This window comes from Cuculus canorus, chromosome 5 (assembly GCF_017976375.1).
Source record: "Cuculus canorus isolate bCucCan1 chromosome 5, bCucCan1.pri, whole genome shotgun sequence".
Classification (NCBI taxonomy): Eukaryota; Metazoa; Chordata; class Aves; order Cuculiformes; family Cuculidae; genus Cuculus; species Cuculus canorus.
The window spans coordinates 56,601,939-56,746,117 of NC_071405.1; the positions used below are offsets into that span (position 1 = coordinate 56,601,939).

A 144,179-nucleotide genomic window follows, 5' to 3' on the forward strand; every position below is an offset into this window, starting at 1 on the left:
CTCCTTCTGCACTGGCAGATCAGGGTGCCTGGAAGAAGGTGAGACATCTCAGGACACTTTCCTCTGAACTTGGTGCCACCGGGTGGCCCCTTCCTCCACCTCTGACCCATCCCTGGGCTGGATACTGGTGGGTAGGAGTGGGTGAAAGCAATTTTCCTATTGAAAGGAGAGGACTCAGAAACTCATCCCTAGTTTCAGTTCAGAAAACTCCAGGAAAAGGAGGGTGCAGGGGAAATGTTTGTACCAATGCGCAGAAAGAGCTGGAGTCCTTTCTCCATAGTGGATGAAAGGCCCTCTGATGATCATAACACCTATCTCACCATGCTTTTCATTCAGATCCAAATCATACTCTTGTAAACCTCGGAGACATGTTCACCCATACCATAATACCAAGATGGCAAAGTGCATGTCACTGTCCTTCACTGTGTGGCTGTTGAAAAGAAAATGAAAAACACCTACATTACTTGTCTATTTTGGCCAAATGCCTAAACTGCCTGAAATACTCTCTTTGCCTGAAAAATCTTTCTCATGCTAGTCAGAGGGTGAGTGTGGGTTTCTAAAATATCCATGTTGCTGTGCCTCAGGTCATATGTCACCATCCACATCGTTGGCCTTAGTCACCACTGGGAAACAACACACTCCAGCTGTCCAACAGCTTGTCTTGCTCATGCCCTGCCTAGAGGTAGATACTGCTCAGGCAGTATTTGGTGGGTAATCAAGAAGCCCTTCAAAACCAACCGCATGTCCACAGGCACCATAGAAAGCCCAGGCAGACAATTCACTCGTCTGGGAGCAGCTCCATCCCTAATATATCCTGATGCCCAAGTGGAATAGATACAGAGGGCCGATACCAATTATTTCTGCATTTAACAGAAGATAAGCTGCCTGAGGTGGCATATGTGTTGACCAGGACAGAAATACCTTCTGGGACATTGTTTCTAGCTAGTGTCCAAACAGTAAGGTGGTGGAAGGGAGCAACTCAGGGCCATGTTAAGGCAAATAGCATTTAGTTAACTGTGAACTGAGATTTAAGTTGCTTCAAATTTTACAGTTAAACATTGTCTTAAGTACTATTTCAGGTCACTGTAAACTTAATGTTATTTTCATGACCATCTTTCTTAATGAAAATGAGAGCACAGAGAAGAATTTCCAATGAGCTGTAATTATGAGTTCCACAAGTTGCACTTGTGCTTTTCAAGTACAAAGAGAAAAACATCTGCTGAAAGGCAAAGAATGGCAAGATGAATCTCCTTAGCAGTATGGAGGAGCCAGGAAATTCTTCAGACATGGTTAGCTGGCATTCAGGACACTCCCTCTTCCTCGTGGGACATGGTCCCATTAACACTTTGTGAGGCAGGTAACCCATCCATCTGCCACAGCAAGACTAGGTGGAACCTTAGTGAGGAGTGGAGCTAGGGCAGAATCAAGCAGGAGCTATCAACAGCACTGAAAAATGCTCTAAATTCATGCACCCATTGTGCAATGTTCTAAAAATGTAGAAAAAATATTTAAGTAGTAATTATTACATATTAATACAACTTATGAACTAAAGATCCACTTATCATCAACCTGATTCACTTTATGAGCCTGAGATAAATTTTTTCTCTCCCTCCTACCGCTTTTCTTATCTCCTTTTCTCACCTCTAATAATTTGCATCTCTTCCTTCCTGCATCTTTTTTAGGACACAGATTTATTTCCCACCTTTATGGTAAAGCACGTAGCACTTTTTCTGGTGCTCAGAATTAATTAACAATAAAATTTTTTTATTACAACATGATGACAATTTGCTCTCCTTTACTGGCAGCCCATCACAGCACCGACTGTGACCTGAACTGCAATTTAGTTTTCATAGAAACTTAAAGTTTTACAGCTGAAGGTGTCTATCAGGTTGGTGCTCATAGCAGTCTTCTTGGCTGCAAAGCAGAAGCAGCTTAAAATGCTCATCTGGAAAAATGATGAAACTCCTGCCTTCCACTACAGAGGAATTCCATATGAAAACATGACAATCTGGGAAATAACCTGTGAAAAATATCCTACCCAGTTTCTTATGCATCCCATAAAAGGGCCTTGCACCCTGCACAGCAGTCTGGGCCTGAGTCAAATGCAATGAAGAATGTTTAACTTTACTAAAAGTCATAGCAATGTATTTATTTTTGAAGCTCTATTGCTCAAAATAGCCTAGAAAATTAAAGGAAAACTTTCCAAAACATTTCAGCCCTGGCACTAAGTGTGAGAAACTCCAGGCTGAGGAGAGAGCAGAAAAAAATAAGGAGCCACGGATCTGTCAACTCCAGAGGCACTGCAGGGCTCCTGCAGCGAGGCTGATCCCATAATCCCTGCCTGCTGGTATTGAGATTTGAGTCCAGGTGACAACTGAAGAGTGTGAAAAAGCCAGGGAAGATACGGGAGTCCAGAGGATATCAGCTATCCTTCTAATGCCAGGAGCAAGATCCAGGCATATCAATGCAGTGCTAAAGATTTTTCAGTTTCTACCTCTTCTGACTGGACAATACTGGAACATCTTTACTCCCGGGGAGGTGGGAGCAGGGGACTTCAGGGATGGCAAGAATGTTTGTTGAAATGATAGCCTTCAGTGGAACTCCAACCAATAAAAGCTGCTGACAAGCCACAGGTCAGCAAGCAGTTACGTCAGTCTGGAAAACACCAGAGTGCTCCATGGGGCAATGCACAGACAGCTCCATCAATACGGCACCATTTCTGATTTAAGAATGAGGTGCACAGTCTGAGCCTGGCAGCGTCTCTTTCCATTGCAATGGTTTTAAATAACGCTTCAGATATGGCTAAGCTTCCACAAATGTGCCACTAACTTACTTTGAATCTCTTGTAGAAATGGAGCTGCTGTCCTCTCGTGATTTTATTAAGTCATTCGGCGTGGGAACCCTCGCTCTGCGATCACGTAGGTCCGGTTGTTTTGGATGAGAAACTCTCATCCGTGACAGCTCTGCCTGGCAAGATTTGGTGACTAAATCCCTGCACAACTCCAGCCTCTGCCAGTGGTGGGATGGGTCAGCAGCCTGTGTGTGACATACCCACCCCTCCTCACTCATTTTTAGGAGTCTCATTATTAATGTTCAGTGCATCTCTCCCACACTGGGGTTAAGCACCAAGGCGGTGCAGGAGGTTGAGAAAGCCAGGCTGACCTGTGCTGTATTGCAACCCAGAATTAATGAAGCACAAAAAGTGCGGCAGCTGGGGTGGCAAGAGAAGCACTGGCAGGAACCACCTCCCTAAGGCAGCTGGGATCTCAGTAGAGGTACATATAAACTGCTTGGCAGCTGGCCTGGCTTAGGTTGATGTTGCTCAGTGCTGGAAGCACTCAGCTCTGGCTGAAGGTGATGAGGGTTTGAAGGCATTGGTTTTAGGGAACTGAATTCACATCATCCCTGTTTGGTACCTCTACACTTGCTGGCCCTTTCCAGCCCTTAGTCCTGTAGCAGGCCCATGGGCACCCTGGTTTGCTGATCAGGTCCCACAGATGAAAAGGAGGTTTAGAGGTGTAAGCCTGAGGGCAGAGTTTTCCTCTAAATCTCCCCAGTGCTCATGCCTGAGCTGACAGCCTCACCATGAACATAGCAGACATCAAGGACTATCTACTACAAAACATCCCAAAGGACTGCTAAAAAAAAAATAGCCTTTTGGACACAGTTAGCAAGAACATGAGATAAGCTTTACTGAGTGAAACCAGTGTTTCATTTTGCCCTATCGCGCTATCCCCAGCAGTGGTCAAAAGAGATGCTGTCTAGAGAGAGCTCACAAACCTGGCACCTTCCTGCAGCCCATGCCTCTCGTATTGCCCTGGGATACCTGCCCCTCTTGTGCAGGATACTGGAGGGCGCAGACCTGCTGTTCACTCTAGCATCTGTCAACAGAGTCTGTGGATTTATGTAATTACCTTCTTAAGCTGTTAGCAGCACCTGTTTCCACCACTTCCTGGGACAGCAAGGTCCAATACTTCACTACTTACTGTGCAACAATGCATTATTTTTACCTGTTGGAAAAGAACCTCCTACATGCTCCATCAAGTGCCCCCTGGTCCTAGAGCAGTGGGACTTGATGCATGACAGCTCTCCATTCTCCCTATCCGTTACCTCCACGATTTTTCCTCTCAGCATTTATTCACATTTTAGGACAACTATTTTGCCCCCCGTAAAGGTGAATGCTTTAGAAGTGCTGAACAAAATCACCACCATCAATTTTGCATGGGAGAGGGGATGGGAATTATAAAGTAAAAAAAAAATCCACTATTTAAAAAAATAACCCATCATTTTTGCTCATATTATCACCAATACCTGAATGCAAGGTTTGGCAGCGAAGAGCTGTTGCTGTGGGCACACAGCAGCAAAAAAAAAAAAAAAAAAAGAGTGAGAAATGGGAGAAACGGCTTAATCCACTGTGAGTGGAAGTGGTACTTTTTCATTTGAACACTTGCATGTCAGCAGAGATGCTCAGCACATCGCTGCAGCATTTACAGATGCAGAGATACGTCCTTACATGAATATACATGTGTACGCATGTTTCACACACTTAGATTAGTTTCAAATCTAACTCAAGTTTACAGCAGCACTACTTTCTCTGTTACTGGCTGAAGAAAAGGAAGATATTCGCACAGGAGCTGAGAGCCATTGCAAACCTGACCATTTCTGTTTGAAGGTCACAGCAAGATCAAAGAAGTGTGCCATATTTAGCAAATACATAGCTACTTGTGCATGTAATTCTTCTACAAATGTGAATGCTGCGACTTATCTTTCTCTGCAGAGAGGATGAAAAAGCCAGTGTGCAACAATTATAATCGTATTGCTTAATGGCATACTGAAGAACACTTACAGGTTGTTTTAGTGTGGTAAAACTCTATATAGACAAAAATAACTGTACCAATAGGCACAAATTTTAAAGCCCCATGTACAGCTGGGTGGAATCTCAGCCTGCAGGTGGTTACAATACTGGCCTTTCACGCTCCATAGTCCGGCTTTTTACTGCTCTAAGCATCCATCTCAACCAGGCAGGTTCTGTCCCAGCTCCAGCACAGGACAAGCTCAGATGGCACCATTGCAGTACTTCAAACACACACTGGGCTCTCACACATCACGTTCCTGCCCCGGCTGGGCGGCCTCAGCCCCTGTACCTGTGTCTCTAGGGATGAGAGGCAGCTCCTCCTCACCTGGCAGCCCCTGGCACAGAGCAAGGTGGGAAGGAAGCACTAGGTTCCCTTCATCATCAGGTCCAGGGTAGAGCTTGCTAAGAGGACAGCTGTGGTAGTAGGGCCATTTGGTCCCCGCCAGCCTCTGAAGGAGAAGTTTGCTTTGACAGATTTCCAGCCCTCTGTGACTTCTGCAATCCCCAAAGATAATCCAGGATGAAGTAGGTTAAGATAGATTTTATCTATTTTATTTTTCATTATCTCTTCTGCTCTCATCACATCCTCGCTCATCTCTGAAGGCCGTTGTACAAGCAGCCTCATTGTGTTCGGGATTTGCTCTATCCAATGGTGGGTGGCTGCTCCAGCCTCAGCGGTGGTGCTGTGCCCTCCAAGCTCTGGCCCACCCGAGGCCACTCTTACCATCCCCCGAAAGTCAGTTTTGAAGCCTAGCTTAAAAATCCAGTACCTGCATCTAGGCTTTACAGTATCTCCTAGGGTGTTTCTTTCTCTTCCAGTGTTTGCAGTGAGACCAAGATCTATATTGAAGATAGCTTGTGGTTCAAGGACAAAGATCCAGTGTCGTTAGACTCTGCTCTGAGCAGGGCTGCCAAGGAGAGGAGCAGCATTTCATACCTCTCAGCTGGGGTAGAGCATGCTGCAGCTAATGATTTTCAAGGAATGTCTTGAGATTAAGCCCTTCTGGTATTTGCAAGGAAAAACCTCCTTCGCATTCTTGGCATGCATAAATAACGAAGTTTGTTGAATAGGAAAAATAGGAAGAGATGGAATAAAAAATGAAATATGGACATTTCCAGTGGACGGGAAAGGAAGTTTGTTCTGTTTTTCAGATGCTATCCTTGTAAATTGCCATTTTGGATGTGCTTTACAACAAAAGCATCTGTAAATCAAAGCCATCTGCTCTCCTCTGCTGCTCCTCCTGCAGAGGAGCTAATACTAAAGATGGGTCTGCCAGGTATAGATTTATCAAGGCATTGCTGGGGTTTGGGACTGAAGAGGGTAAGGTTTCACTCAGTGCATAGGCAGTAGTCAGACACGGAGGTAGAACTGAGATTTTGAAGAGTCAAAGCTTTTCTTCATGTGAGGAATGTGGAGGGATGGTCAAACCTGAGGTGTCACCACCTGTGAGTCCCTCTGATTTGGGAGCATACCCGTACCTTTCCTGTGGATATTACCTCACTGGAAAGGAGGTGGTCAGCCATCTGTCCCTGGGGTGGGTTGTATGTTTCATCCACAGGCAGACCTGTCTCTCTTTCAGTCCAGTTGTCTCATCCCGTACAAAAGTTTATCGTGGGCCCTCTCAGGCCTGTCTCGTCACATATCCGAAGGGATGGTAAATGCTTGCATAATGACAAAGCAGGACTGTGCATTACCACAAATACAAAACACAACAACTGGCTTGAAATATTGGGCTTTGTCCCCAGCCAGCCTCAGTCTCTCTTTTTGCAGAGACCAGCCTTCAAATAGGCAAAAGTTCTGTTTAAAAACATATGAATAAATAAAGGAATGTATTTGAAAGGATGCTCTCAGCCACCCACGTACAGATGAAGCCCTTGACCACTGCCCAGGCTCTCTGCACCATCCCTCTCCCCTCTGGCAGGGGAAGCCCATGTCCCCAGGGTGGAGCAGAATTAGCCTGCGGCACAGACAGAGAATTACTTTGAAGGATAGCAGTTCTCAACCTGACCTGGGCCATGATCCCTTCTCAGCAGCTCCCAGCCAGGTCCTCTGTAGGAGCATCCCAAAATGTTTTTTATCTGTTCCAGTGGTGCTTCACAAGTTGGACCCTGCATGGTGCACCAAGAATTGCCCTGGCTTTTGCTGTCTGGCTTTACCTGCAAATGGCTCATCGAGCAGAAAACCAGAGCTGTAGGGACAGGGTGCGCAGGCTGGCGTTGGCGTCTGTACACCCCTCACGCGCAGCCGGTGACCTGCTCTAGCGTGGCTGTGACAGTTTCTGTGCAGCTGTTCCTCCAGACCTGAGCTGAATGCCATTTTCCCCACAACAGATTAAAGGAAAATATAAGTGAATTCAAGCCTCTTACTTTGAGCTATGATTTAAAACTATTTGAAAGCATCAAACAAAACCAGCTTAAAGGCTGCCCCATGACTCAAATGAGCACAGGTTTGTGTGGCCGTGATATCACCACTGCCCTCGAAGCCTTAGCATTCACCTGAACCTAGAGGTGGCCTTTGTTGATCTGTGACCAGCTCACACGGTGATGATGCACAGAATTATATGGGACAAATCCATCTCGTGCATCGCCCTGCAGACTAGAGGTGAGATGCTGTCAGAAACACTTGGGGTTTCTTCAGCAGTTTGTCTGTGCACCAGCATGGGAGAGCAGTGAGGAGGCAGTGAAGCACAGCAGGGGAAGATGGACTGAGTTAAAAAGAAACAGATGGAGAAGGATAGGGATTTGCAGAACAAGACAGGACAATCACCACACTTAGGACAGAAAAAAGACCCAATCCTTAATAGGCAAGGAGAAGCAAATGCTCCACTTCTTCCCATCTCCCTCCTTCTGCCTTCTCCTCCTTCAGATTCTGCCTGGATAAAAAAAAAAAAAAAAAAAAGAGTTAAAAATAAGCAATGTGAGAGTGTAATCAGCAGTGAAGGAAGAGAAGTGTTTTCTGCTCACTAGCAGAAAGCCAGCCCTGTCATTAAATAACACAGGTTGACAGCCTTACGTGATGTGAGGAAGTGGGAAATGAAAGGTATGAGCCAGTAAAGCCGAGAATGACAAATGGGAATCACTATGAAAAATGTCTGATGGATCTGGAAATGAAAGTCCAACCTCCTGGAGCCTAGAAGGAGCCGCAACGAGAGACAGCTCACCAGAGGAACGATTTTGGGGAATGCTAGGAATGTCCGATGTATCTAAAAGAAAAGCAGGGAAGCTGTTCCATTCATGGGCATGCTCGGCACTGCCCTGATCACTTTGGGACGAGACTGCTGGGAAAAGAAAAGAGCACGATTACCAGAAAGAGAGGAAGTAATCGTATGGTAAGGAAGAAGAGGGAGAAGGTGGATTGCTCATTCTGCAGAGGAGGCAGGACAAACCTGAGGGCTGGTAAATCTGGGGTGCAGTGGCAGAGGAATAAGGATGACAAAGGATCTGGCTGTTATCTGGGATGCAACTAGCACTGTGTCTATCTAAATCTGGAGTTGTTTTAAATCATCTGAAAGAGGAATTATTTGTGGTGGCATCAGACCATTAGGACATTGCCCATTCATCATAGACTGGGACTCACCCAGATTTCCACGCATCGTTAGGCCACTGGCCACTACAGTGTAAGTAACAGAAGTTGCAGCTCATTTTTGGTTCACGTGCATTTCTTTCACTAATAAAACATTGTAACAAGCAACTTGGCACTGCTCTCCGTGGACTGAACTGAGACAGACTCTACACATGCACCTAAGTGCCCATTTTTTGCCTCTAGACTCAGTGGGAGTCAAAAAATGAGCTAGAGCCAGAAGATGGAGATTTGGAAGGTTTCCAGGTACTTCTGATTTTGTGCCTCCACCGATTTTGTCATTTCTTGACCTCAGCCCACGTGTCATGCTGTGCTGTGGATTTATTAAAGTCAGGAGTTCACAGCTTCAAGCAAGATTCAGCAGATAGTTTATGGATGTCAGAGAGGTCAGAAATGAAGAACTGGAATAGACACACCTTAAGGAAAGCACTTTCCTCCCCTTTCTGAAAAATGATAAGACTGCAGCTCTGAAAACCCTGTTCAGCACCTTGGCTTCCTTAAAATGCCCCAATCTCACTCTATTTTTGTGGGACTTCCCCCTAAGAAATACTTCTGCTGCATTTGGGAACCATTTTTTACAGCACTGCTACACAACTTCCAGTTACACCGTGCTTGCAGGGCAATGTCCTACCACCACCCCATCTGCTGAAGCAGGAGCTCAGCTACCAGGGCACCAGCAGCCCTTTCTAGGGATATGAGATTTTAGAAATGACAGGAACAGACTTCCCCATGGGAGCTGTCAGAAGGAGCAGTGACTCGTCTCCTTGATGTGAAATTAACAGGGAATAGGAGCAAAAGGCACAATCATGAGGTCCGTAATGACTAATGTGAGAACTGGAGGAGCTTCATTCCCCAGGATTGCCTCTTATTCCTTTGCTCCTGATGCAGGCTGAGCCCGGTGTTATAACAACCTCCCATCTCAGTTCAGCGGGACTCCAGTGCCCAGTTCCTCAGCAGGTTCCTTTGTCTGCTGGGTTGCAGCAGGAGTCTGGACTGCCAGCAGTGCTTAAATGCACTCAGGAAGAGACAACTCTCCATGGGGAGCCATTAGAGTTAGGGTTAACCTTAGGGTTAAGCTAAGAGATGTCCTGCGTAGAGTTGTACCCATGGATAATTGTCCCTGTGGAGAGTTGTCAGACAGAGAGTTGACCTCAGAGAGTTGTCCTAGACCCATGCACAGCTATCCAGGGCCCTGAGGTGAGGACACACAGATTTAACATCTCTTATTCTCTGTCTTTGGAAAAAAATGTTTTCACAGTTAAAAGAAAGAAGAGCTCATCGATACACAAAAAATACTGCTTTCGTATACTGACGGCATTAAGCCAGTGCAGCTCCCTCAGGATGGACACAGCTGCTGGATTCAAGGTGTTTATAGCACTGCATTGCCAGGGAAATGAGCTATAACCACATAACAGACTTCTAACACCCTCCTTGACATCACAGATCAAATTTTGGTTAGATAAGGAAACAAAAAGACCATCCAAAAATCTACCCTGAATCAAAATAGTAATTGACGTTATGTAACTGAGGTCTAAATTTCTGGCTACCACAGCAGAGAAAGACACATCCAGAGGGTCCTCCTCAGGCAGTCTGTAGCTTAGAGAATGAGTCACTTGGTACATCACAGTGGGCCTTATTAAGAATAGCTAGTAGGGACCATTGACATTTAAGAACTTCCCTGCTGAAGACACAGCTGTGGTGGTCCTCAAGCCCGAACAGGGGATATCTGCTCATCTGTCTCCTTGCCACTGTAGTCTGTGTCCCCAGCTCACTCATCATCCAGTGACAGTACCAGGGTTTTATTTGCACAGTGCAAATGTTGATGGGCAAGCAGTTTCAACAGAGACAATAATGACAACAAAAGCAACTTGAATCCCTTCATTGTCCCCTCATCATCAAATGCACAGGGCAACAAGGCTGGTACACCTGTGTAGAGGGAGTTTCTATTCCTCTAACACAGATTTAACTGGGAAGTCAAATTAAGTATCTCTGACAGTGTTCCCCAACATCCTTCTATGTCACTATCACCACAATCCACTGGCAAATGGAAGAAGGGTGGAGAACCTTTATTTTATTTTATTTTTTTGCCTATCAAACCAGCACAGCTAGAACATTCAAGTCTTTGGGTTTAAAATGTGCAAAATAGCTTGTGTAGTTTACCACCAAATCTCCCTGAACACCAGCACTTCATTCCACAGCTGCTTTTAGAATGTTTACCATTACTCCCTGAATCTCCCATCCTTAAAAGAAATTAACAGTCAGCTAGAGAACAGAGTACTTCAGAGATCAATCTGTGTATAGACTTTGGAGGTCTTCCTTGTAAAGTGCCCTGTTAACTAACTGACAGTCCTTCCATGCAGGAAGACCTTTCTGCCAAGCAAACTGAAGCAGAGTGGTATCAATCAGGGTCTTCCTCCCCACTCTTCAAACCCTAAATGCAGTTTGGGAACTCATGTTGGTAGAAACACATGCAGCCACATTAGCTGACATTTTTCAGACAGCCAACCCACGAACAGTCTACTCACTGTCTGGTGTTCGGAGAAAGGTGGAATCAAACCCTGCTGACCATACAGCTCACCCCCAGCGAGGCCGGCACTGCCACATGTCTTGGTGACTGGAGACTTGCTAGAAAAATTCTGCCTAGCTTTCCTCAAACTACCACAAGAAATACCAATCACATTTCACCCTGAAAATAAGAAGCATGAAAACCAAACCATCTAGGGAGAAATGAGCTCTCACAACTGAACCACTAAGATTGGAGAAATTCCCTTGAACTAATTAGACTTCGAGTTCAGCCCAGCACAGCAAATCCTACACCCCCGTTCTTGCTCTCATGGATCATTTGGGGTATTTTCTTGTGGGGTGCCTAACACAGCACCTCATGGCTTTTGGAATCCTCTTCAGCCACCAAGTGATTGTGTTTTCCAGGCTTTCCCCTTCATCTTTCTTCAGGATACGAGTATATGCATATAAGGGTAGAAGTGAGAAAATCAGGCCAGTTTTACTGGAATTTATCACCCATCTTGGTTCCAGCACAATTTGTTTCCTTGTCCAGCAATTCCATTTGACTTCCCAGGAAAAAAAAAAAAACCAACAACAAAACACCAAAAAAAAAAATCCCCCAACAAACTCACAGGGATTTATAGAAAAATAAGGTTGGTGAGGATACCATCTCTGTTATCTCCACTAAGCGAATTTAAAGAAATGAGAGCTTATTTACCAAGAGAAAGTTTGTTTAGGTTTGACGGTCTGTTTTTATATTTCTTCTCAAGGGAGCAGGGATTTTTTGGACAGCTACAAAGATGCATTTTTCAAAAAAAGAAAAAAAAACCCTTCATTTGGCTCATGTGTCTTTTTTTTGAAGCATTTAACTGGAAGAGAAAAGCATGGTGCAAGGATGGAAAGGGAGGGAACACGTGCCAAGGTCACCTCCTCAGCGGTAGCAATGGCAAGCTTCACAGCAGTAATATAAAACCTCTCTCTGATACAAGATACCACTCACAGCTACTTTTTAAGAGCTATAAAAATCCAGAGCAGGCACACATTAACTAAAGCAGCTCAGAGAGAAGTGCTGCTTGTCAGTCCTGGCAGCGGGTGGCTGAAGGACGCATAGCATGTACGGGAGCAGAATGCCCACAGACAGACTTAGCTGAAGTATTTCAGTTTTTATCACCTCCGGGTTTATCAGTGGGCAGCACAGATGGTTTGCAGCTGGGGACCCAGTCATCACGCTTGTAAGAAAGTAATGTGACCCGTGTCATGAAGCAATGCATACCATAAGGATGCTTTTCTTCATGACTAACCCCAGTCTCCTTCATTGACATTTAGGTCCCTAACCTCCTGTCCTAGCTAGACTAAAAAGCAGAGCGTGAAAATCCCCGTCCTCTGCATCACAATATTTTTCTTATTTATCTCCTTGTCTCTCTATTCTTTGTCTCCCCTAAGACAGATAAACTCAGTTCTTCTGGGCTTGGCTCATAAGCCATGTTTCAACACTGGTGTCCCCTGCAGAGCACAGGACTCACCTTCCTGAGTGGCAGGTCCTGAACAAAAGAGACAGTGAGAGGAGGACAAGGACCCATGCAGGCTTCCCTCAGCTCCTTTGCCTCCAAGCTTAGGGCAATGCAGGCTAAAAGAGTTGGGATTGTTACCCAAGTGCAGACCTGCTAGTGACCACAATTTTTCCTCGTCTTCTACTGCAACCTGTTATGAAAAATCAGCTTTTGCTGTGAAACCACTAATGAGCAACAGTTGGCAGTGAAATGCATCCAACCAAATGATGCTGACTAGCAGGAAGTCTTTCTATTTTTAATTGGTCGTTATTCCAATTGAGTGAAATAAAGATAACCTACTTCCTTATCTCTTTCATCTATCTACCTGTACTTACCCCTCCTCCTGGCTTCTTGGTCCAAAGTTGTAGCAGGGTTTCTACACTGCTAGTAGCAAAAGCACCCTCCAATATTCCGCTGCAAACTGGAAAACTTGAAAGCAGTGGAGCAGAACTGGGGACATGAAGGTAGTGGGGCCACAAGAGCTCAGTGGCATTAAGAGTCCTAGCCCAATTTACAAGGTAGAGAAAAGAAGAGATACTTGGGTGTTTTGAGGGGTCTAATTACTCAGCACCATCTCATGGTTGTCACCTCTATCATGCACAGAACATGCACTTAAAGGTCTGGTGAATTTAGGTTTTGCCCCCTGTAATCAATATATTAATAGATGGGCGGTCGAATCTGATCTTTTTCAGGGCTCTGTAAAGATTTTATAGGTTCTAGATTTACTGCTTGGATGGACTCTTTTTTTCTGGTGTAGGGCAAATATCTGTTAAAAAGAGCTGGTCTTTCAGACATCAGCACAGCACTTCGAGACGTGCAGCTGAACATCTAGTATATGTTCACCCATATATCACAGGAGAACCAGAGAGGAAAACAAGAGGGTGCAACACTTAAAACATATGGAAAACATTATCCAAATAGCAAAAACCTGACACAAAACTAGGCACACATACTTATAGCCTGATTTGGGGCTCTCCATAGCCCTTGCTAGACAACTAAGGATAACAATTTTTTATTTACAGTACGTTGAAAGGAGGTCCCACTCTCATTTTCACAACTTGACACCAGCAGTCAGTATCTCCACCTTTATTTATGGCTAAAGGTCCTGGAAAGAGTCAGGGCACAGAGAAAAAAGGGAAGAGCAATTGGCAGATCTCAGCTGATGTAAATAACTGTATGGTATTTTTCAAAGGACAATCAATTGGAAAGGACTTGCTGTTAATCAACGTGAAACAGATACACATCAGATCCCCACAGAGCACACCACAATGTGAAATAGCTTCTTAGAGCAGCAGTTTTTTGTGGAGAGGGTTTGGACAGGCAGTTGTTCTCTTAAGCCTGCATTTCTGACAGCTGCCTAGTACCTTTTTTCCAGACTTGTCACATTTGTGCTGAGATATTTAAATGCCTTCTCTTTTTTGCTCCTTAACCACTACAGGATCTATCAATCTTTTAAGCGTAGGAAGACAGAAGCCATAGTTCATGTGATCTATAGCTGAAGCTGGAGATTTTCCTATAGAAGGAAATGGTTCCTTGTTATCTGAAGATGACATCTCTATTTTACAATAAAAGCTTCCATCCTTTTTTTTTTTTTTTTCAATTCTCTTTCCTCCTCTAATCTCAGAAACAGGACTTATCCAACAGCTTTGAATGAAAAACAATAAAAGAAAGACGGGTTTTCTGTTTCCTGGTGACCGACACCACAGAGACCCCAGGTAGTAGCACACTGGCTAATTCAAGACAGAAACAAGCACTGTAATAGTTAAGTGGGAGGAGAGGATGCAGCACTAACCTCTGTGCAGAAAATCCTTACCACAGCTGTCTGCTGTTCATGATGGAATTTACAGCAATAGAGGAACCTGTTTTGAATATGAGAAATTATGTGCCATGCATGTTTATCCGGCTTTTAGTTTTGTTTTGCTTTTTTCTCTTGCTGAGCTTAACCATCTTGGGTCTCTCGCATTACCCTCTCTACCTGTAAAAACGTTTAACAAAACTCCCTGGATGCAGGGCCAATACAAAAGGGCATCCTGTGGCTCCCTTAATAATCCACAGGGAAAGCTGAATGCGTCTTTGTTGTACTTATCTCAAACTGCCTCTCCATTTCTCCGGAACAACACACCTCTGAGAGTGCGGAAAAGCCCTGATGCCAATAACACAGCGCTACATAAAAGTGAGAGAAAGGGCTTTAAAATGGTCCTTATTCCCAAGATCATCAAGGCAATGACAGTTTGTGTCAGACTGTGGGAATGAAGAAGGTACTGTAGGTCTGGACTACTGTGGAGGCCTGAAGGAAGGAAGAGACCAAGGAGCTGTGATGGGAACCGACTTACTGCTTCAGACTGGAGGTGCCTCTTAAATCGGTGGAGAACCCTGCACACTGGCGAGGGCTCCTGGTGGCTCCTTATCATAGAGGCTCTCTCTGCATGTGCAAAAGGCCCCGTTCCTCAAAGGCATTTAGACACAAGGGCAAGACAATGAGGTACTTACCGAGACTAACAACATTGCCTGAAAAAAACCCACCAAAAGATGTTACAGAGGGTGTGGATTTCAGATACTCCCTAGGGAGCCAGAGCAATAGAGATGCAATAGGACAATAGCTTCTCATCCCTGCCATTACAGAATGACAGAATGGTCAGGGTTGGAAGGGACCTCTGGAGATCATTTACTCCAACCCCCTGGCTAAAGCAGGTTTGCCTACAGCAGATTGCACAGTCATGCATCGAGGAGGGTTTTAAATATCTCTGGAGAAGAAGACTCCACAACCTCTCTGGGCAGCCTGTTCCAGTGCTCTGTCACCCTCATAGTAAAGAAGTTTTTCCTCATGCTCATTAGTGAATGTCAAACAGCAAAAATGCAAGAAGTCCACAGGGGTATGTTGTCTTCAGTCTTGTCAGTCATGGATGTGACAACTGGGACCTTTAAGTCAAAGGAGGAAAACCAAGGCACTCCAAACGCCAAGCCTGTCAGCAGCATAATCAACGTGTCATGTATGGTCTGCTCAGAAAAGCAGCACTTACTGTGTCTCCAGACGATCAAAAATGCTGCTCAGCTGGTAATTCCTACACCTCGCAATAACATCTGAGTTACTGCAAAGCCAAGGAAAAGGCAAAAGGCAAATTGCAGTGTTTGGGAATAAATCAGTTTGTAGCCATGGGGAAAGGCAAGCCAACCCACCCCAGGGGCTGCTGGTACCCCTACTCCAGAAGAGTGTCTCTGGAAACACGCACTCAGTTGTATTCTTAGAAAAGCACATTGTTTAGCGCAGGAGGGTCCGAGTTTAGGCAAGATACTTGGGGCAACCTAGATGAATGCTCAGGCTGAGTAAAATCTAAGTTTTGATTTAAAAAAAAGTAGATCTGTAGCCATTATGTCTGACCAACATGACCAGGTCAAGGACAGCACAGCACCTGAACCCACGCAGAGCCTCAGGACAACAATTCAAGTATACCTGCACAAACTTCGCGTGGGATTGCTTAGAAGTACAGTATTGCTGCCAGCACGTGCTCTTCCATGGCTGATCTCCGACAGACAGATTAGGGGAGGTACTGGGAAAGAGCAACTCAGAAGGTGAAGGTCGGGTGTTACTGTAAGGAATGATGGACTCAGAGAGGCAGAGTTAGACACAAGGACAGAATACAAAAAGCAGGCATGCGGAAAAGGAAAAAAGAGCTTCGTTAACAGTAAGCTTGGTAAAAGAGCGAATTTTTACTGAATGTAACAATTAGCAATGAAGACATACACAGAAGTTTTATCTATAGACTGTCAGAAAATTAAAAATCATAACATATAAAAATAATCTATTTCTGCACAGTAAATATACCACTTCCCCATCTCTTCCAGGTTGACTTAAAAGGATGCAAGTTAAGGATATCTTACAAACAACAAAGAATCTTAGTTAGAAAAATATTTATGAAGTTTCCCTTGCAAATTTCTATTTCCGAACAAGTGATTTGGAAAAAAACCCAAAAACCTCTTCAATGATACCACTGACTCCTTAAATTTAGGACTTGTAGTCCAAATCTTGTCTCAACATCATTTTCCTGTCTCAACAAACTGAAAAGACAGAGCCCTGTGGGTCAGCCCATCAGTTCCATTAAACGAAGACAGCTTTATCAGGAGTTCCTGTATTAGAACAAAGGGAGAAAAAACAAAGCAGAATGAAGAAGTGAGATGGACACTTTGTACTCCTGATCATTGAAGATGAGTTTCTGAGCCATGCAAAGCGCTCTGCCCCCCTTCCCGATCAGATGGTGCTAAAGATAGGAGACAGCAGTATCTGAACACATGCTCAAAATGCTTTGGAGATAAATAGTTACATCCAAGCTGCTGCTGTAGACAGGAAGTTCTTGCTGAGATTACAATCAGCTCTGTGAATGAGCAGAGAGATGGAACACATTTGGCTAGATCAGCTTTTGATTAAAACCTGTCAGTGGTACAGAAAAGGAATAAAATTGCCCTTATAATGAAAATGGTCTCATTTGCAGCCCTGTGATAAGTAAGATTGATCATGAATCTTTGATTTCTTGTGCTTGGGCTGCTACTACAGCTCCTCTGGTGTGGCATTAATGTATCATTTCCCCACTGCTCCTACTTATCTCAGTCTCTGCTACAAACAGCTTTTTCACCCCTCGCCTGTGAAATTTCTTGAATTATCTGATAAAGGAGAGCTTTAGCCACAATCACAGCAGATCCACGATTCTGCCCAACTGTTATAATACAATACAGGTCAGCTGCACTATACACAGTAGTGCGAAGTACGATTTCAGGGTTTTACTGAAGCTTCTCTACAGAGACCTATAAAAGTTAAACACAGCTTCATCATTCTGGACAAGCGCACTCATCTCATGCAATCAAAATCATGAAAAGTGATTTCACAGAAAGGCATAGTTATTTTTTGAAAGTTATAGTTAACTAAGGTCTAGCAACAGGCAAAACCCATGAAGTTAGCAACACATTTAAAAAAAAACGACAGTAATAATTAGAGCACACTAGCTTATATTTTAAAAGCATTTTACAAAAACATGTATTAATTAAGCCTCACAACACCCTTGTGAGATAGGCAAGTATTACTAGTCCCATTTTAGAGACAGGAAAACAGGCATGGAGAGAGTATGACCTGCTCACCAGCACACATCAAATCCAGGAACAGAACACCAGATTTTCCAGTTTTCTGCCGCACAACTTTCCTCTCATTCCTTTTAAGACAGCTGATCCCATTTCAGTCTGATATAAAAAGGTACCCACGAAGAACTATTGATGATAAAGAACTGGAAGTAGGAAATATCATCTCTTATAGATTGCGTGTTGCTGGAAACTGCTCATGAAAAGACTTTACATGGGTGTTTCCACACTGCCAGAGTCAAGGAGTGTCACTTCTCAACAGGCACCTGCCACCTGGAAGCTCAGAGGCCTATCTACAATGCTGATACAGCTCTGAATCTGCAAAAAAAGGCAAGGTTTCTTTGCCACTTCCAAACAAAGAATCTCTCTCTGGCAGGGAGTCTTCTCTGAGAAGAACTTGTATGTACAACTGCACTGAAAGCAAAGACTTTTATCAGGACAATCTCAAGGTGCAGTTAAGGGTGCAGATGCATCTGTTGGAAAAGCTGGAAATGTTCATTTATTGTGCTCTGTGTTAAGAAAGATTGTTCAGAGGCACCAGCCATCCTGAGGGCTAGAAAACAACTCTCTATAGTCACTTTGAGAAGATACATTCCCTTAGCACACCACTCTTGCCCTGAACTAGTCAGTGACGGACTAAGATTAAAAATTCCAAACCACCTGAAAATTCAAGTCAACAGATTTCACTCTCTGAAATGCCAAATCTGGCAGATCCACTGCTGCCTGCTGGCAAACCCAGGCTCAGATGTTAATGGAGACACAGAAATAAAAGCAATCCTTCCACCTTCAGTTACATATGTCCATTAGACACTATCTAGAAGTTCAGGAAGTTAGTTTCACGACAGCTTGATCTGAAGATCCTCCCCATACTTTCGGATCAGCTTCATGTGGTTATGGTCCACCGACCATTGCTCTGGGAGATGCTTGGGCTGCATGCTGTCCAAGAAATGCTGCCGCCACCGTCTTTCCAACTGCATAAGGGAGCGCAGGCCTCCTTTAGCAAAACACTGCACCACCTTGAGTCCATGTGGCATGTAGCTCTCATTGCAGATCCTGCCAGAACACAAGCAGAGTTTATTTTCACCCAAGTCCACTGTCAGTCTCTAGACCTGTCTACAATAAACAGCAAGATACCAAAGATACTTTCAGCTGTAGAGTTTGATTACAGACACATGATAAGCTAACCAAGAGGGAGAGTTTTAAGCTTTGCTTCAATGCCAGGCTGCTTTCTGGAACACAGTTACCTTGGGAAGCTGGTTTCTTTGAACTGAGAAAGTGTTCTTTTGTAGCAATACTAAATAAAGCTCTCAAGGTCCATTACAAGCTCCTCAAGAGACAGATTGCAAACTTATGAAGGCAAGAACCATTCGATGCTCCAGAGCCCTGATCCTGCCACCAAATTCCCTGTCTGGATAGGTTCAGAGTTATAACACTGGCACATTACAAGCAATAGTGCACATAACAAGGAGAAAATACTGACTTCATGCAAACAGACCACAGATACTAGTTAAGAAAATGTACTTGGGGAGGTTTGAGAAAGGGAGGAGAGAAGACTTCTAATACAATTGTCTTTCATTCTTCCTCCCCGATTTGTCTTTCTTTTAAAAGAAGTATAAAATAGTGGAGGGGAAGATGGAAAGCAAGAACAGAAGGAGATTTCTGGAAGAGAAGGGGAAAGAGGGGAAAAAACAAGAGCTGCAGTTCACAGACCACCGTTGGGCTGAGGGGAGAAGGAGGTAAACAAAAACACAGTATAAATGCAAAGTGTGCTTGTCTGCTTAGAGCCTTAGGCTACAGCACAAACAATTATCTTCTTCCCATCCTTGCTTTCTAGTTCAATATATCAAAGTACTATAAATCCAGACTCTGCAGGCTTATACGAGTGATACAGTTATGCTTTCAGAGGCTCATTTATTCTCTGCAGATCAGCTCCTAGTAGTCTCAAATTCAGACACTCCTTAACTTGACACCATTATTTTAGGGAAGATAAATCAATATTCCAAGGAAATTGGCAATGGGTTTTGTTTTATTTTCATTAAGAAGCTTTGAGGAAGAGAAAAGCCAGCATGTGTGATCCTCAACTCTGCAAATCCTGATGGATTTTCTTTTATTTTGCTGCAGTAATGCTTATCCAAGGTAATCCTTATCCAAGTGTACAGATGACTTTTTGTTGAACTTACGTGCCAATATAAATGACTACAACATTATGCCTATTGCTGGGCTTCTTATACCTGGTTTCCAGACTAGCTGCTTCCTGGAGCATCTCTGGGGTGACTGCCTCTGTGTTAAAGAAGTCCTTGATGCTTTGCAGAAGTTCTGCCCTTCGAGACTCAGGCAGGCTGTCTGCATTGAGCAGGGCTCGGGCTCCCGAGCGCACTTGCCTGCGCAGAGGGTCCTCCAGCAGACGCACACCTTCCTCAGAGCCGATGGGGGCATGAAACTCCTCAGCCAGCTGCTGCTTCAGGTGATTGTCATAGTAATTGGAGATGGCATGGCAGGATGTGCAGAGTAGGAGCACATCATGGGAGTTGTGGTCCTTCATCTGGATGGGGAAGTGCCTTCGGTATTCATGAGGAACAATGTTCTTCCTAGGGAAGACAAACCAGCCAGCTTATTACATTTGCCTGGAGCTGCTACTCCCTAGTTCCTCCTCTTCCTGGCCCACAAAAGGTCAACTAATACTAAAAGTCTAGGAAAACAAAGACCACCAGGGTCAGGACCCTCAGTGCAGCAGTAACTTTTTTATTTGTACTTCTCTCTACACGTTTTCTGCATTTCTCCTTTTTTTTCCCCTTCCAAAAATTCCTTTCAATTGAAAAAAAAAAAAAGTGATTCATACTGTAAAAAACAAACAAACAAACAAACACAGCAATGCTCCATGAGAAGCATACCCCTCAGCCCAACAGTAGCAGCTGCAAAGACAAAAATCCACCCCCTCTGTGACCTCATGGGCTTCAGGCCCACCTAAACTTTTCAAAAACAAAAGGATTAAGTAGTGGAAGGAATGGTAGGGATATTTTCAGAAGGGGATGCCATCAGAATAGTCTGTGCCGGCATATTGCTGCCCCCTGTCACTGAAACGCAGCACATACATGTTCCACACACTGCTCTCTCCAAGGACTGATACCTCCTGCCTCTGTAAAAAGAGGGAAGGCTGGCCTGCTCAGTGTCAAACTTACTGTGACATATACAATTGCAATTCCAATAGTGGTAGCCCATACAGGATGTGAACAAACACAATGTTTCAGGCCACTGTCCAAGCTCCTGGATGCCAAACTAGACACAGACCTCAGTCCTGTTTTAAAAGATGCATTTTTCTTCTATCCCACTAACTCACTCACCGGATATAGGACTCTCGCTTGCCACATACAACACACAGGTTCTCTTTGACTGTCAGATAATAATCAACTTGAGATTCGGGACGTCCTGAAGGCTCAAACCGCAGCTTCACAACAAATGGGTCTGTGCTAACTAGCTCTGATAGGATAAAGGAAACCAGAGAATACTCAAGACAAGTTTGTATTTGAAAGCTAAAATAACAATGCTAAAACATAAGAGTCATCCTAGTGAATCCCAAACAGTATTTCTAGTGAGAAAGGATACAAAATTTCATACCTAGTTATCAAGAAAAAAGGCAAAAACCAGAAAAGCACCGTATTTCAAATACCAACAGGAAAATTGGTGTGCTCACCTCCAATCCCCTTGTCCAGATACCACTGAGCCTTTCTGCGATCACAAGTGCACAAGGGCTGTCCATCTGGTGCATGCAGGAAGCAGTTGTCATACAGTGGTGATTTTCTATGAAATGAGGGCAGCATTACAGCAACTACAACAGCATGCCAAAAAAAGCAGCGCTTTCTGTAGCCATGCATTCCACACTGTAATTCATGTAGCCTCCTCCAAATCACAGGAGTGCCTCTAAACACACGCTTAAGGCTACTGAGCACTTCACAGGCTGCTGCTAAGGGAAGCAGATCATCTGAAAACTTATCTGAGGTTCACCAACTGACTATAAGGTTACTCTCCCGCTGCCAAGAGAATTGCAACTCTGAATCCCAGTTTTCAGGAGATGCCATCAATGATGACAGTGGATTTCTTTAAAATAAATAAATTAGAAAACAAAAGAGAATTGCAGACGAGAAGGATGATGAGCCAAGAGTAAGCTAAAAGAATGTCAACTTACAGGCATGGCAATTTCAAGGATCAGCTGTCTAAGCCTATATTTTAATTTTATATTAAAGTAACTTTTGGAAAACTTAGCATGAACAGCAATTACTTCATTCACGCAGGAGAGAAATGCTACAAAAAACCTTGTGGAGCACTAGGAACCCAAACACAGGGGCTCAGGGGAATAACAAAGCTGAACTGATGCCCTCTGAAAGACAGGCACCCAACCTTAGCTGGGCTCAGAAAGCACCTAGGAGGAACTGGCCAGGAATACAGACACAACCTGTCACAATACACTGTCAAAAAGCTTCCTTTCTTCTCTCCAGCAATATCATATAAATAAGCACTCAGCAGTGCTCTATCAGCTAAAACGATTGATTCACAGGCTACGTAATCTGACAAAGGGATTTCTTCTGAGGTCCATGGGGGGGAAAAATCCCAACAAAACAATGATACAGGAGGTCTTCTTCCATTGAGCATCAGCAGTTCAGCTCAACCACCATGATAATTCCAGTACTTCCCAAGTCTGAATGAATAAACATTAAAACTAAACATCCTTATAGAAAGGAAGAGCGGAAAAGGACTTTTCCGCTCTTCACGTCCAGTCTTATTACAAACCAGAGCCAGACTGCTAGAGATACTATAAGTGAGTCTCACTATAAGAAGTGAGTCTACAGATCTCTCATTGAGCCAAGCACTGTTAAAAATTGTAAACAAACAAACAAACAAACATGGGGAGTTCTCTATTTAGTTTGGAATGCTATTTTATTTACATTTTAATCCTCCAATGAGGTGCAGCCTTTCTGTTTTGTATGACAGGGGCTCCAACTAAAAAAAAAAACCCAAAATCTGAAGGGACTTGCTGTGTACGACACAGAACTGTTAATGACTGCTAATGAAATCAATATTATTGACTACATTAAAATGTCTCCGTTGCCAATCCAATAAACTTGAATAGGAGCAAATAAATACTAAAATGATTAGTTTTCTTTCCAAACAGTAATTACAGACAATTTTAGATCGTGCATAATCACAGATATGATTAATTTTATTAGATTGTACACAAACAAAACAAAACACACCAGATCTCTAGATCTTCCACCATATTGAGCTTAAAGAGACTTCTCCAACTTATTTTAACTTAAAAGCAATTGAACTTTCACTTGCAAAAAGCCATAAGAATAAAAAGCCATAAGAATTTAGGATTTGCTCCACAAAAATCACCTGCAGGACAGGGACCCTGAATCCAGCTTCTGCAAGGCCAAAGTAGTAGCGTTCACTCCTCTCTCTCCCTGGCCAACAGGGAAACACAGGGCTTTGATGCTTCCACAGACTGTTCCTTCCTGTGCTCCTAGCGCCTGACATATGGTGTCTCAGCCCTCCTTGCCTTAACTTTCAGCTCTGCTCAGCACCCTGATATCTCTGTGCCCATGGTGACCTGGGACAGCATAGTACAAACAAGGCAGATCCTGCTTACAGGAGAAGCTCTATGCAGTTGCCACCTTCTACATAAAGCACACAGGGCGCAGCTGTCTGGGCAGTAAATTCCATGCAGGCAGCCAACCACCTCCTGCTGGGATTCCGCTCTCCAGCTAATGCCTCCACAGGAGAAGGAAGGGCAAAAGCCAAAGACAATCCCTCAGCCTGCTCATGTCCTAGTACAGATCCAAGTGCTGCCCTTCGTTTTAATACCACCTAAAGGGGAAGTAGGGAAACAAGAAACAGGACTTGGCTCACATGACCACTAGGAACCTGTGTTTTCTTTCCTAGCTCATATTCTCCACTTCATTTAATGAATAGAGCATGAGGCATTACCCAAAGTTTTCCATCTGCAGTGCAAGGAATAAAACGTGGTCATAGACTTACCGTGCAGAATATCCCATGCCCAGAGGCTTTCGCTTCTGCCTCCGCGGATCTTTCACTTGCTGACTGCCAGAGGGCTGGCCATTCACCAAAGATCTCCGATTCCTTGTTTTCTGTGGGGAGCGACCCTCTCCACTCTTCTCCTCTCCTGTGCTGTCACTCTTTCTTCCTCTAAATGGGATATCCACCAAGCCCCTGCATTTACCCAGTGCTTTCTCCCAAGCAGTAGCAGAGTCTTCAACCTCACATGTAGGAGAGAGGCTGGCAAAACCCAGCAAATGGCAGAACAAAGCCACTGAGACCTGGGCATCCCTAGCAGCATAGAGAACCTGCAGAAAAGCGTAGACATCAAGATATTGACAAACAGCAAACAGTTCCAAATATTACCAGTCTTTAACACTTGGTACATTAAAGCCAGAAGGTGGATATATTTCCTTTTGAAGCTCATGCAAAGTTCTGGCACTAGAGTGACACTTTCATAACATTACCACCATCCTGCATTTTTAGAGTCAGTTTGACTTGAAATTCTCATGGGTGCCCCCAAGAACTGCAAGGAACTGAGAAAAAGAATCACGTCAGCCAGGCCTTAAACAGCCTCTTGCCTCACCAAACCCTCTCTAACTAATGAAAAGCTCTCTTTCGACACACTGTCTACAAATATTCAGTGCCGTATTCAGTGCCGTTATTTATCCTTTCACTCCCTCTATTGGTCGCTGATTTTGCAGACGTCTGCAGCATAACTGTAAAGGAAGTGAGCAATCAATGAAGATATAATGTCCTAAAAGTGGTCAACAAGGTTTCCAGGGTCTCTCTCCAACATTGCACTGAATGCTATAGATTGGAGAAAAGACAGTAATAAAAAGGTGAGGCTTTGGGTGCAAAGACTTCTTCAAGGGATCTCGCCTTATAGATCTTTCAGGATTAAAGAAAAACAAGGATCAGGAATCCAAGGAGAACAGCTGAAAATTATCTTCACAGAAGAAGAGGGAAATGCAGGCACAGAGTGTGAATTTAACCAGAGTTACACACAAAGTTTTGAGGCAGAACTTGAAGCAGGCTCAGACCTCACTGTACTAACACCTCTTCCTCTACTAGAAGGTTGTCTTTCCTCCCAAAACACTAAGTTGAAGTGGAAGACACACCTGATCTTGCGTCAGTTCTTCTGCCTCCCAGTTGCTGCAACGCACATGAAGAGACTTGTCAAGTGGGCAGTTCAGGACTTTTTCAGCTAACGACTTAAGGCTAAGGCAGTTGTCAAGTAGATCCTTCCTTCAGTTTAACAAAGAAAATAAAACAAACATATTAACAACAAAACTATACACCCAGGCAAATTTCAATAGCCTCACATACCCTGACCCTGTCAGAATACAATGCACATCATGCACGCCTCCCACCCAAACAGCACACAGCTGCCTGACAGCTTTATAGCCCTTTCCTTCCCTTCTGCTAAAATATCCATCCTAGATTTAGTAATTACCCAGTGCTTGTGATATCCAAAACAGGCAAGGATGGGAGCTGGTAACATTTAAGGCTGAAGTGTTTATCTCTGAACTACCCTGTTCTGAAACAAATAAGTCTACCACAGAGTGATGGACTGCCTGCCCAAGCGATCCATAAGGAGCACAGGAGGCAGGAATGACTCCTAGGAATCCTGGCCACTAGAGACAAGAAGTCAGTCCTCAGTGCTAAAAAGGTCATAAATCAGGTCAGCAAATCTGTGCCTCAGAGCACTATAACTACACGCTCAATCACACACACTCTGTACATGAAGAATATTCCCAAGTAAAACATTTTATTCTAGGAAGCATGAAGGATGAGAAAATGGCACCAAAATTGTAACCTTTTAATGGAAACACTGTTATTAGAAGGGAAAATTTGAGCTAGTTTATTTTAGTCATTTTTCCAAAATATTCTGTAATTCAATAGTTCCGCTTATGTGCCCCTGGCAATTTACCCCATACTTCTAGGCAGTGTATTCAAATATCTGTTGACATGGTGATCACTCTCACTGCCTTGCATCACTACGCCTGGACTTCTTAAAAGCCGAAGCAAGATACTCAGAAAATTCTGTATGAGTATTGCATGAGGAGGCTAACAGACAAAATTAGCATGAAGATTTCCATTAAGACCATCGAATAGAAGCATGACGTTCTTGGGCTGCCGCTGTCCATGTCCTTGCTTTATAACCACGCTAACAACTCCAGACCTACCTGCCTGGTATCATTCAGCACTTGCAAATTACTTGTAAAGTGTTTCTAAATTGAATTATGCCTCCAATAGAGCTGCCTCTGTCTTCAGACACTCACCGCTGTCGCGTGGCTAAATACCGGAGATCCACGCTCCCTTTGACTGGAAGACTATAATCGTGAAGTAACTTGCAAGCATCTTCCCAGCATCCTACCCCAACTTTCAACACAGCGCTATCTGCCATGATGTCCAACAGGGTCTTTGGGATACTCTGTCCACTGGCAACAAGTCTGGGCAACCGAACAAGAATACAGAGGCCACTGCAAGAAGCCATCTGTAGGAGGGAGACAGGATTTGCTTTTCCATCCACAGATACCTGAAATAAAGACAAAAATCAGAGTCTAGGTTACAGTACAATGAGTAACACTGGAGCCGGAACAAATTGCAAAAAAGAGAGCACTGAAAACAGGAACTACCTCTCAGTTCATACAGTCAAGTATTGTTAAACGTCTCTCAAATTCTACTGCAAATGTCAACTGTTTCAAAGTAACTTTCCCCCTTTCACCCTTCTCCCTCATAGCTGAGCTGGTGGAAGAAATCAGACACACAAAGCCACCCACTACATAAATGTTTATGGCAAATGCATTGTTTGACTGTGTCTTATACTAACGACTGTGAGGCAAATAAATTTCCAGCCAAAATAATGGCAAAGCCAGGCTTTAGAGATTACTCAAAGCCTGTTTTGAGAGTTCACACAGGCAGAAGAGGATCTTTGCTCTCTGATAGTCACAGTGAGTTCTATCTACATATCTGTATTATTCTCCTTTTTGGTTTCATTATTCCTAGGATTTTTTTCCTAGTATGTAGTTAGATTTAAAAGTGTAAACGCAAGCTACTTCTAAATCACCTTTAAAGAGATATTAAACAAAACACATAATGCTATATTTAGCCATAGAATTATCACTACGTTTAGTATGGTCAATTTATGATAGGAGTTCAGCAAATTAATACAACTAGCGGATTAAAAACTTACAGACAGCACACTTAAATGTGAGAACAATCAAAATTAGCAGTTATGTTACTGCTATCATGACAGATAATCACACAGGGAGTTTCAGTAGTCAGTCCTGTTGTATCCATTTAAGCAAAGGAATCCCTCTGTCCCAGATGATTTCCCACTGCCATTTGCAATCTAAAGGAGAGGCCTTCAATGACTCACCCACTCACAATCGATTCCAAGCACTGGCCACTTCTCCAGCTCCTTCTTCAGCAAAGGTTCAACACGATCCCACTCCTCCCGCTCTGAAACTATCACTATGTCTGTACCAAGAGACTCCTCCCTTGGTAAGGAAAAAGTGGGAGATCTGAAGAAGGAAAGCACCTCCTTGTCTTCTGCCTCAATCAGTTTCTCATCTCCTGAGTCTACAACTGGCTTCTCTTGCTGGCTACTACCACGTGTTTTTCCTTTCCGACGCTGGGTTGCCTTCCACAAAGCCAGTCCCCCTACTGCTAGACCCAGCAGGGTCGCCAAAGTAATCGTCACTGCAGTTTGTTTCGGCATTTTTTTTATCCCACTTCTCCCCTCTTCACTTCACCCACTCAGAACGGCATTGTAGGATTTCATTACGTCCTGCAAAGAGAAATGGGACAGGTGGAAATTAAAGACAACTTAATTAAATGTGTTTAGAGATATTAAATGTCAAAAACGGACAATGCAAAAATCTTTTATCAAATCAAACAAAAGTTTATTATGAAAAAATTACTATGAGGTATTAAATTTGCAAAGCAGGGAAGCAGTGCTGTGTGCGTGTCTGAGGCTAAGTTGCATCAGCCAGAAGCGCACGTGGTCCAGGCTCCCCTCCCCTTTTATACATTTCGCAAAAACCATTACATTTTGGCACGAAAGCACTTAACAATAAGGCCCATCCACCAGCATCAGCAAAGAAAGACATTTGGATCTCCATTCCTCCTCAAGCCAAAAATGCCAAACCGCCTATTCAATTTCCATCTCCTAATATTTGATCTAATTTTTGGCTTGAGGTTGGAACTTTTAATCCACTTTCCACCATTTTTCTATACCTAAACTGAACCCATCCCATGTCTGAACTAAAACATGAACAACCCACTAGATTTTAAACAATCATTAGTGTTTTATCTTCCTCTCCCTTCATAGTGCATCATGAGGGTCTTTAGGGGTCGCATTACATGTCCTTACTGGGCATTGTTTACTGGCACAAAGCCAACCATTCTTCCCCGTTTTTCACACTAAATATTCCCACTGGTATTATAAAAACATTCTAGCCACAACTCCTGATCCTGACAGAAGGAGGACCGGGCCTCGCTTTGACAGCCTTGGGGTCAGGGACAGTCTGCCACGGTGGTAGTCTAGGAAGTAAGAAGAGACTGAATGCTGCAGTTGATAATCACCAGGAACTTTAACAGGAATCCACTGATTTATACTTGTGCAACTAGATGCTTCCAATGATACCGAAAATTCCAGCAAATAAACTCTCTATGAGTCGTTCTGGAGTTCTAGAAAGCAAGCACGCTTTATCAGGCCTGGGCAACACGAGGACATGAGTTCCATCCATCACATGCAATGAGATGAGAGCTGGGGACAGAACATATTTCCCACTTACATGCACATGTATAAATCTTCCCAGAAATCTTATGCATATTCTATTACTTTCCAAGGACTAATTTTAACGTGAGCTTCACAACAGTCAAACCTCTTGCTAATCTGGAGCTGGTTCCAGCTCTCTGCTTTACCTTGCACTTGAGAGAGGGAAAGGCTGCAGAGGTGATCACAGAAGGAGACACATCTACTCAACACAGATCACACTGCACACAGGACATTATCCTCTTCAAAGAATGGACAGTGCCTGGAAAAACACCATTTTAAAGAAAACACACTACCAGAGGGACAGTCTGACTAACTTTCAAAGAACACAATTACTCAGATGAAACTTTACTTCTGCTTAAATAAAACATATTCCACGTTTTGTGGAATACTTCTTGTATCACTACAAACTCTCCCGTTTTTGAAACAAATGAAACACCCAGGGCTATTATCCAACGCCTTGTCTGGAACCAGACCAGCCGAAACAAGGACAGGATGCAGAATAAACGCCTCCCTTCACGCAGTACTAAACAACAGGCATTGTTTGCTACACCCACACCGGTTCCAAACAACAACAACTACCACCTATAACGCAGAATTCCCTCTGTCACAGCTCCAGGAACCTGGAATCATCCCCATCCCCCTCCCAGCACGGTACCCCGTCCCTACCCGCCCTCATCCCCCGGGGTCCCGCGGGATGAGAGCGGGCAGGGACGGGGCACCGGGAAGGTATCGCTGCCCGTTTCACGCCGACCCAGCGCTTCAAGATGAGGAGAAACTCCCCGCCTCGCCACCCCGGCCCGCAGCCACCCCGCAGCCACCCCGCTACCTGCGTCCTCGCGGAACGGCTGCGTCCGGCAGCAGGAACGCCCCGGCGGGGTTATGGCCGCGCACACCCGGGAGGCTTAAAGAGGCGGATGCTTCCTCCCTCTATGAACAGAGGGGTGAGTGCGTGATGGGTGCCGCCATGTTGTACGGCAGCTCCCGGAACGCGTCGCTTCGTCCCTGCCAAGTGTCTCTGGGCGATAGCGAAAATGCCGGCAATTAAAGCTCTTTAAGACGCGTTTTTGACTTTTACAAAGCAAGCAGTCTTTGTCGGGCCTGGGCAACACGAGGGAGCAATCTCCATCAATGGTGTGCAGCGAGACAAGTGCTGGGAACAGGAGGGATTTCCCACTTACAATTTTTTCCCAGAAATATTCATAGAATCATAGAATAGTTTGGGTTGGAAGGGACCTTAAAGATCATCTAGTTCCAACTCCCCTGCCATGAGCAGGGACACCTCCCACCAGACCAGGCTGCCCAAGGCCCCATCCAGCCTGGCCTTGAACACCTCCAGGGATGAGGCATCCACAGCTTCCCTGGGCAACCTGTGCCAGTGCCTCACCACTCTCATGGTGAAGAAATTCTTCCTTATATCAAGCCTACATCTGCCCCTCTCCAGTTTATACCTGTTCCCCCTCGTCCTATCACCGCAAGCCTTTATGAATAGTCCCTCCCCAGCTTACTGGAAGGTCGCTATAAGATCTCCTCAGATCCTTCTCTTCTCCAGGATGAACAACCCCAATTGTCTCAGCCTGTCCTATGGAAGGTGCTCCAGCCCTCTGATCATCTTTGTAGCACTCCTCTGGACCCATTCTATAGCCTTCTTATGTTGAGGATTCCAGAACTGGACACAATACTCCAGATGAAGATTCACAAGAGAGGAATAGAGGGGTCCCTTGACCTGCTGGCCACACTTCTTTTGATGCAGCCCAGGACACAGTTGACCTTCTGGGCTGCGAGCACACACTGCCGGCTCCTGTCGAGTTTCTCATCAACCAGCACCCCCAAGGCCGCCTCTGCAGGGCTGCTCTCAATCACATCATCCCCCATCATGTACTGAAACCAGGGATTACCCTGACCCAAGTGTAGAACCTTACACTTGGCCTTGTTGAACCTCATGAGGTTCTCACAGGCCCACTTCTCCAGCCATGCATAGAATCTTATGCAGATTCTATTACTTTCCAAGGACTAATGTTGTTATGAACTTCACATCAGGCAGATCTCTTGCTAATTTGGAGCTGGCTGCTCACCGCTTGACCTTGCACTTGTGAGAAATACCTGTTCACCAGTAAAATATTGAAAAGAACAAAGTCTCTGAAGCAAAACCAATATTTTTATTTTACAATTTAGCACTGGATCGGATGCCCTTCTAAAAAAGGCATCCCATCTTACAAAAGCAGTAGGTATATATACTAGTTTTATACAAAGAACCACATAAGTCCTTAAAAGAACATATTTTTTTTAGGCTATCCAACCATGCCTGGAGACTCCCTTCAGGTTATCTCTTGACCCAAGACAACTACATCTCACAAGTCAATTAAGCACATCAATAAATTCTCACAGCCCTAAGACAGGTTATCTCTTTACCGAAAACAACTACGTCTTAATAGACAATTAAGCATATCAATAAATTCTTGCACCTCTAAGACAGTGTTTATTCTTTCAGGTTATTTATCCATGTCTGGAGATTGTCTGCATATTATCTCTTGATACAAGACAGATTTACATTACAAGATAATTAAAAATACAAACCAGCTGTAGCCAAACTTACAATTAATTCTCACACTTGAGAGAGGGAAAGGCTGCAGAGGTGATCACAGAAGACGACTCTGTTCAGCACAAATCACACAAGACATTATCATCATCAAAGAATGGATAGCGCTTGGAAAAACACCCATTTTAAAGAAAACACCTTATCAGAGGGACAGTCTGACTAACTTTCAACAAAATTACAATTACTTGGATGAAACTTTACTTTAGCTTAAATCAAAAATATTCCACTTTTTATAATAGTAACTACTTCTCGTATCAAGGGCTCGCATGGGTGGCCAGGTGGATGCTCGCAGTCCCACACGGGAGCAGTGCAAGTAGGCAGGGCCAGGGTGACCACAGCCAAGTGTGGGAGCAGCAGCTGGTGAGTGTGCAGGCACAGGTGCTGCCCCATAAACAATGGGAATAAAACCACAGGAAAATGAGCTCGTCTTAGAAGATTTTTGAAGTGAGGAGATAAGCTTGTAGCTTGCAATTAGGAAGGGGTTGATAAGCAAACACAGGCAGACCAGAGTATAAAAAACAATGTAGCCACCTCCAAAGTGGCAAACTGGAAGAAAACAAAAAGAGAAAAATTGAGTGGAAAGGATTAACTTTAACAGGGGAACAACTATGGCAAAGCTGGTATTTGGGGAACAAGTAGGAAGGTTAGGACCATGACAGTACACCACATGGACAATGACCAGCCAGCTGCCATATTCAGGGTTACTGTCAAGATAGTCAAACCAAAACCAAGTTTCCAGCCCAAATTCCACTGCAACAGAAAGGAATCTGAACACCTAATTTCTTCCAATTCCTTTGCAATTCCCAATGTTTCCCAGTCTGTTGGAATCCAAGCTGGCTGCATTTGGTCAAAGGAGATACTGAAACCACAGGAAATACTGCTTTAAAGTATTTTGGCAGTCGGTATTAAACTTCGTTTTGTTCTAACTTTGCCACTTGCAACGTCATAATCAAGGTAGGAGGCTCTCCCTAGCAGAGACTTGGCAATTTAGCAGACTGATTGTCCAAGGGGTGAAACAAAGCAGCTAATGGCTGTCATCAGGCAAAAACCTCTATGGAAGCAGTATTTTTTTCTGTCTATAGGTGCACACTCACTTACAACACCCCACCACCCCTTTTAATTTTATCTCTGGAATGAGGTAAGGACCAATGGATAACAAACAGTTGGTTTCCAGAACACTTCTCAGAGCAAATAAGGCCCTCTCCCTATCAGAAATAAGATGACCAGGCACTTCAAGCATAAACAGCTGTCTGTTCTAAGGACCTGATCTAAGCCCAGGATGGTGCACTCATTTCAGGTCTCACCAGTGGTGGGGTGACATCAGGAAACTTTTTTTTCATTGATTCATTTCTGTATTTTAACATAAAAATGCTTTATACCTGAGAATCACAAGTCCTGTACAGCAAGTCTCTCTGCACAGCTCCTCAGTCTTGCTCTACAGTGAAGAAATGTTACGGTTTTTTATATTTATTGACTGGGGGTTATGAAGCAGTGCAATCCGCCCCACTGTAGTAACTCGCACATCTTAGCTCTGGTTCATTCTCCTCTACAGGGAAGGGCTGCATCGCCCTTACAGTGACAGCCTGGCCACAGCTTCTCCATCCATCCCCTATGCTCCTGTGCACTGGACACAGCTGACCAGTTGAAATGGACATCATGGAACAGGCACCAGTGCAATTCTGAAGCTCATCATATGACTCATGCTTAGGGGAATAGTGCATCAGGTGCTCAGGAGAAAAAGTCTGAATCCAACAGAGTTCCAGCAGTCAGATGGATGTGTTCCCTCTCTCCCCCTGCCATGTATAATGGTTTTTTTTTCCACTGGTACTGTAATCCAACATAAACCTGGAGTGCCACCTGGAAGGGCAGTCCGACATTTCCTGTTCAACCCGATTAACTGCTCCCTCCCTGCTCCCTTGCTCCAGCACCAGCATTTCTGTAATGACAGGGTCAGAGAATCGGGGAACTGATCCAGCTGTAAACTAGTTCAAGGAAAAAAGTTAACATCTAGGAACACAGCGGACTTATTTCAAGGTCTGAGTGACTGGAAGGAGACTGAAGAAACTGATGTGCCTGGGGTAGGGAAGGCATTTGTAAGAGAATCAGAGCTCAAAGTGAGCTCAGAATAGCAACAAAATCTGAACAAAACTACAAAGTTTGTTCATAGTTGCACCCATTTGTAATAAACTGTCATCCACACAGAAATCAGAAATAGGCCAGTTTTTCCTTTTACAAATTGTTCATTTCAGTTTCTAAGGTAATAAGAGCTTAAGTATAAAGTTACAGAAGAAAACAATAAAATAACACAGCATTTACTATACAGTGTAAGTCTCAAAGAGAAGGTGCTATATAATAGAATCACCAAGTCTAACTTTTCTACAGTAACAGGATTGGGTCCTTGGCTGCACCTAAAGCCTTTATTTTTCATGGCATCACTGACAAGGAGTCCTGTAAACCATGAGTCTCTAACAGCTTGTCTTACTACCTACATTGCCATTTATTCAAGTATAAAGGTTAAATTAAAAATAAATGAAAGCAACTGATGCATGAGTGCACTTTGGCAAAAAAAGCAAATTCCCAAAGCCTGATGGGGACATTGCTGAAGATAGGAAGGTAACCGAGTCAGTAGACACCAACTGCTGGCTTAGCCTTACTTAAGAGAAATCTGTTGCAACAGGTAACTATAAGCCTTTACATGTTAAACAACAAGATTTATTTCTCTCTCTCTGTAGCCTGATTTGAAATCTCAGCAGAGGCCTCCGTCAAAAGGCTCATTTTTAGCCTGATTTCCTAAGGAAAGAAGGCTTATGCAATTACACTGTTGGTGTTTCTGCCTGTGGGCTCCCTCTTCTCCCCATTTCCTTGCCTAGAAAGCATGTTTAAGCCATTGCCCAATCTCATCTAAATTTGTACAAAGGTAGCTTCTGTGAAATGCAGACCAAACAGATGAAACAAATCCTAATAAATCCATCACGCAAAAAAAGGCAAGTGATGTGCAGACAGTGCTTAATATACATACAGAACCCACACAGCAGTGCCACATCAGGTCTAGTCCATAGGAAACCAGGCTTCACTTCTGATGATCACAGAATAAAAATTATTTTTCTATTAGATTAGCTCATCTTTTAACAGGGAGAAGACAAGGGTAAATTACTTGGTGTTCAAAGAAAAATCAATGGCAGTGGAATATGAAAGGAAAGTCTCCAGTCAGGACTCAAATTGCTGTTAGCAGAAAATGAGCAGAGCACTGCGTGTAGTCCCCACTAGCTCATTAATAACACTTCCTGGGTCCCCATCCCAAGCTGCAGAAGAAAGCCAAGACTCACATTTCAACTCCTAATGTGATTTATCTTCCTCTGTCAATGCTAGTAACCCCATGACTACATATTCAAACAAGTCATTTTGAGCAGGGTTTGTTTTAACAGGGCTGATACCAGGGAGGCAGTAGAACCGCTTCTTTAATCAAAAAAGTCAGAATGAGATCAGTTTCGATCAACTGTGAAGGCACATCCTAGAGGTGGGGTTTCATGCTGCAACAAGGTGGATAGAAGGTTTAGCTCCTATTGAAAACTGAAAAGGCTTCTCCTTCTACTGAGGCACTTTTCTACTGCTTCAACTCTGCAAACACTGGTAACAGTTTGATTCAAGGAATTAAGCAAGCAGAAAGCTAGCAAACCAAAAAATACAGTTTTCTTCTGGTTTAACACCTTGGACTAGCTTACCATAGAACCATATCTCAGTGAAACTCCATCCTAAGCCAAAAGATGAATCAGTGGTAACTCACCACAGTGATCTGCTAGAATTTGCAGGTTTTGCAAAGAATCTGAAAACAACCAGCTCTCAGAGGTGTGGGCTGCCAGATTGATCCCATGAGGATGAGTTATAGTAACATTCATCATCAATGTATTTCTTCATTAATTGCCAACTTTTTCATTGCTTATGTAGAGAGAAATTTCACAATTCCATTTCTTGAAGACCTGCTTAACTTACCCCACTGGTTCAGTTCCAGAAGACACGCTAAGTTGGCCTCGCAGTTAACTGCTGCTGAGAAGGTGACATTCCTCATCTCCAGAAACTCCACTCCCAGCTGGGCGCTCCTGCCTAGCCTGTGCCAATTTTGGCACACAATATGACACCTCCAGGAGCCAAATGAACTCAGTAAACTGGTAGACAAACAGGTCCAATGAGTCGCAGCATCAGTACACAAGAAAGGGACAGAACATGCCCATGAAGAATAAAGCCACCTTTAAGTGGGCACAAGTCATTAGATTGGCTCAGCTGTGCACTAAAGCTACATCTTTAGATGAAAAGCCCTGAGGAGCAATGTTTGAGGGAACAATGCTTGTTTTTCCACCTTTCTGGACTGCGAAATTAGTAAGCAAAAGAGGAAAAGCCCAGAAACCATCTGATTCCTACTAGAGGTAATAAACTCCACAAGCCAAAATATTAAAAAAAGAAAAGGATATGGCTAAAATATGACATCATCTTCTTGGTTCAACTTCTGCTTCAATTTCTCCTCAAAAATAGGAAATGGTATAAATAAATAGAAGCCTTGACCTACTCCCACTTTCCTCTCTAGCAAATGGCCTCTCCATTTCCACTCTGCATTAACAGAGTAAAAAAAAATTGTATTTAAATCTCATCCTCTCTGACCCGACACAATCAACCATGATTCACTTAGTATCTTTTCCTTTTACCTATTTAAGCCTTCCTTCCAAGTATTCCTTGACAGACTGTCCTCGTGCTTTCTCACAGGTCAGTATCCTTGGTTTTCTCCTCCCACATCATCTTCAAGTTCTCATCCAAAATACAAATACAACTGAAATCTCTCTGCAGATGATTTGCAGGTGTGTTTCTTTCCCCAGGGCTATCTCCCTTTATCCAAACTCAAATCGCAGCCTTTCCCCCTTTTCTCTGGATGATTAACAGGAAATTAAAGCTCATCAGAGCTAGAGCACGGTTCTTCTCTGAAAGTCCTCTTACCGTCTTCCTTATGCCTATCTGTGGATAACATCACCGGCCTACCTGCCACTCGAGCTTGTATGTCAATTGTTCTACCTGAAACCTCTTTGTAGATCCTAGCACCCGAGGTACATCTTAACTTTAGACTTCTTCTATATGGCATCTTTAAGACACAGTCATTTGATCCATCAATGCAACTAAGACCCTTGTTTAGGTTTCTTGCTTCCATGCCTAGACTGCCCCAATACATCCCCTTTCAGCATTAACCAACATAGCTTGTAAAACAACAGTCATTAAATGCTGCAAATGCCATGATCTGACAATAAGAGTAAAGTCGACTGTAGGCCTCCTAATAATGATCAAATACACCACAGCCATCAAATGCAAACCACTAATGCAATTTAACTCATTCTACTGATTCAAATTTGTTCAGAAAAAGTGTTGGAGAATTTTGTACCAGCAGACATTAAAGCCAGATCAGTTATTGTCAGTTCTTCCAGAGGCAGAACAAAAACCCTGTAGCATGGGCAGAAGCTAATGCAAGAGCAATGTGACACCATGGCCATACCTGATCCAGGTCAGTTTAGTACTGCTGGGAGACTGGGCTGTGCACAGCCCTGGAATTAGCAAACCTAAAACCACAACCCAAGATTATTTACATAGATCATTACTTTGACCACATCACTTCTCTCTTTGAAGCATTCTGCTAGTTCCCTCTTCTGAAGTGCATCAAACATTACTTACACATCTTCATTTCCAAAAGCCTCTACAGAAAGTCACCGTCCTCTTCATTATCTCCTATTTCCTTTCCAGTTGACTCCTCCCCTCTGTTGCTGACTTGTTGAATTTCCAGTCAAAACAGTTTTTGCGCTTTATTTCGTGCTTCTTGAGGCATGGAGGAGACTATAAACAGTCTACAGAATTAAGCTGCTCATACAGTGGTTACAAAGAGACCCTGCCTTACTCTGCTAATTGAGCCCAGCCAGACTCAATCCAATTGCTTTGTGACACTCAGACTCAGTACAGCAGCCTGTGTGCTAACATGTCCAACAGAACAGGAACTTGATGAAGTCCTATTTGTTTGACTAGGTGCCATCCATTTGAAGCTGCAGAAGGTTCCTATTAAGGTAGAAAAAGATGCTTCACAGATGCTACTTCAGCATGACTCAAGCCAATAGTGTATTCGTTTCGAAGAGATTACAACACTGGGGTATTAACACAGCAGCACATTACTTTCACAGAAAAATGTTACCAGCATAGGTCATGATCATTTTCCTAGGTGTTACATATTTTCAAAGTTAATTCAAACAAAGGCACCAGAGAGCAAAAAGAATGCTTACCAACACTTTTTGGGTTTTTTTAATATATACATTCATGTGAGAAAATATCGCCTTTAGCAGAAGAGATTGTTAGTCTTCTATAATTTTTCTTTCAAATTCTGACAACGTAGTGTCTTCTTTCTGATTACTTGCAAGTGTGCTTTACAAGAACCTCATTTAAATATTTCCTGAAAATCCTAGCACCGGAGGATTAGGAAATAATTTTATTTCTATTCATCCATCCACAGAGCTTTCCTAAAGACTGGATCTAGAACATGAAGAAAAAGCACTGGGGATTTTATTGTGTTGCATTTCAAATAGAAGGCTTCTATACCTATTTATTTCAATACAGAAAACAAAGATATCCAATCTGAACAATACTTTAGGAAAGAGGGAAAAAAATGAATTGTGATAAAAGTGACAGCTGCAGTGTTCAAGGCAAGGCTGGATGAGACTTTGAACAACCTGACCTAGTGGAAGGTCTCCCAGCCCATGGCAGGGGGGTTGGAAATGGATGATCTTTAAGTTCCTTTCTAACCCAAACAATTCTACGATTCTGCAGTTCTGTAACCTATTTCTGGAAGGCTCTCAGGTCATATGGTGACGTGAGCTGTATGAAAATTATAGAGGAGAAATGGAATACAAACTAACAGACTCAATTTAGAGTCTATAGATAGAAAAATGTAATGCCATTTGTCTATGTTGGCAATTCAGAAGTGAGAAACGGTTTCTGATACAATTGTAATAATGCAGAATTTCATGGCACGCAAGCAAAAAAGCTCTAAAATATGACTTATAACAGTGCAAATTACCTGTGTTTGAAGCTAAGGTAATAAACAGAAATCACGATGAACAGCCTCTCTGTGCTGAAGCTTGCTGGATATGTTACATAGCAATAGCTGGCCATCAACAACTGTAAAAATCTGCATATAGCTCAGACAAAGGAGAGATTAAGTGTTCTTTAACTTCAATATTTACATCGTTAATTATCATTATAATAGCAAACAGTTCACAGACTGTGCCTGGATTTTCCTCTCAAATTACTATTATACCTTTAATTAAGTTCTGATACTTACAGCCATTGGTAATCTATGGAAAAAGGTTATGTACAAAGTTGAACTGTAAAAAATGTTCTTACTTTCTTAGATTTTGTTACATTCTTTTTATTCTGATTAGAAACAAACAGTTTGTCATTTGCTTTTATTATATGTTAAAAGTAAGACTATAGTGTTGTCAACTAAAAAGCATGGTTTATATGATTCCATGTTCTTTCTGTGATCTTAGCCAAGAAGGATCCCAAAGCACTTGACATTATAATGAAAACATTTCAGTTTGTACTAAAGAGCTGTCACTGGAGCATGGCAGCGATCTGAGGGTACTCAGTAACACTGCCACACCACAGAAGGAGTTTATCTGTTTGTTTTAAAGTTTGGAGACTCCTAATTCCTAGCAGGTGCAGTCCCAGACAATGAAGGCCAGTACTCTCAGGTTAATTCCTCACCTTCTGGAAACTTTATCTTCCCTAGGTACTGGTGGCAGTTCACCTGCAGGCCTCAAAGTTTCAGGCTGCAGGTCTGGAACTAATCACCTTGTGCGCAGGGAGTCCCTGGCCAGGTACCACGAGGTGGGACAGGGGGCAACACGCTGTGCCTCGCCGGTGTTACTCTCCCAGCAACGCTCTTGTCTTCCATGGTATCAGGCATTACATGCAAAGGTGTTGTGAGAGACAAAAGACACTTGTCCCCACAAATGCATAGGTCAGGGTGTCATAAAACAGTGAAGACCAACACAGATCAGTTCCACCTGCATAGCCATCTGCCTCGTGGGGGTTTATTGAGAGTGAAAGGCACGAAGAAAATTCACCTGTATTTCTGACAGTCTCCTGGGGCCAAGTCCAGAGGGATCTCCTTATTGGAGAAGGGACAACCTTCCCAGTTCCAGCATTGCTTGAGCAGGAGATTAAGCAAGAAAACCTCAGAGAGACCTGCAGAAACTGTCATAAAGAAACCAGGACGCAGTCTTTGGAGGTGCGTCAGGGGACAAGCCGCAGGGCAGAGGGCACGCAGTGGGGGCATCGCTTTCCTAGAATCATAGAATACAATCACAGAATAGTTTGGGTTGGAAAGGACCTTAAAGATAATCTAGTTCCAACACCCCAAAAAAGATAATCTAGTTCCAATCCCACAAAGAACATCTTTTAAGTTCCAACGCCCCCCAAAAGATCATCTAGTTCTAACCTCCCAAAAAAGAACATCTGGATCCAACCCCCCCTAAAAAGATCTAGTTCCAACCCCCCAAAAAGATCAACTAGTTCCAACATCCCCAAAAAGATCACCTAATTCCAACGTCCCCAAAAAGATCACCTAATTCCAACGTCCCCAAAAAGATCACCTAGTTCCAACTCCCCAAAAAAGACCATCTAGTTCCAACCTCCCAAAAAAGAAATCTGGATCCAACCCCCGAAAAAAGATCATCTAGTTCCAACCTCCTAAAAAGATCATTTAGTTCCAACCCCCCCCAAAAGATCATCTAAGTTCCAACCCTCCAAAAAGATCATCTAGTTCCAACCTCTCTTTCCCCGGGTGACGGGGCACGGGAGAGGTCCCTGTCCCCTCCCCTCGCTCGATGACCGTTCGCGGCAGCACCTGCCCGGCCTTTCGGGTCGTTGTGGGCGGCGGGCAGCGACCATCCCTCGAGGCAGGGGGGACCCTGAATTCATCCGTCGCCACGGGGGCGACTTGAAAAACCGTCGCCGCCGCCGCCGCTGTGTGGCCGGGGCGGGCGTCGCGGCTTGAGCTGCGGGAGGGGAGCGGGGCGGAGCCAGCGGGATCAGGAAGCGGCGGAGTGTCTAACACCTCTCTGCCATGGCTGGCTAAAGAAAAAAAGAATCTTCATAACCATAACAAGGGGGGGAAGCGGGGGAGGGGCAGGAGGGGCGGCGGCGGGATGAAGCGTCGCGGCATGCGGTCCGTGGTGGGGTTCCTGTCCCGGCGGGGCGTGGAGGGGGACCCCCTGCTCACCCACGACTTCCAGCGGAGACGCCTGCGGGGATGCAGGAACCTCTACAAGAAGGACCTCCTGGGCCACTTCGGCTGTGTCAATGCCATTGAATTCTCCAACAATGGAGGGCAGTGGCTGGTCTCAGGTAAAAAGCGGGCGCTCCCCGTCCCTCGCCCCCCCTCCTCCACGGAAAGCATCTTCCTCCTCCTCCTGGCGGGGGGGGGAGGGCAGCCGCGGCGGCTCTCCGAGTCCTTCCTCCACCCCTCCGGTGCCCGGGAATAACGTTTCCTAAAGTACAGATCTAAAATGGTTGACAGGTTTTAAATTCTACTGTTATTGAGGCGGGGGGGAGCCCCGAACAAAGTTTGAAGGAGAGCGTTTCCAGGGCGAGGGGGGAAGCGGGGCTGCCCCTTATTTGCTGCTCGCCTGTTTTTTCCCCCTTAGAAGGTGAATTTTAGTTCCTGTTTTTCTCCCCTTAAAGGTGGATTTTAGTTCCTGTTTCCCCCCCCCTTAAAGGGGGATTTTAGTCCCGGGGGGCTGGTGGGAAGCGCCCGCCCTGTTTTCCCCCCCCCATAAAGGAGGGTATTTTGGGGGGGGGGGGAAAGCGATGGGAAGCGGCCCCCGAGCTGCATTGTGGACACCGGTGACATTTGTCAGCGCGGGGGGGGTCGGTCACTTCGGGGCCACCCCCCCACCCTCCGCCGTTCTGTCTTAGGGGAGGGTTTTGTTTTATTCCTCGTTCTCGTGTTGCGGGGGGGGGGGCGGTGCGTGTGTTGTGGTGTCGGTGTTTTTTTGGGCTCCATCCCCCCGCGGGGATGCTGTCAGGTGGGAGGGAGGCACGGGCTCGGCGTCAGCTGCCACAGCGGGGTCGGAGCCGCTGTGTCTGCGGCCAAAGGGGCTGCGGCCAGCCGGGTCCCCCCCTTCCCGGCGGCGCAGGTGCCTCCTTCCCTCCGGGCTCGGCGGGGGAAGGCGGCAACGCGAGGCCGGGGCCTGTCCGGGCGCTGCAGGCCGCGGGCGGGGGAACCGCAGGGCTCCGGCACTATCGTGGCGGCTTTGTTGAGAGCCGGGTCCCTCCCTGGGTGAGGGGGAGGATGGGCGACAGGGGCAGAGGCAGGTCTGTCCCGCGGGGATCGGTCACAGCTCGAGAAACGACACGAGCGGTCGGTAAAAAGTTATTAAGACCGTTTGGTCACCTTTAAGAGAGGGCAGAATGGAAACACCACAGAAATATAGAGGGGAAGGTGATGCACCGAGACCTTCCCAAATCTAACTTTCTTGCCTGAAGAAACTTAAAAGTCTGGTGATTTCTGGAATAAGCGTCTACGAGGGATCTCAGTGTTACTGTCAGGCATTATTTCATCTTCTCCAAGCAACTTTTGAGATACACATCCATTCATCTGTGCAGTGCTACAGACTAAGGGAAGAGTGGCTGGAAAGCTGCCTGGAGAAGGACCTGGGGGTGTTGGCTGACAGCCGACCGAACATGAGCCAGCAGTGTGCCCAGGTGGCCAAGAAGGCCAATGGTGTCTTGGCTTGTATCAGAAACCGTGTGGCCAGCACATCCAGGGAGGTTATCCTGCCCCTGTACTCGGCACTGGTGATGCCACACCTCGAATCCTGTCTTCAGTTCTGGGCCCCTCGCTACAAGAAGGATGTTGAGGCTCTGAAGCGTGTCCAGAGAAGAGCAGCTAAGCTGGTGAACGGGCGGGAGAACAAGACTTACAAGGGGCGCCTGAGGGAGCTGGGGTTGTTTAGCCTGGAGAAGAGGAGGCTGAGGTGAGACCTTATTACTCTCTACAACTACCTGAAAGGAGGTTGTGGAGAGGAGGGAGCTGGCCTCTTCTCCCAGGTGACAGGGGACAGGGAACAGGACAAGGGGGAATGGTCTCAAGCTGTGCCAGGGGAGGTTCAGACTGGATATCAGAAAACACTTTTTCACAGAAAGGGTCATTGGACACTGGCAGAGGCTGCCCAGGGAGGTGGTTGAGTCATCATTCCTGGGGGTATTTAAAGTATGGGTAAACGGGGTCCTTAGGGACATGGTTTAGTGGCAGATAGTAATGGTTGAACTTGATGATCCAAAAGGTCTTCTCCAACTTGGTGATTCTGAGATTTTGTGATCTTGTGAATATACGTATATATATTCATACGGGTACATATGTGTATGTGTTTTGGAAGGAAATGCAGATTTCATCTATTCTGAAATCCCAAGATGTGCTGGAGTTGGCACGCTGGTTTGTACTGGTCCTTTTCCGCTAGTAACTATAGCTCTGTATTTCTACTTACAGAGTGCTAGAAAGAGCTGAAGGACATCTATTATTGATCTTTTGTTTTCCATAATAAGTTATGGAAACACCATCAGTGTTTTCTCTTCTTGCTCAAGAAAGCCTCAGGAGACACTTCAGGTCTTGTCATATCATTGATGTGCTTACCTATGTTGACATCCATTCTTTAGGTAGAAGCATAAAATGTTGAGGGCTATTGGGGACATTTGAGAATTTTGTCCAAGCTGCCTGAATCCAGGTAAGTGCAGTGGGTGAATGGAGGCAGATTTCCCATCAAGTGGACATCTAAAGAAGCATATATAAAAGGAACACTTTCAAGCCATGTCCAGTTTTCAATTTCCTAACTTTTCATAAGGCTACAGAATGTTTAAAGGGGACAAGCTATTCCTCTGTATGTAGCAAATAAATGGTACTAGAGCTCTACCCTCCTAAATTTCATGAGATGACTAGGAAGCAAGTTAAAAAAAAAAAAAAGGAGGCGGGGGTTGGGAGAGGATGCTTAAGTTACATGTGTTAGCAGTGCACAAACTGCGGATAATTAAGAACAGACTGCCTTAAATCTGATCTTGTACTGATGCCCTGAGAAAATAAAGAGCTCTGAGTCTGGTAACTGTTTTTAACAAAGTTTTATGTTATCTGTGACTGTAAGATCTAGAATACTTTATGTGACATAGCAACAGCAGGCAGGTGCTTTGTTCTTCAGTCAAGAATTAAAAATTGAAAGGCAAGAGATTTGTGGATACTGTCTTAAATTTCAAGTGACTATAAGCCCAGGTTCCCTTAAAATTACACTCCAAACACTCCTTTTTTTAAGGCCATGCTTCATCTTAAAACTCTGAGAAACAGCAAAAGCAGGAAAAAATAGTGAGTTCAGATGAAAAATAAAGGAAGGATATAAGCTGCCGTTAATCTGAAGTTTTCTACAAGAGTTTCTTCAGAAGACTTCCAAATGCAGATAAAGCCTTAGAATAGATGACATGTGAGTCTCTCCTCCCTCGAAATAGTCAGTGTGCTGAGGTAAGGATGAGATGTTAATGCTTCCATCTGCGCTTATAGGAGCTAACGGAGTTAACAGGGATATTGGAGTGCGTGAAAACAGAGAATGCAAGCAGTCTTTTCGGTTGTTCGGTGTTAAGTAATATGTATATTCTTAACCCAGAGAGGTCTGCTTCAGCTAACTGACTTGTTAATAACTTGGGACGTTTTTAGAGATGTTTTAAGTACATCTGATACCGTGCGTTCATAGTGGCTATACTGATGCCATTTAATGCTAGCCTGCATCCAAATTAGTACTGTTCTCATCAGTGTTGTCTGGAATGCTTCTTTTTGGGGGGGCGGTGGAGGGTGGGGGGTAAGTATCCCACTTTTGGGTTCTTTTTCCATATGTATCTCCTAGAAGCAAGTCTGTGAGGCTAATGATTACTGTTTCAAGTAAACATATCAAACTGCTTAAACAGGGCTTATATTACAGTTCCAGATAGTTTTCCCATTAGGATTTTGGAGAGAACCTCAGTGTAGACTGGCCTCAGCAGGCTTTTTGAAAGCATATTTGATATCTTAACTTCTTTAAATCTTGCTGTGCAGATGACACATTTAATAGTGATTAGTTTTGCTACTAACCATACTTCCAAGTAAAAAAGTTGAGGTCAACAAGCTGGGCTGGGGGGCAGTCCCTAGGCTTTTGCTGTGCCTGCGTGGAACTCAACAGTATCACTTTAGAGAGTGGGAGAAAGAGAGAAGGAGAGAGAGACACTAATGTTTTGGGTCAGGAGTGCTACAAGAAGCAATGAGCATAAGGACAAGAATTAGAGAAAACTGAGAGAAATGAAAGGAAGAGTTGGATACTCGGGAGAAGATGGAATGTGACAGGTGGAAAAGACCTCTGTCTGTAGAATGACACGAGGGAAGCTTAACATATAAGAATGTGTGTAATATGAGGCTGAGGGAACTGGAGTTGTTTAGCCTTGAGAAGAGGAGGCTGAGGAGAGTCCTTATTGCTCTCTTCAACTACCTGAAAGGAGGTTGTAGAGAGGAGGGAGCTGGCCTCTTCTCCCAAGTGACAGGGGCCAGGACAAGGAGGAATGGCCTCGAGCTGTGCCAGAGGAGGTTCAGACTGGATATCAGAAACAAAATTTTCACAAAAAGGGTCATTGGGCACTGGCAGAGGCTGCCCAGGGAGGTGGTTGAGTCCCTATCCCTGAAGGTATTGAAAAGGCTGATAGATGAGGTGCTCAGAGACATGATTTAGTGGTTGATAGGAATGGTTGGACTTGATGATCCAAGAGGTCTTTTCCAACCTGGTGATTCTATGATTCTAACTGTATAAGTGGGCTAGTATCAGTTAAAACTAGCTACTGGACGGAGTTGAAAGGGTTTTTTTTGACAAAACATGTCTTTGCAACACTTTATATGCTAGGTGGGGTATTCTTCTGTTAACACTTTGAGACACACATGACTGTCCCTGCAAGGAAATTAAATTCACCATGCGATGACGCGCAACTGACTTCTTCCCTCAGATATTCCAAGCATCTTCTGCAATTTAACTTCTTAAAAATTGTCTTTACTTAGTCTATATAATAGGCTTTCTTTCCCTCATCCTCAAATTTAGTGGTTATGTTTTCCTGTTTGTTTATCTGTCATTTTTCATGACTGCTATCTCTCATAAACATAAGTATCGTTATCGGAACCTTCCTTTTTTTTTTTTTCCCCCTACTTAAAACTGCACTTTCAAGATAACTTCTGGGGAGTCCTGTAATCTGAAGTTTACTTAATCCATGCACATGTTCTTTTTCTCTCGCCTTTTTTTTTTTCCTCACCAGATAATGCAAAAACTAATAGCTCTTCTGTGATCGTAAATTTGTAGACATTGAATAAAGTACTGGAAATTCACCTGTTGTTTGGTTACCATGTAAATCAGAAGAAGCATGAGCCTAAAATAGGGTTGTGGGGTGACTTTAGCAGAGGTAGCAAAATATTTCTTCTGATGTAAGGGGAGTATGTATCGAGTATTTTTGTAAGAGTGGCAGTCTTGATCTTAGCCTGCTCATATCAAACAGAATTCTGCGTGAGGAGGGATCTTAGGTCCAGTTACTACACGATGCTTTCATTAATGTGAGAAATTATAGAATGTAAAGGTGGTACCAGAAAAGGCACCAATAATTTAGAGGATAGGAGTTGAATTTTAAGTTAATTAAGAATCGTTACCTGGAAGAAATGTCTTGTGGTTTGATAGAGACAAGTGTAGTCTACAGCATGTGAATAAAAATGGTCACCTCTTCAAATATACGATGAGACTAGACCATAGTCATGTACAAGAGGATCTGAATGTGATAATAGATTACAACATAAATATCATTAGGTGTGATAAAGCGTGTGACATAATCTTGCTTTATTTGGTGCTGTGGGGGCCTCAAATGGAGCACAGAGCTCAATTTTTGCCACTGCTTTGAGAAAGATGTGGCTGAACCAGAGAAAGTTCAGGAAAGTGCACAAAGAATGATCAGAGGTCTAGAAAAATAAAAGCCTGAAAGAAAGGGATCCATTTAGTCTACAGAAAGAAAAGCCAATTAGAGATGCAAGTCTTAAGCTGCAGAAAAGTGTTTTTAATTATTATTACATAAAGTTGTCAACTCTTGTCTGTCCACTGGGAATAGGACAAAGAAATGGTCTTAAATTATAGAAAGTAAGTTTTTGGGATGCTTTTGGATTTTCATGCTTCTGCTTCATCCTGTAGTTCATTCACTTATTTCTTCTCTCTGTAGTGTGGCACTTTTATGGCTTAAAGTCATTAACTGGTAGGAAGCGTCTGAACGGGGGGAAGGAATAGGGAGGGAGACATTTTCCTGACAGTTGATTTCCTGCCAGGCCAGCTTCTGTAACCTACTCACCCTCTGGCTGCATCACCGCCAAATACAACAGGAGGGAAGATGGTAGGAGGACATGGCAAGGGGGAGTGGGATTATATGTAAGGTCAAACTGCACCCTCAGGCTAGATATTAGGATAATCTGCCTAATGGCAAGGATAATGAAGCACTGAAATAGGCTGCCTAAGGAGGGTGTGAAATCTACCTCAGTGCTGTTTTTTTAAGAACAAACTAGGCACACATATACTGGGAGTAATTCTGATGCTGTTTGGCCTTTTGCTCATGGCCAGGGTCAACTAAGTGATCAATTTCTTGGAATACTGTCTGATCCCACTCTGTGCTTCCTGTAACTGCTTGAGTAATCAATCTCATTGACAAGCAGTAGGAATAATCTTTTATGTTATGGTTTGGAAATGTTGCCCACTTGCCAAGTAGGTTCTTCAGTGACTGGGCCTGGTATGTGGGAGACAAAGAAGAGTGGTGGTCTTTCTTGAGCTTTGCCCACAATCAGCAGGGTTAATGCACCTTAAAACTGCAGGTTTTAAGTCCCAACTGGTGTGGTTTTCAAGTGCTTCTGTCAGCACACAAGAGCTCAAGTGTGTTTCATGAGCTATGCAGATACTGTTTAGACTAGCTTTGTTTTTGGCAAGGGTATATTCTGACCCTCTTTGAACCATCTTAGGATTAATAGGAACAGTCTTGGACTACAGATGGAACACTGTTAATATAAGGTAGAGTCTTCTTCCAGATTTGATTGTGTATAGATTTCGTGCTTACCTATTTAGAAGGTAAGCAGATCAGGAAACTTTTTTTGGGGGGGAAGAATTAGTCCAAAAGGAGGGCAAAACTACTATGTTTTGGCTCAGGAACTGTGGAGGCAGTGAGCTGTTTGTGCAGAAATATATGCCATGCTGAGTCATTTGAGACCTGCTCAGTTACCTATAATAGGCATATCGTAACTATAGTGTTTGTCTGTGCTACTTAAAAAACAAAAAACCAAAAAAACCCCAAAACCCTAAGCCAAAACACAATAAAAGAACTTTTTGGGGGGAGCCCTTCTAGACCCCGCTCCCCCCCGCCCTAGTCTTGGGGTATTCAGTATGCACAAACCATTTTGGAATAGGCAAACTACAAGGAAGAAAAGGCACTTTTATTCTGGGAGATCCACTTTGAGTGCAGAGGAATTAGAAGATTGTCAAGGGTGAACACAAAGTGTTTGTGTACTCAAGAATATATTTCAGGATAACTACCCAAATATTTGAAATGCAACCTTTCTTTTTAGGTGTGTTTTTTTATGTATCTTCTGGGTAGAATTCCTTAAACCTACCTACCTTTCTCATCAATGTTAGAAGGCCCAAAACATTAACAAAGTGTTCCAGTGACTTGGGGCAGAGAAGAAATGCGTGTGTGTGTATTCTATGTTCATACGTGCTTGTGAACAAAAACAACTGAATACTGCTCTTCTCTATATCAAGAGTAACTTGGGAAGGTGATAAAATTCTAGCCTCTCTGATCACAAGTACTTCTGTGGTCTGACTTCTTTTCCTCTCTCACTTTGATTTTGAATGTAGAAGCAGGTTTGAACACTGAAGTACTTGACTAATTAAATCTTTTAAAATGTGGTTCCTTTCTGAAAGGTAACTGGAATGGCATTGTATGATTGTTAGCTGGGTCATGCAAACTTTTGCTTTTCTAATTGTCAGTCATGCAGCCGTAAACAGAAGCGGCAAAATAAGAAGTGAAGATATATCTACTTTGTAGATGTCAGATTTATTACTTCTGACACCATGAACTGAAAAATTCCGTGCTCAAAACTTTATGCAGGGCTTCAGTTTCTAGAAGATCTGTGTGTGGAGCCTTGGTGGCTAAGGTATTTTTATATGAGGCCATATATTCAGGTTTCCCGGATGTGTAGTAAACCTGCTGCTGTTGGTATATACTCTGTAATGTGTCAAGAACCTACCCTTGCCATACGTAGTTATTCTCTTTTGGAAAGCGTTGCGGAGTTATCACATTTGTGCAGTGGGCAGTGTGTTTTGAAAAGCTTTGAGTGGCTTCTGCATCACATGTTGTAGAATTGGTGTTTGTGCACAATAAATCCACTGTAAAGTGAAAGCATCTTAATCTGCATTCAATGATGAACTGTGTAGAATGAATGCTATAGGCCTGGAGATACCCATGATTCTTGGGCCTGTAGCTGATGTTGCATAATGTGCATGCAGTTTGTCTGATGAATCACAGTTGCTTTCTACAAAATGTAAAAGCTCTATGTGTTTGCCTTTTCTTTGCTCTCTCCCTGTATACCTGCACATACCTGTGTGCCTATCTCCCTTCTTCCCTCTTAGATTTTAAGAGTCAGGTTTTGGTAGCAGAGATTGCATTTCCTGCTTTATACTTCTCCTGGTTTCAGTCACATAAGACTTGCAGTTTCTTGGGTATGTTTGCCTGCGATTTAACACTTCTTGTTCCCTTCTATGAGGATGTAGAGGCTGGTAAAGTTTTGTTCTGCCGCAGATCCTCCCACGACTGGACACATTGGTAAGGGTTTTTCTTTCTGGTGGAACTGGCCTTAAGTCAGAAGTATTTCTGGAATAGTTGAGTTGGAGTTAGAAGGAAACACATTTCCAACCCAGTTAACATTTTTGTTTTGTTAAACTTTTATGTCTCAGTGGCGCATAAGAGAAATAAAACTGAGGCATGAAACAAGGCTGTAGACATTCTCAAAGACAAGTATGTGCAAAACAATACATAGATGGAGAAGGGACGGAATTACATGAGTGTGGGGAGCCTTTAAAAGCTCCTAAGCTCTGGAACATGTGCCACCAGAGGCAAACATAGTTCTCAGACTTCGGTAGTGTTGGATACTCAGTAGTGGGGCCCTTTGTATTGAAGGCCCATGGGGATCTAGATTTTTGGGAAGAGAGAGACATTTGGATTCAGGAGAAATGGTTGTTTCTAAGCTGGAGGAAGAGGAAACTGGCACTAAAATATGGGAACTTAGAAAAGAGAAGGTAGCGGCAACTTTTAGCGCTGTTACAGGCTCTTCTGCACAAATTGCAGTTTATCTCATTCCTGCCATACTGTGTATGTGCTGGAAACCACAGTAATGTTTATTGTCTTTGGGTATCTTCATTTTTTTGTTTGTATTTGGACTAGATGGGTAGTGGAAATGAGTGAGTTTGTGGTTAAAGTGAGACACTTAAATGGCTGCACTGTCAGGTAGGAGGATGTGTAGACATTGCAGTGTTGTTGCAAATTGGTTTGCTATGGTAACAATTAACAACAGTATGTTATTATGTTTTGCCCTGAAATATCTTTTACAGAAGTCTTGAAAGACAATAAATGTAGACTGATAGAAGAAGTGCTGGTGTTCACCAGCCTTAAATGTCACTTAAATTGTTTGCCAGGTAGTGATGACATTAAGACCTGGCTGTTGGCAGCTTTGGAAAGTAACAACATTAACTGTGACAATTACTTCTTGATTTTGGCATGACTAATGTGGTCCTATGTTTCAGCAGTCATGTATTCCTGTGCCTCCTTACCTGCAATCACTAGGGGGCAAATATAGCTTTCTTTCCTGTTTTTGGACAGAAAGGAATCTAAATGCCCATCAGTTTAGCTGACTATAAACTACTGTGAGTTGTTCTGGACCTGCCACATTTGACTCTTATTCCCAGTACTTATAAAATGTATCACAAATCTTTCTATCGTGTATTCTTGTTTGCTCTGTAAAGTACGAGATCAGGAGGAGGAATACACAATTTCATGGAGCATGGGTAAGCACAACATGCAGCTGTACTGTCTAACAAAGTGATTGTCTTAAAATCTGTTAGGGTACTTAAAGGCAGAGAGACTGTTAACTTAAAGGATGTTTTTCATAACTCAGTTCCATGGGAAAACTTCTTAATAGCATCATATGATGTGAAAAGTTTTAAGAAATCTGATTAACGGTAGTCATGAATTCTATTTATGCATTTACCTCTTTTTGAAGTAAACCACAGACCAATTAATTTCAGTTTCCTTTTGTCTCTGTTCCATGCCTCTTTCCTTCTGGAAAGAAGGCACTGAGTTTATGCTTTTGATTGTGCAAAGAAACAGTAAAATGTTTTAACTGAAATCAACATGTTTTTGATGGCACTTTTGATCTGTGATGCCTTTCTCTTGCATTTGTTATTAAAGACAGATACCAAAACTATTTTGAGTCTGGCTTGAAGCTTTATTCAGATTTTTATAGGCATCCAAAATGGATGTTGAGAGTCCTGTCCAATACAAACAGCATCTTGGATTTTTTTTATCTCTTCCTAATCAACAAGTTTAGTGCAATTGAAGCATGAGAAGAGTCTAATATTTACATTATCTGACTGTTCACCAGACAGAGAAGGAGGCATAAAGCTCTGAACTGAGAACTGCACTTTGGCAAGCAATTAGAAATGCAACAAGCTGTAAAGCAATAGTTGAACTAATTTTCTCCTGTTCTCTTTCTCAGTAGTTCCCCTCAGAAATGTCAATCTTAACCTTTACAGATCTAGAAGCATGACATAACTGTGCATGCTGAAGACTTCTGAATGCTGCAGTAACATTTTTTTTTTATGGCCACGTGTCAGTCCTGTAACCAACTTGAACTATGAAGACTTTGAGAGGACTGCTAGAGGAGATACAATTATTGATGAAAGGGGAAAAAAAGTTCCTATTTTGAGAATAACGTAAGTGATGCTGGCCACAAGGAGCTGACGTAGAAGGATTTTACCAGCATGCATATGTTAATGTGGCATATATTTATCTGCAGCTTGCCACAGAATTTTACATACCAGTAAAATTCTGAGTCTCCAGATTGCTATAGGTTGTCACTATGTGTTCGCAGAATGGCAGCTGTTTAATACAAACTTTTCCTGCCAGTTCCTCTGTTTTCATTAATATTGAGTACCTGACTGCATGGCATCTTAAGGAAAATTTGTGTCCATATATCCAAACCCTTGCGAGGTATATATTTTTGTAATGCTGATTAGTGTTTCATCAGAGTCTTGTATGAATAAATGCAGAGTTAAATAACTTGTCTGTCATCAGTTGATATGTTTCCTACTTTCTTCTAGGAGGAGATGACCGCAGGGTCTTACTTTGGCATATGGAAGAAGCCATCCACTCAAGAGTCAAACCAGTCCAGCTGAAAGGAGAGCATCACTCTAATATCTTCTGCCTGGCTTTCAACAGTGGCAATACGAAAGTGTTCTCTGGAGGTAAGGACGAAGATTGATTCCCTGATTTCACAGAAGCATTGTGAATGTCTTAGAGTAGAAGCCATAAGCAACATCCTGCCCCACATGAGAAGTCTTTTCCATAGTCCTTTAAGGATCTGGAAGATGTCCTTAATCAGCAGCTGAAGGTTCTTCAGGAGCAAGGAATTCTTTAGCTATCATAACGTTTTCAATTTTGTCATGCTTCTCTTTTTCCCATACCCTGGTGTCAGCTCGTTGTGTCTCCAGCTATCATGAGAATCCTGCGTCCAGTCTGCCCCTCCTTGTGCTACAGGCTGTGGAACATGGTCTTTGTTATTCCCTCATAGCTGTACGGAGAGCAGACCCTCCATCCTCTCTGGCATTCAAGCCAGATGCTTGAAAATCTCTGCTGCTACTCGCTGATTTTACTGTACCCTTAGATGGTTAATGAAGGGCTATTGCCATCTATTGGTGGATTGCTTTTTCTGACGTCATTTCAGTCCTCACTAGATAAATGCCTTTCTTTTAGAACTGTTGACACATTGGGCTCTAATTTGCCTTGATAGTCTTCATCTTCCTTAATATAAATCCACTTTTTAACAGAAAGTTTAATGCAGTCTTAAAATTAATATAAGGAAAGTGGACATTTACTTGTTCTGGGGTAATAATCCCTAGATTTTTGTTTCCTTTCATTACTTAATTTTTTTAAGTGGTGAGGTAGGGAGGAAAATTCAGTTGAGAAGAAAAAGGCCTGAGACTGTCAAAATGCCATCGGTGTCATTTTTTGCTGTACTTCATTTCCGCTATCTGACATGATAATAGAATGGACAGGAGTTTGTAACTTTCGACAATATGTCTGTTAGCATGCAGCTAGATCTCTTTCAGGATATTATGAGACTACTTGATGGGAGCCTTTCACTACCTTTGAGAACTACAAATCAGTGCTCCCAATTGATTTTCAGCATGTGAATGGTGGAAGCTTCCCATCCTCAGTGCTGTGTTAAAGTTACAACATTGCTTAGAAAAGAAAGACATGACAAATTGGTTTCAAATTTTAAGGATCAAATTGTTCAGATATACTTCTCAGGTGGAGAAAACCTCAAAAATGTAAATAGTGATTCCTATCTTCTGATTCAGGGCACGGCTGTTTGTTTTGTGAGAGATGCAGCTGTCCACACTGTCTTCAAATGAATGTATCTGCATGAGTGATTCCAATGGAAATTTGGGCTAGAGTCTGTTTTACTTTAGTTTGAATTCAGACAAATGGAACCTTACATGAATATTCAAGGAATGAACTGTGCCAAATCTTGCTGGAGCAGCTGTAGTGGTATTTTCTCATTTCCAGCTCAACCCTTTGTACATTGCTCCAAACTCTCAGTGGCTACTGTTTTCACAGGAAGGGCAGCAGAGTGGTTTGCCTGTACCTTGCTACTGCAGTTAACATAGAATCATAGAATGATTTGAGTTGGAAGGGAACTTAAAGATCATGCAGCTCCACCCCCCCGCTATGACATCTGCAGTTAAAGATTTACACCATCGATTATGGTGCATTTTTGCTAAGATGCCAGGTTAGATGAGCTGTGACAGCTGATACATAGACAAACTGGCCGTTCTCATCTTTTTCCTCCTCCAGTCTGCATAAACACACTGTGCTCTGCCAGAAATTATTTCCATTGGAGGAGTCAGGAACTCTTTCAGCTACTCCACCAAGATTCACAGAGCTCATCTGTAAGGGCTGTGAGTCTGACTCCTGAATTCTTTGTAAAGAGTCATTTTGCTGCATGTCCTAGATGCACCATCTGTTTTATCTCTGTTGGTAAAATTGGACTAACTATATTTATTCCCCCAGCAGTGTTCTGGGAGATTCTTTAAAGGTCTGAAAGAACTGTGGGTCCTAAGATCTATTGGTCATCATCTCCTCCAGTACTGAAGTTGTATTCAAATCATGGAAGTCAGAATACTTAAAAAAAAAAACCAAACAAAACAATCCTAAAAATATAGCATATGGGAACCAGCCCAAGGCACACAGAACTCAACTGGTTCTTTAAAAAAAGCTGGCAGTGACTGATGTCTTAGGATCTGATGTCCTTTCCCTAAAGCAGATCTTGATAGCAGAGGAGAAAGGGTTTTCCACTTCAGTACAAAATGAATTGCATCCACGGACTTTCAAAACTCTTTGCTTTTAAGGAGTGCAAGTGTAACATGCACCACATGTAGCCATTACAAAAATGGAAGGGAGGAACTGAGTGGACAGTGTTTTGTGTGTCACCTCTGGAGAAAAAAATGTCTCAACATACCAGAAAGTTCCCATTCCTGGAGAATACTGTTGCCCTTCTCTGCCCACACATGCTGAGAGTAGAGCTGCATTTGAAACGAAAGATCCCCTCTTGGCAAACTGCATGAGCTTTGTGTTTAATGTTAGGTGTGTGAAAAGCTGAAGTAAACCTACAGCGTACTGCATTTGTTTCTGTAGGAGCCTAATGTGACAGATTGGCCACCCTACCTAACTGTGGCCTCTGTATGTGCTCTGCAGTATTTTGTCCTTGCAGGTATGATTGAAGGGAATTGCAGATACTTCTTGTATTTCTGGTCATTGGAACTGCAGTTATCAAAACAAGAGAGGTTATAAAAGGAGAGTTGTGTATACAATTACAGCCCAGTTATTCTCCATAAAGAATGAACTCTCCTGCGTTAAAGTAAAACACTATAAGGGGGAACCCTACTGGGCTGAATAGCCGTGATGTTTTCTGCAAGGAAGAACCAAGTTAGATTTTCGTTACCACCTTCTCCTCCCACACACAAAAGAGAGAGAAGCTGGTGGTTTTTCCACACGCACCCTCCTTTCATTCTTTCTTTCCCATTTTGGAGCTTGTGGTGGAAGGTAAGGTTGATTCCATGATGACTAGACGCCTGAATCCAGGCATCTAGAATGTTTCTTGTGTTCGCACTGTATGGAGAGTGAGGAGCAGGAGCATCTGCTCGAGGAAATTTTGTCACTGGAGAAAGTAGGATACATTTTTCACTGCTGAACTATATAGGCACTGGAGGAGTTTTACTAGATGTAAACTTTGCCTGTAATGTATAAGGGGCAGTTTCCATTGCAATTAACCATCAAAGGACACTTACGTATAATTGTCTTGCTTATTGTACCATGGAAAAGATTAGCTACTGCAGTAATCTAAGGCTGGCACGATTTAACTAGGAGGTTGTGCAGAGAGCAAGTGGATGTAGAAAAATCTCACACCTCGTTAGTCAAAGAGAAACTTTCTCATATTTCTTCTGTTGGGACAGAATACAAATTGAAATGTTCATGGGATAAATGAAAACTGAGTCAACTGAACAGTTAAGAATCATAACATGAAATCTTGCTCCTTCTGAACCCCTGGCTTTGATGTGCATTAGGAGAGCTTCACTACTTGTTATCACAACTACAAAGGCATAATGAGCATAACATTATGACTTTGTGGGCTTTCTGTTCTTTTCTCCTGAATTAAATATATATATATATATCTAAATATTTCTAAAGAGAAGGTGCCAAATTAGATAAATTAATATTCAGTGCAGAGACAAAAAAATATTCTGTTGCTACAGTTGAAAAACACTGCATGAGCCAGTGAAATTACTTTGTAGCTGTGACCCTCTTAGTCTGCATGCATGTGGTTAGTTTCCATTGTATTCAATGGAAGTGATCAAAGAAAAGTGACATATTTGTCTGGTTACTTGGTTTGGTTTTTGTTAATACAAAAGAAATTGCACTGGCTGTCATGTTCATGCCTTCTCAGTGGTTAGAAAACCTTGAACGCTGACAGTGTGAACTGGCGGCTTTTGAGCTGGGAGCCCAGTGCATTTTGCTTATGGCATGTTTTTGCCTTCCATTATTTTATTATGGAGCATCCTCTGAGCGGGAAGAAAGGTGTATTTGCATGAAAGTCAAAGGTGTTCTGCTGTTTCATGTAATGTTCTTCTCTTTACTGCTATTGTCTCAAAACTGAAGCTTAATCTGAACAAAGAATGTTCATTAACACAGTTGAGTAGAATTATTTGTTGAGCAGTAGCAGATGGAATGGATTAGTGCATTTGATCATGACTGGAGATGTCACATGGAGCCTTTCACATAATTGAGCAGTGGGCTGACCTCTTGGCAGCTAAACTGGTCTTCTCTCTGCTTCAGTTTTGTTTTCAAAATAGAAAATTTAAAAAAAAAAATTGTTTTTTCAGTTTTTTCAGTATAATGCTTTTTAGCCACTGGAATATGATGTTAAGTGTTTATATTTCTCTTTATAGGAAATGATGAGCAAGTTATACTCCATGATGTTGAAAGGTAAATACACAATTTGTGTTTCCACTGCTTCAAGAGCTTCCTTAATGTCAACTCACTGGAGGCACTTTGTTTTAAATTAATGGTCTGATAGAAGAGCATAGTGTTTTAATCCTGAAACATTCTTTTTATTTAAATTCATATCTAGAATTAAGTATTCCCCACCACCCCATTTTTTAGGCACTTGGGTTCTGCATCATTTTGGCCTTGGGAAAGCAACTGGTTATTAAATGTATATGCTCTTCTGCAGGTAGCATAGTAGATTCTGAGTAAATTCAGAGCCACATTATTCTGGGACATGTACAAGTATCGTGGCACATACAGGCTTTTTTGGTTTGTTTTTCAAAACACTCACCAGGCTTGTATTTAAAATAGCTAGGGCTTGGCCTACCTGACTGCCTTTTAAAACTTCAGTTGCGGCTACCTGATTCTCCAAACTAATGTGAAGTTTATTAATTTTGATACTTACGTTTTACCAAAACTGCAAAGCAGTTGGGAATTAGGCTTTGTTGTGCTACATCAACATTAGGCTAATTAGTAAAGTAGTTGGTAATGTATTAGATTTGGCTTCTCTGGATAGCATATCATTCTTTTGAGCTTACTGCTTTTGAAGTAGAAAAACTGTTAAATTAAAATTTTGGTCTGTACTAATAACTTCTACAGATTTAAGCAATGACTGTTTAAATAACATGAACTCAAAAAATCAAGTATAAAGAAAAGGCTGGAAGAGATATTTGCAAGAACAGAGACATATAAAACCTTAAATCTTTGAGTTGCCTGAATCCTGGGTAACGTAACTGGGACATATTTCTTGCTATGTTTTTCCAAAGCATTTTGTATTGAACTGATCCATGTACACTGCCTTCCAACATACCTTATGGCTACTTAGTATGTAAATCTTACATAGGAGCTGGGCAAAAGTAACTTCCCCTTGGTCTTCTAATACTTTCTCGGGACTATTATGTTGTTTGGTTGGGAGTTTTGTTGTTTTGGTTTGGCTTTTTTGTTTTTTATTTCTGGGGTGTGTGTTTTTTGTGCACTTTTTGTTTGGTTTTGTTTGTGTTTTGGTTTTGTGTTTTGTGGTTTTTTTTTGGTTTTTTTTTTTTAATTAAAAGTGGATGTGTCAAAATTTTAGATGCTGGTATTTGTTGTTTTCTGACTTTTCAAGCTTCTACAATTTCTTTGTCCTTGACAATTTTCTGTAGAAAACACGTTTTCCTGCCACGTCTTGCTCAGGTGTTCTAACAATGTCTTTTTCATACATATGTATTTTTAATGTGCTTTTGTCATCAGGAGGTTTTTGTAGCTATGCTAAGTCCAGTTTGAATGCATTGTGAATTCATTCCTTTAAGGATATTTGTGTGATCTTCTGAAAGAAACATTACTAGTCTGACACAATGAATTCTGATTTATTTCTATAGAAAGTTACTCTGTCTTCTTGGATGATAACACTTAGTCTATCAACTGCTTTTTCATACTTCTAAATGGCTTTTTCTGTTACTTTTTTTTGGCCTTTCTCTTAATGAGACAGAATTAGTAGATCTGTCACTAAGAGCAGCAATTGCTGTGTGTGCAAAACACTAATTTTACATGGGATCTCTTTGATGGAGCTTTCATAAGCTATAGGGATTGTATACAAACTGCAGTCTCTACGGAAATAAAGGGGTTTTGCCAAAGAAATAAAACAATCCCAGCATTTTCTGTCTTAGTATTTTAGCTTTTGGCCTCCCAATACCAGTATTTCCTCATTTTTAAATCATCTAAAATGTTGGGAAGAGAATCAAAGAATGGGCTTTTTGGTTTTTTTTTTGTAACTGCAGAATGACTGAAATCTAGGTACTTTTGGGGGAGTTATTTTTATTTTGTTCTTTATTTCTGCTTTTCTCTATGTGAAAAAATACAGATCTGGTCTGTTGCAGAGAACCAAGAAAACTTATTTTAAAATGCCAGCTGGAAAGTTGATCTCTTGTTATTTTCAACTGAGCTTTTTGACAGTATAGAAACGTATATTAAAGAACATAGTTCTGTCTTGTTTTCCTTTTCACATTAAGTAGTAAAAATTTAGCCCACACATCCCAAGTACTCTTTCCCTTTCTCATTGCCTCTTCCCAAGTTTAATCCAATACAACATGGTTTCCATAGTATCTTGTGGTTTCTGAAGTTTTTAAATTGTGGGTTTTGGTCTGAGGTGTTTTTTTTTTCCCTCATAGCATGACATCTTGGTCACTCTACATGGGCTTTTTGTTTGATTTTTACTCTAATTAAACCGAAGGGTCATCTTATGCAGTTACATAAACCTTGTCACAAAGTATTACTGGGTAAAGCTGTAAGTACTTTGCTTTTTAAAACAGTGGCAAGAGAAGGAAGAATGATAGTACTGTGTGTCTTTTCCAGCACTGAGACCTTGGATGTGTTTGCCCATGAAGATGCAGTGTACGGCCTTTCAGTGAGCCCAGTAAATGACAATATCTTTGCCAGTTCATCAGACGATGGCCGTGTTCTTATTTGGGACATCCGAGAGTCTTCCCATGGAGGTGAGTTCTCTAGGTGGAAAAGATCACTAATTTAGGAAGAATTTCGGAAAGGCAGGGAAGGGAAAAGTTATGTTTAACTGGGACAATTTAAACAGGGAATGTTGGAGAAGGATGAAGGTGAGGTGTAGTTCTTGTGGCCAGTGATAGGCAAGCCCTGGTCTTTACAGTTCAGTGTTATTGTCTTAAATGACTTCATAAAGTACCAGCATATTATGCAGGTTAGCATAGAACTTGGTATTAATAATTTTTAACTTGCCTAAAGCAGCAGTGCAGGATGTGTTTCTTCAATAAAAACATCTTGCTAAATTAAAAGTCAATTAGGAATGTGTAGTTTGGGTTTTTTTTCCTACAGCCTAGGTTAAAAAAAATTGGATGTTTAGGAAGCTGTTATTTTGCCTTGAATAATTTTCCAAAGCTATTTAGATATTTCTCTGTGACACTAGAATCTATCTTATGCATAATGTTTTCTGATTATATGGAAACTTAGAGCCCTTCTGTGGTAGCAGAGAAGTTGAATTCTTACTGAATTCAATCTTTGTTTTCTAAACTGAACTGAATACCATTCTTTTATGTAACAAACCTGCAGCTTCTCAAAACACTGCAATCTCTGTTTTTGCGGCAGCAGTTTTAAGGCCGAAGAATCTCTATTTGGAACTGCGGTTACATAAATTTGGAGAGGAATACTTCAATAATTGTATTTCCTACAGAAATACCTAAGTAGTACTTCAGTAAATGAAGTTGTGAGTTTATAGCCATGCTAGAAAACACAAGGCTGAGAGTTCTAAACTAAGCAATCTGCAAGGGTATGGAATCTGATTCCCTTCCCTCATAGCTAAGATAAACTTTCATCTTTTTTTTGTAAGCCAGTTAAAGGCAATTACCTCAACTCATGGTTTCGAAGTGGTCTTAATGGAAAGTTGTGTATGATGCTGAAATCTAGGTGATGTATTTTGTGACTATTTGTACACATTTGCTCTAGGTCAAAGTTGCTGTTTAATTGAGCTTTTTACATACATAGTGAATTTGATAGCTTTTCTAGACTGCAATTCTGTCCCTTTTTGACTAAGAAATGAAAGCTGTAACAAGACATACTTTATACTCCCACAGGAGTTTTTTACAGCCAGTAGTATCATGAGGGCTTTATTTAATGTGAGTAACCAGAATTAGGTCTTTCTTGATAAGCCCCACCAGAATACTTGGAGTGGTTTGCTTATTGATGCTCTCCCTACCCAGGCATATTGCTTTCGTATAGATAGAAATTAAACATAATATCACTGCAATGAATTTTCAAGTAGTCTCATTCTCACTGTGAATCGTGACTCTCTTGTGCAATTGTGATGCCCCTTATCTCTTTCCCATCTGGTAACTCTATTAAAACAGTCTGAAAAACAATGCATACACTCAGTATATGTATATCACAGATTTTAATAAAAATACCTATAATGTCTCTTCTCTGGATCCACCTTTGAGGAATATTAATAGCTTCTTCTTAACCCATGCAACTCCTTTTGCTAATCCCAATTGCCTATAGCTAAACGTGATACTATACCACATATGAATTTAGTCCTCATTAGATCTTCCTCTTTTTCCCAGTATAAAGGTCAGTTACTTTATCAAAGAAAGAGATCAACTTAATCTGATGTGACTAATTTACCTTTGGTAAATTCAGATGTCACTTTATCTCAATTTTTCTGTTTCATGATATCTAAGTAATAAGACCAGATGCTGAGCATGGCTTCCAAATTAGGAATGGTGAAATGCTCCTTTATTGCCTTCTCCTAAATTCTACACCAGAGAGATCTGTCTGTGTTAAGAGAATACCTGTTGCTGACAGTGGATGTCAACAGTGAGACTGAATGCTTAAATGCTTCAGTACGAAGCTGACCAGAACCATAAGCTAATGTCCAATAGGATCTGAGTTTCTGAAATTGTGTGACGTGAGGTTTGTCCTCTTTCATTGTAGTAAAACCTTGTTGTTACTTTTACTGTTGCTCAGTCTTCAAATGAGAAAACTGCACCAGTGAAAACAGATTGAAGTAATGTTAGCTGATTGAAGTAATGTTAGCTGTGGTACATTTGGGGCTTTTTTGGAGCAGTGTCTTAGGTTCTCTGAATTTTAAATAAAGGGCTTTTGCATGCTTAAGTAGGAGTCATGAGTCAGCGTTTATGTACGAGCCCTGCTAATGTTTACTCCAATATGATGCTTGTCACTGGGTAATCCTATTGTCTGCAATGGTATTGTCATGGGAATAGGCACTGTGCCTGCCCACTGTTAAGCTACCCTGAGTGACCAGCATATTAAAATCTTGCAAATAACCTCCTAGTTTAGAACAGTGCATTAAAAGAAGCTTTAAAATTAGCTTCATTACCTTTGTGTTTCTCCCTATTTTTCACTGCCAAGTGATTTATGCAGTAATTTTTATGAACTCACTTAATTTTTGTTTGAGATGGTGTTGAGTTTCTCCCTTGAGAAACACTTTCATACCCCAGTGTATAAAAGCTGCAATTGTGAAGGAACATAAAGAACAATAAAAAAGAAATATCCCTACTTTTCATTAAAATGACTTAGTGTCTCATTAGTTTAGCTCCTGTAATCTCTCTTTAATTTGACAGGCTGAAAGGCAATTTTTGATATCTTAGAAGAAAACTGTGGTACCAAGCTAGGCTATTTATTATAAAGAGGAGAAGGAAAACACCAGTAATTAGTGACAACAAATTGACTAAACAAATGTTCACAAATTAAAAGTTTATTAAAAAAAAACAAACTCCTTTATTTATCAATCTGATGTTGTCTCTCCACTCAGCTAATGCAGACCATTGCTTCTCAGTGGGGGCTGCCATTTTAGTAACACAGCCTTTTGCATCCCAGCAGGGATCTGATTTGGTGGTGCAGATGTAGAAGGTCAGTTCCGGTGTTAAACCTTATTTGGAACTGTCAGCAGACCAACAGCAATCTCTAAAGCCTTGGGGCAGGCTGGCAGAGCAAAGATTTGCTCCTGTTTTTCACTTTATCTTTGCTTCCTGTGACAGTTAATAGCACCAGAAAGCTCCAGCCATGGTGAGAGACCTTTGGTTTGATCACTGCTAAATGAATGTTAAAAAGGGAAGAAGAGCCTGTACAAGGGTACAGAGTCTTTTTTCATTACAAGCCCCTTGTAATGAATACATATGGGACAGGACAAGCAAAGGTTAATTCTGTCTCAGTTGCTTGATGGGCAGTAGTTTCAGAAGATACTGGGAATTCGGGAAGAATCTGTTTAACCATGTTTCATGTGCCTTAATGAGGGATATGAGGAAAGAAAATGAAGTACCTTTGGAGGTGCTTATGGGACTAAAGGTGTTTGCACACAGTGGATCAAATATGGGCAGTAAGAGTCTCCCAAGCGTGTGAGCAATGCAGTGGTCGCATCAAAGCAAATGGTGAGTGGAAAATTCTGGCATAATTCCTGAATCAAAACAGGCTTTGATTCTGGTTTCTTAGTTGAGTATGAGTGACACATAAGATACGTACAACACAGAGAATTAGACTGTGCCTAAAACCATAAGGCTAGCAGAAAGATGCAGAGGAGGATGACAGAGTCGAGGCTTTTTCCCAATCGTCATGAAGGCAGCATTTTGATGGAATGAATAGGGCAGAGTAGCAGGCCACAGTCCTGTTACACTAATCAAGATGAGAGGCAGAGTCTGGATGAGCATGTTTTTAACTGTGTGTGAACAGCAAAAGCCAACTGTTGACATTTTTATGCAAGAGGAACACCCTTCTTGTTTACTTGTACAGCTGTTTGTATGACGCTTAAGAGATGGCAGGCCTCTCTTTCCCAAGGTTGGTAGCTTGCTTGGAGCACTTCCATGCAAATTTATTTTGCTTTTTGTTATATTATTCTCCCATGTAAGCAATTGCTGCTGCATTTACAGGTTGGGTGATCATCAATGGCTGTGAAAGCTGCCAGGTGTATATTGCTAGGAAACTTTTGGAAGCCCTGCAGTGCATATTCCTTATTAGATGACAGTTTGGTAAAGAACCTTAAGAAGAATCAAATACTTAAAGATCAAGTGGCTAGTTCTAAACTCTGATAACCTTCCATAAGTAAAATGGTATCTTGAAATCTGGTATGTGTCGTTTTCCATACTTAGGCAAACTTAATGTGCGTGTGGGTGGATTTTAAAACCTCAGGTTTTATATTGCTTTGGATGTGTCATCTTGAGAAATGGTTTGAACATGTCTCCATATCTTCAGATCTTGTAATGCTGTTTCCATATTAAGCTTCCAAACCCGCTTCATCGAACAATTGCATGCACTATTTGTTCTTATGTCTGAAATACCAACTTTTTCAACAGAGCCCTTCTGCTTGGCACATTACCCATCAGCCTTTCACAGTGTGATGTTTAATCCAGTAGAACCCAGATTACTGGCGACTGCCAACTCTAAGGAAGGTGTGGGACTCTGGGATATTCGTAAGCCTCAGAGGTAAGATCTGTCTGTCCTTGTCCTATGCTGTGCTGTTTCTTTTCCTTGAAAGGTGATGGCATGCCACTCTTTTTTTAATGTTGGACTGTACGATGGTAAGAAAAGATATGGAACAAAGTTCACAGCTATGTTACTAATGCTGAATTTTGCATAGTTAACATTCTTCATATTTGCAATCTGATTTAGAACAGGGCTAGTTCTTCAATGCTAAGTTAAGTGATTTTTTTGGAAGCCTGCTTGGTTTCACCACTGGAGATTAACTTGGATTGTTGTATCAAGTTCACATCATTATATTTAGCACTGGCTTGCTAATACTGCAAGAAGCCATGGTGGGCACTGCCTAGTTTACAGTTTGGTTTTTTCTACCCAGCTCAATTTTCAATGGCTGACTAGAGGCTGTGGCTAGGGTAGTTTGTTGCCCAACACTGAAGGGAGAGATTAAGCTTCTCTTCAGGTCTTTTTCAGTCTTTCAGGTTTTGAAAGCAATTTCCTTTTTTAATCATAATAATCAGAAAAAAATATCAAGCACCTCAAGTAAATGTTTCTCCCTTACCCCCAACTTTTATATTTGCATGTTTCCAGTTACAGATGCAAGTGCAGAAAGGATAATTTTAAAAAAGTGAAGAGAGGGGAAAACAGGTGGTACTTGTTTTATCGTGCAGTAGCTCAGCTATTTAAAATCTTACATAGCATACACTTGACTCTTCCCTACTTGGTGAGTTTCTTTAAGTATCTAGAAGTGCATATCACTAGAAAGTGTTCCTGGGTTTGTACTATACAGAGAGAAAAAGCACTCTCATATGCAGTTAAATATAACTGGCTTAAAAAAAAATTATAAAATGTTTAGACATGCATTACAGTAGCAATAAAATTATGGTTTCAGGAGGGTTCATTATTCTTAAATTGTAAACATTAATGGTTTGAATTTCTTTTTATTTTTAAGCTTGAATCAGAATTTGCATGCTGATGCTGATGGCTCTAGAGCTCCTTCACATTTATAAAGTTTGCCAGAGCCCTTATTGGCTGCTGTTGTACAGTCTGCTATGAAATTTAGGTTTGATAAAATATAACTGAAAGGGAGTTAGAAAGTTCCCTAAGCAATCTTCACTTATCCTTGTCAAACTCTTTATGCCTAGGTCTTAGTTTGACGTTAGATATTTACATACTAACTTCAGCATTTACTGAATAGAGGGAGAGAAATACAAGTCCTTAGGGTTATTTTGCTCTTGCCAAACATCTTTGTTTTTTCCTCTTAAAATTTCTGTCATTTTAACTTCAATTTGTGCCTTTTTTCTCATGAACTAATACATGCACAAAGTTAACTACTTCTTGCCAAGCCAGGTGGCCTCATTCTGGTTTTGCGGGATACTTTGGTTTTCAGCTTCTACCTCAATTTTGTGATTTTAAGAACTTCTCCAAGTTGAATTCGTCTTGGTTTTGTGTATGAGATAATAGCCCGTGATCACACATTTAAGGACACCCATTTTCCACTGACTTGTGTCATTGTTCTTTCTAATGACAAATATAAAATAGCTACAGCAGAATTTAATTGGTGATGCTTCTTGGCAAGTAATTCTTTCTCCAGGTATAGCACCAGTGTGAAATACTTAAAAACCTTTGACAAATCTGAATTTTACAGTCTCTTATTTTTTTTTTTTTTAAAGATGAAAGGGGAGGGGAAAGGGTGCCTTATGTTAAAACCTCTGGGTCATCTTGTAATTAAAAATATTAAATGCAGTGTCTGATGTTTAAGCTTCCCCAACTACAGTGCTGAAATTCCTAGGTGAGTAGATCACATCCCTTTTTCCATGCACAGAGGCATGCACGTAACACCCTTATTGTACAGCTGGACAAATACTGTGTATACCATGCAGCTGCTCCCTTCAGTACTGAATTTTAAACATTTACACCTACTAGGTGTGGTGCGTTGTGTAAAATAGGCACATGCTTCCTGCCTGCAGCCTGCTCCTCCCAGAGGACACCGAAACAGGAGAGTGAGTAGTAAGAGGCTGCTCCTTACAGAGTAAGTGTTGCTGACTGATATTTAGAGCCTCAGACTTGGTCTGGGCAAGCTGTAACTTAATTAAATGCAGGTCATAAGTCTGCTTTCAGCTGCCATTTTTCTAGGACAGCCATCAGCTTTCATCCTTTGCTTGATCAGAGATGTGCCCAAAACATGACGAGAAGGGTGTGCTTGGGTGAGGGAAAGCAAATGGCCCACAGCACTCTGCTGCCACTGCAGTTCGTTCCCAGGAAACTCTCAGGGAAGAGAACTCTTCTGTGTGAGCTCTGTCCTGCTAGTGGCCTGCCAAAGCCAGAGTCCCTCATGTTTAAATAAACAAGGCTGGATTTTTAGTCTTTATTAAAGCAATAGAGCATTTGCCAAAACTCTCACTGATATTTGCAGATCTAGGTTGCAAATTTAAAATTATGGAACTTGATTTTAACGTATTTTATTAATTTGTTGATCAGTTAAGATATAATCCTCACTGTAGCGAGGAAGCGGATGCCGGAATTTACATTTTCACCTTTGGGTTTTAGTTTGTTACAGTCTCTTTTGGGGGAAAATAGATGGTGAACTTAATTATCAGGGGAAAAAAATATGTTTTTTGTTAAGGATGAAGTAATTCCCCTAATGCTATAAGTACTTGTGATAGACTTTACATAGAACTGAAGTTGGTGTGTGAACGAGCTTGTATACATTTTCCATATTTTTCTTAATAATAAAGGACACAAAGTGTAGTTTGAAGTAAGATATGTGCCAAAAGTGTGTTGGATGATGAATTTTATAGGCAGAATGTGTTAAACAGCCCAGAAGATATCTAGACTCTAGGGATAAACAGGAAGCTGTGTAATGTGCATGCGAGATCACTGGCACAGCAAAGAAGGGTTACTGCCTTGGCTGCTTTTCTCATTGTCAGAAATGTCTGCCAATGGTGGAAATCCTTGCTTCTCTACAGATTTGCAGTTCTCTTTGATACTGTCATAGGTATGCAAGATGTAGCACTGCCTGAGGTGTAGGAAGAATGAGGGAATAGAGGGTTTAGGGGGACACAAAGTGGAAGTATTAACTTTTTGAGGTTGTTGAATAGCACAATATGTAAGCGTAGTATAAGATTGCTAGATCAGTCTATTCCTTCCCTAGCCTACCTTTATATTGCCATTGCTGCACATGATGTTCACTTGTGAGGGACTTTATTTTATGCCATAAGCCATCAAGGGAAATTCCTCCTTTCCTTCAGTGTGATTCTTTGTAATACTGTTGCCTTTGTGGGAACTTCACGGTCCTATATCATGCAACCTGTGATGCTAGCAGAAATTACGAGATCAGGTAAACTTTAACTGTTTTGTCACAGTGTGTGGTAGTGAGGTTTTGATTGGGGGTTGAATGGGTAGAAGGAAGAACTAGTGTAGACACTTCTTAGATATTTGCTGTGGATTGCCAAAATAGTAACTTCTAGTGGGTTATAGCGGGGCTGCACCACTCCTCCAATACAGGAAAGGTGAAATGGTCAGATGTAGTTAATAATTGGCTGCTAGCGTAACACTTAATGTAAAATTCATTTTCGCCGACTACTGTCCTGTTCTCTATCAGTTCTCATGTGGAAGCAGAGTTACTAATGCAGCCATTGCTTGATTTGCTTCTTAACTGGAAACTGTTCCAGAGAATCTTGCTGCTGCTCTCCAGCAAAATCCATAAAGCTAATGAAGAGCCTGAAATTCCAAAGACTACCTGCTTGTGGCCAATAGCAGTACTGTTGCTAGCAATACCTTCACATAATGTGTATTATGGCTAACAGCACTGATGCAGTAATACTCATCACAGATGTAGCTGAGCTTTGATAAGCCCACCGTATTCAGCTGGCCTTGGCTCATTTGTAGGGGATCAGGCTTAATGCTGAAATTCTGGTTTTAATCAGCAGAGGCTCCTCAGGTGAGGTGTAGTTTTTCTTTAACGTTGCTCAGCTTGATGGTGCACTGTCAGAAAAGGAGTGATTAGCTGTTAACCTCTAAATTTGTGTGGTAGTCAGTGCAAATATGGTTAATCATGGTGTTTTAAACTCGTAGCTCTAAAGTTTCAAAATCTTGAGTAGAGTAGCAATATCCTAGTAAGTTAGAGAATTCAGATACAGATTCCATTGCTTGCAAGAAACAAATGAGCTGCATCTTATTTATGCAGAAAATCTGAAGAGTTTTATGCCAGAATATTTTTCTCCTAGATAGACAGCTCTTCTCCAACTAGATTATAGGAGGGTTTGTCTTCTAGCCTGTTATTAAATGTCTGCAGTCACAAGAGTTTGTTTTATCCACTGCTTTAGTCAGGCAGTACAAAACAAATATACAAATAAAAAAATATTTTTTAGAGTTAGAAAAACAGTCCTGATTATGGATGGATTTTATTCATATACTGCAAAATTGGTTAACTTTCTGATGGGAACCTGGGAGTGCTTTATATTCAGCTACCACAGTGAAGAAGATAATGAAAAAGCCAGCATTTCTTGGCATGCATGGGGAAATTTAGAGACAGTTGCGCAGCTCTGAATTGTGAAGAGTTTAGCTCAATTCAAATAGTCATAAATTGATTAGTCTTGCTGACTGAGTCAGGATACAGAGGCAAATTCATTTTGCTTTTTCCCAAAGTTCATTCACAGCTTGGTATGTTGTCTGTCTTAGATTTAGTGCAGCAGTTGAGATTTCCCACTTCTCCCCCAGTACACTAATAAGACTTGAGTGTGGGGGGCTGGCTGCTCAAAAATAGCATATGAAGCACTGTTGAAATAGAACTTAAATAAGTCCAGCATGATTACAAGTTGACTGGTGATTCTGGAAATCTTCTTTTTCTATTTTCAGAACGTGTGAGTATTGCCATTCTTTCAAGGTGGACGTTAAACTGAAAGCAACTGTATTGTGTCTTTTTTAAAGAATACGTTGAAAAGCTTAAGTGTGGTTTGATTAAAGAAGCTGTTGTAAGGCACTCGCACCACTAGATGGGGTCTGGAAGCTGTGCCTTTTTTAAGAAAATCAAAAAAGGCAAGTCTGTGCATCTTAAACTGTTTACAATAAAATATGTATTGCAAATATGTGTTGTTACAGAATTCGTGGGGGCAGCCCAAGTCAGTTTACATATATATTCCAATCAACAACCATGTAACTCCAGCTATTTCTAGGTACTCATGTTCTTCCTTCTTCACCTTTTCTGCATACGCTGACTCCCATTGCCTTTTTACTGAAATCAAAAGGCTGTTGTTTTCCCTAAGAAAATAAGATAATTATCCCATTAATTCTTTCTTTTCCTACGTTTCCCCTTGTCCCCCCAACACTTACATCACCTAATCTGGAAGTCTTTGAGATCAAAATGATTATTGGTTTGTTCTGTTAATGACCATCACATACTTTTGAACTGGTTTTCATACTACAAAAATGCTGTTCTCAGGAGTGTTTTCTGCTTGTAATGGGAGTGCTGGGTGGGTGCTTTTTACACAGTGAGATCCATTTGTGTGTCCAGTTCAAGAGTTAAAATGCTGCCTTTGGTTAGTATCAGAAATACGTAACTCAGGACAATTCTGTAAGCTTGGGAGGGCTTAGCTAAGGGTTCTCAGGACCTCATTCCTCCTATGTCCATTGCACTGGTTTTGTGTTTGACCTGTTTTTCAAGCCAACTCTTCTTGCTTAGAACTTAGAAAACTAATCTGGAAAAGCTGTGTAGCTTTCTTACAGCCTAGCAGGTTGAACTGGGTTCAGGGAGCACTCTGAATAGCGTAAATGACGGAGAAGAACAGGCTGAGAACAGGAGATAAGGGAGGAAGCAAGACTTTCCTCAGATGAGAAGCAGTAAATTATTAGAAATGTTCAGCTTTTTGTGGCATTACCGTTTTACTTTCTTCAGTTTCTGCTGCTATGCTAACCTCCCCCTTTCTTGTCTCATCAGCATGTTCCTCACAAGCGTTCCTGGTGGCTTTTTACAAAGTAGAAGAGGTGAAACATAGCTAAAGTTGGGGGTGATAGACCCTTCAAAGGCTACCTGTTTTGTGAGAATAAACTATAAGCAGAAAGTGTTTCTGCTTGATACGTGACTTTTTATGTTCCTGCAGTACAACATAGTGTTCTGAGACACCGGTCTTGAGTGTTGGGTTCTGGGAACTCTTTTGTCCCCAGAACTCAAGTACTGGATTCAACCTCTGAGTGAGGTAGAAGTGCTTACGTGCAATAGACATTTTTAAGATTCTTCTGGAAGTTTCGGTGCTGTCTGTGTAGTTAACAAATCAATGTACTCAAAAAGCCCAAGGATGACCTAAAAAAACCTGCTTGAAAACCAGAGCAATCCCCTGGTGCCTGATACAGCATATCTTAAAAGCTAACTTGGTTATGCGACTTCTAATAAGCCTATGTTAAAAGAGTATCAGTTTCAGTGTTTTCCATCAATGCACAGCAGACAAAGCTAAACAGGAACATTAATTCAGCTTTGATGTCTTTCGTTGTCTTGCCTGAGGAGTAACTGCTGTTCAGAGCCTTTTTAAGCAAAGTTTTTTAGCTCACGTTTTAAATGAATATTCATGTAGAAGAAACCACCAATCAAGAAGGCTCTCTTAATGGATTTAAAACTCCTCCACTAAGTATTTAGAGGAAGCAAACTTCCAAGCTGAAGATAAGGAATACCTGTTGTTAGGTTCAGTGAATCACCTAGTGATCAGCTCATTAAATAGTAAGCAAAATATGGAGATGGAAATTTCTTCCCTGTAATAGACTACTTAGATTCAGAGGGATCTTGAGGGAGGACTCTTCTTTGCATGTTTATTAAAGTTGAGGTACATTGATTTTGCCAATGTTTGGAGGATGTTGAAGGATGTGGCTGTGCTGCACTGCTGGTCTCCAACTGACTCTGTGTTCTCAAAAGTCTTTGTCTTGAATAGAGCTTTATCTGCCAAGTGCTATTTACTAGGTGTTCGGCTTAGTCATAGCGAACATGATCCATCTCTTAAAACAATGCACTGAGTGCATAACTTCTGGTCCAAATTTATTGGAAATCACAGGTATTCAGTATTTCTGAAAATCTAGTTCTTGACTTCTGAGTGCTTTGCCTTATAGTTTCACTTGCTATGTGTAGTTCTCAGCAAGAAACGATGAGCATTAGCTTCTTGTTTGTGGATCGGTGTAATGGCCTGTGATGACAAGAAGAAAACACTCTGTGTACTACATGACTTCTTTCTATGGAGGGGTGTGGAATATCTCTGTATCCATGATAATCTAAGGACATAGAGGACTCACGGGTGGTTTATGTTAGATTGACGTCCTGAAAAGCTAGGGTTAGGGTTCAGAAGGCCTTTGTCAGTTTTGAAATAGAAGTGGTAGCTGCCAGAGCTACAAGCAGTTTGAGACCAGTTCTTCAGAGATTAGTTAGCTGCATGTCAAATAGATCATATTTGCAGGAGAGGGCTAAGTGTACCTCTGAATAGAGGCATGGTTTACTTTCTTGGGATTTTTTTTGTTGATGGGTGTGAGGGCAAGGAAGAGGGAGGAAAGGGAGATGGTGAGTATTTGCAGTACTTGTCTGTACAACAGGTGATACTCATAGCCTGTTGCTCAGAGAGGACTTGAAAAAACATCTGTGTGGTGATGCGGAGGATATCCTAAGGACATAAAACCAGCATCATAGCTGAGTCCAAGTCCATAGATTTAGGTCTGCAGTGGCTGGCAATTTTGGTTTCCATGCTCATACCTTCAAGAACTTTGATCCTTAAAGATTGTAGCAGTAGAACAGTGACAGCAGTTACTTTCTGAGAAATGCTCATGTGCATGCTGAGTTTTATTCTAGCTATTGCCTTGTTTTTTCTGTGTGTTACCAAAATGTCTGTCATGTTGGCTGAAATGCTGAGCTTCTGGAAGTGCGAGTGTGGCATCTGGTATTGATGATGGTGTAGCAGGGGATGTTATTAATTCAGGGGTAGCCATAAGGTTCCTTTCTGACAGTGAGTTTAGTGAGGTTCAGGGCTCTTTAGAGGATAGAACTGGTGGATTGGGAGTTTTCTCAAAGTAGCATCTTTAGTTGCAATTGTTTTCTGCTTAGGTTTTTATGAAGATGCTACCGATGCCTACAGGAGTGCATGGCAAGAATAGCATGTGGAGATTTAAGGTTTTCCTTTTGACTGTTTTGCATCTTGACCCTGCACATAAAGGAAAGACACTTGTGATTCTTATCACTTCTAGTGTATGTGCTTTGGGATTCCCGAAGCCCCTGCAAATGCCAGAGTCCTCTACATTGCTGAATCAGCAACTACTCTTTTAAATTATTTCAGTGCAGTAGAAGTGTGCTGCATGTTTCTGTGCAGAGACCTTTGTCAGTCATACCCTGAGCAAAGCACAGTATTAATGAGTGCAGGAAAAGCGTGTGTGTCTTGGAAACAGCTTTTTCATTGTCAAGCTTATCTGTTCATTTCTTTCCCTTCCCAGCTGAACCATTTGTTGTCAATTTTTACTCTGCTGCCTAAAGTAATTCATTTAGCTAGGTTACAGTGTAAAGAAGTTTAAGTGCTATTCAGGTATTAACCTGTGGATCAACCACATCACCTCAAATAGTTCAACTAACTTCTTCTTCTTCTGTAGTTCAGGAAATACAGTTCGTCCCACAAATGTACCATCCTCATCTGTTTTGCTTCTGCACTGCTGAGGCAGCTCAACTGATCTGTGTGTCTCAACCTAGAATTTGAAGCTCCCCTGACCAGGTCCAATGGGGCATATTGGCCCCGAATAACATAGAACCTAAACCTAGATTTTTTTTTTTTCCCCCACTATTTGTTTTCCATTATTTTTAAAAAAATCATTTTAATGTGATAGAAAGTGAGCCGATTGTTGTTTGGGGACTTAATTACTCTTGTCTGGAAATCTTCGGGTGGTGTTAAAGGAACTTTTGAGTGGTAATGGCATCTGGGTTGTGCATGATATTTTTGGGTTGTTTTTTCGGCTTTGTTTTCCTCATTGTGTCCATAAATAAATCTCCAAACTGTTTGTCTCGGGTTTAGCCAAAATCAAATTATTTCTTTAGTGATAGAAACGTCTAAGGTGGTCTCCTCTGCCTTTCTAGTAGGAGGCCACTGAAGAAAAAAGGGAGTACTTGCAAATAAGCCTTTTTGCCTTAAGGCAAAGAGAGATGGTGACAATCGTTAAGGCTTTAGTCATCCTAATGGATTAAGCGGTATTTCTGCTGGGAAGAGCACTTTCCTGCAGATGGCCTCTTTTTTTTTTTTGTGGTTGCCATTTTCGGCAAGTTAGTGCTTTTTTCTTTAATTCTTTCTTTTCTTTTTTTGTCTTTTAAAGACAGAAATGCTGCACCGAAGTTGCAGTGTAAATCAGTGATTTTATTGCTAGATGTTATTTAGTCTGAACCAAATGATCTTTTGTGTTGCTGGTGTGAGCACCAAATAATAAGATAGTCTAGAAATACTTAAATAAGTGAGCAAGTCTACCAAATGCTGCCTGATATTTAAATGTGTGAAGCAGGTGCTGTAGTCTTTTTCCCACCTTTGTCTTGTCCTTATTGTGGAGTTAACTAGGACGGTACCATAGGAAGGGCCCTCTCATTTTCAGTTTTAAATGTACACATTCCTTTTTCATGTGCAGTCCTGCTTTATGCCTGACCTTGTCAGCCCAGACCCTCTTGGGATAGAAGGTTTATCTTAGCCTTTTCTGTTTAGGCTGGTATCCTTCCTATAGTGGAGATTACTCAGGTTAATTCACTGATATGCAAACTAAAAATCTTTGAAGGTTTTTTTCAATGACAGGATAAAAGATTTTTTACTTTCCTCAGGCATCGTTGGATTGTTTGATCATACACACAACTGAGTTTTGGGGTACTGAGGTTCAAATTGTGCAATAAAAATGTGTATTGTTAGTAGTTCAGCTTTTAATTCTTTGTTCTTAGATAGGGCTATAGTGACTCTTCTGTTCAGCTTTTCCTGTCTTGATTTAGTGGTTTTCTCAAAGCTTCATTAGTAAAAATCACACTGCCCGTTACAGACAGTTAGCTCTGCATCATCTGCATGGGGATTTTCTGATTTGAAGATTAAATTTTTTCACACATACTGGCATCACCACAGCTCTGGTTTGGTTTTGGCGAGGCACTTTAAGCTGAATACTGTCCCTTTTCCCTCTGTGATGCAGCTTGTGCTCAGAAGCAATGGTGGCCTTCAGGTTTATAGTTTTCAAGAATTAGTAGCTTTGTGCACTACGCAAGAAGTCAGGAAACCTGGTTTTGTTTCACAGTGATTGGTAGGTCTGTTGATTGACGTCTCTTGCCCTTAAGTTTTTCTGTACCAAGGAATGAGAGTACTGCCTGCTTCAAAAGCCTCATGATTCTTTATCTCTTTGTTAGCTTTGAAATTGGTGTGTTTGGCCTGCTTTCTTAAGGAAATAGGTCTGTGATCGTATGAGCCTTGCCCTAATCACCCTTATGCCTCATTTCAATGAGGAGGGAATTAAAATGAGGAAAGATATTAAGAGATACTATTTTTACTTTTTAAAAAAAAATGAAAATAATTGTTGGTGACTGAATACAAAGGAGAGATCATCTTAGGATATCTTGGGAGAATATCTGAAAAGTTAGTTCAACTGTATTCTAAGACAAGGGAGTTAGTCTTTGCAACATCAGTCTGTGGGAAAGTGTGGCAGAGCCAACTTGGTGAGACCAAAGTTGTGTGTGGAGTTGCATTCAGTGACCTTTACATGGTAATTTCCGTTTGTTTTGTACCTGCTAGTGGCAAAAACTTTATGATCCAGGACTGGACTGGTATTCTGCAAGAGCATCTTGGATCTTGCCACTTTTCGTGTCAAAAGAAAGGCCCATTTTCTTGTTGCTGCTCTTTTAATTTCAGTTTTTGTAGCTTTGGTGAATTAAAGATGCATGTTGCTTTGCTAGAGCAAAGAAGTGAAGTGACTGTATATATATATATATATCATTGGATGAGAGAAAAATCTGTGGCTGATGTTGCTCAGCTTTCCTAATGCAATACAAGAATTGCAGCACAGAAATGTCTGTATGGCAAAATGCTTTGTAGGACTTGAGTATTGGTAGGTGACCACTTATGCATAGACCCTAAGGTGTGAACCTGGACTTACTCTTCAGGAGGACTTACCAGCTTTTAAACTCAGGTTGTTTTTCTGAGGTAACTTTCTCTGGTATCTGTGTTACTTCTGTTATACTGACTTCAGTGTGTGCTTTGTTTTGGAAACAACTCCTTTTGGAAACAGCTTGTTTGGCCTAAAGGTCATCTTCCCATGCCATATCTGGCTGTATTTGCATCTTCTCTGTCTGCTTATCTGATAAAACCTACTCCTTTGTGTTTCACTGGATTCATCTCAGCAGTGTTGTCTCTCACATTCTCTACTCCATACTACAAGTACTATTTCTAAACAGGCTGAATAATGGACTTTGACTGTAGAAAGAAGGAAAATTACAAGGTGATACAGCTAATTTGCTTGTGATTGTTGGACAGTTGCTCTTTACTTTGTATTCTCTGCTTTCTTTCCTTTTTCAACGTGGCTAAATTGGTTTTTTCTTTTCCTGCAGAGCTATTTTACATCTATTAGATCTTATTTATTACTTACATTACCGTTACACCTAGATGATTCATGCAGAATGTGAGAATAGGACACTATTGTGTCTGCTGACTCTCAGAGCTGTAGCGAAGGCAGTCCTACAGCTGATTCTGAGAATGTTTGGGAACAGGTCTGTACTAAGACTGAAACAAACCTTGGACAGAGCTGGAGGAGGATAGGCGTTTTTGTTGTTTTTGTTGTTGTTGTAATTTGCTATTGTTTAATCACTGTAATGACTGAGGTAAGCCCTTAAGTCCTAAAAGAACAAAAGCAATACAAATAACGGTAAGAGTGTGGTAAACTTCATGCCACTGCTCTTGTCATCTTCCTCAAAATACTGAAATTCTGTAGATTTTTTTTCCCTGTGAATGAAGGCAGAATGAAGGGAATACTTTCTGGAGAACTTCCTCAGATACACTGGTGAAGCAACATTAGCTTTCAGTTATTCGATTAGATCTTAAGGGCCAAACCATGCAAGCTTTTCCTGTTACAAGGTCTGGCTGCTCTGGATACGTTAATCTGGTGATGTTTGATGTTCTTTAGGTTCCAGATTCTGAACTCTGTTACCGGATAAGAATCTCTTTTATTAAAAAAAATCAATAAATTATTGCCCTCTTGGTTTGGAGGGAAAGGTGAAGCCACTGTTCACCTTAGAGATTGCCATGCATGAGAGTTTGTTAATGAACAATTCGTTTTTATATTAACTTACATGTTCCTGACTCTAACAGTAAGCAGCAGAAAGAATAACATAGTCTTGGACACACATAATCTTCACCCTAAGTTCCTTGTTTTTCCAGTCTTGGTGGATGCAGCTGATTTTACTTGTATATTTTTGAAAGAAAGCAGGGGTGTTCAGCTTGGCTAACAGTACACAGCTTTCATTTTATTTGGTTTTGCTTTGAAGTCCAAGCAAATACGTCTTGCTTCCTGTTACAGATTCTAGGAAATGTAATTCTTGGCGGGAATTCTTGTAAAGAATAATAGAATGAGATAATCAGAAGCAGTGATGCTAGAATTTAGGAAAATAAGCATGTTGCTGAAAAATAACAATATTCCAAGTATGGCTTGTTTACCTTCTTAATCTTAAGACACTGATGGACTACCTTCACATTCATTGGCACTTTTGGATACATACAGAGGAACTCCATACATTCTGATGTGACTTACCTGCTTTTCAAAAAAAAACCTATCTTAATATTTCTGTGAAACTTGTAATCTACTTTAGAAACAAAAATGTATGCCTGTTAATTGATCTTGTCTTGCGTTTTCTGCTATTGGTTAATTTGGCTCTTTCTGAGTATTTGCTTCAGACTAAATAAGAATTGTGTGTGTTTTTACACACGCAGAATAACTTTCTTCCAGATAAAAGTCCAAGCCTTTCTGTAGTTTTCCAGGCCAAGATTCCTCTTGCTAAGTTTCATTCTGGTTCCTTTTGTGCAGTAACAGTTCCTCAGTTTTGTGGTTACAGAAATGCTGACAAACACAGCTGTATGCAATGGTGTGTATTAGTTAAAGCATTCAATTATCTTTTTCCTTTTAAGGTCATTCTTTCATTAAGTTAGTTTCGCATGCTGCTGTTTATGATATCAACCCTTCCTTCCTTCCTTCCTTCCTTCCTTCCTTCCTTCCTTCCTTCCTTCCTTCCTTCCGTCCTTCCTTCCTTCCTTCCTTCCTTCCGTCCTTCCTTCCTTCCTTCCTTCCGTCCTTCCTTCCGTCCTTCCTTCTGTCCTTCCTTCCGTCCTTCCTTCCTTCCTTCCTTCCTTCCTTCCTTCTCCCTCTTGAATTACCCTCATTTCCCAAGGACAGTGTCTGTACTGCAATTCATTGTCAGATTTGTAGTTTATCCAGAGAAGCTATACAATGGTTTTATTTAATGGTTCTATTTAATGTTGTCATGCATGCTGCTTTTATTTTATTTCTACCAAGACACTGATCTTCTCTCAGTTTTAATGGCCACTGTCTGTTACCAAGCTAACTTTTGAATAGCCTGGGTTAAGGTTATGTTACCACTCAAGCAGTCAGCTTTTAAAAAAGGATGAAGTAACTTCTTTGTTTAGAAAAGGGGAGAGAGGAGGAGAGAGAAACACTTGTTTCAGGTATAGCTTTTTTCCTGCAGATTCTGAGTGCCATGAGACTACTTCTTCCCTCACTCCACTAGCTGCCAGTAGAAATTGATTTATTTACATTACTGGCGCTACCCTTGGATTGAAAGCCTTCCATTGTTTGGCTGAGCTGGTATTTAGTTAACACTTGAGGGCTGCCTGTGTGCAGCATATTCAACTACGGAAATGACCATATTGCACATAACTGTCCATTCTTTCCCCCCTCAACCTCCGTCCAGCTCCAGCATGTGTGTTTGGATTGTAATGTTCCATCTGTGGACTAAATATTTCTCTTAATCATACAAGATGATTTTTTCAAAAGCTGAGAAGTGCTTGTGTCTCTCTCTCTCTGTTGCTTCCAGAGCTGATAGGCAACATCAGCATTCCACAGCTGGCTGGGTGAGCCAAATTTGGAAGCAGACTAAATCCCCAGAGTAGTCTGGGTCTGGATTCATAAAGATAATACTTCTGGCAGAATGAGTACCCATCTTGTTCAGAGGTGCCCTTTTAGCACCTTCAGATTTCTCACTAGCTGTTGTGGTCTGTGTCTTTGAGAGGGGAGTATTGTTTTAGTCTGATATGTAAGTAAACTTCTTTAGTAACTGCAAGAAAGTGTTACCTCTGAAATTCCTTTGCTGGAGCCCAATAAGGAGCAGGCAGAAGTGGCAGTTCAAACATGAACAACGTATCCAAGCATGTCTACTGCCCCACATAATCCCGTGTGAGAAAATCCCAAACTAGCACAGGCTAGAGGTATAGAGCAGCACCATGATGCAACCAGGAAAGTGGGGATAATAATTTGAAGACCAAACATGCTTAAACACAGATCTCTGCTTCTTCTCTTCTCCCTATCCCGAAAAAAAAAGAAAGAGTAAAAGCTCTGGTTCTGATTAGTTTCAAAGTCTTTAGAGATTCTTGATTTAGACATCCTCTTTAGTACTAATGAGTGCTCGTTTAATAATGTAAAAACTGACATAACTTCCCCCAGCTGCTTTCTTGGGGATGGATGGCTGAGCTTTTTTCCTGCAATTTTGATAGACGTGGAATACTTCGGGCAATTATTATTTCTTCCTAAAGCCAGCACGGTTGTTCTGTAATCAACTAAATTTTATAATAGAGGATAGTGACGTCTTGGGATTCCTCAGTTCTACATACTGCTGCCATAGGCACTGCCTGCACCTGGAGACAGGAAGAGAGATTTCTCGAATTCTGCATGTCTTCTGTTTGTGAGCTAGATTCCTAGCTTTTTCCGCTGAGATGGAGCTGTGAGCTGCACTCCCTCCATACCCCTCAATCATATTTCTGACCATAACATGTCTCAGATGTTATCTCATAGAAGTAGAAAGAAAAAAATGTTTCGTCTCCGTTTGGGTCAGAAAATGGATGTTTGGGAGGAGTTGATGTCTGGTTGTCTCCCTTTGTCCCCACCTAACTACTGATGCCTCTTTTGGTAGCTTGTTAAAGTAACTGCACACTGTTTTCCTTTAACAAACCCTTTCAAAGAGGCAGAGGGGCGGTAAGCAGGATGCAGCAGGTGGAGAAGACAGAAAAACACCGTCTTGTGATGAGTGCAACAAAATGCTATGCTCGGAACTATGGAGTAGTTTAGGGGGAAAGAATTGAGGCAAATGGGGAAAGTCGTCAGCCTATTGGTCTTAAATATGAATGTGTGACAAATGGCTATTTTAGCATTTTGTTCTCTATCAGCGAAACTTAGCCCACTGCTTTTTTTAATAGTGTGGGGATTGATTTTGTGGAGTTTTTCTTGTTTTACCAATTCTTTTTCCTTTGAGCCGAATATTCAAGGAACGGCAGCACAAACTATTTCCGTTACATGTGTGGCCGAATTGTTTAGAGTGAGGGTACTAGGTAAGCAAAACTGTGGGTCTTTTGAGGGGCCTTAGCTGTGCTGCTCCTTAATTATAGACTTCTAATGTATATGGTCGTAATTTCTGAAGTTCTAGTCTTTCTTACTTCATTTCATTTCTGAAGTAAAATATTCTTTTAGTGCTTTGTTACACTAAAGTTACTGAAACAAAATACAAAATTCAGCTTCAAAGGGTGTTTTCATTGGTAGCATTGACTGCTATAGGAGCTTAATGAAACATCTGTAAGCAGAATGGGAGCTGGTTTAATATTACACTAATATTACTATAAAATATAATCTCAAAATATTTCGGGCAGGAAATAATAATAGCAACCACGGAAACTTTGATTGAAGATTTGTAAGGATGGGGTGTCTATCAAGCAGGCTTACTCACTTGCAGACGGGAGAGAATTTCAGATTGCAGTTTAGACTGAGGAGGAGAACTGGTAATAGAACTGGTAATGAGAAGAGGGGCTTAGTCTTTGTGCAGTGATGGCCTCACCTTAACATTGTGCGGTTGGTGCCTATGTGTTATGGTGTTCTTATCTGAGATGGAGACCTTGTCTATGTTTTTACAAAAATTGACCTTTCTTATCCAAAAAAAAATCTGGGTTTATTTCTTCCATGTGTTTTGGGGGTTCAGGTTTTGGGTTTTGGTTGGTTTTGTTTGGGTATTTTTTTTTTTGTTTAATTTTTGTTGCAGTTTTGGTTTCTAGTTTGGTTTTGGGTTTTTTTTCAAGGAAGTAAAATCTTCCATGGAAAATTTTTTTCACTTCCATCAACGTGTCAGAAGTGGGGGAGTGGGGAAAATAGTCATGTGTGTGTGTATGTGTTAGGGGAACTTTTTTTGGTTGGTTGGTGGGGGTTTTGGGTTGTTTTTTTGGGTGTTGTTTTTTTTGATGCCTGACTGACTATTTTAAGTTGGCTGAGTACTTCATTGATCTTGATGAACAGAAACTAGGGCTGATAGAGGGGAAGTTAAATCCTTGTCTCTAAGGTTATGGTTTATAGCATTATATTTTCTCATGTTTTTATTGAAAACCATTAACACTATTAAGAGAAGCTCAACAGCTTTGCCTGGGAGGAGGAGGATGAGCACACATGTGAGAGAGCAGGACTTTTCATGCTGGTATAGGTGTACAGAATTTTTGGTGCCTAGCTTGAAGTTCTTACAAGTTGGGTGTGAAAATGTGGCTTCTGTTTCCTTTGTGGCACCTTGGCATTGACTGTTCAGTTCACAAAGTGCATGTGAGTGGCAGCAGCGAGTTTCTAGTGCGTTCATTATACAGAGTCTTATATTTTGTTTTTGGTTTTGTTTAACTCTGGCTTAGGAACAATAGTTTTTTTAACTTTACAGTATCTCAAGGAATGATACATGCTTCAGCCTGCATGGAGTGTGGCTTCTCATCCATGGGGAGTGACTCATTTTTCACAAACGTTGGGGCAGAAGGCTACATCAGAAAGTATAATTCATTAAAATCTATGAATAAGCTTCCATCTGTTATTTGCAAATTCTGTGCTGGCAAGTCTTGTCTGGTCCAGGAGGTGCATGAAAGTCTTAGGTCTTAATGAGATGTGACAGAGATTGCTCAAAACCTGTTAATGAAAGGTTGAGCTGTGGTACTACTGTTTAAGGAGTTTTCAGTGATCACTGAACAAAAAGGGATTAAATTTCTTCCTTCTTTGTCTTCCTTTCTATACACACAATCATTTCAAGTATAGGGATTGAATTAAAATTTAAAAAAGTGTAGGGATTGAATTTCTGTTTCTAAAAAAACCAGAAAGCCCATACAATGCAAGTTGAATTTCAGGTATGCTTTGATTAACTTTAGGTTCCTGGATGAAACAAATTCCAAATTCTGTTATTGTTTAAAATAGAGAACCTGGAAACTTGTGATCCTTCTTTTTGTCTTGTGTATGTCAATGAAAACTGATAGAAGTACTCCACCTTTGATCGTAAAGCCTTATATGGTACAAGGAAACTCACTAATTCAACCATGTGAGAGTTTTAGGTAATAGTGTCATGGAGTAGCATTGTTGTCTTGCCTATTTGACAATATTTTTAGATGAAGCAAGTTTGACATTAGCTAAGTGATTTATTTTAGCTTTTTTTTGCAATAATTTGTTGGTAAGATGGCCTTTTATATAGGACAGATGGAACTGATGGTAGGGTTCAGGCATCCGCTGATGCCCTGTAGAAGTGTAAATAGAAGCAGAAGTGAGATAATATTCAGAGTATCTACTGTTGGAGAAAATGTTGTCCAGTGCCAGAGCAAAGTAAAAAAAAAAGTTTGGACTGGCTGGATTCAGGCACCAGCTGAACAAAAACAGCTGAGTACTGGTAGGGTCTGTCTCAAATGCAGACATCCCGCAAGTACAAGAATAGCCTTTTAAGGCTAAGGCTGCTCTATGAGACTTTGCTCCTGTGCAGGAAATGCATTTGTTATTAATAAAGCTACCTGCAGTCTTTAACTTTACTCTTCTGAAGACTTTGTAGTCTTAATATTTTGATAGTTTGTCATTCAGATTTTGAATCAAGTTTATTCAGAAACCAAATAAGATTGTAGTTTACTGGGCTTGTTTGTTTGAAATGATTCAGAGTCGGACAGTTCCATCTTCAAGTAGTTCAGTTTGTATGCATGGCCCAACTCACTTAGTTTCCTCTGTCTTTTCTCAGTTCGCTGCTCCGCTATGGTGGAAACCTCTCCCTTCAGAGTGCCATGAGTGTCCGGTTCAACAGCAATGGAACCCAGCTGCTAGCACTCCGTCGGCGCCTTCCCCCCGTCCTCTATGACATCCACTGCCGGCTGCCCGTCTTCCAGTTTGACAACCAAGGGTATTTCAACTCATGTACTATGAAGAGCTGCTGTTTTGCAGGTGATCGTGATCAGGTAATAAGCAAGCAATGCTGTCCTGAGTCTCCCGAGTTTCCATGACTGTTTGAAACTGCCTCTAAGGTTTTTTTTTCTGATCCAGGAGGTAAAACAGCAGGCAGGACATCTGTAGAACTGTTCAGAACTGTTTTGCAATATAGGCTCTGAAGGAAGTAAAACATATACAATAACATACACATGATAAACTTTACCTCTTGTTTGGTGTGATCAAATACTTACTTGGAAGGTGATATTCACAAGAAAAATATTTGCAGAGGCTTTTTAGATCTAATTATTATGAGTTTAGAACCATGAATAGACAATACTCTCGTCATATGATAAAGATGCATATTCTTTTCATTTCAATATTGGCACTGAAGTGCAGCAGAGGCAATCCCACAAAACATAAATATTGTCAATTTATGGAGTTATTGATTTGTATTTCAAATTATAATGTTTTTACTTTAATACTATACTACTGGAGCAGATTATGGGTCTTCATAGTTCAGAGTCAGGTAAGTGGTGATGACGAGTGGTTAGGAAGGATTAGGTTAACTTCACTGATACAGAACTGTGTCTTTGTACTAATCATGAAGAAACAAGTCACATATAAAATGACTAACATCACTCTGTATGGTTCTAGATCTGGATATTGTCTTTGGACAGCTGTATTTAATAACCACTAATATTGTTCCAGGACAAAAAAATGTATTTTCAAGCCATAATAGCATAGAAATAAGAGCTGAAAATGTCTTTGCTGTCATCAGTAAAATTCTAGCAGTCACAACTTGGTCATTAATTCTGCTGCTGTTGCTGCAGGAGGCAGAATTGAGCTTCTTTAATATTGCAAGTAGGAAATACGTGTACATCACTGAACTTGAGTGGTGTTGGAGTTTTACATAGCTTTTGTCAGAAGGAGTGAGAAAATGCAATAATGAAACCAACTTTAAAAAAACCCCAGTTTATTATAAAGAATGGGTAGATGCATGTATTTAAGAAGGAAACTGCTGATAATTTGTGATCCATTCTTTAGTCAGCCTAAAGATGACACTCGTCTCTGAAAGTCAGAATAGACTTGTGTACGCTCTGACATATAGTCTAGCTTCTTATCTATTACTGAAGATCTAGATAAACGCCTTAGTGTCCATTTTGCTTTCTAAGCCATTTTCTTGTGGGTAAGGTATTATTTTAATGAGAAGAATGTGGCTGTTCTGTATCAGGTTGATGCAGTGCTTCAGAAGCCTCATTTTTTAAAGAACTTAATATTCTTTTGGCATAATGGACTTTCTGTTCAGGTAAGTAGCAGCACATAATGCTACTAACAAGTTGGAAATAAGAGCAAAAGATATTTATACTCTCATAAATGCAGTGAACAGCTAATAGGGAAGATGAAGTTCGACATGGACTACTAGATATCGAATTTGGCATTTAGGTACTTGCTCATACCCATCCCCTACCTCTAAGGAAAAACAGTACTGAAGTTGCAGAAAATGCCAACATATTGCCCAACTGTGTACATCTGAAATTGTCCAGTAATGGTCAAATTCAGCTGGTTAAGATTATCAATACTATGGATAGTCCTTAAGAATTGCCTTTTCCAGAGAACCCAATTCCAGTTCCAGGGTTCTCTAGAAAAGAAGATTAGAGTTGGAACCTGCTGTAAGTTACACAAGATGAATAAAAAGAATTGGCAATGCTTTTTGAGTTTTGCCCTTCTATACAAGCAACGTGTTTTTGCTTTTTGGCAAGTTTTGTGAGTATGAATGTATACAAGACTCCTTCTGCAAATCAGAATTCATAAAAAAAGAAAGAAATCTGTTTCAAATTTTATCTGGTTCCAGCCTTTTCTTCCATCTAATATTGCTGTGCTTTGCCTCAATAAAGAGTGTGTTTCATTCAAGTTCTGTGAAAAGTGAGCTTCATAGAATTCCCTGCTTGTATGGCCTAGTAGGATGAAAATTTTGTGTGGGCCAAGGCTTGTTTGAAGGGATCCAAGGATAAAAAAGTTGTGTTCAAATTATGAGTGTCACTTGCGGTAGGAAAGCTTCTTCAGAATTTTTCTCTCATCACACCTCTGATTTTCTGTCTTCAATTTTTCTCCACTTTTATTAAACTGATGAGACAACCTTTCTTCCTCTTTTAAGCTGTCTTTAAATAGTTAGGATTTATTACTTCATAGAGAGCCTGGCAATTTATAAATGTGACTCTCCTGTGTTTAAAAGCTATTATGTGTTCTCTGCACAATTAGTTCATCTGATAAAATGACATTTCGATATTGTAAACCTAACAAGAAAGGGATATCTATAACTCATCAGTGCTTAGAATGCAGTTGCATTGAAAAAGCACACTGCTGAAAGGGGGCAGCCTTTTGCATCCAGCAGAGATGAGGCAAGACCTTTCCCTGATTCAATTTCCTAACCTGCTGGCAGCATTTACTTCTCTTTTTTGGGGTGTTAGTGAATTATATTGGCACTCAGAGGGCTTTGGCAAGCATTTAAGTGCAGTGTAAGGAAGGGATCAGAGAGTAGGTGAGAGGTGTGGAGATGGCCTTTTAGCGCTGTGAGGCCCATCTCCTCACAAAACTACAGCTTTGGCTAATCTTTCTGTGATGTTTGTACATGGAAAATGGTTTACTCATAACAGAGTTTTCCTGTAAATCCTGACCCATCGGGGTTTAAAAAAACACAAGTGTTAGTATCTTAGTAGTTGCCTTCGGAAGTTTGCCGTAATACAGTGGTGAAAATCTACAGAGTAGGTAAATAATCCGAAGTTACATATGGAGCTGTTGGATTCTATTATGGCAAAAATGAACAGATTCTGAGCTATAGCCACACAACTTAGGAGTTTTCTTGGAGATCACCCTTGTATTTTATGAAATTAACTACTTAAATTCCCTTAATGATCAGAATGTGTTATTCTTACTTTGACAGGGTATGTGCGTTAAAGTAATACAACTTCTTTGCACAAATAAAACACAGACTACTGATTGGGGAACAGTTTGAGTGGTTTGTTGATGGCAGTTAGGCTCTCTGTACTATTTTTTCTCAGTATTGTCTCTTTAGGGCTCACAGATTGTGACATGTACTCAACAGGACTTGAATCCCAAACTTCTGACTTATGGCTCTAGAGGGGAGCCTGTTACCAGCAGGAGTACAGTGAACTGCATACCAACTTGTTTTATTGGAGCATCTGTGATGCAAATAGACTGAAACCTCTTAACAAAGAATGAAATACCATTAATGCTTTAAGAACAAAACTCAGGAAGATTGACCTGTTAACCCCGGTGTTGGGGTTTTTTTTTAAGTTTAGAAACAACACGTTCTGAAGTGTGTAGATGGTTTTGAGTTGTTGCGGATATTTTGGGTGTGTGGGTGTTAGCGCACACTAAGTGATGGGAATCTTGGAGGATGAACAGCTTTTGCTTCTTTTTATGTTGTTGCAAACTGTTGTTTTCCTCCAAAAGCATTATTGTCCTAGTCCTTGTGAACCTGATTTGAAAATCAGCGATTGATATATTTAAGCATTTTTCCTAGAAATGTCACATTCAGACTTTCTTAAAATTACCGAAGCTTGAGAAGCAGTGTTGAGCTGGTGTTTTACTTGCATCCGTTTATAATTGCCTTCACTTACTCCTCTCAGAACTCTGTCCATTTCATAAGTTTAATAACTTCATTTGCATGACACTGATTTTTCTTTTCTTTGTAGGACAGTTCCAATATTGGTAGATAAACATGTTCAAGATTGTATGTCATTTGTGTTATCCAGGAGATCACCCAAGTCATGCAGCTGTGGAAGGGAGGAAGGATAAGATAGGCTAGGTGGATCAAGCATCAGTCTCAGCTGCCTTCTCCCTCAGTTGGCTATAGAGATTTAAGTGCAAGCAAAATCCATCCCTCTGGTACAGGCCTCCAAGCCCAGAATTTGTTTATGTACCAAACTCCCATTGGCTTTACCCTCATGTGCACAAGTGTTTGTTTACATACAGATCATAAAATGTGTGAGAATCTTGAGTTGTTTCAGGGTACGGGTGGGTTTCCATTCTTCTTGTCAGCATTAGAATGTTGGAGATGTTGTTTTCAATGATAAGGATTGTTGGTTGATAGGCTGGTATGGGAAATATCTTCTGGGATCTGAGGATACAGAGGAAGCATTGAAGGACTTCAGGTACCCAAGTGCATTTTTAGATGTAAGGAGCCTCAGAGGCTGTGGAGATGGGCAGCAGCTAAAAGAGACCCATAAAACTCTACAAAACACGTGCATCCCCCACTCCAAAGTAAAATCGACTAAAAGCTTTTCTTGATCAAGAATTGTTGCCTGTGTCAGTGATGAATGCTATCAGCTTATTCTTTTTTCCCCACTGTGCAGATAATGTGGGGTTCTTGTTTAAGGCTTGTAGCTGTAAAACCAACTGCTTATTGCCCACTTTAAAAGAGGAAGGGGGTGGGGAAAAATAACTCGTACCCTGTGAATCAAAGAAAAAGTGTCTTGACTCTGGCATGCCCTCAGACATTACATCACCACTCAGCCTTTTCTGTTGACATTACACTGGTATAGGAGAGTTTCAGGAATGCAATGCTCTCTGTACTGCAGACTTCTCCCAACTCCCTATAAAGTTACAGCCTTCACTATGTTGCAGTCTGTGTGCTAAATAGCCCTGGTTAGGGACAACCCAGTTTTCAGCAGGACAGAATTATTAAATGAATGTAACCATTCCAAGAACAGGATTAGCTGTATAGGTGCGAGGGGTCTTGTATGGTTGTGTGTTGCCTTTGTGAAGAAATAGAACTTTTATTCTGTGTTCTTCTTTTTTGTCATCAAACTTAAAGACCATTTATCTTGAAGTAGTGCTTACCAATTAAAAATTGAAAAGAATAAAGGGAATTAGTCTTCTAAGGAATACATTGTGAGTTTCCTCTGCAGTGAAGACTTCATAATGAACAGTAGCTTATTGCAGTCAGCATTTCTTAACATATGAAAAGTGTTCGGTGTGCAAATATGTTGCTGTGCTTGGATGAAAAGAAAATTGATATCTTTGCCTTTAATTGGCTTCTTTCAAGAATTACTGATGAAATTGTATTTTGTTCTTTAGTTTGTCTAAAGGGTAGTTTAAATCCCAGCGGTATGCATAACATCACTTGCATATAAAATACATACACGAGTGATTTATTTGGCTATGAAATTACTTATTTCCACCCTAGGGGCAATGGGCATAAACAGGAGAGGGGCAGATTTAGACTAGATGTAAGGAAGAATTTCTTCACCATGAGAGTGGTGTGAGGCACTGGCACAGGCTGTTCAGGGAAGCTGTGGGTGGCCCCATCCTTGGAGGTGTTCAAGGCCAGGTTGGATGGGGCCTTGGGCAGCCTGATCTAGTGGGAGGTGTCCCTGCCCATGGCAGGGGAGTTGGAACCAGATGATCTTTAAGGTCCCTTCTAACCCAAACTATTCTATGATCCCCATCGCTTTTCATACTTGACAGGAGAGTCATACTGAAAATGTCTCCTCAGAATCAGGATCTTGACAGAAGGGAGTGGGAGTTTTGTTTCACCCTTCTTACTCGGATCATCTCTTACCCCATTCCATGGGGCATCCTGCCAGCACCATTTCCTATGTCCCTTTTCTTCTGCATTCCTGTAAGCCCTTGGTGGAGGTATTTAGACCTCTAGGTGGTGATGCAGTAGCCCAAAGGGACCTGTACTGAACCTAAATTCTGGTGAAGTGGAACCTTGACTCGGGAGACTGAGGTTTGCAGGCTTTGTGTTCCTCATAGTGCCTCACAGGAGATCTGCAATATAGTAGCATCCCTTGCACATCTGGGGAAAGGGAAGAGAAGGACGAGTGAGCAGGAATGTACTGCTAAAAACGTTCACAGTGGGTGCTGCACCAACAGTGTTTCTTGTTGAACTGTGAAAACTATGCCTTGTCTAGATACTGAAAAAGTGACTGTGAATTCTGGAGGTTTTGAATAATAGAATATTTGATTTAATATGTGTTTGTAAAGAAGACAAAAGAGAGCATATTGGGTACATGTGGTTTCAGCCAGGTATAGAAGAGTCCTCTTCGTACACTCAGATAAACGTGTTGCTTTCTTTGGAACATAATAGGAATCTTTTCCCTGCTACATATATCCACAATGAGGGTTTCTAAGTTGATTTTGTTCATGAGTAAAATTACTGTTATGGCCTTTCTGCGTGGCAGAAAGGCAGTTGTAAATATGTTGATGGATTGTTTCCGATGATGCTTCTATAAGCATTTGAAACTGCCCCACACTGAGTTGGCTGCTTATAAGATTAGGGATTTAGGGAGTGGGAATACAAATGTTTGGCTTTGAATTTTATGTACTAGAGGCAATTTGTGTTTCGCCAGTCTGCTGTGTCACAGCTTTTCTTTTTCTGTTCATAAGATAGGCGTGCTTCTAACTGAGGAACAAAGTTTCTGTTGTAAAAAGTCTTTGGACATACCTGCTTGATTCTCAGCCCGAAATGGAAAACTTTTAAGCTCTCTTTTGTGCCAGTTTGAGCCTTCCTGAAAAACAGTCTCAAATGTTTGCAAGCTGCTCCCCTGGATAGTATGAAGAAAGATGTATTTCTTAATGCCACAGTTCTGTGAGCCTCAGTCGTAGATCACCCTTCAAATTTGTTAAATACTGCACAAAATGTATGATTTGTCCCTCAGAATTTGTTACAAAGCAGAAGATAAAAGAATGTATAGATATTCTATCTTGTAGCTAAATGATTTACCTAACCAAGCTTCCCAAATCTCGATTTCAGAAAAAGCTTTCCCAGTTATGTCTCCTCTTACTTTAGATTTTGTCACTGTGAGATAACAGCAAGAGATAATAGCCTGCACAGGTGACTGCTCTTCATGTCTTCCAGACCCTACACCCTGATTAACTGCCTTGGGGAGAGGAAATTCTTGGTAACAGTGAGACCTTCTAAAAGGAGAAGAGACAGCCACTCTAACTGAGGTTGCAGTCCAATGGTGCAAACAAGGCAGTATGCTATTTAGAGGGTAGGTGCTGTGGTTGATTTGGGCTGTACAGGCTCCCATCTGACCCTTACAGAAGCTGGTTGAAATTCATAAATGGGAAGAAATGTATTGAAAGACTGACTGCGGTTTGTTTGGGTTTTTACTCTTCTGGCTACTGAACCAGAACACTACTGTGTCACCAGCGCTGATGGTGGCACAATGGATGTAGGTAGGAACATACTTAAGGAGGAGGTCGGCAAATGATCAGTAGAGCAGCTTTTCCAGCTGTGCTTAGTGGGAACTTTATACTAAAAGCCTAGAGTAATCAGCATAAAGGTAGCAGCCCACAGAAAGATCAAGAATCACAAAGAGCTAGAAATACTTGACCACTTGACTGTTGTTTATTTCTTAATTGTTTAAGGAAAGGATGGCAGTGCTCTACTCTGTGGGAGATCCTGGTGTTTTTATCTTTTGTTCCTCTGGTATTGCGCAACTCAAACAAGCTGTATTATCTTGCTTATTCCTTGTTTGTTTGCTTCTTGTTGCTTTTTGAATAGGAAAAAGTCTTCTCCTCCTCCATAGACTTGTCCTTACCTTGTTTCCCCTCTGGTCAGTGGTTACTCTAACAATAGAAGGATGATTTGGAAACAAACCTGTGGGGTTGCTGCCTGCGGGGAATGCAGACTTAACACTAAATTCTGATCAAATGGTAAATTAAGTATCAGTTGCTTTTTTCAAACGGCGGGGGGGGGGGAAGTAATTTATAAGGAAGATGTGTAGAACAGTCTTGGCATCACAAAAGGCCCAGGAGCAAATAAAAAAAAAAAAAAAGAAATTTGTTTGAGTTCAAACATTTTTCATGCAAAATACATAATGTATAGCAAAACCCGTGTTCATGACTGCAGTATCTTTTAATCGATTTATGCATACAAGCGCACACAAATATATACATGTGTACATGCAGTGACCTTTCTCACTTTTTGCTTTTATTTATGGCTTGTGTTCTTACCTACTTTGAAATAGTTCCGTAGAAGCAGATTGTGGTGATATCATTTGGATTTTGTTGGGTTTGAGGGTGAGTTCCCATTCAGGTTTCCTAATGTTTAGTAGGGGGGTGTAATTATGGTACCACTTTGCTCTCTGTGGCTACTTACAGAGGCTCTCTCTCTCTTCTGTGTGGCTGCCTGTATATAAATGGATATTTCTAGGCAGCCCATAATTCTGGAACCATCTGGTCCTCTACCAAATTTGAAATTGGCCATTAGGCTTAAAAGCTCTTGGAGATGGAGAGATGCCACAAAGAACAAAATAGCATAAGCCTTGTTTCCTTAGGAAACCTGGAAAGATACAGAGTTTTTACATTCTTCATGTAAATGGATTCCTTCTCCAAAGCACTGATTGCTATGATTTTCAATCTCTTTTGGACAAATAATTAATGTCTTTCAGATTTTAATGATGCTTCATGTCAAACTGTGGTTTCCTTAGTGCATATCCTGCCGCAGAGAAGATGTGCAAGGCAGCTCTTCTCACATGTTCTTGTGGAGTTAAGACTTCAGTTTAGCAGACTGCCACAAAACCAGGTTCTTAATCTGATGTCATAAGAAAAAAAGGGAAGTCTATACCCAACCCATGAGTTATATTATGTTACATGCAGTACATAGAGGGACTATACATGCTACCTCTTAATGGAGCTGTACAAAGCACCAGCAGAACTGTTTCAAATTTGGATGCCTCTGTGCTATTTCCCCACTGTGTGAGTTTTGCATTACTTGAAGAAGCTAAAGGACAGCTCACTAAAAGCCCAAGGAAAAAATCTGTGTACTCTCATCTTTTCTGCCCCAAGTTTCATTTGCCTCTCTGAAGAAAGGATAGATATGCTCGAGTGAGTGGGAATTAACTGAGGTATGAGTTCAGACTCTTTCAGAGTTGACTTGTTAGTAAAGCTATAAGCAGTGGCGTGGAATTTGATTCTCTCTAACATGCATTTTCCTGTTAGTAACTTAGCAGCAATCACTTTTCAAATGGTTATAACCTCTACCGTTATCCATGATCTCATTCATCCATTTATAGTTATATAGTAATGGTGCTTCTAGTTTTGTGCTTTTAAGACAAATTCTCCAACATTCTTCATATTCTCCCCTCCATTAGTAGGATCATTCAAAAGGCTTGTTGGTACTTTTTGGGAAAATTGTCTGCTGGTCCCTTGTCTAGAGCCAAAAGCTTAAAAATGTCTCAGATATATGTCATAAGTAAGAGGATGTTTTATGGAAACCGGAAATGTGGATGTTGGAAACTGTAAAGTGATGTTTGATTTAGATACAATTTTATTGAAATACTCCATATTCAGTAGCACCTGAGGAAATGTAGCTTGTGGGATTTTGAAAGCATTTAGACTAGCAGTGGTAAGATTGAAAATAAATTCCCCAGAGTGGTAGTATGCAATGCTAATGCTACAGTTATGAGACTATAGAAGAAGCAGATTAGATCTCTGTTTATTTATATCAGCTGCTGTAATTTCCTTGGGGAGAGAGAAAAGGAGAAAAGTAACAGTGGAATGAGTGGGGAGTGCTAGTCCAAAGTAATTCTGCCAGATTCCTGATGATAGTTCATTTTAAGAATTTTATGTATACTTCAAGCTCAGACTGAATTTCTGTTTTCTCAGACTCAAACCGCGACTGAGTTTTCTTCCTTCTAAGGCAAACTTCTGAATCAGCAGCTTGTAGTCATCTGGAAGCCTTTTCCTGTCATTGTTTCTAACAGCTAGACATAGAAGCTGATTCTTCCCTTCTGAAAAAAACCCACAATATTAATTACTAGCAACTGGTTTTCTGTCTAATCTCACGTTCATATGAATTTTGTGAATGTTGATTTCCAAAGTCTTGGTCAGATACAGCAGCAAAAATACAGACAGTGAAACAGGAGGTTTTAATATTGGTCTTTTTCACCAGACATCTGAGCTCCTTGCGCAGTGTCTGATCCCATTCAGTATTCAGCACTGCACTGATTTTTGAGGTTATGTTCTGCTTGGAGTCTTTTGGGTGGGTGGGTGGAAGAGGGAGAGTGCACACTGTCTTCGCCATTTACTTGTCACTGTGAATACTCATATGTTTGCCACTTAGTGGCTTGCCTCAGTGATTTGATTATCTGGGCTTTTGTTCTTAAAATGAGTGAGTAGAAGGTACTCTGCTAGGAATTATAATTTTGCACATCCCCTCGGGACCAAACATCCTTGGCCACAATTAAAGTGGAGTCTAAGCATATACAGCGTGACCTTCTCTCGCCTACCCCACCTCAACTCTTTCTTTTTCTTTCATTTCTGTTCTTTCCTTTTGAAAATTCTACTTCATTCCCTCAGGATTTCAGCCTTATTAGCTAAAGCTTGGTGCACTTCATAGCAATTATTTCTTTTAATTTTCTAGTAGTATGGACTGACTTTTGTGTTTTCTAAATCCTTATTCTCCAACTTTCAACTAGTGTGGAAAACTATTGGCTTAGTTTTATACTAATAATGAATACATCAAAGAAAAATCACAAATGATCATCTAAATGTCCTAGTAATGTCAGTCCAGCTATTCTCTCCAAAGGCCTTGGGTTCCTATTGTCTTGTTAAGAGAGTGCTAACTGGAATTGAGTTTCCTTTTAAAATGTCATGGAAGAGACATGTTTCTGGCTTCAGGAGCTTGGATGCCTATTCTCGAAGATTCATCCGGCACATCTTTCTTGCAATAGCTGCAGTCATGAAATTGTGTTTCTGGCAGTCTCTTGGTCTGTGTCTGAAAAGCCATAGTCTACTTCTCAGACCCCTGTCACCTGGTCTTGCAGAAAAGGACCAAAGGAATGCGTTGGGGAAATCAATTCTGTGTTGTCAGAACAGCAGGAAGACGTACCCCAGAGGTATCGTAACAGGGAAGGAGAGTGGAAAACAGTGCTGTCTGCTACAATGGCAGCAGCGGGATGGCAGAGATACCAAGTAGTCAGATGCTCTGTGGAATATGATCCGTTTCTGATATTTATTGGCAGAGCTAACTATTGAAATAAAATCTAAACTTTTTATAAAAGTTTGCAACTCACAGCCTGTTGCTCAAAACATCGGACTTATGTAGATGACTTTATCACTTAATGCTTTTGGTACATGCTGATGGCTGTCACAGTTGCAAGATTAAACCCATAAGCACTTCTTCAGAACAGTTCAAATCCTGAACTGAGCTTTGGTCATGACTAGACATAAATTGCAGTGGAGATGCTATATTCATTCTTATTTATTTTCTCTTAATTTACTCTAGAGTTCTTTGGCCAGTTGTGTTTGATTGGTGCCAATGTCATTAGGCTAGAAAAAGGTAATGAAGCAAAGGGTTTAATGGTGCTTTTAAGTAGGCAGCAGCTATCTCAGTTGGAGGTAGTCGGATTGAATATCTCCACCACTGGACATACTCAGATGCCCTCTGGGCATGGCTGTCATTGACCCTGCTTGAGCATGGTGGTTGGACCAGATGACCTCTGGAGATCCCGTCCATCCTCAGCCATTCTGTGAACTGCTTAAAGATACTTTTCCAGTTTGTTTCATTAAATTCCCCAAATCGTGGATTTTTGGGGGGAATTTTTGCAAGTCCGTGTGCTAAACTGCAGCGTATGCCTCTGTCCCTGTGGCCTATGATTCTCTTCTCATTAGAGTTTTCCTGAAGCTGTGATGTGTGAGAGAGTGTAAAGGTTTCAGGTGGGCATCTTCACACACTGCCAACTTGTCCCCCTCCACGCCCCTTTTCTGCCCCCAAACCCAAAATCAACCGCAGTCCACTAAGACAATTATTTCCCTTTTCACTTTGGTACTTTGAAAACATTGATTCAGAAAACAGCTATGGGTGGCATCTGACTTAAACTGCTTCACAGAGCAGAGCATCTTCCAAGTTGAATGAGGTTGCTCAAGGAATTGTCCAGGTAAATTTTGGATTTGCAGAGATGGAGATTCCACTGCCTTTCTGGGGCCAAGTTGCAGTGTTTGTTACGCTCCTCTTGAACATGCTGTTCCTTTGTGCTCAATTGGAATTTCCCTTGCTGTGGCTTGTGACTGTTGCTTCCCGAGTGTCCACTCGTAAACCTGTGAGAAGAGTGTCCCTGTCTATCTGTATCTGTTCAGACAGTGGGAGACTGTTGCGGTCCACTCTTGTCCATTCACTTTCTCTTCTTCTGACTAAATAAGGCTGGCTCCCTTAGCTTTTCCTTTCAGGTCACATGTCTTCAGTCCCAGTAGTTCTCTTCCGCTCTCTGTCTGATTCCTTAATGTTATTCTTGTATCAGAGGACTCAAACTGGACACAGTACTCCAGGTGTGGCTTCCAAAGTGCTAGGTATAAGGAATGATTGCTTGTCCTGACCCCTTGGTTGCAGTCTTGATAGTGCAGTCAAATTGCCATTAGTCTGTATTGATCCAAGGGCCTCTAAATTTTTCTGTCTCCAAAGTAAGTCTGAGTATCCTTGAATCGGTGGTCTTTGCATGTAGTTTGTTCTTGCTTGATGGGCAATGATATGCTGGATTTCCAAGACAATTGGCCTCTGCGTATCAGTTTGGAAGCCGCTTTGAAGAGTCTCACAGACACATCATAGCCTGCGCATGTGTAATGTGGTTTTTCTGTGTTGTGTGCCTGGTGCGGGGTATCTGAACTGTCATTTTAGGGCCTGGCATTGTTGGTAGGTTTGTTTGATTTATGCTAGAAAGTGGTAAATGACTCTCATATTAAGGGGTTGTTAGAGCTTGTTTGGTTTGAAAAGAAAAGGAGTGTTATGTTCATAAATTCAAGGTACTGAGCTTTCTAGCTGGTGTAGAAGTCTCCATTTTTTCCCCACGTGTCCCAGGCAAACCATTTGCTGCTTCAACTATGCAATTTGCTAATAAATGGTAAAAGTCGTCAACATCTTTATAACTTTAAATAAGACCCTTTTTTTTCTTTTTTTTTTTTTTTTTTACGTGTAGCATTTCTTGTGTGACAAAACATACCAGAAGTGCTTTCTTTCTGATTGCTAGGAGGCTGCCTATATGAGCCCTGATTTGTGTAGTTTTGGTAGAGTGACTCAGCCTGCTGTGGGTTAACGTTTATGAGCAGTCAAATAAAAGGGGAGTGCATGTTCCTGGCACCATCGGGTCAGTTTGGCAGAGGTAAGCTGCCTAAGTGCCTGAACATGTTGGTTTGTAGAAATAACTTTCTGGCTTGGAAAGAATGGGTCTGAGTGATGCAGAACTAGTGTGCACAAGTTTTTAAAGGAACTTTTGTTTCATCAGTGCTTCTTATCTGTCAGAAAATGAGGAGAATTGCATTCGTAAGTGCTTACTCACATCCTACATCCTTAAAAATAACAAAAAAAAAAAGAAAGGTTGGATTGTGATATAGGAAGCCAGGGAAGGAATTTTAGTGGTTGGTTATTGCATTTTTGTGGGTGGAAACATGCAAACGCTGCACAAACGTAATTAGCATTGCAAACAGAATGTGTGCAAATTTATAACAGTTTTCTCCCTGTTAGTGTATGCTTTTTGTTTATTCGCTTCTCAGTCCTGTGTTATTCCAGGACTTCTGTTCATTGCTTGATGTTACTTTGCCTGATGAGTTTATGTATCCCTGGAGAATGAAAGACAAAAAACAGTTATATTTGAGCCAAACAAAACATAATTTGTCTACTGCCAAAGGTTAGAAAGGGGACAGACTTGCTCATTTTCTTTCTTTTTCTCCCTTCCCTCTACCCTAGTAACAATAAAACAAAAGCCCCAATTTTATTGACTATATTGATTAAGCAGAAGCCTTAAGTCAGTTGATGGCTAGAGATTTACACTGTCTATGCCAGTGTAACTAGAATTGGAATCTGCCTTTGGTTCCACTACTTGTCATTTCATCTCTAATTTGGGAGAGAAATAAATGGCAGGGAGTACAGTTTATTGGAGAAGAGGTATTTGGAGACAAGGCTCAGTTTGTGGCCTCTCGTAACCAAGAGGCGTAAGCTTTTTACCATATCAAATGTCATCTGTCATTCCAGTGCATGTTTGTAGTTTATTAAGCTACTTCCAACTGCATATTGCCTAAACTTCTGTACAATAAGGAGATTACTTATCATTCATGCACTGTTGAAAAAGGGCAGCCTTCAATCTCTTCAGAGTAACTACAAGCAGGAAGAAAATTGAACGGTGTCATAAATGTGGGGGGTTTAAACTGCTTGAGGCTTGCTGACAGTGAGCGTTTAACTTTGTTTTTGTTCAGTGTTCATCTTCAATGACTGACTTTTGATGGTCTTAGTAGACTGATGAGCCAGACATGTTCTGCTTGTGTCTAATGCACATGCCAGCTCTCTTCTTAGGAATGTGTTTGATGAAGCTTTCTGTGGTTCTGGAGATGAGAAAAAAGAGTGAAATACTTTGACATTAAAAAAAGACCAGATTTGCAGGATATGAGAGTTTGATTTAGACATGCTTGTATTAAAGCCAACCGAAATCCATATTCTTATTTAGCGAAGAAAACATACACTTTGGGCAGCAGGCATTAGATAAATGAAGCATGGTTTTGAATTTTGGTGTGTTTATATGCATGCAACCTTTTTGTGCTCCCCCATTTAAGGAGAAGTTGATCAGGGAGGTGCAAAGAAGGATACAAATAATATCTTTTTCCTCACTTTTGGTTTGGAGAAACTAGATCGACAATAAAATACTTCAGGTGATACTTTGTGGTAAACTGCTTTTATTTTTATTCCTAACAGTACATCCTTTCGGGCTCCGATGACTTCAATTTGTATATGTGGAGGATTCCTCCAGATCCAGAAGCAGGTAAGTTTTGTTGTTTTGGAATCTGGGGGAACAGAGGCATTGTCTGAAAAATAGAAGCTTGATTATTTTTTTTTTTTTTTTTTTTTTTTGCAATTCCCACTCAGCTTCTGAATCTAGTAATTCTGGTGAAAGCTGGATGGGGAGAGTTTACAAATGCCTAATCCAGTCTCTGGAGAACAATGGACAATGCCATCTGAATCTTTTACCATAATGGTTTTATTTATCTTCTCATATAACATTCTCAGATAACTCTTCTAGATGAGCTGATTAAGGGAAAGAGCTGGAGTAGGGTGTGTCTTGCCTTCCTCTTGTCTGCCAGCTCTACTGTTTCTAAGCTGATCTGAGTTCACTAGAGAACTTGGGATCTGTTACTACGAATTTCAGCTAATGAAGCTGGCAGCACGAAGTGGCGCTGAGTTCACAGACTGCTCCTTACAGCTCCAGTGCAATGGCCTCTCTTCCCCTCTTTCCTTCCTCTTACACCAAAACTCTCCCTCTGAATTCTAATACAAAGCAGTTATGCTCTTTTACTTTCTGGGGGTAGGAGCACTGTCAGCTGCTGGAAATGACCAATTTTGACTGATTTCTGACCCTTTTCCATGCTGGAGCAGACATGCTAAGCAACTAGGTCTAGCTCAACTCTGTGACAGTATAGGGGAAGGTGTTGGAGTAAAGAAAAGCAGCAATGCGTGCAGGATGTAACAGTGGTATTGTAGGTGCCAGTTTGTCAGTGCCTAATTTGATGTTGTCTAGTGTTGTGTAGGGTTTGGCAATGACAAGCGATACAATGTCAAGATAGCTCTTCTGTTGAAACAAATCACTGTGCTCTTTTAGAAGGAGGTTGAATCTTGATTGAAAGACTCGAGACTTGAGGAAGTGTACTACCTTTTCTGTTTTTAATGGCTTTGACAGTTTAAACAGTACATTTTAGTGGTAGTAAGTACAGCTGAGGGCTGTCCTGTGGTCTCAGGAGAGCAAATTACATGTTAAGGTAGAGGTAAAATGAAAATATTTTGTTTAATTTTCAGAGGCTGTTAATCACATCTGTGTAATGCACAGGTGAGGGACTGGCTAGCCTCTAAAAGGTTTGGTTAATGGCAGGGTTTTGAGGAAAATGCCATTCTGATTTTGGATTGGTTGTTTAACCCACATTTGATGTTCCAGTCTGGAAGTCCTGAAGATGGCCCTGCCAAATATACCAGTACTTTGGCCTTTTAGAGTTTATGTTAGAGACGTCTGCTTTTCTTTTCATTTGTTGATTTCCTTTTACATTCAACATTGTTTTACTACTTATGGAATTTCATTTTAGTTAAAACAAAGATTACATGCATTTAAATTAGTTCTTTATATGTAAGGTTTTATATATGGACTGTAGAATTACATTTTAGTTTTGTTACTAAACTTGTTCTGATTCCATTTGTAAATTCTGGATTTGGGATTTGTGTTTATCTGTTTCTGATACTCTTGAAAACTTCTTTGCCAGGCAACTGCAGATTACAAATTTTTGCTGTTGGACTTTTGCACAAAGAGTTATTACTAGAATTACCACAAAACAATGTCCCATATGTTTTGATCAGCTTTCTTGTTTCTGGTTCTTGCAACTTGAGGAAGGGTGGCAGTAAACTTACAACACTTCAGTTACAAAATAGTTACTTAATGTCACTTGCCCTCAGTGGTTGCTTAATAGGATCAGAAGATCCTGTAGTAGGAATGTGTATGTCCTGGTCTCCTGTAACTTGGAGCAGTCCTCTTACTGAAACTTCTAGTGAAACTCCTTGGCTCTGTTTTGTTAGACCTAAAGTTCTGGCTTCTGTGGCAAATAACCCATTGGTCATCCAGATTACCTGTGACAGGCTTATTGAAGCTCTTTTCATTCAGCTCTTCTTGAAGGGTTGTGCCTGTTTTGAATGTGATGAAACATCCTTTCTTAAGTCTTATCCTGTGGTTCAGAATAATTGTTCAGCTAGAGAGATAGTTGCACTTCCTTCTTGGAGCAAGTCTTGCCGTAGGAATGTGGAGACCTTGGAAAGCTTCTCTTTCAGTGGACAACTCCTTGTTCTCATGTTCTAGCTTAAAATATGAGTGTCTTGGGGACTGTCATCTGAGGTAGTAAAATGTGGTCTTTATTTTTAAATATTGTACAAACTAGACAGGATGAAGTAATGTCCTGTATTGTGGCTTGGTATTTTAAATAAAAATATGTCGCTAAACGATTTCTACCTTCCGTTTGAATTCTGACATTGTGTTGCTATAAATATTTATGATAAAACTCCTTTGAATTATATGAGCTATTCGTAAATAGCAACTTTTTTCCAAGCCTGAATATTTTTACAGAGCTACATCCTTAATAACAACTCTGAAATACAAGATTTTGCTTAAGTACAGGTGCAGCAAATACTAGCAACAGTACTACACAAAAGATGAAGAAAAGTGGGAAGGAACACCCTAGTCAGACAATTGCAAATATATTTCAAGCTGGAGGAATGTGGTTAGCTGTGTTGGAATTTTGCCAGGAAAATAGAATGAATTTTGCTGTTTTTTGCAAAAAGTCATATTTTAGAGGTGTCCTCCCATTAGGTTGCATTGAGTGATTCCATCTCAGCTGAAAACTCTGCCACTAGTTTTGTTCAGTCTAGTTACTAGACAGGATTTACTTTGGGGCAGAGAGGTCTGTGAAAAAAGGTATTTCCCAAGTAGCGTAGCAAGCTATTCTGTTGAAGAGTTTCATTGGCTGTCTACCTCCACAATCTTAGATTACTCTGAATAGGCCAGGATTTCCTATGCCAGAAAGTTGGTTACTTTTTAACTGCCTTTTTTCCTTTCTTGTAGATGGAATAGTTTGCTCATTTTTTCACTTTCTTTTCCATCCAAGTGCTACCCAACTTTCCACTGTGCTTCAGAAGTAATTGCCAATTGTTTGGTGAATTCGTTAGCCAGTTTCCTCTTTAAAGCAGAGTTCCTAGCAAAATGCCTTAGCCTGGCAGAAGAAAAGCGATCCTGAGCTTCCAGTTTTTACTTGGCTCCAAGGCAAGCCAGAAGTGAGAAGAGACACCATCCCTACATGACCTGCCCAGCGAGACTGCACTTTTGGGAGTATTTAAACATAACTACTATAAACATGGTTTCTTAGCTGGTAAAGAATCCCTGTTCAAGACAGAACCTGACATGTCTTGTGGGGTAATAGAGGGCTTAGTAGAACAAATATTTTGCAAAATGGAATTTACATTCCTCACCCACTACTCTGAATCATCTTTGCAACTCAGAGCTTGTCTCTTGCTTTTGAATTATTACTCGAAGTTGCTGTGTGAGGGATATGATATTTATTTGCAATTGAAAAGACAGTTTGGAATACTTCAGTTTACGTGAGCAGGCTGTCACTGGACTTACAAAAACTTCACTAAATCAGAGCAGCGAACTGCATTTCAAAACTTCTCTTTAATTCTGTCTTTGACTGTAACTGCTACCAAGAAAGGGCCTGTCATTGTGGTCCAGTTACTAAAGTAATTCCACCGATTTTCAGCAGAATGATGCAATTTTTCTTCCCTTTTTTTTTTCCTAATTGCTCATTGTAAATGCAGATGCCTCTTTAGGTTTGAAGAATTCAGCAACAGACCTTTTCACAACATTTGAACAGGGTTTTCTCTTTGAGACAGCTTGTGGTTCAAGTTCTCAAAGCTTGAGGTTGATAAGTGAAGATGAGTAATAGATGATTAAGTGTTTCCTAATGTCTTTAGCTATTTTTGAGATTTTTATATATGTGCATGCATGCATATATACATAGTATCATAGTATAGTTAGGGTTGGAAGGGACCTTAAAGATCATCTAGTTCCAACCTCCTCTGCCCATGGCGGGGACATCCCACTAAATCAGGCTGCCCAAAGCCCCATCCAACCTGGCCTTGAACACCTCCAGGGATGGGGCATCCACAACCTCCCTGGGCAACCTGTTCCAGTGTCTCACCACTCTCATGGTGAAGAAATTCTTCCTAATGTCCAGTCTAAATCTGCCCTTCTCCAGTTTATACCTGTTCCCCGTGGTCCTATCCCCACAAGCCTTTACGAGTAGCCCCTCTCCAGCTTTCCTGTAGGCCCCGTTCAGGTACTGGAAGGTCGCTATAAGATCTGCTCTGAGCTTTCTCTTCTCCAGGCTGAACGAGCCCAGCTCCCTCAGCCTGTCCTAGTAGGGAAGGTGCTCCAGCCCTCCGATCATGTTTGTAGTCCTCCTCTGGACCTGTTCCAACAGCTCCGTATCCTTCTTATGTTGAGGATTCCAGAACTGGACACAGTACTCCAGATGAGGCCTCAAAAGAAAGGAATAGAGGGTCAGAATCACTTCCCTCAGCCTGCTGGCTACGCTTCTTTTGATGCAGCCCAGGATACAGTTTGTCTTCTGGGCTGTGAGCGCACATTGCCAGCTCATGTTGAGCTTCTCATCAACCAGCACCCCCAAGTCCTTCTCTGCAGGGCTGCTCTCAATCACATCATCCCCCATCGTGTACTGAAAGCGGGGATTGCCCTTACCCAGGTGCAGGACCTTACACTTAGCCTTGTTGAACCTCATGAGGTTCTCACAGACCCACTTCTCCATCCTGTCCAGGTCTCTCTGGATGACATCCTGTCCTTCTGGTATGGCAACTACACCACTCAGCTTGGTGTTGTCTGCAGACTTGCTGAGGGTGCACTCAGTCTTGCAGTCAATATCATTGATAAAGATATTAAACAGCACCGGTCCCAGTACAGACCCCTGAGGGACATCACGGATCTCCATCTGGACTTTGAGTCATTGACCACTACTCTCTGAATACAACCATCCAACCAGTTTCTTATCCACCATACCATCCACCCATCAAATCCATATCTCTCCAATTTAGAGAGAAGGATGTTGTAGGGATCTGTGTCAAAGTCTTTACAGAAGTCTAGATAATAACATCCGTCAGTTTACCCGTGTCCACTGCTGTGGTTACCCCATCATAGAAAGTCACCAAGTTGGTCAGACAGGATTTGCCCCTGGTGAAGCCGTGCTGGCTGCCACTAATCACCTCCCTGTCCTCCATGTGCTTTAGCATAGTTTCTAGGAGGATCTGTTCCATGATCTTCCCAGGCACAGAGGTGGGTTGAGGTGGGGGAAGCCATCTGGCCCAAAAGGGAACACGCTCTGGAAGGTTTGTATTTTTAAAGAAGATTGTTTTTTCTGAGGCATGGTCTTGGGATCTAAAATGTTTTGCTTTTAGGATTGCAGTTTGTCTCTTCATTCAGTGTTGACCATAGTGTGCTATGAAACAGTTGTTTAATTATCATAGCAAGTGAGTGATGGGACAGTGTGTAAGAGTTCTTGTAGTCATTTGACTTTGGACTGGTTTCAGTGTCATGTGGATTGTAATATCAGAAACCAGTGGAAATGTCTTGGCTAGATGACATCTATCAGAAAACAAGGCTGTTTTGGATGCTTTGTAGTGCTGTAGCCACATGGAAGAAGATTCAGCAGTCTTTATTGTATAGAACGTGTTTGCAGCTACCAGTACATGATAAATGACCAGGTAAGCAGTTTTCACACCTTCATTTTAAAAAACAAACAGCTATCAGCTGTGTGCTAATTTCACTTATTTTATTCCTTTTATTTTCTGAAAGTGTAGTTGTTAGCAGTAATTTGCATGATTCCAGTAACATTGTAAAAACCATTGCGACCTATGCAGTTAAGCATACCAAAAGTGCCTTCTCTCTCAGACCAGGAGAGGGGCCAGAGTGGAAAGGGCATGCCAAAGTTTATTTCTATAGGAATTTTGCCTTAGCTTTCATATTGTTGTTCAGTTCAACTGGTGATAGCAGTGGTGGGAGCATTGGTGTAGGTAAGGCATCAATAGATACGGCAGATATTTAGTAGCAGTGGAGAAGGGAGAAAATATACATTCAAAAACAACTTGTAAAACTTGTACAACTTTCTGCATGTTATTTAAATGTCTAGATATTAATTTTATCTTTGGCTTTTGGAACCTCTGCAGAGGTACAAGACCACTACAGGGCTGATTCTAGGTGAGGTGGGCAAAGAGGGTGGTTGCCTGAGGCAGTTGTTGACCCCAGCCCCTTGCTCCCTGGGCTTACTAAAGCTCTGCAAGGCCACACCGATCTTTTCACCTGGCCTGGGAAGGAGGAGGATGAGTTCAAAGGTGATGAAGGGAGGAGTCTGCAGAGGGAGTTGTAGGTGCTTTCTCTTGCAGTGGCACTAGTACAAAGCTGGAGTATCCGGGTGCCTCTCCAAATTCTCTCTTCTTAACTGCCAGGAGGAGAGAGGCCAGCTGTTGTCACCCCATATTTGATGACCAAAGTCAGTTTTGCCTGTGCTGCTGAGAAATCTTGAAGTTGCTCTGCTGGAATCAGATTCCTGGTCCCATTAGAAGGAATGCTGCTGGGCTCAGTGCTCTCAGGGAGAGTTTTTGTGTTTAAATCTAGCTTCACTCCAGATGGGTGAAGGAGGAGCAAAGCCGTCTGCTGGTGCACATTGTGCAAAACAAATACAGGTGTATGAGTGATCAGAGAGAGACTTTTTAAGGACTCTAAATATAATCTGCTGCACTGAAAGCAGAGGCCCTGTATGTTGTGCGTATTTGCTTGCATTGTGTGTGTTTGCTTTCCACACTATGGTATCTCTCTTCTGTTAGCACATCGTGACCTCATAGAATTCAAATGCAGGACGGTGTCCTGTGATCTAAATGTGTCCTGGATTATTAGTAATGAAAACTACGTTAATTTAAAACGAGCTTTCTACTGTAGTGCCAAGTACTACAGTGGAATGGTATGCTATGGCACACTGGCAGCAGCTGCAAATATCTGGTTCTTCTCAGGAGTTTTCAGCACTTTGAGTAATTCACAAGGCTTGTAAGAAGTTATGCTTTAGTCTGTGGACCATCTTTCTACCTTATATGAACATAGGATTTCTTTTTCAGTGTCCTAGATAGAAAGGACTTCTTAATGAGGTCATTTAATTCCTCTATTACAGAGCCAGTGGAGGATTGTTCCTTATCCCAGCAAGTTCTCTGGTATTTTGATGTTTTTTTAAATGTTTGGAACAGTGTAGCTTCCATTAATTTAGAGACTGTTCTGCATTCTTACAGGATTTCTGCACTAGCACACTTTTCCTAATAATCTATCACTCTCCTTTTTTCCTTATCCTTCAAATAATTCATTTTTCTGTTTTGTTTTTTTTTAAACACTGCCATGTGTTACGGAACTTGTGCATGGGAAGCCAAATTGCTGCCCAAATATCTCACTTTCTCTTATTATAATTTACTGGTGTTTTTTGAAATGGTATGTACCATCCAGCATGTTCTCAATATGTGAAATGTCAACTCATTTGCATAAATATTTACCGAACCACATGATTAACAAGGATTTCATTAGCATAATATTAAAAACAAAATAATAAAGCAAACCAAGAAGTAATCGCTTTGGCAACTTAGTAGACATCTACTACTTCAAAGCAAGTTTTTCCTTCCTTCTGCCTTGTGTTGCTGCAGCATTCTTGTCAAACATGTATAAAGTAAATCTGTTCTAAAAAGTACATTTCAGACTGAGCCTTTTATACATTATTTCTTCCAGCTGGTCAGATGTCATGTTAGGATATTATTTAAGGAATTTATTGACTTTGTCTTGCTATTCTTTGCAGCACTTATTTGCCAGGTATCGAGGAAGAGGGATTTTCTGGATATTTCACTTTGTGTATAGAGTAAAAGCAGACCAAGAAAACATTGACCAGCAAACTCAGCCAGACTCAGAACTGTCTTAAGCGTAGCGATTTTCAAAAAGTATTGCAAAACCAGCTAGTGTATCTTCATCCCTTCCCTCTAGTAGTTAAAGGTTAGAAACCTTCTAAAATTGGCATAATCAGCCTCTGAAGCCTATAAGACTTTTTTCCTTTTTTGAATAGTACTGATAATATTTATGTAAGCTAATGGCTTCTTTATAAGCAGTGCTTATACACATGGTAACCGTCTAAGAATATACAAGTTGCCATGTTAAACCAGTTGCAGGACCTCTACATGCCATTAAATTCCAAAGCAAAGAAGAACATAAAGTTTACTTGTTTAGTATTAAGATGACTGGAAGTAGCATGAAAGCTAATAACGTTATTTTGGGTTTCTGTAAGGTGCGCTTACTGCTGCTGAAGTTGTAAATAGCAAGATTGTTTTCCTCCAGGGTGGTTTTCAGTTTTTACTTTGCCTCTTCTAAAAGCTTTGGTTTCCTTCATTGAAGATGTAATCATAGCATGTTGATTGACACTTGTTTATGCAGGTACACAGGTGTGCTTTCTAACAAATTTATGGTTTTAATTCTGTGAATCGATGAATATAAAAAATGGCTGTGTGACAGTTTCTTGCTGGTGCATAGACTTAGTAAATAGTCAATGACCAAACAGAAAAGTTGTCTAGCTTCTGGTTTGAGTTTTACCGTTAGCACAAAAGCATTTCACTTCACCCATTTCCCTGCCTTGTGACAAAGAATAGTGTAACCCACTGGTCAGATGTGTGTCCCTTTTAAGCTTCGTTCACAGATATACGAGTTGTTTTAGGTCTAGGGAAGGCTACACTAAATCCAGCTGTGATGTAGTAACTTGGGTTAATAGCCTTGAAGATTGCCTCCTTTAGAGTTCCTACCCATCAGACCAGAGTCAACCGTGACAGTAATGAATTGCTGATTTAAACAATATTTTTTAAATAAAAGAGTGTAACTATTATAAAAGTCAACTTCTTTATTTGTCTCTGCTTCAAATTTACAAACTGCAAGTAGTGTCATGGCTTTGCAGTATGGTTTCACTTGTGACTTCATTAAGTATGTATGTTGTTCTTATTCACATACTTGTCATATTAGGTCAAAACCCTTCATTGTTTGTTTAAGTAATTGAGCTAAAACTAGCCTCCAAGTCCTGAGTTGTAGGAAGGATGCTTGTCATCAAACTTGGAGCTTTTCATAAGGGCATTGCTCATAATACTGGAATTCTGCAGCCAACACAGCCCTTAAAATATTGCAAAATAAAGTGAAGCATGTAGTCAAATATAATATGACTTTAAGTGATTATGAATTAAAGCAATAGGAAGTTTTAATTATTCATTTCATGTGTGCTTCTTTTACCCCTAGGTGGCATTGGCAGGGTCGTCAATGGTGCTTTTATGGTATTGAAAGGTCATCGGTCAATTGTAAACCAAGTCCGGTTTAATCCTCACACTTACATGATCTGTTCTTCTGGCGTTGAAAAGATTATAAAGGTAAGATTAATTATCAGAAAATGTGTTCTTTTTCAGAAAGAAATGCTTTGTTTTGCTCAGCGTCGTTCTTTTCCACACCCATCCTATCTTCTCATCTTATTCTTTTGTAAAGTGGTACGTGTCATTTGCTGTCTATAAAATTATGCAAAATTTAATTGGGTGTTTCAACTTTAAACTCTATTTCAATTTCAAAGGTTTTAGAAATGAGGGATAAGGTCGGAATTTCCAGGATTTGTACCATGAAGGAGGAATTCTGTTACAGTTTCATTCTGTACAGTAAACTGAAGTATCATGTGCACCGTCCTTCTTGGAAGAGTTTGGTCACAGCTGTAACATGATCTCCTAAGATTTCTAATACTTTGGGCTAAAATTTAATAAAAAACTTTCCAAAGAGTATCATTGAGCCTTAATCTGGCTTGGACAAGCTGAGTTTGGCCCAAATACTGTCTCAGGAGCCATTCTATAATGTTTTTACACACTTCTGCGTTGAATCAATTTGACACACCTTTCTGTGGCTTCCAGAGGAAAAAGGACTCTTAATACACGATATGTTGGGGTTTTTTTTGAATCCTTTAACTATGTACAGTATTTTTAGAAAGTTTTGTGCCTTTTTATATGGAATGTAAAGCGATGACAGACTCTGTCAGGTTCTGAAACTTTCTTTCCTTAAGGAAAGACAGCCAATATTGTGGGAGCAAGGTAGAAATGTTTTTGGCATCTCTAATAGCAGAGGCAGAGGATTATGCTACACTAATGTACTTGGCATTCTGCTGCCATAGAAATTTTGCTGTAATTTAGGTCTATCAACAAGATGAAAGAAACCAGAAGGATTTAACTTCTAAGTAGGATAATGAGAACTGATGCTGCTTCTAATTTTTTCATGAATGACTTCATAAAAGTCTTACCTGCATGTGGCTATAAGTGAGGTTATTTTGGGTAAATGGTTTGGTCAACTACAAGCTGATGGAATGAATTTGTACTGCAAAGGAATGTTTTAGTGGTCTTATGGAACAGGACTGGCCCAAAAACCTGGGGCTGTGGTCCAGTGCTCAACGGCTTCCTATGCACTACAGCTTCTATCAGCATTTAGTTTCTGGTTGTAATTCAGCTTTTCTTCTCTTCTGTCTTCCACTGGTACTTTAGTTTACTTTTCTACTTTTTTCTTCATCTGTGTCCCTCTGACAGGTTTGATTGCAAATCTGTCAAATACAGGCTTTGAACAAAAGCGCATTGAACAGTCTTAGCAGCTCAGCAATTTTTCAGTTTCCAAGCAGTCAAACTGCCACTGTTTAACAACAGTTTTGCCAGAGGCATTTTTTGGTTTTTTTGCTTTGGAACTTGATTCACGCAGCCTGCATTCTCCTTTTTGGATTTTAGATCTGCTGACCCTTCACCCTATGAATCCTTCCTGCATGAGTGTGCTTAGACTGTTGGATTAGCATTGGTATAAACATCCCCTGTGTTGCTTTTGTGTACTTCTGCTAGGGTTTGGGTTTGGGGAGGTGCCTAGTGATTAAAAGGTTAGTTTGATTAAGACCCCAGTCACAGGTTGTGTAACACTTTCAAAGACACCTCTGCTTGAATGCTCCCTTAGAAGAGAACACCTGTTGTGTCCCAGTGTGTGCAAGGAAACTTGTGTAGCTTGCTTTGAAGGAATGGAATTCCCCAAACATTGCGAGCTAGAAACAAATTAAGAGAAAGATGTTTAATGTATGAAGTTTATTAGGGAGCCAGAACTTCTTACCCTTTTGTTGTGTGTCTCAGCTTTTAATGTGCCTTGTTTGAAGATCAGGTTGTTTTAAGGCTTGTATCTTGTCTGATCTGCATGACTTCATCTTTAAAGGGCACTGTCTTAGTGAACAGTGGTTTGTGGGTGACCACACAACGGTGGTTTCTTTTTTCAATCTAGCTGCTTCTACAGATAGTCTGCAGGCTAGTAACTGCCACTAGCAGAAGAACAAAACAGGAAAAACACCACCAGCAGTTCTGAGGGGCTGTTTATTGCATTAAAACCAGCTGAGAACACAAGTTCTTTCCCTTGCATGGCTATCTTTCTTTTCCCCGTATAAATATTTGTTGTACTTGCTCAGAGAAGTTGAACAGACAAGAGGAAGAGCCGTAAATGAGACTTATAGTTAGGGGGTTTGATGTTTTCTTGTTTTGTTGGGTTTTGTTTGTTTTAGTCAGTTCCTTAAGAGGTGTTCTTCCTTCTACTGTCCTTCTAGTGTCTTCTAAAAATCTTTCTGAAATTAAATCACAGACGGTAACTTCATTCTGGTTGGCTGGTATTCCATTCCCTCAATTGTAAAAACTCTGTGATGAATTAAATATATGGATGCAAGTAGTTGTTTGTCTGAGCCCTTAATTTTTAAGACTAGCTGGCCTAAATGTAGTACTTCTAGAAGTGAGGAACTGATCACACCGTCATCAAGGTGTGATACAGACGAACCATTCAGTAATTCCGTGTGCTTCTGCCAACACATTTGCTATTTTAATGCTGATTGCAAATGAGATACAAATTCCCCTCTGGCCTAGCCCTGGTGAAATGAGTAGCATTCACAAGAATGATTTTGACCTTCATGATTATGGGATTTTTTTTGCTTTAGTTTTATTTTGTTGTAAAGCTCCTGCAAGAATGTAATCAGTACCTCAGTAGTTTAGGGTTTGATTTCTGCTAGGACTGAGAATACAGTGGGTAAGATGAAGAGTCGGGTGTGAATATTCAGGCGAGGCGGTTTCAGAAACCAAAAATAAGACTCAACAGGTTCGTTAATAAAGGGTGCTGGAAGCCTTGACTCCAGACACTGTGTGCTGGAAGCCTTGACTCCAGACACTGTGTGCTGGACACACCAACCCAAATGAATTGCTCATTGTCCTTCATTTCAGAAACCAGAACATGAGCAAAATTGGATGGAAAAGCACAGCTTTGAACTTAAATTATCATTGTAGTAAGCGTTCACCACAAGGGCTCAAGCAATAAAAAAGGGAAAAATTCCTCTTTCTCTGCAGTTAAGTGTGTGACTTTGGGATGTGCTAGCAGGCAAATGAATTGCATTGCAGGAGGAATAAATGAGGCATTCTGTCTGATGTGTGGGGCTTAGAGGAGTGCCACAGAAAATTATACAGTTAGGAGGCAGTTCCAGAAAAGATAATATAAATAAATTGCATAAGGGTTTTTTTCAGAAAGAAATACTGGTTTGCATTGGAAATGGAATATTGCATAACTGAGCACAACTGTTGTAAGGCCCATTTGTTGAAAAATCACCAGTGTATCAAAGATAGCAAAGTCTGTTTGCCCATGTTGCTATGGTGACAGATTAATGTCGTTGTGGCTAGCTGCTTCTGCTTAATCAGATAATCTAATATAGCTGGTTTTAATTATTCTCACGCTATGGGCATAACCACTTTTATTTTCAAATTTGGGGGTTTGCCCAAACCAGTTTTGTACTCCCCTTTTCCGTCATTGTTCCTATTTTTATATCTGCACTCAAGGCATCAGTGAGTAATATTCAACTCCTTAATCCTCTGACAGAGAAAGAACTTCTTGATATATTGTTGCTTCAGAGGAATGATTTGCCAACTTGTTTTCTCCAATTTGCTCACATTCTTCCTTAGTATGGCATCAGTCAGAGGATGAGAAAAAGGCAGAGGCATTCCATTTACAAAGAAGGATATTTCAGGTGCCACAGAGAGCACTGGACCAGTTCTTGCCAATTTAAAGATTTCCTGGTTCTGCCAAGGATAGATTCGTAGTCTCGTTTCTTTCTGGGAATCTGGCAGGCCCTCACACTCTCTTGTAAAATCTTTAAAAGTAGGGATATCAGCCTCCAAAGACATCTTGTATTGTACGAACAGGTATTCATCACTAATTCCCTTGACTTCCCTTTATTAGTTACTCCTTTGTGAACAAGTCTGTCTGGATGGGAAAAGCCTCACTATGGACTCTTTGTAGCTATCTTGTCAATATTTAACACTGCTGTGTTTTCTCTGATGCTTGCAAAGTGAGCAGAAAGGTCTGGTAGCAGTAACAAGGATGTGGGATGTCTCTGTGCACATTTTATGTACCTTTTTAGATGACTTTTCATTATAACACAGGCCTTTCCCAGAAGGAGTTCAGAGCAAACTACCTCTCCTCTACTTACACTGATTCATACAGATTCTAAGAGTTTTCCAATTCTCTTTCTTAAAAAAAAAAAGTTTTATAAAACTTAGTGATCAATGTAACTCTGCTAAGATAGTATGAGGAAGGGGCATGCCAGACAGCTTGTCCAGGCATACGGTATGAAGCCTTTGCAAGAAGGTGTATGCTTCTTGAGTACAAAAAGAGCTGATCTACTTGCTGAAACACTGAATAGTGGAACAAAGGAGGGAAAAGATCTCATAAATTATGAGAGAAATACTGAACATGTGCTAGTTAAATCATCATGAAGGCAGCAACTCGGAAAAGTTCTGTGTGCAGGTATTGTTCTGTTTTTCTGTCAAAAACTTGGTGGATTGTGAAACTCTCATGCATGCAGTGAGAGAAAGCTTTTTCTACCTTGTCTTTAGGAAGTGGAGCATGGGAAATAAAAAGAAGATGAAGAGAAATTCTTTCATTCTCATGAATAGTTCAAAAAGTTTCAGTATGTTTGATAGAAGTCATAATGGGCCTAGGTTGGCCCATCTTTAACCAAACCTCATGGTTGTCCCTTGAGCTATGTGTCTAGTAAATTCAGTGCTTGAATCAAGGAATTGAGACTGCCTTCATTCTGTTTTCAAGTGTTTTGTTAATGAACTGTAGTGGAAGATAATATAAGTACTACAAATAATAAAAATAGCAATTAAATACAAATAGCAGATACACCTTGATACTGAGACATATTTCTAGGAACAGGCTAATGTAATGCAGTGTTCAATTTGCTCTTTACTCGGGAAGACAGCTTGATAATAGCCATACAGAAAAAGGTGTATGTGCAGCCCACTTCAGTTTTGGAATAGAGTCTCTTTTATCTACATAGTCAGATCATATGTGGAAGGTCTGTTAGCTGTAACTTACAGAGGATGCAATGTAAAGGAATTCAAATTGGGGAGAATTCCAGAGTAAAGTTTACCTGTACGTCTTAAATTTGGCTGTGCTGAGCAAGTAATAGTAATTTTTTTTTCTCTATTTCCAATATTAAAAGTTTAAGGTCTTACTGTGCACTGAAAATCTCTGTGAATACAGAATTACTGTCATTCTCATGGGCTGTTTTTTATAGTGCTTGTTGTTATCAGACTATGTTGATGAGATCTATGAGATGAGTGCTGATTATCCCATTTATGCATGCAAAACACTATTTTGTTTGCAGTTTTGTCTGATTGGAACAAAACTTAACTAATTTCTCTTGGGAAAAGAGATGGTTTTGCCAAAGTCCATCCCAAAAGGCCAACCTGATAGAGACAGCTGACATAGAATTCTTTTCCCCAAGATTGTTAGCATGGTAAAACCAAAGCGTGACTGAAATTAGATGTTTTATAAGCAGAACATTAAGGCAGCATTGTGGATAAGCCACATGCTATCTCTGCTTACAGTGAATGTTGTGCATCACGTTAACCATCAATCTTGAACACATTGATAGTGGTAGTCTAGTGAGTGCCACAGTAATATTGTCTCAAGTCTGTGTGTAGAGCTGAGAAAGGTGAGGAGATCCAACTGTTATGTTTTCAATGGATTACCAGGAATTTATTAGAGATAGTGGCGGATCTTCTTTGAGGCTTTTTTTTTCCCCCTCCTTTTCCTCTCCACACCAGGAAAACTGAGGGACAGCATAGTCAAGGCTGTTGCTCTTGGTTAAATCATTATACTTTGTAGCGTCACGATCATTCTCCACTTCAAAAGTATCCTTTGGCAAAAATCTTCACCTTCACCTTTCCCTGCTATCTGCAAAACTGCTGCTGTGTCTTGTGAGAATGCTGGATGCTTGCTTTCCTTTACAAGTGTTCCCTAAAGGGTGTAGTGTAGGACTGCTTTTCAGCTCCCTGCCTGCTGATCAGGTGTGACTGACTGTGCAGCTGGATGAAATGTTACTCTGCATCACTGGCACAAGCAACTCTAGTTTCCTGGGAAACAAGTGCCTTCATTAGTGCTAAGACTGTATGGTAGGCAACAAACTATTCTTACCGTTAGTGAGTAAGCGTCCCCTATTATGTAAAAATAGAGCCTTGCAATTTGGGAGAAATCATTGCATGCTGAAATATTGGAATGATGGTTAATCTGCAGCGTGAGAGCTTTTAAGTTATGGGTGGGTGAGATAGATGCAGGAAAAACACATTTGTAAAGGGGGAGAGAAAAACCCCACATCTCTGGAATACTTGTAAGAATGGATCTGAGGGGTAAAAAGTAATCAAAATAATCTGCAACTTTAATCTGCAACTTGCAGTTGTTCTGGGTGTTTGCACTACTGTTCTATTTCAAATGCTTATAATTGTTTATGAATTCAAAGACATACGTATTTTTTTTGTTTGCTGTTACAGATCTGGAGTCCTTACAAACAGCCTGACTGCACAGGGGATCTGGATGGTAGAATTGAAGATGATTCGCGTTGCCTCTACACTCATGAGGAGTACATCAGTCTTGTGTTGAACAGTGGTAGTGGTTTGTCCCATGATTATGCCAACCAGTCAGTCCAGGAAGATCCACGGATGATGGCCTTTTTTGACTCCCTGGTGCGCCGGGAAATCGAGGGCTGGAGTTCTGACTCAGACAGCGACCTCAGTGAGAGCACAATCCTGCAGCTCCATGCAGGAGTAAGTGAACGCTCTGCTTACAGTGAGTCGGAGTCCTCTGCCTCTTTACATCACTCCCCACCACATGTGGCTGAAGAGTCTGATGAAACTGCCTATAACTTAAGGGCCTTAAGATCAACTGAATCCCCCTCAGCCAGAGAAGACGTGGCTTCCCGTCAGCAGAGGCTCTCTGCGCTGAGAAAGTATCAAGATAAACGTCTCCTGGCCCTTTCCAATGAGTCTGATTCTGATGAGAATACCTGTGAGGCAGAACTAGATACAGACCTTTTCCCACGGCCACCGTCCCCGAGTCCTGAGGAGAACGAATCCAGCAGTTCCAGCAGCAGCAGCAGTACGGAAGAGGAAGAGGAACTGAATGAACGACGCACATCTATGAGGCAACGCAATGCACTGAGGAGCCGACAGAAGGTGCGAAAGGAAGAAAGGACTAGTACTAACACAGAGAATGTGACTCCCTACATAGGTGAGGATATCTATGATTACCCCCAGATCAAAGTAGATGATCTATCTTCTTCTCCAGCTTCTTCACCAGAAAGGGGTTCAGCCGACAAAGAAGTTCTCAAAGAAAGGACTTCTCCTTGTTCAGACAGTGAATCAGTGGAGAGAAAGATTTACAAAGCTTACAAATGGCTTCATTATTCTTATATATCATATTCAGCTAGTAAAGATGGTGAGTCCTCCAGAGGAGATGGGGAGAATGATGAAGGAAAACCGGGAACTAGTGGAAGGCACAATGCAGCACACTTGCTCAATAAAGAAGACACTAGGAATTTAAGTTCAGTAGTTCCTCAAAGATCCCCAGCTCTTTCTACCGAAAGCCACAGCAAAGAAACTTTAAAAGAATGTGGCTTGATAGAAAATTCTAGTAATGGCCAAGCTCATGAATGTGACAATCAGCGACGGATGGATGGTCAAGAAAACAGATCTGAAGACACTAGCAGCGGAGGTATAGAGCATTCTTTTGAAACTAAAAAGCTCAATGGAAAGGCTAACTGCAAAGGACTAAATAGTTGTACTGAAGATCCGTGCATTCAGACTGCGGGACTTGTGGAACAGAAAAATAGTCAGAACTGTCAACCAGCATCAAGCCATCACTCACTGGTCCTTCCATTCTCCACTGTTGCCATCTGTAGCATGTCGGGTCACTGCTCCAGAAACCAGACTGATGACAGTGAGGAGAGAAGCCTTGACACCTCCTGTGTAAACCACAATAATGGCCACTTACATCTTCGCCCTTCATTCTTCAATAATGGCCAGAGTTTTGGAGAGGAGGGGACTGTGACACAAGGACTACAGATGCACTCAAATGCTGATAATGGCAACCTTGTACAGATGGGTGTGACCTTGCACAAAGACTGCTGCCTGTCTGAAATGGACTCAAACAGCTACAGTGTGAGCACAAGAGAGGATATTGCTGACTTACATCCTACGGGCAGTGAGAGTACTCAATCTCTTGGAGGACTGAAAAGACACAGAGTGGAGCTGGAAGATGCAGATTCAGAGAGTTCGCCCTTAGAAAAGAAGTTAAAAACATGATAAATGCAAATGTCTGTTGTAGTGTGCACTCTCTCAAAGAAAAAAAGGAAAAAGAAAGTATTAAAGGCACATAGAGCTTGGGTCTGAAACATTGCGTTTGATTCTCCATTCCATTCTTCAATGGGTCTGTTTTAGATTGCCGATGGTTCATGCTGTATAAAAATCCAACTTACTACTTAATGAGACTGAGTCTAGTGTACCCATACAAGGTTCTGTTTAAAGTAAATCCTTATTAAGACGGTTGACTGAATTATTCTTGTGTCAACATGTGTCGTTTGTTCAACCAGGATGACTGCTTTAAGCCTTAATTGTTCATCTAAGAAGGAATCTTTCCTTACTCACACTTCTTACACATTATAGGCTGAAGAGTGATTGAATTAGATCACACTGGTGGTAGATTGGGATGTGTTTCTTGTTGAGAAAAATGGGGAAGAAACCTTTCTGGGCCCTCTGATCTGCTTCAGAAACTAAAGAAATGCAGCCGTTAGGGAGGATATTTTCAGAATGGAATGGTGTCATTAGAGGTGGTACTTCATAAAGCACTTGCTTCTGATACAGTTCAGTGACATTATTTTTATACCAACAGAAAAGCTATAGGCAATGAGCCTCTTTCCAAAATCAACTCTAGACTGTTCCCATGGTGACATTCAATTTTGTGGGTTTTCTTAAAGAAAAGAAATGAATAACACAGTGTCATCACTCTACTAAAATGTGATTGTTTGGTAAGGTGAAGGTATTATGCTGTAGGCCTCACTCTAACTACTGGCTATTAAAAATCAGGTATTGAAACATGCCTTTCTGTAAGCTTAACATGTAGATATTCATTATTATTTTTGGTTTGTTATTAATTAAGAAAATGGCTCTGAGTGTTGGGACGTATCTTGGCTGTGCCCTGCCCCGTTTGCTTGCTTTTGAGAGGCAGTTGGCCAAAGAGAAGATAGTGGAAGGATGGATAATGTAACTGATGCACGTTAACAGCAGCATTTGGTAGTCTAAAAACTGCTTTTTTAGCAGTTTTTTTTAGCCTAAAGCTCAAAATAGGTTGGCGTTAGAGGTCAGGGTTGGTTTCCCGCCACTGCGCTGCAAACATTTAAAACTGCGGATGGGTTGATGGATTCAACACAGTTGTGTGTGTATGAGAGAGCTTCAGAGAAACATCCACATGTGCGAGGAAGCTGGGGCTCCAGGTCTGGCAACTGGAGCCTGAGCAGGAGCACAGCTCTGCCTGCCGGCTGTCGTGAACTGGCATACAATGTTCTGCTGGATGGAATTCTTTCTTGCCTGGGTTCTGTTTTTAATGGAGTATCTAGTGAGTCCTCTCAGTTTTGCATGCTGGAATTGGTGGGACTGCCCTTCCTTACCTAGCAACAAGGTAAGAGGACTCCATGTGTTGAAGGGAAAAGAAACCACCTATAAAGGATGTAAAAATTGGACAGAAAAAGAGGCTTCTTTTGGCCCCAGTAATTGTTACAGGCTTTCAGTCTTGGACTGAGGAAGGGAAGGATTATTTTTTAAGGAATAGGAGATTTTTGCTTTTGCTATGACGCTTAGCAGTACAGTGCTGTAGAGCACTGCCCTCAGAATTGTCACCTTGTACGCACGGCTACCTGGCACTTGGGGAAAGAAGGAAGGTGCCCTGTTAAAACATGAACATGAAGGAGTGCTTCAGAAGTGATGCTGGGAGGGAAAGGTATGGGAGGGAGATTGAAGAACACGAGCTGAAAAATATTCTTACAACTACTGTGTACCATGGGCTGTTTGCCCACCATTTTGTTAACTTTGCTAAGTGAGAACTCAGGATAAGATATGATGTAGTATTTAAGAAACATGTAAGAGAGCTGAAAGGGAAGGGAGTGTTTTCAAACACCTGAAAGTGGCAATAAGAACAAGCTGATACATTACCCTGTTGAAAAAAATGTTCTGTGTTAATTATGTTTGAGATCACTGCAGTCAAGATCACTATAGGAGTGTTTGTCTTGGTTGTATAACAACCTTACCGTAAACACTGGGGTTTAGCTAAAATCTTGAAGTTGCTTTTTATTATTATTTTATTTTAAAAAGTTCTTTCCATTGCAAAATATTCTCAGCTGAGACTTTGGCCTTCTCTGAAGAATGCCTAGATTGCTGGTGAATGAGCATCTTGACTCTCCTTTGAGATGGTCAACTTTTCTCTATGTGTTCTCGAACACCTTGTGCTCTCACTTTCTGGTTCTTTTGTTTTCAAAAGCAGTATAAAAGCTCCTGGGTTTGGTGTTAATACTCCTCTGCAGGCTCTGGTTGTAGAAGTGTGCTGTGGTTTCCCCAAAGGCTGCCTCCCATGCTGTCTGCACACTTGTTATTCCTAGTTTCTGTCAAGCAGGAGGAGGAAGGTAGGCTGTGATCTTATCCTTTTGTTCACAGGAAATCTTGGTGCACACAAGAACTGTAGCTTCCCAGGCAGTGAGTTCACCTTCTCACATAAATAAACATTATCAGCACTAGGCAGCTGCATTATTTGGAAAAGACCAAAAAAAGCGAGCCCGCAGCAGCATGTCTGCTGCAGGTAGCCAGCAATGGAAGGAGCTGCTCTTTGTAGACTGCTTTGCTCCATCATTGATACGGTGCACCTGCTCCCTCCCCACTAGGCTGCGTTGGTGGTCATGCTTGGTGTGAGCGTTGCTGTGTATTTGGGATTGCCACTCCCTATTTCTGGGGAAAGACAGCTGTTCAGTGGGAAAACTTACAAGGTTATCTGAAGAGATTTCTCCTTTATTAATTATTTGTGCTGTGTACTTGGAAACAAAATGGTTGTGTATACTGAACTATAGTAGTAGTTACCCACTATTTGCTTATCATACAGCTTTGTTAGGGCAGGAAATTTGCTAGGCCAGGTTGTACATCTCCAGAAAACAGTGTCAGTGGGAAAGAAAAAGTCTCCCTTAGGTCTTTTTCATAGAATCATAGAATCACCAGGTTGGAAAGGACCCACTGGATCATCGAGTCCAACCATTCCTAACACTGCCTTAAACCATGCCCCTCAGCACTTCATCCATCCATTCCTTAAACACCTCCAGGGAAGGTGACTCAACCACCTCCCTGGGCAGTCTGTTCCAGTGCCTGATGACTCTTTCTGTGAAGAATTTTTTTCTGATATCCAGCCTGAACTTCCCCTGGCACAGCTTGAGGCCATTCCCCCTTGTCCTGTCCCCTGTCACTTGGGAGAAGAGGCCAGCTCTCTCCTCTCCGCAACCTCCTTTCAGGTAGTTGTAGAGAGTAATAATTTTGTAACACTTTGGACAGAGAAGGATTGATATTTAAAGAATTTCTTTTGGATATTCCTACAAGCTCACAAGTCGTGTATTTGCTTCTTCCAGTTTTCTCTGTTCAAAGCATTAATGTCAAACCAGGCTGTTGGGGAGTGAGTTGTGGCTGACTTCTCTGGAGCAGGCAGGCGGGGGGATTTTCTGGGCTGGGGTACTCACTGCCTTCAAAGATGCAGTAGGATGTGACATCTGTTGGCCAAAGTTCTGCCGGGGTTTTTCCAGTTCTCAAGTGATCCTCTTACCAAAGCTGATGAGCGTTCTCCAAGCTGAGAGCGTGCCTCAATGAAGATCACGCTTTTCTGTGGAGCAGCCGCTCTCTTGCAGACAAAGCACAGGGACAAAGATCCAGCTGCCTCGAGAAGGTAAGAGCACAAGGTTTTGATCAAAGGCTTACCAGCTGATTGCAGGGCATTCTGAAATCCAACTTGTTTCAGCTGGACTAATGATTGGGAAGAACAACTTATTTTACAACCTTTTCTCCTCCAGAAATTGCGGTGGACTTCTTTTTTTTTTCTCCTAATATTTTTGCCAAACCTGGGAAGCTCAGTGCTCTGCAGGGCCTACTGAGTACCAGAGCCATGCAAATAGTGGCAACAATGGAGTACTATGTGCATACGCGCATAGTTCTTCAGGAATTCTTTAATAAGCTAATTGTAGCACATCCGTAATCTATAAAACACATCAGCAAACTCCGGCAGCCTTGTCGGGGTGCACTAATTAGCCCAGCTACTGCAGTACCAGTATGAACAAGAACTCTGTTTCAAACTCCTACTGAGAAAAATGTGATTCTTCTGGGTAAAAAAAAAAAAAAAAACACCAAAAACCCCAATTAAAAAAAACATTGGTTACAGCAGGCTCTGGGTTTGCCAAATTTTTCTTCAGTGGTTGTGCAGGTCAAAAGCAGCAAAATCTCAAAGGAGATGTCAGTGTGTTGTGTTGTCATAGGAAATAAGCAATCTGAATTTGATGTTTCTCTGCCTGTTTAAAGTCAAGGGTCTTGAACTTGGGCCTTTCAGTTGAGTGTCCTGAGCATCGTAAGCATCAGCCTATCACATTGTTCAGGAGTGGACTTTGTTGTTCTTTTGTCTGAAATGCAAAGGGGGAAAAAAAATGGAAACGGTTCCACAAATACTGGAGAGGGACTTGAGCCCAGCTCTGTCAGTTTGTTGTTTACTGAGAAAATGCTAGAGGATTCTTTCTCCCTTTTCCACCTCGTGTGATCTTCGGTCCAGAGAGCGAGAGGGAAGTGCTGACCCTGCCTTGTATGCATCCCATTTGTCTTAAACACAGGAGAATTGTCCTTTCCAAAACAGGCAGAGCATGTATGATTTTTTTTGTTTAAATAATTTTCCTGTAGACATTTAATACCAACCTCATAAGTGAGTACCCAAGGCAGTGAGCTGTTTCTCTGGGTTATGGCTGGCAGGCTCAGCTTTCCTGTCTCATGAATATTTTTCTGCGTGGTTGTAGTCTCTACAATGGGCCAGCACCTACGGAGCACTGGAGCTGCTGCACAGATGCGGGCTGGCATCGCTGCTGCTTTTGGAGCCGATGAGAATTGCCCTTTTGCTGAAGCTGCTGTTTGCACGCTGGCTGTTTGGAAGGAGGTGGTGTTCCTGTAGGCAAAACCTGCCTGACTTTGAACTTTCGATGGGACACCAGGTTGTTCACAGCCAGACAATGCCTCTGGCTATATACCTAGCACTTTGATGATCAGATGCTACAGGAGTTGCTTGTTTCTAGGTAGAATCTACCCCTCGGACCACATTTGTGTGAGCTCGTGGTTTGCAGCATTTTGCTTCACAAACTGTGGGTGCTTATAGCAGCATTAACAGCTGAAACCACCACTACCTACAGGTTTTGCATTCAGGTCACTTCAAAATGGCCAAACCATACGCTCTTTGGTCTTGTGTCTAAGTGCACTATTCCAGAACACAGACTAAAAGGATCAAGTTCTGCTTTTTTTGAAGCAAAACTTGCTTCGAAGAAATCCTGATGCATCTTTTTAAAGTGCTTTGGCTTCAGTGCAGTGTTTAAGGTTAAATACTTATGAGATACGTTTTGAACTCTAAAATGTGGCTGCACGGCAGAATCTTCAGAACTGAATTCTGTCAGGGAAGGGGAAAGGAGTTGAAATGTATTTAAAAACAAGAAAAAAACCCAATCCACCTCCATACCCTAAAATACCAATTAGGTTCTCAATAGAAGTTCATGACCTGCTTCTTATTCTAGCTGCAAAAAGCCTAAGCAGTCTGTTAAGAGAAGTGACTTATCGCACTTGAGCTTGGACGGCTGAAGATCACTGATCAGTAGTGTCTGAGAAGCCACAGCTGTGCCTCAGCACACTGTGGGTGGGTTGACCACAGGTGTGTGACCTGGTAGGAATGGTTTCTTCAGTCAGCAGCCTGCGGAGAACAAAATAAATGCTTCTTAGCAGCAGCACTGCCCCCGATTCTGTCCAGATGATTCTGTCTGGGGTTTTTTTGTACAGCTGTCTGGTTTAGCTTCATATTGCCTGGGACTTGCTAATCCAGAAAGATTCCTAGAGGAGGAAAGCACTCTGGTTTTAGTTCATGTCTGACCTTGAACGCTGGAGGGAGGTTCCGGGGCTGTGTTTCAGGGTGAACATTATGCAGCCTATTAAAATGTGGAAAGAAAATGAATGCATCCTTGCAGGAGGAACAGAGAGCTCCAAGGCAGGCACCTCCTCTAACTTGCTTTTCCAATTCCTGAGGTTTCTGCGTCTCCCCAAGGAGCCCTGTGCATATTTATTTCCTCTAGGATCTAGAGAGACTTGCAGTGATGGGTTCCTAGAAAGCAAAAACGATACTGTCCCTGTTTCAGGATTCTGCAATGCTCTTTGCTTCAGTGGTTTTCCCATGGCCAGATCTGGTATTTCCTACCTTGGATTATATGCTCAAATACAATTTTCTCCAAACCATGAGAAAAAGTCTGCTTCCTACCTATTAACCTTTAGAATGAGAGAAAAGAAAGATTATATAGGCTTTTACGGTCTTGGAGTGAAAGGAAGACCAAGATCAAGCTGTTTACAAGGCCTCTTTAAACTCCCAGTATTCCCAAGGTTTGCCTTTCACACACACCAACTGCTACGCGATGCACGTACCTGCACACAGGGACAAGAGCAGCAGTGGTCCTGGCACAAGAAGTGAGAATTGATTCAGTGTGTCCTACAGGGCAGATCTCTAGTCTTCCCATAACGAAGCTTTTTTTAGCTCGTACATCTTTCTGATGATGTGGACGACTTATTTTTAAGCCGGGAAAGTCTGTTGCAATATTTTGAATTCCTAAATGGCTGACCAACTAGGATGATCTGTCAGAAGAACAGTGGAAGCAACTACAGCCTTATAATGGAGGGGTTTTTGTTTACTTATGCATACTTTTGAAGTCAAAACTTTTTCAGTTTGTCACCTGACACAAGGACACCACCTTTCGTCTCCATGTATTTGGCCAGGAAGAGCATGCTTTTCTCTCCACTAATGATATAGATGCAGCAGATACAGATCTTTTGTAGACCAACTTCTCAGCAGTTAATGGACACTTTGAGACAGTAGATCATTCCTAGAGATGCACAAATAGCAGCAGACAGCAGGAGTAATGGCTCATTAATCACTTTGCTATGCTCTTAAGTTGAAAATCTGCACAAACATGGGAAGGTTTCAGTCTGCGTGACACATCTTGAGGTCTCCTGCTGCCAGGCCTGAAATACCTTTGATGTTTCTACAATTTTATCCTGTGCTTTCCAAAGTCAGTGTTTGTTTTCAGCCCTAGGGCAAGTCTGCTTGCCGGGTGAAAATTATTACAGAACTTAAAGTGAGCTTAGCTGATTTCATTTGTGAAGTTTAAACCATATGAAATCCTCAGCTGATCATACTGTACAACAATTATACTGCCTAAAAGGTAGGATTTAATCTGTGTACAGCTGGTGAAAAAAAACCCAAACCAACGTTTCAAACTGCTAGCTCTAAGGAGGCTGATGCCTTCATGAGCAGCTGAGATCTGCTACCATGAAACTGCTGCAGAGGAGAAACATCTTCCCCAGGATGGAGGCAGATAGCTGTGTGCTCCTGGAGCTTCCCATGGGCTTCCAGTTCAGCTTCCAAAGCTGATAGAGCTGACAGCTTTCTTCTGGGTTAGCATGCTTGTTTGCTTGCAAGGAAAAACCCAGAAGGAGCAGCAGGAGTGCTTGCTGGCAGCCAGGCTGGAAGTGGGGTGCTCTGCCTCCTGTTCAGTCCCTATTGGATGCCTTCCTGTGCTCAGTCCCTATTGGATGCAGAAGGAACAACAGTGACAGGGGATAAGGACAAGGCTGAGGTACTTAATGCCTTCTTTGCCTCAGTCTTTAATAGTAAGGAAAGTTGTTCCCTCTGTGTACAAACCCAGGAGTTAGAGGAGCAGAATGAGGCTCCAATGATCCAAGAGGAGGAGGTTAGAGACTTGCTTGGCCAGCTAGATAACCACAAGTCTATGGGGCCGGATGGGGTCCATCCAAGAGTATTGAAGGAGCTGGCGGATGTCCTTTCCAAACCCCTTTCCATCATCTTCCAGCAGTCCTGGCTGACTGGGGAAGTTCCACTGGACTGGAGGCTGGCTGATGTTGTGCCCATCTACAAGAAGGGTTGCAGGGAGGATCCGGGGAACTACAGGCCTGTCAGTCTGACCTCAGTGCCAGGGAAAGTCATGGAACAGGTGATCTGGAGTGCCATCATGAAGCACATGCAAGAGAACCGGGTGATCAGGCCCAGTCAACACGGGTTTACAAAAGGCAGATCTTGCCAAACTAACCTGATTGCCTTCTATGACAAAATCACTCAACTACTGGATGGGGGAAAGGCTGTGGATGTACTCTTCTTGGACTTCAGTAAAGCCTTTGACACAGTTTCTCACAGCATTCTGCTTCAGAAACTGTCTGCCTCTGGCTTGGATGGGTGCACACGCTCCTGGGTTGAAAACTGGTTGGATGGCCGGGCCCAGAGAGTGGTGGTCAATGGAGTTAACTCCAGCTGGAGGCCAGTCACAAGTGGGGTTCCTCAGGGCTCAGTGCTGGGTCCAGCCCTGTTCAATGTCTTTATCAATGACCTGGATGAGGGCATCGAGTGCACCCTTAGCAAGTTTGCAGATGACACTAAGCTGGGCGGAAGTGTGGATCTGCTGGAGGGTAGGGAGGCTCTGCAAAGGGATCTTAACAGGCTGGACCGCTGGGCCGAGGCCAATGGCATGAAGGTTCAACAAGGCCAAATGCCGGGTCCTGAACTTGGGGCACAACAACCCCATGCAGCGCTACAGACTGGGGGAAGAGTGGCTGGAGAGCTGCACGGAGGAGAAGGACCTGGGGGTAATGGTTGACAGCTGACTGAACATAAGCCAGCAGTGTGCCCAGGTGGCCAAGAAGGCCAACGGCATCTTGGCTTGTATCAGAAACGGTGTGACCAGCAGGTCCAGGGAGGTTATTCTCCCTCTGTACTCGACATTGGTGAGACTGCACCTTGAGTACTGTGTTCAGTTCTGGGCCCCTCACCACAAGAAGGATGTTGAGGCTCTGGAGTGTGTCCAGAGAAGAGCAACAAAGCTGGTGAAGGGGCTGGAGAACAAGTCTTATGAGGAGCGGCTGAGAGAGCTGGGGTTGTTTAGCCTGGAGAAGAGGAGGTGAGGGGAATCCTTATTAATCTCTACACCTACCTGAAAGGAGGTTGTGCAGAGGAGGGAGCTGGGCTCTTCTCCCAAGTGACAGGGGACAGGACAAGGGGGAATGGCCTCAAGCTCCGCCAGGGGAGGTTCAGGCTGGATATCAGAAAAAAAATTCTCACAGAGTCATCGGGCACTGGCAGAGGCTGCCCAGGGAGGTGGTTGAGTCACCTTCCCTGGAGGTGTTTAGGGAACAGGTGGATGAAGTACTTCGGGACATGGTTTAAGGCAGTGTTAGGAATGGTTGGACTCGATGATCCAGTGGGTCCTTTCCAACCTGGTGATTCTATGTTTCTGTCATCAGTGGGAAGCGGGGAGGTTCTTCCGCAAAGGCAGTGCCCTATGGAGGAGTGATTCACTGGGGAAGGAGAGCAGTCACGAGGACTCCTTTTCCCTTCTTCACTGATACCACTTGGTGTAGCACCCTTGCTTTTGGTTTCAGGACATGAAAACCCCACTGCTGCCAGAAGCTGCCAGGGTAGCTGTGGCTTCTATCCCTCCAGCCGTGACTCAAAATGGTTTTAGGACATTATCCTAGGAAGTCCAAAAGCCACACCAAGCGATGTGGATACTGGTGGTTTGCAAATGAGCTTGGGTTCAGGGGCTGTAAGTGCAGTAATAAAATATGTATTTATAACCAGCAGAGTGAAAAGGGGAAGTTCACTGCAAAAAATACAAATTAAAAATGCGGAAATGTGGGCAGCTAGTGAGGGAAACAAAGGTCCTAAGGGAAAAAAAAATGAAATAAAGGGCAAGAAGGGAGTCTTCAGTTAAACCCAGATCAGAGGGAACCTGTTGTTTGCTAAGGATCAGCTGCAAGTGCAGTTTGTCTGTAGTAAGATGTAGTGTGCAGTGGCTGTGCAGGATCCCTAGCTCAGAAGCCACCAGTGAGATGCCCACACTGCTCGTGGGGCCAGCAGGTCCACCCCAGCTGGCAGGAAAGCCAGAATGCAGCTGCCACTCTTGCTGGGTGTTTTCAGTCCACCAGGAGAGGATGATAATTTGCACTCAGGAGTTTTCAGCTAACCATGGGGAGAGGTCTCTGAAACACTGATATAGTGTGGGCAGTTTATTAATAAGTCTTGGAGCTCAGGGGAGCTCTTGGGCACTGGGAAGCAGCTATAGAAATGATGACCTAATTCCAGTCCTGTCCGCTTGCGTTCAGTGCTAGCAGAACGATGAAAGGCTTGATATGGGACAAGAGCTAAAAAAGAAGTAAAAAAAATATCATCATGGGTAATTAATAGTGCAAACTCTTAGGGGAATGGAATAGAAAACGGTCTGTGAGCTAAGCGTATTTTATGAGCTTTCACGTTCAGCTGACAAATGTAGAAGTTAGGATAATGCTTGGGCTCCTGGAGAGGTGTTTTCAGTGTTGAAAGGCCGAGGCATTGTCTATTAAACCCGAACAATGTGCATTAAGTTGACTCAGTGACAGGTTTCCGATTTTAACCCCAAGCAGAGAATCATTAGAGACACTTTTAGTTGACAACAAAGCATGAAATAGGTTCTGAAAGATGAGATATACAGATATTTTGACTACAGAAAAATAGAACGGTTTGGGTTGGAAGGGACCTTAAAGATCATCCAGTTCCAACCCCTCTGCCATGGGCAGGGACACCTCCCAGTAGACCAGGCTGCCCAAGGCCCCGTCCAACCTGACCTTCAACTCTTCCAGGGAGGGGGCATCCAGAGCTTCCCTAGGCAACCTGTGCCAGTTCCTCACCACCCTGAATGTGAAGAATTTCCTCCAACTGTCTAGTCTAAGTCTTCCCCTTTCCAACTTATAGCCATTCCCCCTCCTCCTGTCCCTAAATAAAAAGTCCCTCCCCAGCTTTCTTGTAGCACCTTCAGGTACTGGATGGAGCCTTCTCTTCTCCAGGCCTAACAACCCCAACTCTCTCAAGCTTTCCTCGTAGGGAAGGTGCTCCAGCCCTCTGATCATCTTCATGGCCCTCCTCTGGACCTGTTCCAACAGCTCCACATCCTTCTTATGTTGGGGATTCCAGAACTGGACACAATACTCCAGATGAGGTCTCACAAGAGAGAAATAGAGGGGCAGAATCACTTCCCTCGACCTGCTGGCCACAGTTCTTTTGATGCAGCCCAGGATACAGTTGGCCTTCTGGGCTGCGAGCGCACATTGCCAGCTCATGTCAAGCTTCTCTTCAGCCAGCACACCCAAGGCCTCCTCCACAAGGCAGCTCTCAATCACATCATCCTCCACCCTGTATTGAAACCTGCCCGGACCCAGGTGTAGGACCTTGCACTTGGCCTTGTTGAACCTCATGATGTTCTCACAGGCCCACTTCTCCAGCTTGTCCAGGTCCCTCTGGATGACATCCCATCCTTCTGATGGGGCAACTGCACCACACAGCTTGGTGTCATCTGCAAACTTGCTGAGGGTGCACTCAATCTCATTGTCTATATCACTGATGAAGATATTAAACAGCATTGGTCCCAGTACAGACCCCTGAGGGACACCACTCGTCACAGATCTCCATCTGGGTTTTGAGTCATTGACCACTACTCTCTGAATACAACCATCCAACCAGTTTCTTATCCACCGTCCACCCATCAAATCCATATCTCTCCAGTTTAGAGAGGAGGATGTTGTGGGAGTCTGTGTCAAAGGCTTTACAGAAATCCAGACAGATCCCATCCATTGTTTTTCCCGTGTCCACTGATGTGGTCACTCCATCATAGAACTTGCACAGTAGTAGTAATTGAATTCTTTGAGACATGTAAAGTAATTTGCTAAGCAGTCATGGTGATGCTCACTAAGTTTATTATACACTTTGTATCAGTTCATCTCTGAGAAGTAACAGTTTAAGGATCTTTCTCCAAAAATTTGGATTTTGTTTATGACAGTACCACACTACCTTCAGCAAACTGAACTGATTGAAGTTCTCTTCTCAAGAGAAGTATGAAGGGGGAGCTGATTTAATCAGTCAGAGAATTCGTCATTGCATAAACAGAGGAAGAGACTGAAGTAGAATTAGTGAGAGATATATGAACGTTCCTGGAGAAATGTTATTACTTTAGACTCAAAGAGCTGATTGTGGGGCCTGGCTTAGCTCTGTAACATTTCCCAATGGAATGCTCCATGATGAATAATAACTCAGTTGTTGTTCTTTTCTTAAATAAATCTAATTTTTTTCCATGCAGGAAATGGAATCAAATTATAGGTATCACTCATTCCTCTTTTTATAATTCATGTAATATTAATAAGACGATGTCCTGTTGGTGAAGAAAACAGTGTGCTTGGCCCTGGGCAGTCAGTAGAAGGAGATGGAAGTATCTGATCAAATTACTCAGATATTCCCAAAAGAATTGTTTTTAGATGATGATGATGACAATTACCTATTCCTTGCCTTGTTCTGTCCAGGTTGTTCCTAGCCATGGAAAATCACAGTGGCGGAGGAGCTATACTGAATGGTGGGATATGGCTGGTGCTGAGCACAAGGATGCCACCGAGGTGGTTATCCGCTGGGATAATCTGTCAAAGTAAGTACTTGGTAATCTCATACATATGAGAATTGAATATCTTGAATATCTTGAATTCTTCTATAGAGCTTAAAGCATGTCACCACATCCATCTTGAATTATATATGAACAGCAGATCGGACATAGCGTATCTGTGTAACCACTGTGTTATCCATCTGCCTCAGAGCTGTCGGCTCCACCAGATGGGAAACGTCTGCTCCTGCGCGGCCCATCTGCGGTCTGTGTCTTCCTGCTGTGTCAGAAATCCCAAATGCTGCCAAACTGGAGTGACCTCTGTCCCAGCAGAGGAGCTGGCCCTGTTGTGGGAGGAGGAAAACCTCAGGTACGAGCGTCCCATGGGGGAGAAAGGGCTCCCATCCCTTCCTCCATCCTTGGTCAGCCTCCCCCAGTGTTTAGTAACCTGCTGGCGCTGGGGGCAAGCGGCACTCCCAGAGCAGCAGGGAGCCTTGGCACAGTGTGTCTTGTACCACTGAGGAGACAGGGAGCTGCAAAGGATGGCTCCTGGCTCTCTCCAGGGCAGGGTCCTGGCCAGGGCCTGCTGAGAGGCAGCTGCTTGCACTTTTACACGGCTCCATTAATTAAAGGAGGAAGAGACACAGACCCCGGTGGGGCTGTTGGTGGCAGGGTGGGTAGGGTCAGCCTGTGCCACGCCAGCCTGTGTGCGGTGCTGGGGCAGGTGGGCAATGGATCACAGAATCATAGAATAGTTTGGGTTGGAAGGGACTTTAAAGATCATCTAGTTCCAACCCCCTGCCATTGGCAGGGACACATCCCACTAGAGGCAGGTGGAAAGGCTCTTGTCCCCTGACAGTTGTGTCAGTGCTTGGGCAGATGCTGACCCAGGTGTAGGCAGCTCCTTTCACCCCAGGCACTCTTCGGCCTGCATCCCACAGCACCATCCACCACAGCTTCCTGAGGGGTGGAAGACTCTGCGCTCAGGTTCAAGCACATAGACAGTCTCGGGAAATAAAACACTGCTGGCCAAAGGTTGAGCCTGGGGACTTCAAAAGTGGATTTGTGGTGCAGCAAGGCAGGGGTTGCCCTCATCTCATTGAGGTGGACCCATGGCAGAGAACATGGGCACAGTCCAAGCTCCTCTACTCACCTGCCTCCAGTGGATGGAGTCAAAAGTAGAGACCCAAAAACTAGAAAATAGAGATGATCTCTGCCTTCATTCCTTGAGGAAAAGGGCTGCAAGCGGGTCTGTAAAATCTGCATGCAGGGCTAGCGCTGCCCGACCTACCTGCAAGGCCAGTCCCTCTGCCATGTACAGACCTCATTTCCATGTGGGGTCAGGCAGGGCACGCCACCAGTAGTGGGGCTCAGCACCTCCTTCTTGAAGTGCAGGGGGCTCTTCTTTTGTAGTCCTCAGCTCCAGGGAACTAACACCGTCTGTTTATTTCAAGCTTTATAGCTTTAGAAAGATTCCTATCTGATGATCTAGACCTACTTACACCCCACTACTGTATAGTAGAATTCCACCAGTGCTAAGCAATATTTCAAGCAGGGACCAAACTTCTTGTCTGTCATGGGATCAGATCTCTTAAAACCTCTTTCAAATATTTGTCCTTCACGTTGTGTCCAGCATAATGTATCTGAATTTTTTTGGACTAGAAAAGCGTGAAAGCCACTGCCTGTTTCCCTGACCGTCTTCTCCATGTGGGGATAAACTCTCTACTGGTGTCCCTGGCAGCTCTGGAAAGACTTGGTGATGGTGGGGATGGCAAAGCGTTGAGGGTTTGCAGCAGAGAAACCAGTTGAAGGTAGCTCTGTGGATCTGCTAAGAAAAGGGGGGGAATGGGGCTCTGGGTCTTTTGGGAGCCAGCTCCAAGTTGTTCCCATCTCTAACTGCTTCTGCGGGTACTATGGTGTCTCACCTCAGCCTCTCCTGGACCAGTATCTCCAGTTCTGGTTTAAGAAGAATCTTCCTTGCTGTGTGTGGGGAAACAATGAAAAATCTGAGACTGGTAACCTTGGAAGAAGATTGAATATAATATAGGTCATGGTTGCTTGAGCATCAGCATTTATGAGATTCAGAAAACCTCACAAAAATCCAAGACTGACTTAAAGTAAGTGAAGTAAGTGACAGCCTCATGTCTGCCTGACCGGAAGGTTCTCCAGTTCCCTCTGAACCACCTCACTGGGGCTGCTGGTGGAGGAGGTAGACCTCAGACTTCAATCAATATGGCAATTCCCTTGTCCCTTCTGCTAATTGTTTCCCACAGCCCTCCCAACTCCCCGGCTGTCAGTATTATTGAAGAGGACAGCCTGGACAGGCTCCAAGTGCAGAGCCTGGTTCCCTGGCTGCTGGTCCTCCCCCACCTCTACCATCGTGGCTTCTCAGTGAGGTGATGTGAACGAAGCCTGAACTCAGGCCCCTTCCTAGCTAAAGGGAAAACGTCTTTCTCCACAGCCAGCTCTGACATCTCGTGTCAGCAGCAATTGCAAGTTCAGCAGATAACAACTAAAAACCAAACCCGCACCTGAAGTGCAGCCCTGTTTCGTATGGTCTGGTGCAGGGTCGAGTCCCTGCGTATGGCCCTGCGGCTGGAGGAGGGCAGCACGTGTCCCCGTGGGCTGTGTGTGGCTGCTGCAGCCACGTCCCCTGCACTGCGGTGCCCTGGCCGCGGGCAAGCTGCCAGCCAGTTCCTCAGTTTCCCACTGTGGAATGGGAGCAAGGGAAACAGAGAGGCTTTCTGTGACATGCGCCTGAAAGCTCTTTCCCTCTCTGATGTTGCTTCCTAATAGGATTTGGCTGGTTGTCACCAACTGGTGCACATGGGGTGAGAGCATTTTTAAATGGGTGTTGAAAACACTTTTGTGGAGAATTTCCAGCCTGCTTACTGCTCCAGGTGGGAGAGGCCTGGAAGAAAGCCACATGTGTGCAACAGTCTAGACATGTTTGATTTCTTTTTGGAATTAAAGAACAGAAGTCCCATAATACCCTTTTTTTCTAGCATTCGTACAAGTAGCCAATATAAACAATTCTCTCACTGCCCTGAAATTTGGAGTTGCTCACAGGATGAAGCAGTGACCTACTGAACCTCTGGGAAGAGTAATATTAGCCTCCGTCTGGTCTGCTGCCTTCTTGGCGTGGGTCGAGCGACTGCAGCCCAGCTGCCCTGAGGACCAGCGCAGGCGCTGTGATGCAGCGTGCAGCCAGGGTGCGTGTGGGGCTGCAGATCCCATAAAAGGAGAAGAGATGCACGATGAAAGCACTGAAGTCGAGGATCCTCCCCTGCATTTAGACACCTAACAAACTGACTGCTTCTCAGATGCAGCAGATTCCTGAGCTTCCTTTCAATCCACCTGAGGACTAAATATAGAATCATAGGATGATAGAATGGTTTCAGTTGGAAGGGACCTTAAAGATTATCTGATTCCAACCCCCCTGCCATGGGCAGGGACACCTCCCAGTAGACCTGGCTGCTCAAGGCCCCACCCAACCTGGCCTTGAACACTTCCAGGGAGGGGGCATCCAGAACTTCCCTGGGCAACCTGTGCCCAGTGTTTCACCACCCTCAATGTGAAGAATTTCCTCCTGATGTCTAGTCTAAATGTTCTCCTCTCCAATTTAAAGCCATTCCCCCTCATCCTTTCACCACATGACCTTGTAAAAGTCCCTCCGCAGCTTTCTTGTAGCCCCCTTCAGGCACTGGAAGGTCTCTATAAGATCTCCTCTGAGCCTTCTCTTCTCCAGGCTGAACAATCCCAACTCTCTCAGCCTGTCCTCATATGGGAGGTGCACCAGCCCTCTGACCCCCTTCGTGGCCCTCCTCTGGACCCATTCCAACAGTTCCATATCCTTCTTATGTTGAGGATTCCAGAACTGGACATGATACTCCAGGTGGGGTCTCAGGAGAGCAGAATAGAGGAGCAGAATCCCCTCCCTCGCCCTGCTGGCCACGCTTCTTTTGATGCAGCCCAGGATACAGTTGGCTTTCCGGGCTGCAAGCGCACATTGCCAGCTCATGTCGAGCTTCTCATTGACCAGTGCCCCCAAGTCCTTCTCTGCAGGGCTGCTCTCAATCACATCATCCCCCATCCTGTATTGAAACTGCGGATTGCCTCCACCCAGGTGTAGGACCTTACACTTGGCCTTGTTGAACCTCATGATGTTCTCACAGGCCCACTTCTCCAGCCTGCTCAGGTCCCTCTGGATGACATCCTGTCCTTCTGATGGGGCAACTGCACCACTCAGCTTGGTGTCATCTGCAAACTTGCTAAGGGTGCACTCAATCTCATTGTCTATATCATTGATGAAGATATTAAACAGCATCGGTCCCAGTACGGACCCCTGAGGGACACCGCTTGTCATGGATCTCTATCTGACATGGAGGCATTGACCACTACTCTCTGAATGTGAGCATCCAACCAATTTCTTATCCACCAAACAGTCCACCCATCAAATCCATATCTCTCCAGTTTAGAGAGAAGGATGTTGTAGGGATCTGTGTCAAAGTCTTTACAGAAGTCCAGATAGATCACATCCGTTGTTTTTCCCGTGTCCGCTGCTGTGGTCACTCCATCACAGAAAGCCACTAATCCTGAGATCTGCAGCCATCATTAGATCCCATGGAAGCGGACAGAGAACGTTTTCCATTACACTCAAGAGCTACTGCTCAGAATGGATTTCAAAGTGCCTTCAGACACATGGTCATGACAGCAAACCTACAGGCTGACTCACGGGCAGATGACTGCTACTTAATCAGAGGTCACTTCCAAGGTCACCAGCACCCTTACTGCAGACTGGCTGTCATGCAGGAGTGATGGAGTTCCTTGTCATCATGAAATATTAGGATAAGTGTCAAAGAGGCCAGATAAGTCATGCACTTGCTCTCAAGTGAGGATGGGGGCTGTTGTTTCCTCTCATGTAGGTACTGTTGCTCCATCAGTCTTCCCTAAACCTTCTTGCCACTGTATCGTTTACCTGGAGAACTGCTGCTGTCACTTCTCCAGCTTGTTTTATGCAACTGGATTTTCTTTTCTGGGATTTCTACACCTTCAGCTTTGGTTCTGCCTGCACACTGAACATGGCTGGCATTGCAATGAAGATGCACCCAACAAAGAATATGGAGCAGCTGCTCATAGATCCAGGTTGGACTGCTGAGCATGGAAATGGCCCATAAAAAGCCAAAAACATATTGAGTGAAAAGATATCTGCTCAGGAGTCAGCCTCTCCAGCAGTGCAGGGAGAAAAGCTAGATGCCAGTAGGTTTGTAATGGCTGTATAAGCCACCCTATGCAATGAGGAGGCTTATTTTTGATGAACAATTGCAACAGCCAAGACTGGAGAGTCCTTAACTTCCCTATAGCAGTAGGGTGAGTTGGAGGGATGTAAAGAATTGCTAAATGGGGTGAAGAGATTGTTGCCTTTCAGCTAAGCTCTTGTCCTTGCCTCTTAGGACTTCAAGATAAAGAACAGGCCTTTGGATCTAATCAGGACTTAGAGAAACAGCCAGGCTGATAATACGTTTCAAGGCTTTCAAGCCCTCTGGATTCATTTTGGTCTAATCTCTGTGTAGTTAATTTTACTTCCCAAAAACCTTTTACAGGCTCTGTCACAGGTTCTCTTCTTACTTGTGTCCCACCTCAGGCATACACAGTGCTGGTGGGTAACCTTGCAGAGGTCTTGCATCCTACCACAAGTGCCTGGGGCCATCAACTCCCCTGTGTGCCATGGGCTCAACAAGGCAACTTGGGGATTCCCAGGCTCAAAGGTGCAACCCCACTATGAGCAGTTACTGCTGTTATCAGGGCTGAAAATTCCTTAGGTATCTCTCATAGAACTTTATTTCCTGCCTCACTCTGGCAAAGCTCCCCGTTTCCATGGTGATGATTTATTCCTTTAAATAGTTCTCATTCAAGAACAATATCATGAGTCCTTCTCTGTTGTTGGTTTAATTAAAAATAACTTACTCTTCTCCTGGCTTTGGTCTTGGCTGAAGCAGTAGGAGTTGGACACTAGCCACCAACGTCTCCGATCCACTCTCACTCCCACCCAGAGAAAACCTTCCTGCCTCTCCATGGCTCGGTGTAACTTCTGAGGTCTGTCCTTGGCCCTTTCTGACTCTCCTACAGAGAAGCTTCATGCAGGTGTGTCTGGAAGGAAAACGCAGAGAGGAGGAAAAAGGAGGAAACAGCTGAGCTCTCAAAGGACAGAACTGCACAGCCCAATATCCATCCAGGGCTGGAAAAGGAGCCTCATGCCCTCGACAGCTCTGCCCTTGAGCTTTCATTGCTGTGAGCAGGGAGGCTTGTGAGAAATAGGAAGCCATGCGTGAACAACATGGCCTGTGATGAAGCCGTCTATACTGCATCAGGCACTGTTGCAGCCCAGATTTTGAAATAAGCTGCCAACAGGGAGCTTTTCCCTTCTTCCCCTGTCCTTGGTTTCCAAAACAGAATTTTTTTTCTGAGTGGAGCAAGGACTTATAATCTGAAAACTAGAAGCAAAAACAAAAAAATAAATTGAAAGGCTGAACTGCATATTTGGTATATTTTAAAGTGTCCATTTTATTACATAAAAGTCTGGACAGGCAGCCTGGTCTCCGTACAACAGGAACCATTTGGTGTTTCTTGGGACACTTACTTCGTGCTTCGAATAAAGAGGGAGAGAGAGCATCTGGTTTCTTTGCTTCATTTTAAATGCCAATGCTTATTTTGTTAATACATTTACATTCCAATTTTCCACACACATAGTAAAAAAGGAACGCCTTGGGGTTCTTCTAGATACAGCACATTAGCTTGGTTGTTTTTCAGGCAGCAGTAGCAGACATGCGCTGAGAGCCTGGAGCTGAACCAGCAGCAAGGAGACTGTACTTTAGGGAAAGTGAATTCCCATCTATGAAACCAATTTCTGATTTGCTGCATAGTTTTGTGACTCACTGCATTAACTGCAGCCAGCACTGGCTTAGGCTGGGAAAGGGACCTAAGTCTATCTAAAAAATAAAAGTATATGATATAGACTCCCATATAGTTTTTGCTAAAGCACACAAAACAGCATCTCGGCAATGCTAGGATGCTGATCTGGAAGGGCGGGTACCAGGTACATTTCATTCTGCAACACTCAGGCTGAGCAATCTTTTAAAGGAGTTTTAAAGCAGTTGCAGAACGAGCAGTGAAACTCGCCCTTATAAGGTGGAAAAGCTCCATGTTCTGCTGTTAGAAGATTGGAATGCAAGCATGGCAAGGGTAGCTTTACGTGATTCCCTTATCTGAAAGACGAGTGATAAAATTGAAGAAGTTCACGTGTCACAAGAAGAATTTCTCCCTTATCTGAAGGAAGCCGGAGATGTGCAAATCAGAGGTACAACACACAGGATGAGTTATGAGGAGGAAATGATGTAAAGGGGCCAGACAGTTTGGAAATCTGCCTGCTTGCTCAAGTGTGTCCTATTTTGTGTTTTGGAGAATTGTATTGACATCAATACAACATCAGTTTTAGAAACACTTGACTGGAAGCTTGATTCTACTGACTGTAGGGCAAAACGGCGAAACCCAAAGTCTTTAGGGACCCTCAAACTGTGCCAGCCATAGTTTTGACCTCTCTTTGACGTTCTTTCTCTTTGGGAGAAAGCAAGGAAGGATTTTAACATAAGCCTTTCAATCTATCAGTTATTTGTCATTTCCCTCAGGCAATTTTTCCTGGGAGTAGCAACCTCCATGCCTCTTAAAACACAGTGAGGGAAGATGCTGTGATATCAAAACAATTCATTTGCCTCTTACCAGACACCCACAAAGTTTGCCTGGAAGAGAATTTTCAATTATTTAAACCTTTGTTTTAAGATGACTTGTTTCCTTTATAATCAATGAGGAAAATATTACTTCTTGGTAAAAAACGTAGGCACACCAAGTGTTAAATTCCAGCTATTTCCTCTGTACCCTTTTCAAAGCCTGGCTAGAGACTTCTTGTGCTGTCGCAAGAAGCCTGTGTGGTCCTCAGCTTCTCTCAACGCATCACTTTAGACAGTGTCTCTCCGTGTGCTCCCTGGTTAATCTTCGCATCAAAACCCTCCTGCTTCCCTCCCTTACACCACTGCTTCTGTGTATTTTCCATTTCACCTCTTCACTGTGGTGTGGGTCAAGGGCAGTGGGCAGCCCCACCTGCCACCAGCCCCATCTGCCACCAGCCCCTTCCTTTGCCCAGTCTGCCACCAGTCTTGCACTCATGGTCCTACTCATGACATTGAGGGCAAGAAACTTCCTTTTGAAGAGAGCAGAGTTTTTCCACATAGTTGAAAGTTTCCATGGTGAGGCAGGAGTAGATTTATAATACCAGACAGACCCAAACACTGCTAAGTTTTCCATTTGGAACATATGACCTGATGGCCACAATATGTCCTTCCTCCATTCCTTTCTCTGGTTCTTTATAGCCTCTCCATCTCCACATTTCCTTGCACCTTGTCTCAGTGCTCAGCTGAAATCCTGCTTCCCACACCCAGCACTGCATGATGGACAGCCAGACATCACATCTTCCCTCACCCAGTCCATGGACTCCAGCAAAAGTGGTTACAAGACACAGGACTCCTGGTGAAACCAGAGGGCTGCAAGGTTTTATCTGGTCTCTGGGCAGCACACACCTATCACATTCTGTGGTCAGGAGATCTCCAAGGCAAAACACAGATACCACAAGGAGACATCACCAGCAATATTTTAGCTGTGGTGCTATGAGGCCATGCTATGGGAAATACTGTCTTTCAGACATGATTTTTTACCAAGAGATCTTGTCCTTCATGAGAAGCTCAGAGCATTTTTTCTAAAGAATAAACCTGGGTTATTTTTATCAAAGACAACATGGCCACTAGAAGTAGCATAACGGGGCTCAGCATGACATGCTTTTTTCCAGTACAATGTTGATTGTTCTGGTGAAGCTGAGGACAGCTCGGGCTCTTACCAACTGCCATTTTTATATAAACCAGGAGAAAAAAATAAACGGAACCTGACTCCTTAGCTGGGCAGAGCTGCAGTGGTTTCTGCATTGCTAGTGTGACTAAAATATGATAAAAACACTACCCAGTCTCTCCAGCCAGCAGATAGGATGAGTAAGAAAGTGTTATTGGAATTGTGCTTTTTTGGACTGAGTAACCCGAACAAAACTGGCCCTGCTTTGAGCCAGCAATTAGACCAGATGTCCTCTGGGGGTCCTTTCCAACCTGACTTATCCAAAAGTACTCAAGAATGAAAGAATCCTACTGAAAAATTTGTCCTGAACTTTCACAGACATTAAACCAGAATGAGATTCAAGCTCCTAAAGACTTTGTATGTTCTAAACCTTGATGTGGTTTTCTGGTTTTGTTTTTAAGCAAATCACGTGGAAGCACCCAGGGCCTCCCCTGCTGCAGAGCTCCCCACCAGCCAGTCCTCCCCAACCTTGCAGCTCAGCCAGTTCCTCCCGTCTGGTGGCCCATGCGTGTGCATGTCCTCCCTGAGGGCAACACCCTGCAGTGCTAGTTCTTTCCAAGCCTCCCCACTGGAGTCGGAAGGGGCAAGACACATGTCTGTAGCGAGAGAGTAATATGCAAACCCTGTTGTTTTTTTTTCTCAGCAGGACTGTGTAGAGTGAATGCTGCCTCTGCTTTTCCAGGTGAAGTGGAATGCAGATACTGGCGCTGTTCCTTGTTCAGGGCATCCATCCCAGGCTTATCTGAAAATAGAGACCTATGCTGGGACCAGGCTGTTCTGAATGTCATCGTGTGCCTAACAAAAAGGGGATGGTGCAAATGTGAGGATGCTAGCACACACAGTCTGTGCTCAGCAGACACCACATTCTTGCTTTCAAATATCTGCATCAACAGTGGCCATGGAGTGCTGGGGGTCTCTAGGCTGCTTGAGCAGGCAGAGACCAGAGGGAAACAGACCTGCTGTCGGGAGGGACAAGTTTGCTGCACAGGAGGCTGGCACTTCCGCTGAACAAAGCTGGAGAACAGTGACAGGAATTTTTCAGCTGTTTGCACCCATCTCTAATTTCTCCCACCAACGCTCTGGCAGAGCTGATGTCTATTGATGTTTAAGAAGCTCTTGGAACTGGTTTCTTCTCTCAGGGTGTTCTAGATATACGCAATACACTGTGACTATGGTCCCAGAAACCTGTTGGATGGGCTGAATTTTGTAAATATAAATGTTAAGTCAAGATAAATGAACTAAGCACATAAGCAAGTACAAGAGAAAATGCTACTGAAATCCAAGGTGTGCCTTTTCTGTAGCTTTATTTGGGAATCAGGAAGACGCCAGCACTTGCTCCTATTCAAGGTAATGGTAGTTTTGCTATTGGGCACACACAATTTGGACCGGGCCCAGAACTTTTCTCACTCTCTCTTTTTTTTAATTGCTCTTTCCATAATAACCACTATTGTTGTGTGTAGGTGGATTTTTTTCCCTTGTGAAAGTTTTCATTACTTGAGTGCAAAAACTATGATGCAAATGGGAGTCACTCCCAGAGAGTGCCCAAGGGCTGGGCTGCAACTGCGCGGAGACAGGTCCTGCTGCAAAATAAGAAGGGTCAGTGGACCTGTTCCAGACCAGCTGGCATCAGCAAAGATGTTGTGCCATCGCTGTGCCGCGAAAGAAGTGTAAGCACTGCCAGCCTTGGTCATGCCCCAGAAAAACCTGCATAGCTGGGCTGGGACTCACCTCTCCTCTGTGGTGGTCATACTGAAGGGGTTGGGCTTTCTCTCCTGGAGCTGTTCAAAAGGTCTGGCAAACAAGGAAACTGGCCCTGGAGAGGAAACACAGCAATTGCCGGGTGCCGACAAGTTTCCAGAGGCAAACCACAAAAGTATGGAGAAAATAGGGTGCCTTGTGCCATCCTCTTTGTTTTCACTTGTAGGGATTTCTGGAGTCACAAACAAAGAGACCAGACGTCTGCAGACAACCCCTTGATATTTACATTTTATTTTTAGTTAAAGCAATATAACTTGTGGCTAATTTGCTAGTTTAAGCAAACAGAATTGGAGAGGAGTGAGGTTATTTGTGTGTTCCTGCAATACCCACACAGCCTGTTCCAGCAGCTCTACAGCCACAGACCAAGCCGCTGGGCAAAGGGGATGTACGTGTGTAGATGCCACCGATGCTGGGAGCTGTGCTCAGCTCAGCTGTTAGCAGATGCCATTTAAGGATGTCATAAAGTCATATCCCAATAACCTTAAGCCCATATAACACTCTGCTTTTCTCTCACTCAAGTCAAGCAACAGTGCTAAACTGAACTCGGCATGAGGGAGACTTGGGTGCCTTTCAGAATCTGAAATGGAGCCTTACTTGAGTCAAGTGATACAGAAGTATTTACATTTCTTTTCTACCATGCTAATTAGGTACTTTTTTGCACTGCTTGTCATTCAAAGAATACAATTTGGGAATCCAAGGACATGGAGGGGGTCATTTGGTTACTTTTTTGCTTTGGGAGGAAATCATCCTTGAATAAAGAGCTTGGAAGCATGATTAATCCCACAGCAGAATGTTTCAGAAATTATGAGTATGTGGAACAGAGTCTATGCACAGACCTCTGATGGAACTTGTTTCACAATTTTGTCTGCTAAGAATCACAGGGTGCTGTCAGGATAGAACTTAGACAGAAATTCCCAGCAAAAACCCTTCATCAACCAAGTTCGTCTTTGTGTAGTGCTAGGGCTAAATTTGGCACAGCCTTGGCAGCAATTTGCAAATGGACAATTTGCATGTAAGTTCCCTTAGGTTCTTAGTCAAATATTGTCAAATAGTCACAATTTTTTGGTTTTGATTTCTACTATACTTCCAAGTACCAGTTCCTTGAAGTATTTTAGGTGCACATAGATACATTTGTATCTGAAAGAAACAGAGAAGGGGTTAAAATAAACTTCATCAGGGTGGGTCTATCAGCAGAGAACTAGAATTGTTTCTTTGAGGGCATATTTCTGGCTTTGGACCTGTGATGGCCATGAGCATTAGGAAGCACAGAACTGTGCCTACTAGTAGGTTTAATGATTTGCTGTAGAAAATTATGTTTTTCCCTATATTTCACAAACAAATATTGTTAATTAATTTTATGCAAGTGGAAGACAATTTTTTCACATTTTCCCCTCAAAAACTACTTACCACTCAAAAAAGAATGAACCGCCTTTATAAACAGACAGGCAGACAAGGGGGTTTCTTTTATGTGGGTGTTGCTATAGAGAAAGACAGAATGTAATCTAGGGCTATAGCCCATGGGGTGTCAAGAAACTTAAGTTTATCTATAAAAGCAGAGGACTGGGAACAAGACCTCATAAGAAATCATCAAGATGTTTCACAAAATCTTAGTATCTTGGCATTTCCAATTCCTCTCTGCTAGACTGCAGTGCTGTGAACAGTGTGCTCAAGAGATGTCTGATGGCAGAGGGGTGTTCAGAAGAACAGGATAGTGTCACAAACCCACCTCAGCCCCAGAGGTCGCTTTCTTTTTCTTCCTAGGATTCCATTTTCGTCACTACTTTTCAAAATCCTGTCTGATGCAGTACCTGAGATATGGTCTTTTTAGCTCTCCCTTACGAGGGAAGGTAGAGAGTGCCTGTGGCTCTTTACCACATCAGTACAGGGAACATTTCCAAGGCTTGTGCTTCATTAGCTCAGCTTCTCTAGCTGTAACACTTTGTGTACAACGTATGTAACCTGTGCAATGATTACTGCAAGGGAAGAGTCCTTGATGCCTTTTTCTGCTTCAGGGTCTGTGCTGCCATCATCTATGAGAGACTTCCTGCTGGCTCTGTCTATAACTGTTTCCAAATACCTGCAAGTTCAGTTATTGCAGGAATTACTGCAATAAAAATATCCTGCGAGATAACGTCATTTTTTAAACAAAACTAGAGATGAGTGATTAGGAGAAAAAGGCCAGCACACTGGCTTCGTGGCTCATTCTTTTCATCTTTCTTTTCCTCAGACAGGAATGTCCTGACTTCTTGTCCAATGACTTTGAGGCAGTGGTGTATGGTTGGGGTCAGCTTCTTACAGCCGTGAGTCGAAAACAAGAACTAGCAGGCTGCATATTGCCAAAAGGCTAAGATGGAGGAGGAGACCATGGTCATCTTGGACTGATAACTGACCTCGAACGAGTGGAAAAATGCTCCAGTCAGGTATCAGATAAGGCTGCAGGTAAGGCTGGCTCTCTCATTCCAAAGGACAGGCAGCAGCTGCCATGATCAGACTGAAGGAAAACAGGGCCTTCTGCTCTGCCGCTCTGTCCTTGTAAGGTTTTATTCATCTGGATGGTATGACTCCCAGGAGGTAGCATGTTGCTGTCTGGGGATGGGGGGATTATGCTGGGTGTATGCTTTAGCGAGCCTGGGCCTTTTTTCAGATGCTTTTCGTGGAAATTGATTTCAATTTGTCCCTGAAAATGGAAGAAAAGCAGATGTTTGCCATCCTGTGTGCTTTGGGCCAAGGCTTGTGCAGGACAGATAAGACAGGGGTAGTGATTCAGTGACAGAGGAGCTGAGCTAGGCATGTGCCAAGGCTGCAACAACCGCCTCCTAAGGGCCTCCCTCACCTGGAGCAAAGAGAGAGTGGATTCCACTGCATCAGCCCCAAGGCCAGAACCCTTCTGCCCGTGATGGGGCTCCTACCACATCCCTAAAGCTGCCAAGCCTTCCTACAATACTGCTCTTGCTAAATACATAGGGTCAGAGATCTGCTGCCCTGGCCTCTAGGCGCACAGGTGGCAGAAACCTGAGGTGCAGCAGTTCTGATGCTTAAAAGCCACTATTTTGTATCTATAGCAGCATGAATGGCTATGAGTTTGTGGATTGCCATGACAGGGTTGTTCTCCTGCTCCTGTGCTCTATGCTTCCCAGAGCCTGTTGCCCCCATAAGCTGCTTCCCAGTCAGTTGGGAGTGCAAGTGCTGAAACCTGATCCACTACTGCCCTGTGAAGAGGATGGAGGAGGGATATTCACATTTTTTTTGGAAGTGATAGTGAGTTTGCTGCTGGCCATTACACAAAGAAAACTGCATCTTCCCTTATATTAACTTCTACTTTTTCCCCGGGACAGCCCAGGGAAGATGTAAGATCAGCTTTTGCTTTCCAGAGAGGAAAGCACCACCACTTTCTGCCTGTGTGCTGGAGCGCAATATAAACCAGCACATCTTTACCTAGGCAGTTATTTAAACAGCACAGACATTTGGAGCTATCAGACCACCCTCAAACTCTCCACTCAGTGTTTCTTCCTCTTGTCCCCAGCTTAAGTTTTGTTCCCCATTTCTCAGCTTTAGTCCTAACAGCCTCCTGCTGTGGCTAGCGGGAAAGTGTGAGGGGACCATGGAATAGCTGGGCACTTGGAGAGGGAGGGAGGTCAAGAGGAGCTGCCCAGGGGAACCAGCACCATGCAGGCAGCACAGCCCTGGGACTCTCCATCCAGCTGGATGGTATCTTCCCTACTGCACTTGGCTGCCGCTGCACTCCATAGAAGGCTGGAAGGTTTCCACCTTTCCTTCTGTATGGCTGTGCTGTAGGGGAGTGAGCTGACCCGTGGGAGCCAGCCTTATGGTCCCAGCCAGGCACCTTGGGGCCAGGCACAGCCCAGGCTGTAGGGTAGGATGCCCCATCACGATGATCGTGGGCACTCAGCTCTTGTTGCCATATCAGGTGCCAGCCACTGCTAGAGCCAGGGAGTGACGAACTCGGTAATGGTGACTCCAGTCCATGTGTGCTGTGGTGATCCAGCCTGTGCACATTGCTTATCCAGGGGCCGTCATTCAGGCCACTGACTGTGGGGCTGGACAGTGATTGCACTAACCCCCAGCTTAAAGCTTCAAATGATGTCATGTAAAAGCCTATGGTTTGATTTCCAGGCATCTCTTGACATCCCTGTCCTCCCATTGGCAGGAGCACAACTGCCGGGAAGGCCCTGCCGAGAATCAAAAAAAGGCAAAGCAGCATTTTATAGATTTTTGCTCATCTCCTGAAGGCCAGGAAAGAAACATGTAGTCACAGGGGTTAATTCGCTGGTCGAACGAAAGACATGAGAGAGTGATGTCTTGACAGGTGGACTTAATGTGAGGTCTGCTCCACCACTTCACATTAATTATTCCTTAGTACCTTCATCTCCCTCTCTGCTATTGAGAAAATAGCTGAGGCTTTCTCAGGGAAAAAAAAACACAGTAAAATGCAGAATACATAAATGGACACCCTGAGAGGAGCTGTTAGGGATGTGAGAAGACGTGCTTATGGGGCATAGTCTGTAAACAGTCAAGATGACTTCTGATCCCTGGCCCTGACTGCTGGCCTACAGGCACAGAGAGCGTGGTGGGGTGTGCATACAGTCAGCAGCCCAGATGGAATGTGGTGGTGGCTGGGCTGCCCTTAGAGCCTTCTTCCTTTGGTCTGGAAGTGCCACTCTGCATTTCTCATATCCTTTTTTACTTGCTGTGTTTCAAAACTAGTTTTATGATAGGCTTAGAGGGAAAACACCATCAGGTTGTCATGGCTCAGAAAAAAACAACAGAGGCAAAGTACTGCAAGGGAATCCAGGGCTTGCACTGCTGGTTTGGAGTCTCTTCTTACAGCTCTATTCACAGGTGTTCACTATGTGAGAAGAAGAGGAGGAGGGGGAAATCCTGCTAGAGAAGAGATTAAAGGAAGCTGGGAAGAACAGATTACCTAGTTTGCTTGCTTAGTGACTTCCCTGCTTGTGCACTCTTGCCTACTAGCACTTCCTCACTTATTGTATGTCTTGTCCTAACTCCGTTTAACAGCATATTGCTGTAAAAGTGTCACCTTCCTCACAGTGGAGCTACTGCAAACCTAAGGGTATGAGGTTTGCTGCTGCTTCCCAAATAAGAAGCTTCCTGATGTAGGAAGTAACTTTGCACTGCTCAGTTTGATTTGAGTAGCTGTTCACAGTTGTTCCCACTGTACAGATTAAAAACAGCAAGGAGAATGAGCCAGTCAGGAGAAAATCATAACGAACACAAGACGATTTTTTGTGCAAAAGTATGCATAACCCATAGCTGCTGTACAAGTGTTTAACCTGCTCTGCAGAGGCAGGCAGGCTGCCGACCACCCAGGCGCTCCCTGTACCAGCCGGAGAAGTGGGATGAAGGGGCTTTTACAAGCAAAGCCCCTAGCTCTCCCTCCTTGTATGATGGACAATTTAGGCTATGGCAAGTATGCTTCAGGAAGGCAAGTTAATGGAGTGGCGCTTTAGGCTCAGCATGTGGTCCTGCTCCACTTCTGAGACAAGTCTGAATTTGGATCCCAGCCTCACTGCCTCAGCATTGTGTTCCCCACTTACTGCTGGGCCACTACGTGCTGAGAAAAAGCTGCATCCCTGGAAGGCTTGTTGGCGTGCTTTTCAGCTGTACCAACTACTTTTCTGAAAGGAGTGAGCTCTTCCTCCACACCACACTGTGATAAGCTGTGCCACCTCTGCTGCTAGTGGAGGTGGGTGGCTTGGCAGTGGTACAGAAGACACCAAAAATGTGCAGCTCTGCTGTTTCTCCCTGACCTGCCAGGACAGCCTTTGGAGCACTAGATGGTACTACAAGGGCCTTGATTAGCATTCTGAAGAAAACAGCTAACAGGTAAGAAATAACTCGCTCCTTTCCCTCTAATTTTAAGAATACTTCTGTCCTGTTGGTGTGATAATGATGGGGGTAGGCCTCCATTCAGACATATGGATCCGCATTTTCTTAGCACTTTATGATCTGTTACCATGGCCTCATACCCAAACAAACAATTGATGCTAAAAGCATGAGGAGGTGGAGAGTCCATGAGAGTTACATTTGGAAGTCAAAATTAGGAGTGAAGCATCTCCTCTCAGCATTTGAAGTACTGATGGTGAATTTTGATGGTGGCTGCAACAGGAAAGAGAACTGCCACTTCCTTTATGAGAGAGCTGCAAGTGACTTTAAAGCAGGTTTTGTCCATGTAAATGTACATAAATGTCTGGTGATATTTTTTTCCCATGGCCTCTTTCACCTTAGTCATCTCTCTCAGCTGAGTCAAATTCCTGCTGCAGTCATGCTGCAATATGCTTTACACATGGGCATCTTATGGGACGTCCTAGGTCAGGTTCCATGTGTCTGATTCCACATTTTTACATCCCTGCTGCTGTAAATGCTTTTCTTCCATTGTTAGTATCTTTACAACCAGGTTATGTTGCTTCATGGTAGTGTCTTTTCCTCTGAAGCTGACTGTGTTGCAGGGCCGGAAGGGATCCCAAAAGATGACACAGGGTTCATTCTCCAGGCTCGTCGGGGGAAAAGTTTTTTCTTGAAATTTAGCCTTTCTTATAGCTGTCCGGCTTGTTCTCTAAAGCTTCCAGCAGTGGAGATTCAGCAGCTTCCTTTGGTGGCCTACTCAAGTGCTTTGATATCCTGACTGCTCACAGATTCTCTGGCAGCTTCGGAAAATGGTGTACTGTCTTCCGCCTTGCAGTGAACTTTTACATATTTGAGGTCTGCTACTGTGTCTCACTTCGTTTTTTTTTTCTCTAGACTAAACAAGCCTGCTTCTTTCAGTCTTCCCTCAAAGGTCAGGTTTTCTAGACCTCTGAGCGTTCTTTTTACTTCTCCTTTGGACTCTCTCCAGCTGACGTGTATCTTTCTTGAAAACTGGCACCCAGAACACTCCATCCACAGCCTTACAAATGCCAAGAGGAACAGAGGGTTTTGTTCTCATGTCCTACAAATGACACTGCTGTGTATGTGCACTTCTAGGTATGAATTTCTTGGGGAAGGCCTGAGGGAGCTGCAGTTCTGGCATTACATTGGCCTGCATAGCATACATACCTTGCCATGCTGCTGCAATTGCACAGCGTTCCCCAGCTGCTCACAGTACAGCCTGCTACACATCTGGTGATATCTGTTCTTCTCTGTTTGCTCTGCATATATAACTAACATAGCCTCAAAAATAATGCAATGCAAAGTTACGCCATACCACACCATGAACTCCT

General features: G+C 42.4%; 2 protein-coding genes across 7 annotated transcripts; one reads left to right on the forward strand and one right to left on the reverse strand.

Moving 5' to 3' along the window:
* Window positions 1–11,791: 11,791 nt before the first annotated feature.
* On the reverse strand, window positions 11,792–40,183 carry EXD2 (exonuclease 3'-5' domain containing 2). Of its 6 annotated transcripts, XM_054069077.1 has the most exons (12): window positions 39,897–40,182; window positions 36,754–39,410; window positions 29,278–31,593; window positions 28,598–28,710; window positions 27,048–27,458; window positions 25,948–26,204; window positions 24,784–24,910; window positions 23,645–23,970; window positions 21,303–21,409; window positions 20,953–21,088; window positions 19,843–20,199; window positions 11,792–18,664 (listed from the first exon to the last, which is right to left on the reverse strand). In XM_054069077.1, the coding sequence occupies exons 5-12, from the start codon at window positions 27,387–27,389 to the stop codon at window positions 18,448–18,450; spliced, it is 1,869 nt and encodes a 622-aa protein (XP_053925052.1). In that variant the 5' UTR covers window positions 27,390–27,458; window positions 28,598–28,710; window positions 29,278–31,593; window positions 36,754–39,410; window positions 39,897–40,182; the 3' UTR covers window positions 11,792–18,447. The 6 variants fall into 6 exon arrangements, with proteins under 6 accessions (XP_053925052.1, XP_053925053.1, XP_053925057.1 ...); XM_054069078.1 differs by having other exon boundaries at window positions 29,278–39,410; window positions 39,974–40,182; XM_054069082.1 differs by having other exon boundaries at window positions 19,993–20,199; window positions 29,278–39,410; window positions 39,897–40,179.
* Window positions 40,184–40,248: 65 nt separating this feature from the next.
* Window positions 40,249–114,069, forward strand: DCAF5 (DDB1 and CUL4 associated factor 5). The gene is made up of 9 exons (XM_009564888.2): window positions 40,249–40,473; window positions 51,567–51,710; window positions 55,974–56,010; window positions 58,402–58,541; window positions 62,880–63,009; window positions 81,245–81,458; window positions 96,143–96,209; window positions 105,339–105,466; window positions 111,959–114,069. The coding sequence occupies exons 1-9, from the start codon at window positions 40,275–40,277 to the stop codon at window positions 113,765–113,767; spliced, it is 2,868 nt and encodes a 955-aa protein (XP_009563183.2). The 5' UTR covers window positions 40,249–40,274; the 3' UTR covers window positions 113,768–114,069.
* The last annotated feature ends 30,110 nt before the right edge of the window (window positions 114,070–144,179 follow it).

Bases quoted from the DNA above. Each gene is read 5' to 3' on its own strand.
- EXD2 (XM_054069080.1), bottom strand. From the start codon at position 27,389: ATGCCGAAACAAACTGCAGTGACGATTACTTTGGCGACCCTGCTGGGT. The intron at 26,205-27,047 runs GTGAGTCATTGA...TCTTTATTTCAG, and splicing joins TTGGAATCGATTGTGAGTGG to GTATCTGTGGATGGAAAAGC. The intron at 21,089-21,302 runs GTGAGCACACCA...TTATCCTATCAG, and splicing joins TCTGGACAAGGGGATTGGAG to AGCTAGTTAGCACAGACCCA.
- DCAF5 (XM_009564888.2), top strand. From the start codon at position 40,275: ATGAAGCGTCGCGGCATGCGGTCCGTGGTGGGGTTCCTGTCCCGGCGG. The intron at 51,711-55,973 runs GTAAGGACGAAG...TTCTCTTTATAG, and splicing joins TACGAAAGTGTTCTCTGGAG to GAAATGATGAGCAAGTTATA. The intron at 56,011-58,401 runs GTAAATACACAA...TGTCTTTTCCAG, and splicing joins ATACTCCATGATGTTGAAAG to CACTGAGACCTTGGATGTGT.